Source organism: Saccoglossus kowalevskii, chromosome 16, assembly GCF_978046115.1.
Source record: "Saccoglossus kowalevskii chromosome 16, keSacKowa6.1, whole genome shotgun sequence".
Lineage (NCBI taxonomy): Eukaryota > Metazoa > Hemichordata > Enteropneusta > Harrimaniidae > Saccoglossus > Saccoglossus kowalevskii.
The window spans coordinates 33,956,707-34,086,496 of record NC_140656.1 but is presented as its reverse complement, the minus strand read 5'-3'; the positions used below and the strand labels follow the sequence as shown (position 1 = coordinate 34,086,496).

The window sequence follows — 129,790 nt, the reverse complement described above, 5'->3', positions numbered from 1 at the left end:
GGCATACAAAAAACTGTAATAAATTCTGCACGATATTCTGATGTTAGAATGGTTGCCATCATTTTGTTTTGATTTCATGATTTCAACATGATGCTGTTAGTTCGTTCATTGAGGTTTTTATTCTATTGAAAGTAACATATATGACTGTAATAATGAACTTCACATGTCATACAACATATATAACGTTTTGTTTATTAGGTTAACATTTATATTGGCATGTCGTACCTACTCACTTCATAGAAGGCCATGGCATTGAAACTTTTCAAAAATTGTATATGAATCCAAATTGTTTCTAAAAGAGTCAAGACTGTATAAACACAATATCGAGTTATCGTTCCGTATCTAGGTCTGAATATTTTTCTTTGATTGTAAAGAAAATTGTTGCTACCTGTTATTACGGGATATTTGTTTTTCTCACCTTTCACTAAAATTTATTACATTTAATTTGCTAAACTGAGAAATGTATCAGCATCAAATGAAGTCACAGTTTATTTTGCGTTCGAGGACATACAATGTGTCGTGCACTTTTAAGCTGTGTTCAACTTCACCAAGTTGTATATAAAGTTTAAGAATCAAAGCCACTATGTTGACCCCTTATGTGCTAGTGCCAATGTTTGAGTGAGTAGACGGTAATTTCCATAAGCGGACGAGCGGGGCAAAATCGATCAAAATGTTGTTTTCCGGTTAGAAAATAACGCCGACCGGGAATTGACCATTAAGCGGTCGATAACAAGTAGGACGTTAAGAGGAAAAGTACCATAGAATCAATCGTTCATGGTTTTAACTCGAAGCAAATCTTAATTTTTACTCAGCAGAAAAAAGAAACGATAAATAGCGTTGGAGATTACTAATTGAAAAAACCAACATCTTTTCAGGTCTATAATAAAACATCTCATTTGGCGTGACATGAAAGCTTATGAAAGATTTTGTCACTTATGGTTATATATAATTTTGAACTGGTCACTAAGCGTCGAAGTATTGTGGCGATTGATGTTCACCATTCTTGTTGTTACATTCGTCATTCGCGTTTACATTCCAAACCAATTTACAGTGAAAACGTGAGAATATTTCTGAGACTCCTTATCCACAAACACATGCGGTATACAACCTAAAATTCAAATATTTTTAGACAATACAAAAACGATATAACAACGATACAACAAAACAACAATATAAGAACCTCACGGGTACATCTTCATAAGTATCAAACAGATAAGAAATGCATTTCTCGAAATATCACGATTTGAATTTCCAAATTTTGTCAACTTCATCAATAGATTAAAAAGTACAAACTGAAACACTTTAGCATCGTGTACCTCTGCCCGGCAAGACATTTCATTGTTCCCCCACAAGAACATAGATTTAAATTTTCTGCATATATTTTCAAGTCAAATAGTATTCCAAACTTCATGTATGTGAGAATTAACACTTCGTATTACTATATATCACTACAAAAATATTCGCAAAATGTGGGATTTTTTTTTATTTATAGTCGTAACTACTGTCAAAATAGCAACATGTCATTTGTCCGAGTGCATGCATCAACATAATTCTAAAGACAAAGTGCCAACCACCTTGATGTGCAAATATACGACATATTGAATTTACAAAATTACTTATTAGCTAAAACTATAATGTGCCGCAGGTTTTGTGGATTATTGCGATCACATGATAACAATAACGGAGACAGGGCGTGAAGGGTTCTGAAAGGGATGGACGGTTTTTGACTTATTTCAGCACCGATGGCAATTCTGCATAGGATAACGCCATATTGAAATGGAAAATAAATATACAATACAATACAATCATAAATAATTCTCACTTATAAAAATAACCATTCAGGACTCGACCAGTACTGCAAATAAGCATGTATATAATGGTCGTACAAAATTGTCTCAAAATCATAGTTTGAGAATGCAGAGAATACATTGCAAAGCATTTTAGCTACCTGGAATCAATGAGCCAGCTGATCACTGACAATAATATATGACAGCGACAACAGAACAAGCTTCATGAAAACATCCATTAACAAGTGTGAATAACTGGAAAATATAGCAGACATACGACTCTCAAATTATATATATATAAACTTTAGCAGTAACAAATTGATCAGATACAGCAGTGGATGGCAAAGTTGTAAAGTAAATATATCCAGACTCAATTTGCATATAAAACAACAGTGACCTGTCGAGGATGACGCCACATTGAGATGAAGCCAGCACAAGGTACACTACTAGAGGGCGCATAAAAGATTATTACAAAGAATAAAAAAGAATTATGAAAAGGTGCAAGTGTTTGGTGACACACTTCCTGCTTAAAAAACGATGTCCGCATCGTTTAATAACCTTTGGTGAGACTTCCAAATGTTACAGTAGTTGAGCTCACCAATTAAGTAATTGGAATAGTGAATAGAAGAAGGTACTCTAAATGTAAACGTCAATAACAGGATAAATACAAGTACACTATATCCTACAATTCGAGCAACAAGAGACATAATATATGATCATAAGTTCTTCTGGCATGTACATTACGAAGTTTGATTTTGATTTAGTGGGGGGGGGGGGTATCTTTATATTTGCAGGTCACAATAATACATTTAACCTCAAACAAAGTATATACTACTGTAGCGACAAATGTTAGAAAATTCCAGAAAATAGTTACATATAATGTCGTACTCAATGGTAACAGATGAGGCGCTCGTAGTTACATATAATGTCGTACTCAATGGTAACAGATGAGGCGCTCGTAGTTACATATAATGTCGTACTCAATGGTAACAGATGAGGCGCTCGTTACATATAATGTCGTACTCAATGGTAACAGATGAGGCGCTCGTAGTCACTTTTGTGTAAAGAATTTAGGTTAAAATAAGATTACAAATTTGACAAACGATTGACAGGCATGGGATAAATAATTTGTTCTAAATATATCATAGAATCTAATTTACTTACAAATTAACGTACGATATTTAAATAATCCAAATGTTACTCAAACATAATGAGGTTTGCAATATAGTATATTGCTACATAAAGTGTAGGGAACTTCGCCTCTATAGAAAACCTTTACACCTTAGATATACTAGGTTCAACTAAAAGAATACATTCGTGGAGTAAACACAGATATACCACTTCTTCACTAGTCGGTCCGACACCTAACTCCCCCACTCCATTTGCAATTGCTCACACTTCAGTGAAGGTAGAGATGTAGTTTACCTGACAGGTATTTTAATTAGTTAATTAGGAAACCAAGATGACCTCCCTTGTCCACAAAACTATATATTTTCAGAAAGCTCATTGTATGAATTTTAAAATTTTAGTTTGAAATATGCACAAAAATGTGCTTTTTTGGTCAAAAGTGATTTAAAAAAATAGCTTCTAAACCATGCTTCTGTTTCCTGTCAACATTGGTTTATGGGTACATCTTTTTACTATGAAGAAACTGCCGTCTTGAAAACTGTCTACCAGTTGTCAATTTTGCAGGGCAGCAGCTCAAATTTCAACACTTCAAGTTTATGCATAAATTAACACCCCAAAACAATGCCCGACGGCGTTTTGAAGATAAACACATTGTCAATCATTTGTGAAAATTTCAAAACAAAAGGTCAAATCGTCTTGGAGCTATTTTTATTTAAAGTTCTGGGATGTGCACTGAAAAGAAGCTGAGATAATTGCTAATTTGCAGTATCACGCAGTAAGAATTTGCTAACGCTCATAATTAAAATGGCTATAACAGTTCCAAATTTAAATGTATTACCGTTTTGTTAAAAGTTAAATATAGTGCATAATATGGAGATCCCGTCATTTCTTTTTTCACCATGTTTCTTTTTTATTATTTATGTACAGCCTTGCTAAACCTTTCTACGCATTCATAAGAGAGAATGTTTGCACCTGTTATCTATATTTTAAAATCGTTTTTTGAGTATGTTCCACTATTCACAATCTACAAAATGTTAACAGTCTATAGCCAAGACTGTTTGGATAATGAAAAGCAAAACAAATCACTCCCAAGTGCCCACGAACCTGCATCTCTATGTGTAATATTTACGGGATTGCGTAGTTTTCAGGTCCCGACTCCCATTTGGCAATATCATTGTGTATGCTTACTTCAGCATAGGCGTTTGCAATCTAGTATGATATACGCCCATCGTATGTTTTCTGTTGACGATTCATCGCTTAAATCATTGTGTGAAAGCAGCATGTATGCGACTTTCTATCAATATGAACATATTTTGACAGCAGAATCAATGTTTCATATCCAAGCTGCCGTGGGGGAATTATAAATACATTATCCAATTGCACAAATGTATTAACTCCTTGAATCAGTGTCTGTAGTATGTGCGACTATTGTATTAGTGTTTAACTCGCAACAGGGTCATCAAAAAGGCTAACGTTACACTCTTGAATTTGAAAACATGGAAAATTCTTAAACAATAAATTGTCGATAAGTTTTGTCGCAAACTTAAAATGTGGGGTGTTTATGCTTTCGAATACGATTAATTTCAAAGCACCGTAGCTAGCTGTCAAAAATAGCCATTATACTGAACCAAACGACGATGCTACATGGTATATTGTCACATTTATGGCGTTAAAATAATGATATAAGGCTTCCAAGGATTTATTTTAGTTTGAAACGCGTGATATCGTATTGTGACCATGTGTTTAATAAAACAAATAATTATGATTATTTACTATACTTTATAACTTACAAAATGAACAAACTTTAAATTAACAATTTTAGAATAGTTAATTTCACGAATGTATCTACATGAATTAGCCAATAACAAAGATAAACACAAGTATAAGAGACTATTAGTGAGGGTCTATTTGCAAATCAGATTCAAGCATTTCGCGCCACCGTCAATCAATATCTTTCCAACATTACCTTTCCCATCTGTAGAAGACGTCATATCAGCTTATGTGCTTGAGCAACATTATTATAGATCTCAAACGGCTTTTCTGTTATATTTTTTTTGTTGACGTCTTCTCAATGGATTACCCCTGACTTGTTAAAAGCTCAAATAACATTCTATACAAATGTTGTAACCGGGAGATAATCATCGAACAGCATGGTTATATCGAAAAATATAGTTGTTCATTTTACCAGAAATGTGTTGTATTGCGTTTTATTTAGGTATGAGCATGTGTGTTATGTTTGGATAATTATGTTCTATGTATTGACTATTCATTTTTTATATCTTGATATCTCTTGGATTTCTCGATAATTTATGTGTTATGTATTTATGTAATGTTTTGAACTTTGGACAGACAATTTATTCCTGTAAACGTGTTTATGTACTGTACCCCCCCCCCCAAATACACAAATCGCGCAGGCTATCTGCCCCAATGCAAAAAGAACGCTCAGATAGCCTGTCAATACTATATCAGTACAACTACTGTTATGTATAAACATTTACTTAGACTGTTAGCAGTTCATTAGAAAATACACTCGTTCAATTATACTTCATTGTAAATTAACTTTAACTAAGTAGTATTTCACCAGACTGATTTAATGATTATAATTTATTACGTACAGTGAGTACCCAAACATACGCCATCGTTTCATATCAATACGACGTTGAATTTCGAGTCCAGCTTGTCAAAAAATAGATGACGGTGTGGACGTCGGTAAAATTACTATAAATAATGCATCAACTTAAATGGTTCGATTACAGACATGAATCACATTTCCCAGAAGTAGTACCCGTTATGGCGTCACAATGACGTATATCTGTGAAAGCTATGTACTTCAAAGTTCAACTGTGTTTACATGTATAGTCAATCATTTAGAATGTAGCAATCTTTCGAAATCAAGACAATCATTTACAATGTAGCAATCTCTCGAAATTAAGACAATGACGATATAGAAGAGTTTCGTCACTAAAGGGCAACAATTATAAATGTAATAAACATTTCTATTTTTGGGCGTTACAAGATGTAGCGCAAAACGGTGAAAATTTTAAATTCGCAATTTTAGGAGTTAATTGAACTCTTAAAGAATTTGCCATTTTATTCTATTGAACAGACGTCTGATTAACATGCTCATTTTGGTATTATAGACTTGATTCTCGTAATGCCCTCATTTGCATTGTGTGTTGCATATATGTATACTTGCATACGTCATATGTCAGTAAATGATAGTACGGAGTGATAATATAATTACTTGATATGCTGGAAGTTCATCAAGACAAATCACAATCATTGTGCATGTATTATTTACCCTAAGCGAGTTCAACAAGTAATTCAACAAGTGGTTCTGTTCCTAGAAATGACAGGTTTAAAATATTGTAGATCTGAGATAAGAATACATATTGGAGAACAAATTGGCCTCAGTTGGGAACCACACAGAATGAAAAACATTTCGTTAATTATTTTACTCACCGTTTCACGTCATCAACTCACACTTCGCTGTTGCCATAACAACTGACAATTTGAAACGCATCTTTACGTCAGTATACCGCACGACATCAATTGAAAAAACGTCAATAATTTCTGTCCACGAAATATAAGGTTTCATCCAACTTTTTTTCTATCTTAGTCGTATGTTATACAATATCCGAAATGATATGTAGATATTACAGTCCCGTTTTTGTAATAAGTTAGTACTTAAAAGTAAGAAGCGTGGGAAATAATGACATAAATATATCATCTAGATATAGTCACTAATTCATTATTTATGGATGATTTGTGGTCAAGTTAAATGTTTGTAGTTAAAATTAATTTTGCTCTAGTACTTACCGGTTTTCGACATTGTGAAATTCTTTCGTTTTTTGGGAGGAATAACTTTGAAAAAAAATGATTTTGACAAGAAAATTCAGAACTTTATATTAGGAATTTCTTACGAAATCTATTTCCTATGCACCCATAAATAATTTTCATAATTACTGATAACACAAAAATATTACAGAAAAATAGTATATTTTATTTTATTGCTATATTCTCTATATTTTTGTTTTTTAATTGTCTTGAATTGTGACTGAAAGGAGCTGGATGAAATTACAAACTATGTAGTGTATTCGACAATTCATGTATGAACAATAACTTTAATAAATATGATTTTACTTGGTAAAAATATTGTATGTTTGTGCAAAACGGAAAAGCCGTAATAGTTACCGACAACAATTACTAAATATTATCTACTGTTTATTATATTCTGTAAAGTTGCTAGCTGCGTATTTTTATGGTGAAATGTACGTTACTTTTATCGTGTATGCAGATACAAATACGTAGAAATGTACGTTACTTTTATCGTGTATGCAGATAAAATACGTAGAAATGTACGTTACTTTTATCGTGTATGCAGATAAAAATACGTAGAAATGTACGTTACTTTTATCGTGTATGCAGATAAAAATACGTAGAAATGTACGTTACTTTTATCGTGTATGCAGATAAAAATACGTAGAGATGTACGTTACTTTTATCGTGTATGCAGATAAAAATACGTAGAAATGTACGTTACTTTTATCGTGTATGCAGATAAAAATACGTAGAAATGTACGTTACTTTTATCGTGTATGCAGATAAAAATACGTAGAAATGTACGTTACTTTTATCGTGTATGCAGATAAAAATACGTTGAAATGTACGTTACTTTTATCGTGTATGCAGATAAAATACGTACCGCATGAATTTCGATTTATAAGGCGTGCATACAAACGTAAAATGCAACAATATTGTTAAATGTTAATTATGTGGGTACACAAAATATATGTTATTGAAATGTACATGTACATGTACATGTAAATAGCAAACCAGGGATAAAATGAATACATAATTTCACATCATGCATTAAATTGATTTGGCATTTTCAAATTCGCTATATAAAGTATATTGTATGCAATCTGTACTGCTTTGTTCTGTGTGGTTACATTAGATCATCCGTAAGTTAATTTGTCTTTTGGTATATCACTGAAAGATGAGAAAACGTCAGACGTCAACATTGACAAGAATAAACATAATAGTGCAGAACTGAGAAGAGACACACACTGATATGTATTCGTTTAATAGCAATATTCAGAATCCGATACTAGTTCTGAAACTATTGGAATATATAGTTCACGTAGTTTGTTTGTCATCGTTACATTACATTGCTTTTACGAGGCTAAAGCTTCTGAAGATATTTTGTTACAAACCTTGATGTTAAAATCATTTTTCGCACACGACAAGGAAATACCATCATGATGTTGAGACCATCTACAATTATGTCCTTGGTACGGTATCAGTATGCACTCCTTATTGATTTGTACGGTATCAGTATGCACTCCTTATTGATTTGTACGGTATCAGTATGCACTCCTTATTGATTTGTACGGTATCAGTATGCACTCCTTATTGATTTGTACGGTATCAGTATGCACTCCTTATTGATTTGTACGGTATCAGTATGCACTCCTTATTGATTTGTACGGTATCAGTATGCACTCCTTATTGATTTGTACGATATAAGTATGCACTCCTTATTGATTTGTACGGTATCAGTATGCACTCCTAATTGATTTGTACGGTATCAGTATGCACTCCTAATTGATTTGTACGGTATCAGTATGCACTCCTTATTGATTTGTACGATATCAGTATGCACTCCTTATTGATTTGTACGGTATCAGTATGCACTCCTTATTGATTTGTACGGTATCAGTATGCACTCCTTATTGATTTGTACGGTATCAGTATGCACTCCTAATTGATTTGTACGGTATCAGTATGCACTCCTTATTTATTTGTACGGTATCAGTATGCACTCCTTATTGATTTGTACGGTATCAGTATGCACTCCTTATTGATTTGTACGGTATCAGTATGCACTCCTTATTGATTTGTACGGTATCAGTATGCACTCCTTATTGATTTGTACGGTATCAGTATGCACTCCTTATTGATTTGTACGGTATCAGTATGCACTCCTTATTGATTTGTACGGTATCAGTATGCACTCCTTATTGATTTGTACGGTATCAGTATGCACTCCTTATTGGTTTGTACGGTATCAGTATGCACTCCTAATTGATTTGTACGATGTTTGTATATTGTATTTCAAAATATAGGATTTGTTCAGTGATTACGGAAATTATAAAGGCTTGTATAAAAACGGGTATTCATATTTGAACGAAGAGAACGTGGACAACGGGAAAATGTGTGTAACGTGTTAGGTAAACTACAGCTTCAAGATGGCTCAGTTAAGAATTTAAAAGAACGAATGTTATATTCTGATTGAATGTTGCCTGGAATTGAATTTGAAAGGGAGCGAACATCCAGAATGAATTGATGGGCAAAAAATGCGTCATATGATAAATATAATCTCAATTGTGAATTTGCAAAGTGATTTGAAGACCTATTGCCAGCGAGCTACAACACTTTTATAATTAGTACCACGCAACAAGCAGAAGTTCTATTGACAAGAAATTGACAGAGATACGATTTTGTTATTGTCGTACTCAGAGTGAAGGCAGAGTTACCTGACCACGTATACCAAGTATTCTTTTACTATATTACGAAACAATTACGTTAGTTGTTTTCAGTCGGGCATCATGTGTTTCTACAGTTTTTTTGTTAATGTCAGAAATTGCATGATTACAATCAGATAGGGCTTTAACGATATTTTGTGATGTTGTAAATAAAGAAAGCTTTTAAATATGACGTCAATGCCTTTAAAGCTTGTGAAACTTGGCTGTGGTGGATAGGCGCGTTGTCGATTACTAGAATGTTACCGGGATGCGGAGTCACGCACCATAATCACTGACAATGTCCACACACTGTCTAATAAAATCATCAAATGTGACTGAATTCGATGGCCCTTCAACAAGCTGTACATGTGATACCCCATCAAGATCAATGAGTAAATTCAAAGTCAGGTTAGGATCATGGCGTAGTACATTAACACATCGTAGTTAAATGGCGGTAGTCGTCGCGTCACGCATGCGCGAGATATATAAGTCACATATAAACAAAGATGGAGACTTTGACTGTTGCGCAGGTCATCAAGTACAGACTGAGACGTTTTCAAGCTTAAATTAGGTAATTTTAGGTGATTGAAAGGTATTGAAGAAGTCGCCGGCGGTAATTAGTGCAAGTCGCGCCAATGTCAAACGTCATACTTTTTTCATTTGAAGAGCGCATTGGATTGTGGGAAAATCAATGTATATCAATACAAATGTCGCACATGCGCAGCGCGGCGACCGCCCGCTTTAATCCAATAATTACAATCGTCTTAGTTCTATGGTGTACAATACATCTAAATACGCAGAAGTGTACATTAGGTAACAATGTAAAAGCGTTGACTTGCTGACCGGACAGTATTCTTTAATATATCAGATGAAACTGTTAGACATCTGATTTTCATACATTCTAGGTAAGCTAGGTCTGTGCACGAGGTTATCACTTCTAATCTATATTCATAATTCTCTATTAAAAGAACTTAAAGAATCAATGCAAAGTTTGGTCATGTACTTCACAAAGTAGTGTTTCATTTATGAATTAACCTCTACTATGGAATAAATAACTCTATAATTATAGGATAAAGAATCTTATACCTAACTGTACACATCACCGATTTATAGATTTGATGCAAATTAACTATTCAACACGTGAATAAAATGGTTCATCAAATACATACCACTTTGAAATGGTACGAACAGTAACACAACTTTTTCTCATTTTTGTCCACCACATACTTTTCATCTCAGAGTGAATATTCGAAATATATCTTTTCAAATTTTCATTGATGGGAATTATATATATATACTAAGGTTAATCCAACAAAAACTAAGAAATGCCTGTTCGAGTTTAGTGATGGCGCCATCAGGTGGCATATTTTGTTTAATCAGTTGTTTATATATATACTTGTAAAGTGTGACACATGATAATATTATTATGAGACATAAGAACAGTGCAACTGTGTATGTCTATGGTTATATATGATAGAGAACAGGCGGTGTTGCTATACAAAAACAATAATACACCTTTTATATATTTTCCCCAACAACTTAAAATGTTGAAATGTCAATGTTTAGCATTGCTTGACTGTGTATGTCATGCATGATTATTACTTTTGTGTGACTGTTCTCTGTATTGTAAATTATTTTAATTAAATTCAACATTTGTAACAAAGACCCAATATTATTAGTCCACATTCGAAAGAAATTCGAAAACGGGCACTTATAATTCGGTCTCCGTTCGTCATATTTCAGAACCCCTGGACCGAATCTGCTCACTCTTTGCATGTACTTTATGTAGACAGATGGTTAGGTGATTCGATTCAAGAAGGCCGACCGACTGGCAGCCATTTTGTTTTGTTTTAAATTTGGTATCTCGGACATACTTTGTAATTTTTTTCATGTTTCGAACATTAATTATAAATGTTAAGATACATGTTCATGACGTTTTGTTTTGCGATCAGATCAAAGATGGCCGACCGACAGCCATTTTTTTGAAAATGTATCGTTGACATTTTTTATTCTTCTTCAAATTATGTTAGAACTGGAAGCCATTTTTTGCTATAATAATATATCTGTTCACCTCTACAATTGTCATTGATATATAGCATATAAATATATATATATATATATGTTTGTTTAAAGATCAGATCAAAGATACTCGAAAGATGCTAGAAATCCTACGTTTTCTGCATAATTAATATATATTTCTTGGTTACCCATGTACAGTCTAATATTTTTGTCACATACACCATAATACACGCCATGTTTATTTGTAGAAATATCCTCCAAATGTAGAATTTAAATATTTATAGTAAATATAATATACATAAAATATTCATAGACCATTTAGTATAACGTGAGTGGCAAATGAATTCATGAATGGCAAGACTTTCTCCTGAGATGCATATTAGCTCGTAGAATAGATAACAACTATGAGTGTGAGTAAACGTTAACTGACACTGTATATTGTCAAGCATACAATGAATGTTAGTCACTTGGTACACATTCATGTTTGAATTATGCTTTGTTCTCATTAAATTGTAAAGTGGTTTAATTTCCTGCCATGAGAGTATTATTAGAAAGGTTATCTAACACCTAACAAATAAGCTAACACACACTTACAATGCTGGAGACATGCACTTGAATTTGAATAAAAACATGCATAAATGTGACCATATATTAAACTGCACATGTAGAGGTCATGTAATAATCTGATTTTAGATACTAGATTAGTCTATTATTCACTCTCAGGTACTGACTATACTCTACAAATTCATTCAGAACTCATTTACCTGGTCACATTTGCATATCCAATTTGATTGCATATATTATGCGTGTAGCAATATATGTTCATAACAACTTCATTTGTGATCAGATAAAACAGACAGCCATCTTGATTTTTGGCCATATTACTTTATCTTAGGCATGAATAACATTCCCCCTATTTGCAACGGGTGCTGTGTCATTAACAATGATTGGAGTTGATTTATTTAATCATTTATTTATGTCGTTACACTAAACATAGCGTTATGTCGATTGTGTTGCTCAGGTATAAATATTTGTCGCGAATAGTCGAAGACTAGATAGAGAAGATGGGCTCCACAGCTCTTTATTCCAAAGTCTACATTTGCGGCAATATTTTATTACAAGTATAATTAAATTTCAAGTTATAATATACATAGGCGGATATGTTCGTATAGTATCAGCCCCTTGTACTTGATAGGTACGGCGAGGAGGTTTACGAATATATACAGCACAGAGCCTGGGGGATTTACCAGTTGTCTGTCACTGTTTAATCCGATAAGCGTTCTCATATTCGCCAGTAACTGACGCCGCTTTCCGGATTAAACGGTACAAATCAGAGACCCACTAATGTAATGTGCCACTGAGGCAACCATGTGGGCCTCAACGGTTTACGAAATGTCTGTCAGAGGTTAATCCGGTTAACGTCCGAATAACCTGTAGGTTAACTATGTTATACCTTGAGTTTGGGAGTTTACGTCATTTGACAACAGTGTTTGATGTAGGGAAATAACATGTTTGTTTCATTGACGTGTTCGTGACGTAAACGTCAACGTTCGTAATCTAATTAACAGTAGGAATACTTGCATATACTTCAGAGGGCATACTCCATATGATATGAATAGAAATTTTCAAATCAAATGCAATTAGCAAGTGGTCAGAATGCCACATGTCTCATAAAACAAAATCATTTGGACATTTAACGTTTACGAAACACCTGAGAACCTTTCACCTTTCACCCTTGTAGTATTCGCACACCTTTATTTTTACACAGATCTTGGTGTAAGCTACCAGGCTCATTGGTTGTACGATCAATAGAGTACCAAGTCTTCTAAGACAATGATAAAGATAAATACAGACTCTATGTTCACATAATCTGATTTCTTTGCTGTGCTGGCGTTAAAGTAGCCCCAGTACTAAGTGCTTTGGTAAGGATTAGGATATTCAGCTACATATGTAGTCAGTTCATCCTTAAAGCTTGGAGTAGCTTATTTGAGTTCTGTAGTGAGAAATATAGAATAAAGAATGAATACTTTAAACAACAATAAGCACTGTGAAATATCTTGTGAAATTTTGTCTGAAAGATAAGATTTATAAGAGAAATATCGATATTCCAATTGTTCAATCAGAATGATAACGTTTTAAAAGTGAATGGTGGCAGTTCTTATATCCATTCAACTCAATACACTACCAGAATTACAATACATTTTATTCAAGAACATTATTTGAGAAATTGACTGAATGTTGATAATGCTGCTGATCATATCTCTATTTCATTGTGTATCTGTCTAATAGCATTAGTTTCATCATAATTATAAATATTCTTGTCAATAATTTGTTGTATTTCAGCTTTCTTGCTTTTTTCACGCCTTGCACAACGTATGAGAGAAGTCTTTAGCATGCTTATCCAGTTACGTTTCCAATGCAATTTATTGAGTAAATCCTCAAGAGTTCATTAAAGACTTGTCAATTCGTAATCTAGCTTTGTCATTACCGTTGGCAACATGTTTTGTTGAATCACATAATGTATATAATGTCGTTTCGAAAGAATTTGATGCAAACGACAATGTTGTTTTTTAGGGTCTCGTAATACAGCCACCTTTTTGTAGATTGTTTGAGTGGGCCGTTTTTTTACGTCATCTGACGTAGAGCTGAATTAGGAACAAAGCGATTGGGCTTCGACTTCTTTTCGCTGGTTGCAGAAAATAACCTAATCTCTGACGTTACAGATACACCCATAGGAACAACAGATTTGCCGATTCATGTAATAAAAAGATGCTTTAAATGTTTAAAGAGACATGAACATTTTTACTTTGGAAAAAACAAATTGAAGAACTGATTCAATACACATGCGCCTTCAATTAACAAAGTCAAGTGAACTATAATGATGAGACATTTACGATAGGTTCAACAAAATTAGACGAAATGTATTAACGTCGTTACCAACCTGACTGTAAATTCACATCAGTTACCACTCTTGATCCCACCCTGCCTATATGATAATTTTCCTACATTTGTTAAACTATATGATATGTTATGAATTTTATTCAGTACAATGGCACCAAGATTGTGGTACAGTAAATCAAAAATAGGAAAATACATACCGAAGGATTCCTTTAAATAATTGTTGAATTTACTAGTCACAACTGGTTAAGTAGATGTTCTCTGTGCTTAGAAGCGTAGAATACAAATTTCGCAATTTGAAGTACAGATAAGTTGTCAAACTGCATTAAACGAAGACATTTTTCGTACTATAACGTGGACATACAAGGCAAAAATGGTATTCATCCTTAACCAACCCTAAATTACATGATTTGCAGATTCTCATATTCCTCGGTATGTTTAATTTAGGATCAGATTCAACCCAGAGGTTGTGGGATGATGTTCTAAGCTGTTATCTTTTATTAAATGCAAATATTTTTCACATCTAAAATCGATCTTAAAATCTCTGTATTTGTCGAAGTTTAGGATAGTTGTTGAGATCTGTAAACCAAGTTTGTTTATACATATCATGAACTCTTTGGGTGAATAGAGACAAAAAGGAACAGTTATCTTCCACGCTTTGGTTTAACCAAACGAAACCAAAACCGTGCGAAAATAGTAGTCCTTTGACTTGGAAAGCATACTTGGTAAACATAACGCTGTGTTTGCATTTTTAAAATTTTCAACCAGAATTTAATAATACGTATGTAACGCAAATGGATTAGTGGTAGTCTACCTAGTTCTCCATAAATTACATGATTTGCTGTGGTTGTAAGCAAATTTAGAATAAATTTACAAAACTTGCGATGTGTTTCTTCAATATTTACCCCTTTGTCAAAAATACAATCGTGATTCAAAAACACATATGATAGTACGCGTATTCAAGACAATGGCTTGCCTTGCGAATAGATAACAATCAATTTACTGTCTTAGTGGTATTTGCATGAACATCTTAACATTCACTCTATACGTGTCACCTAAATAATCAGTATTAAATGGGATATAACTCACGCGCAGCATAGACCTCTTTAAAGTCAACGCATTTTAATGTGTGTGGTTTAGAGGGAATAAACAATTACTTTTGTTCATTCACAGTTGCCGTTAAAAGGTTTGTGCGATCACAAACGTAAAGCGACATGCACATATTATTAAATTGTCATTCAGAAGTCTACAAATTGACCCCATCATCAGTTACGCTTTGTACAGGTACTGCAATGCATTAACGATTCACTGCTCATTACACGCTGTCCTTGGTCATTCTTAAAAACGCAAACTATAGAATAAAAACGTTTACTATGTTCCACCAATCCGGGTATTTATAATTATCACACAATTTAAATAGAGTACTAGTGTTTTGTTGTTGATGTTTTGTAGTTTATTGACGAGTGATGTGATATTATAGGGTCTTTACCTGGATACTGTGGAGAGTGAAGAATAAATGAATAATAATGCGTAAATGAGGAGTAGGAGTAGCGTACTGGTTGATTGTTACTTCGAGGTATTATTATATTATATTATTATATATTGTCAATATTCAGTCAATTGGTGTATTCAATTCATACATTGTCGGAAATTCAATAACGATGTAAAGGACGTTTAGTATTTGGAATTTACATCTATATGTCTGTAAACAAAAGGATGCAGAAACTCAATTTGATATCAAAATATGGCACCTCCTGGGAATTAGATTTGGGTAGTCCTATTAAGGTCAAATGACCACAAGATAATGTATATAAACCTCTTTATCTGTGCAGACAATATCCAATAGTCGTAAATCTAATATGATATATTAGATTAGATTAGAACAATAACGAGGTTACATAACCATTTAATATGATATGATACAATAGATTAGATACATAACGAGGTTACATAACCATCTAATATGATATGATACAATAGATTAGATACATAACGAGGTTACATAACCATCTAATATGATATGATACAATAGATTAGATACATAACGAGGTTACATAACCATCTAATATGATATATTAGATTAGAACAATAACGAGGTTACATAACCATCTAATATGATATATTAGATTAGAACAATAACGAGGTTACATAACCATCTAATATGATATGATACAATAGATTAGATACATAACGAGGTTACATAACCATCTAATATGATATGATACAATAGATTAGATACATAACGAGGTTACATAACCATCTAATATGATATGATACAATAGATTAAAAACATAATGAGGTTACATAACCATCTAATATGATACATTATATTAAAACATAACGAGATTACATAACCATGTAATATGATACATTATATTAAAAACATAACGAGGTTACATAACCATCTAATATGATACATTATATTAAAAACATAACGAGGTTACATAACCATCTAATATGATACATTATATTAAAAACATAACGAGGTTACATAACCATGTAATATGATACATTATATTAAAAACATAACGAGGTTACATAACCATCTAATATGATACATTATATTAAAACATAACGAGGTTACATAACCATCTAAGCATTTTTATTCATGACAACAACTTCCATTTACTAGTAAATGAAAATATATTTCTGGTATATGCACCCAGACAGTACGCGATCATATTTTCCGCAGCTGTGCGTCAGTCGATACTCCCACTGTATTGTCTTCGTGTTTATTTTGCGGTATCCTTGTAATAACCTCATATTATAATCTAGTTAGTAATACATGAGTATCTGTAATAGATGACTCCACAGTCAGACAAATAATCTTCTTATAACATATATGGGGATAAAAATACATGCTGGAATTATATCATGGCTTACGTATTTCAATTTGCATATTCCGGGGAAAAACGTCACATACAACAATACCTCACCAGAGTACATCAAATATCAGCCACAGCTGCTACAGAATATACAGATTAAAGCATTTGACATTTCATCTTATTATTCAATGTCGCAATTAAATCAAAATGAGCTAGCGGTTTATGCTAATGTCAATGGTATATAATCTACAGTAACTAAATTACAGCTGAAAGTATGTAATGGATCTGAAGAATGCGGCCATTATAAAAGCCTATTCTTTATATATTTGTCAGAACAAACTGCATTATGAAACAAATTACACAGCTTTATACATCATTACAAAATATTCAAACAGTTTACGTCGCACGATTATATAAGTTACAGGAACTACAACAAACTAGGAGAAGATCAATAGATTAATAGTCAATAGGAAAGCAATAGGCTTGTAGCAATTTACGCCTTCTGAAAGATAAATAATATTCATGTATAATGGAACAGATTTGGGAAATTTCATACAACAACCAGCGCTGTCTTTATGGAATATATTATATAATCTTTAAATAATGAATGAACAGTGTTAGTAAAGTACTACATCCATAGATAGTGAATCCTGATAATTTGAGAGACTATTGGGGAAATAAATTAGTTAGTGATTATTAAATGTCAAAGTAACCTTGGTAATTTTGTAGAACTTCAAGAGGATTCCAACAGAGCAGCAAACCAGTAAACCGCAATTGATCAGTACGTCCGTAGAATATCTTGTGTGTGTATTATTTACAGATCAAATAACAATCTGATGTACTAAGTAAAAAAAAGCTCTAACTGGAATATGGTTTTTGATTACTATCAAAACAATAGTCTTTTAAGATGATATGATAATGTTTTTCGTGTGTGGTATTTTATGTTACGAGGTTGATAGAATTCAATTTGAATACGTTAGCCCATCGTAATATTGGTCAACAATATTGAGTGCGAACACTCGAATGTTTTAGTGCATGTTGTCATTATTCCCATGACCAGAATGTATCTCAATATTTTGCCATTACATTATTAAAAAAGATATATCTCAATATATTAGTTTACTTACAATATCTCTTAATATTATTTCATATGACATGGTTACACGTCAATTTCTCAACATTATCTTTTTGGCAGACTTTGGCAATTTGTTGTCGTCATAAATAAATCGTAATATCGCTGAACACGTCGAAAGACTCTTACTTCGTTGTTCATTCATATTGGAACGTTGTTCCGTGTAATTACCGACAATTTCGGGATATTTTATAACCACCGATAAACAAGTTTGCTGATTTTAGAGAAAACTTTGGTAATCCCATCAGCGGATTTTTACTCATTTTATGACAATTTTGTGACGGGTACATCGGAGAAACTAGTCCCTTGCATTACCAGGAAGGAGAATTAAAAATTGCAAAACCCATATATGCGACTTTAACAACAAAACTCACGTTGCTGAGTGTCTGAAATTACATATATATAACGGAGACATTAATATTGACCATATTCCAAACAGTTATTTAATAGGCCAATCAGATTATCAACAGCTCATTGAATAACAGGAATGAGATATCAAAACTATGCAATTGACTGTATCACATAAGACAGACATGATACATGGGATAAATATCATTACTATACGCCTTGCTCTGCAACCTATGACACTGAGCACTAAAGTGATTTTCGTTATTGTACTAATTGTTTGACCCTTGATGTCTGCACCAATGGCAACATAATCGTAATAATCGCTTATATGCCGACCCAAGTTCAGGTATTTTTTTAATAACCTTAGCTCTAGATAGAAAACGTAACTGCCAAAATTTTCGAGTATATAAATCAGTGATTTTGTTTTCAACAGCACGATTAAGTTCTAGGTTTCGGTAATCTTGACCGCCATGTTCTCGTACAATGCAAATCGGACTAAGATTTATACAGAAGAAACAGTAGCTTCAAATGTCAAAGAATCATAAGTTCTATTTCCAATAACGCTCGAAAAAATAGTTGGAAAGCAAATTACGTGTGTTGAAAAACAATTTCAGTCTTAAAATGATAGATAATTACCATAAATGCTGTTCAAGAACAACAAATTTTTTCAAACAAAAAAACATGAGCCACAATAATGTTGTTTTTTTTACTGAGACATCATTTGCTTTAAGGGTGTATAAACGAATTGTTTTCTTTGTTAGTCACGGTAAAAATTACCCTATGACTTTTTTTACGTTCTACATAATCTACAATCTGTATTATTGCAAATATTTGTCTTCTACAAGTTTCGAACAATTCTGCTGACGTCATTAATGCACATAATTTAAGACTGACAATATTAGCATCCATTATAATTTCAAACGTGGATATTCTCTGAAATAATACTATGATCTCAAGATAAGCATGTATGAATAATTAATGAGTTAGACACACTTAATTATCAGAATGTATACAATGCAGTGTGTTCCATTACGTGTTTTGATAATAATCTGATACAAGAATGTCTACTCTGAAAATAAAATTCATGCAATATTAATATTGCCATTTGATGACTGTTTATATTATAAACATTTATTTCACTTACCTAATCGATATTATTCTTACCACGTCAACTGTGCTTATAATGGGTTCCAAGGGGATTTACATACCATAAACATATCTTCTTATTTAAAATTATAATCAGACAATTAGTCTTAGAAGGCCATTGGTACCCTTTACATACTCTGATTTGGTGATATGCCTATTATATCCATATGATACTGTCTTTGTCAATTGGACCGTATGTTCATCTACCTGTCCCTTTTTCTGCTTTTCTTCGTTTTCCAGTGCAATCAAAAAATGTCCCGTCATTTGCCTTTAAATGGTGGTGCTCCTTTAGACAACCGTCAATTGGGTATTTAAATGTTTAACTGTGCGTTATCACGTTTTATTCACTAGGCATTATTAAAAACGATACAAATTTTAATTACATAATTTGTATCGACTATCCCAGGTATCCCAGGGGCGGATCTAGGATTCTGGAATGGGGGGATAAGTTGGCCTAAGGCCTGTTTCGCGGGCGCCGATGACGCGAAGCCCTTGCGGGGGGTTAAAAATAGGGGCGCGGCCCCCTCTAAATCCGCCCATGTATTCTAAATAGAAAACGCACATTTGCAGCACTACCACACGAGCTAGAAAGTCATAAATGTATAAAATCAAAAGGCCTATATAGTCATACAATAATCATATATGGTTCCCAGTGTATTCAAGAATAAACTGCACCATTAAATATACAAGAAGCATCAAGTCCATCAGCAGAATAGGTTCAGAGATTAATTTGCAGACACGTAAGTAGAGGTTATTTTTCGCTTTGGAGTGCCTTTACAATGTGAGGATTATAAATACGCGTCAACGCGTACTATACTGACTGTTACCACTAGCAACCGGTTTAAACGAGAACTCTAGGTTTGATGCAGGTCTCACTATTAAACTACTGCGCTTTGTCATTTGCTCATGAATAATTCATTGTCACTAAATGAATGATGTCAATTGTCGACAATGGACCAACCGAATTCTCAATAGCTGAGACGTTAGAAATGTTAGTTGCTGTCGTTGACTGTATCTAACCAAACCTTTGTTAATCATTGCAATGATTCCTTTTCTGGGGTAGATGGTATAAACCGAGAATAGTTTGGAAAAATAACGGATTAAATCTGGATATCACTATAATCTGGATATCACTGTACTCTGGATATCACTATAATCTAGATATCGCTATAATCTGGATATCACTATAATCTGGATATCACTGTAATCTGGATATCACTATAATCTAGATATCGCTATAATCTGGATATCACTATAATCTGGATATCACTATAATCTGGATATCACTGTAATCTGGATATCACTATAATCTAGATATCGCTATAATCTGGATATCACTATAATCTGGATATCACTATAATCTGGATATCACTATAATCTGGATGTTACTGTAATATGGATATCACTATAATCTGGATATCACTATAATCTGGATATCACTATAATCTGGATATCACTATAATCTGAATATTACTGTAATATGGATATCACTATAATCTGGATACCACTATAATCTGAATATTACTGTAATATGGATATCACTATAATCTAGATATCGCTATAATCTGGATATCACTATAATCTGAATATCACTATAATCTGGATATCACTGTAATTTGGATATCACTATAATCTGGATATCACTATAATCTGAATATTACTGTAATCTGGATATCACTATAATCTGGATATCACTATAATCTGAATATCACTATAATCTGGATATCACTATAATCTGGATATCACTATAATCTGGATATCACTATAATCTGAATATTACTGTAATATGGATATCACTGTAATCTGGATATCACTATAATCTGGATATCACTATAATCTGGATGTTACTGTAATATGGATATCACTATAATCTGGATATTACTGTAATATGGATATCACTATAATCTGGATATCACTATAATATGGATATCACTATAATCTGAATATTACTGTAATATGGATATCACTATAATCTGAATATTACTGTAATATGGATATCACTATAATCTGAATATTACTGTAATATGGATATCACTATAATCTGAATATTACTGTAATATGGATATCACTATAATCTGAATATTACTGTAATATGGATATCACTATAATCTGAATATTACTGTAATCTGGATATCACTATAATCTGAATATTACTGTAATATGGATATCACTATAATCTGAATATTACTGTAATATGGATATCACTATAATCTGAATATTACTGTAATATGGATATCACTATAATCTGAATATTACTGTAATCTAGATATCGCTATAATCTGGATATCACTATAATCTGGATATCACTATAATCTGGATGTTATATCACTATAATCTGAATATTACTGTAATATGGATATCACTATAATCTGGATATCACTATAATATGGATATCACTATAATCTGAATATTACTGTAATATGGATATCACTATAATCTGAATATTACTGTAATATGGATATCACTATAATCTGAATATTACTGTAATATGGATATCACTATAATCTGAATATTACTGTAATATGGATATCACTATAATCTGAATATTACTGTAATCCGGATATCACTATAATCTGAATATTACTGTAATATGGATATCACTATAATCTGAATATTACTGTAATATGGATATCACTATAATCTGGATATCACTATAATCTGGATATCACTATAATCTGGATATTACTGTAATATGGATATCACTATAATCTGAATATTACTGTAATATGGATATCACTATAATCTGGATATCACTATAATCTGGATATCACTATAATCTGGATATTACTGTAATATGGATATCACTATAATCTGAATATTACTGTAATATGGATATCACTATAATCTGGATATCACTATAATGTGGATATCGCTATAATCTGGATATCACTATAATCTGGATATCACTATAATCTGGATATCACTATAATCTAGATATCACTATAATCATTCACATACTGTATTATGAATACAATCATATCGGTCTAAAACTCTCGTGAGATTTACAGTATCTGACATGGCGTTAAATAACAAACAGTTTCTCAATGGGCCAAATAAAGTAGTATAATAGATCTTGTTACTATATACGTGTATGCAATCAATCGTTTTATTGTGTGAATTAAGATGGGTAATCCAGTTATCTATAGATTATTTTTGACTACCACTAATATATAACCACTGTGAATGTGTAGTGTCAATAGTATGAATTCTGAAATATATGATTTTTCAATTTCCTCCAAATCACTGTTTTTTCATGATATTGTGTTTACATTTCAAAAAATATGGCGACCAAATAGTTGCTTTATTTTTGTGTGACTTATATCGCCCTTTTGTAGTGCCTTCTCTGATTCCCTGTTCTGTTTCATTGTGGTTATTTTCCACTAGTATGAACAATTTAACATGAAACATTACATAATTTTTGATTTCATTCAGTGAGAGTACGATTGATAAAGCTTTGGATGTAAGCCTATGTATTCATTCGGTTTGGTAACATAAACGAGAAGTCCAACCTTGTCGTGAATAAAAGGTTGTTTGCCACAGCATGATCCTTGGTGATATTAGAGTGGGTTGTCGAAGACCAACAGCAAATATCGTTCACTCTTACTCGTGGATCCATAGCTTTTTTTACCTCAAAGTAACACGCATAGAAGTAATATAAATTTATCTCGGAAGTATTGAGTTTGAATAGCCTGTCTCAGTTTCTACTAATATGCAAATAATATGTTCAGAAAATACTAATCAGGACATGATGTGATTTAGTGACAACGAATTTGTAACGATACTTATTCCAAAGGCTTCATTTTTTTTAATTCCACGTCGTACAAGAAGCCCTCAGATAGTCCGTGTGTAATATCACCTTTGTGATGAGATCTATTGCGGAAATGTCTGATGGGATATCATTACGATCCGTAAATGTGCCTATTTGGTGATAAGACTCTGTTTAGGATATATGTCGGGAATGAAGTGTTATATGTCACTGCGTGTATATTTTAGACATAACAATTTTACATCAAATAAAGTCAGTGTTTCACACTGTCTGGCTGTTTATGTATAGCATATCACACTACCTGCTTAATCAGATCAGTCAATTTATAAATTCATTCTTTCAAATACAAGTGGAACATTTTAAATGTAAAAACAAAGGTGTTTATGTTTTGACATAAGAACTACTAGTATTCTCTAGCATTCTGTTTGTTCGCCCGGTTATAAATAGATTCGGTCTGTTCTTAGACAATGATTCCAGAGATGTTAAATTGTAAGTGGCAAACATAATGACATTGTTTACATGTAAATTATAATTATTGCCCACAACTGGGATGGGTATTTCATTATTTCGACTGAAGGTGCAGTCCATTATATGTTTTATTATGTCCGTAAAGGTAAAATGTACGAACACATAATGTTGTCGTCTGCTGATATTCTTGTCTCTAATTATGGCGTCAGAAGGCAACACCAACGCAGTACGGAGTTGTAATAGAGACTATAACTCAATACCACAGATTCCCTGCAGTTGCATGTATATGTACTTGCATTGACTATATGAATGATTCAATTTACATGGGTAATATCTATTGAATTGTATTCCATTTCCTGATCTGCAAAATGAGATTGTATTTTGTTTTATTTTGTTTTTGCACGAAGTGATGATGTCCAACTTAATCACTTAATCAGTGTACGTTTGCCCTCAAAATTGTTAATTTAATTATTATTATTATTTGAAGACTTGTTTGGAATTTCTCAAGAAAGTCAATCTAAATATTTTAGGTATTTTTTTTTTATTTACTTATTCAGACGTTTCTAATTAACGGCTTATTTGATTTATTCGATACGCGTGGAAACTTGGTAAAAAAATGTAATAAGTAATTTAAAATGTTATTAGTTCGCTAAGCAATATCAAAGATTTCTACAAACAAGTCCGAATAAATGATAATTTTAGGCATATAATTTTCCTCCTGTTGATTTAAAAATATGCAACGAACATTGCAGGAAGCCATTATATCATTCGATGACCTTCCTGGCCTTCGCCGCCTCATTCTGGTCTATTTAATTGCAGCACATACAACATAGACCGGTATTATATGCAAATCAATCCACTATACAAAATATAAAAAGACTTGATTGCAGCGTAGGATTTGTGTTCCAGATGAGTATGTCGCTTTCAATGAAAAAGTAGATACCATTAGGTACATTGGTGACAGTGCAGACTAGTGTGAGTTTGGATTATGACGCAGACAATGGGATCACATCAAATGTCAGATATAATATTATCTTAGTGAACTGCTTGATATCGCCATTGCAATAAGTCAGTATTGCCTGAAGCTAAATTACCATAACTGTATTTGCATAGTGTTAAAACATAAAGTGTGGCGCCACACCACGTAGCTATTTTTAAACTTGAAGATACATGTCGTGTTTACCATTAGTAAAAGTGAAGATATTCAAATGGCATGATATGCAAATGACTATCTGATTATATACAAATACGTCACGCCGAGATATTCAAATACGTACCGTAGAGAGGCAGTGTTGGCCTTGTAATATAGACATTCTGTTCACGGTTGTTGTATTGTAGTAACTATCAGAAAATGATGTTATTTGTTATATACACACTATTGCGTACATACAAACCTAGGAAATGAAAACCAATCCAATGTCTTTCATGTATACTGGCAAAAAACCTGCTTGGCTTATATAAATAGCATAATGTTTACATTACAAGCAGGTCTACAAATATGTTTTAAAAAATGTTGAGGTTTATGTTAATGTTAAAATTCCCAACGATTGACCCGCTTTTCTCCAAACCTTGTAACATCGAAATAAAAACTCCGATTTACTCGCTGAATTGATCACACAGTGTTTGCATTTGATTGTGTCAATTCTGCATGAGCCGCTGACTGTTTATTTCAAGATATATTTTAGGTTATTATTTTATTTGTTTTTCGCACACGCATTGTCGATAGTCTAACGTGAATAACTCGTGACCAAATATTTGTTTTAAAAAGCGCAGACATATTCCTTTGCTTGAGCTTCATTTGAACAAGATGTTAAAATTTCGAAATTGACTCAGCCACTCTTTATTTACTTTGGTTCAAAGTTAGTCGAAACGGTTGAAAATGAAATTTGAGAAAACATAAGTTTTGTAACAAATGTGTTTAAATTTTACTGACAATAATGATTTTTGCAAAAGTAATTGATATTATTTTCATATTTTTTTGGTGAGGATATACAGTTTTTAAATGCTCAAATCAAGGAGAATCTGTGTTAAATGTTCTACGGCCATTTTTAATCCTTTATAAACACGCCCATGTTTTTTAGAGGACAATCTACACTTGACTTGTAATGTATCTGCAAACAACGTTGTTGTTGTAGGTTAATTGTAAAACAAGGCAAATCGATGATCTAGGGTGTGTGATTCAAAGCGAAGAAATGCTCGCGCTTGCTTGTTTTGAATTCAAGACGAAGACACCGTAATCGCTTGTTTTAGTAGACTGTGAAACACGATCCGAATAAGCTTCACAGAACACGTCGTTACACATTAAACTGATACTATTGAATACGGTAGTTGTCAAACGCTGTGAAATCTTGTAATCTCAATTGTAGTGGTATATAAACTGCATGAAGTTTTTTACCATCAGCGCAATATTTTCAATTCCCCAATTAGCGGTTTGTGGTAAAATGACTGGTAAGATGACTTATTGTAAATGACTTCTTCATTTTTATATTGACTATGAACATACCTTGTATAAACCTTTATCGTCTTTGTATATTTCATGATGACTTCAAATGTCCAAATGCTATCTTTTACTTAAAAACTATCTGTCTGATTGCATTCAAACTTTATATGATGGTACCCTGTTCTATCATACGTGTTCATTTCCTGAGGACAAACTATTTTCTTTCGTTTGTTAAACAACTTTTGTGTGTCTAGACTACAAAATCCAATATTAAACAATGTCTGAGAGTGCTGGCTATCTCAAAAATTAAATGAATTCGAATTACACGTATATTTAGTAATGTTAGAAACATTGACCTCGCTGACTCACTACTCTAACTAAACGTATTGGCACTTCATAAGAATCTGTTGTTGTTTTTTAAACCTTTAGTGGTTACATTTCAACCGCGCATGACTATAAACACTGTGTAACCAATCACATTTACGGGAGAGGGACAGGGAGTAATTTAACAGTCAACTGTATTTTGATAAAAAATGCAAATATGGCTCAATTACTTTTACTATTTATACGTTATTTCAAAGCATACATTCCAACAATAAGCACCAATACGTTAAACAACAAAGCCACACTCCATTCCTTTGCGAGAAATCTCCTCGTGAGAAACATGAGCGTTCATTGCAGCATAACGTTCGAATCGAATTGTTTTCGCCTTGTTTATGTGCGGAAATGGTGTATAGTCGGTATTACCGCTATAGTTCTTTGAAAGTGCTTTAGTACTATAATTGTCGATTTTGTCATGCGTCTTCTCCGTCTATAGTATGCTCCATGGAGTGCGTTTCAGCCCTGGAATCTGAATACGAAATCTAGAACACTATAACAGTACAACACGGCGGGTAAATTACAACCTCTCAAAATGAATATAAATGCAAGTTTACACAAGGAGACCCAAAACTCAAGTGAACATCATTATATAGAGCACTCTGATATCAAATGCAACCAAATACCCTCGGTTGTCGTTTATAACTTAAATAGGTAATTTCGAGAGAGTCCGAGAAACATTTTACTTGGCAATTATTGGTAGTTTATATATGTTGAAACCGTCGTTCATTGGCCATTGTTAAAACGGGATGATCGATAACGGTCACAATTGTGAAATGACAAGGTTTTTACGTTTTTAATAATATTTTCAAATTCATTCAGGAATATTAAAAAACGAAATTGTATTTTCTATTGAAGCATGCGCAAAGATACGGGAACACCGGTGAAATAATGATGTTTAGCAGTCTCAGTTAGAGACTCAGTTAGATATTCCATTAATGGCCTGACTGTGCTCCCTAGTAAAACCGTCAAAGGCGTGACATCTGCGCATGACTGTCACATTTTGCTCACAGTAATCCCGGTAAAACTGTCAAAAGCGTGACTTCCACATCTTGCTTACGGTGATCTCAGTAAAACCGTCTGCGCATGACTGTCACATTTTGCTAACAGTAATCCCGGTAAATCTGTCAACAGCGTGACTGCCACATTTTGCTTACAGTGATCCCGATAAAACCGTCTGCGAATGACTGTCACTTTTGCTTACAGTAATCCCGGTAAAACTGTCAACAGCGTGACTGCCACATTTAGCTTAAGGTAAACCCGGTAAAACCGTCTGCGCATGACTGTCACATTTTGCTCACCGTAATCCCGGTAAAACTGTCAAAAGCGTGACTGCCACATTTAGCTTACGGTAATCCAGGTTAAACCGTCTGCGCATGACTGTCACATTTTGCTAACAGTAATCCCGGTAAAGCTGTCACATTTTGCTTACAGTGATCCCGATAAAACCGTCTGCGCATGACTGTCACTTTTGCTTACAGTAATCCCGGTAAAACTGTCAACAGCGTGACTGCCACATTTTGCTTACAGTGATCCCGATAAAACCGTCTGCGCATGACTGTCACTTTTGCTTACAGTAATCCCGGTAAAACTGTCAACAGCGTGACTGCCACATTTAGCATACAGTAATTCCAGTAAAACAGTCTGCGCATGATGGTCACATTTTGCTTACGGTAATCCCGGTAAAACAGTCTGCGCATGATGGTCACATTTTGCTTACGGTAATCCCGGTAATAACAAAATAAATGTGATTGATTATAGATATTTAATATGGTGCCGCCATCTTGAATACGACTTGAAACTGAATAAAAAACAAGTTGAGAAACGCGTTTTTCAAAATCCTACAAATCAGGAAAATAAAACCAAACTTTCGCTATCAAAAATCGGCAGTTTTCGTTGTCCTTTCGTTGAAAAATACCTTGCATACAAACACCTAATTACACGAAGACCATGGATAATTTACCCCGGAGTATTTGACACAAAAATCATCAGCGACGGCCTGTTTATGGAGATCCGGTAAAACTGTCTGCGCGTAACTGTTACATTTTGCTCAGGCGATCCCTGTTAAACCGTCTGTGCCAACAGGGCCACAATTTTGAGAGAGAAATTTTAGTAATTTGAAACATTGTCGAAAACACCACCTGCTGCATACTGATATCGTGATTGCTGAGTAAATTGTCGTATACGTGTTGCTATTTACTGGGAGACAGAAAAAGGTATATGTTTCTTGTAAATTGTGTTTATAATGTGTTTGTAATTGGATCTGCATAGCCATTTCTTCTCACAATGTGTATCATGTTGTGCGTGGATAGTGGTTGCCCATGGCTTGTGACTAATACATGAATACGATATTTTATTTTAGGTCATTACAAATATACTCGCAGTATTGCTTCGCTCACAAATACGCATGGATATACTCTTTTGGTAGTTAGCATCTGGCATTACAGGACAGGAAGAGACTGAATAACAATGGCTAACAGTTGAATAATTACTCAGTTTCTTTAACATGAGGTTGATTTAAGACACATAAATTCTGTACTATTTCACTGAACTTGTGCTGACTGGTGTTGTCGAACATTGTTGCACAAAGCTGCACTGTTAGTGATTACCTATTCAAACTGAAAATCCGTTTGTTATTGTTGCATCACTCCTTTCAAGATGACTGACACACCGAAGTCTGATGGCGGGAAATGTTGTTTCTCCTCCATCTACTTTGAAAGGCAAGAAAACTGTTCTAAACGTAACATCAAAGCCCAAGTAATGTTGAAGTGTATATTTGCTCAGTGATGATCTTCACAACAAATGTAATTGTAATCTCACATGCTTATTTCTGTGTGGATTATATATTAAATGGGATAAGTCAAATGAGATCTCAGTAATCAAGGATATTAAGAGGTAGGAACTGCAGCTATTCTCAACTTGGGAGATCCCACTTACATACTTAAAACATATTATATGATCACTACATGCTATATGTACCCTATTATCTGCTTTAGATTTTTGCAAACGGAAGTGAACACAAGACATGTTTGCTTTGAATGAATTACCTTGGTATGTTCACCTACTTGATAATGAGGGATTAGCTTGGTCTCTAAACTGTTACTTAAATTGGTCTGAATTTTGAATCAATAAATCCTAGCATTAGCATTATACTGTGCTAGGTGTCCGCCAAGCAGTCATTATGTTGATAACAAAGGTATGCAATGTACTGCTTTATTGGTATTGGCTGGGGGAACATAATATCCCTCAAAGAGAATCCATCAGTGACTCCAGTTTTGTCAACACCTCAATCCCAGCAACAGCTGTGCATTGGTCAGTGGAGGAGGTAGACTATTAACAAATTCGCCTAATCAGTAGAACTAAGTCATAAGATTATCCTCCTTCCTTGTCAATGAAAATGTAATATATGGGTTTCATGAGACTGGAGTTCGAATGATAAAGCTACTCTCAAAAAAGTATGCACCAGATGTAGGTCAACCATGGAAGTTCTGTCTCCAATGCACATGCTTTGACATTACTGCCAAGGAACGTTCGAGATCAGGTGCGCACAACTACAAATACTCATTTGGTATGCAGATAATAAAGATCTCACTTCATCTAAGCTACGACACACTGTCTAGATATACGCGTACATATATCATGAATACCCACAGATGGTTTGGCTTCTTTTGTTGTATATTTATTTTATTTTATTTTATTTTATTTTGATCTAGTATTAATTTTTCGAAGTTTTGGTAATTGCGAAAGCCAACAAGGATCTGACCCAATGCCTATGTAAATCCTGTTCAAATCTTGCGTAAGTAACAGCCCCCCTTTTATACAGGTTGCTTACTTTTCAGTGTAGCATTACTCTACGGGCAATATTTCTGTACATTATATTTTGACCACTTGAATAAACCATTAATAGAAAATTACAAGTATAGTTTTTATTTACAAAAGAGATTCCACATCGTTTTACATGCATCTTCGCCAGCAAAGGTTAGTTCATTCAGTCATTGCTTCAATCAAACACTGGGCATAATTATCTAGAATGGAAGCAAAAAATAAGTGAATCGTAATGATTAGAACAATGTAAACAGCTATAGTAAACAATGCAAACTGATTTTAAATTGTATAACGATCACCGCCCCACGGCATCGACGCAGAAAATTGGAAGTAAAAATATTTGCTAATCAATTGTATTTCAAATAAAAAATATTTTATTCCAGTTCAAATCAGCTCAATTACTTTAATAAAAAGTTATTGTATAATGTAAAAAATGTTGACACATTTTTATGAATATTTACAGCTATGGCTTCAATACCGTAGACGATGTTGGCCCGATCGTCAACAAAACATCACCCGTCTTCAGGGCAAGCGACTGGAAAAAGATACTGGTGTTCAGTCGAACCGAATAACTCCCGGAATAACAACGCAAAATAACGAGCTAAACTAAAACCATTCAAGCCACAATATAACATAAAAACAAAAGATGACTTTCGTTGCATTTGACAATGATAAACTTACCGAAAAGTCGTGTTTTTCTCGATCGTTTTCGTCGCTATAATCCGCTATTTTATTTGAGTGTGTTTGCGACTGACTCTGTCCGGTGACGTCATCGGGTGCGCTATAGAAGGAGGTCTGTGATTCGTTGACTAAAATCGTCGATAGTGGGTCTCGTTGAAATCTCGTTACATAGGCAGGGGCTCAGATGTATGTAGGGCGGAATTAAAAAAAAATCACAAAATCAAAATCAAAGTAAAATAATAAAATAAAAAGGCATTAATAACAAAAGTAACAAACAATAAAATTAAAATAAATTAATAGCCAAAATAATTAAAACCCGTACACTACATCAGATTTTAATCAGATTGATACTGTGAATATACATGACCCGAATACTCTAAATAACTCATTGTTATTCCGAAATAGAGCCACCATTGAAATGTGCGGGAAGGCTATCATCTATTTCTCAAGGCGATAGTGCTGGTATTCACATTGTGCGTTGTAATTGAAATTGTAATTACTGTAGCTGGGCATTTCTTTAAGCACGGAGAGCAACGTACAACACATTCCTGGAGATGGTTGTTGTCTCGTGGTGGTTGGATTCAGGTGTAACTATAGTTAGCAATAACGCTTCTGCATTTTTATTCTAAACTTATGCAAATGTCTTTATTATTGTCTAGCATGCGTTTCTTTATTGTAAACGTTAGATTCTAAACAATTTGTCCAAGGAAGCAATGAACACTACAAAAATATATAGTAATATTTGGTGAAAGTTAAAAACTATCAAAGTCTTGTCGCCACATATGTCATCGACATATCATCAAGACCGTACTAACAGAATACCACATTCGCGGATTTATATCGGAATTACACGTTCTGAAGCATAGTGCAATTTCTAATATCATCACAAGAGTGTTGCAGGTCTAAAACAATGCCCCAACCCTAGTTATTTAACAACCTCGAAATATATTGTCATTTTGCTTTTGATGCGCGTACATATAACAAGACGAGCTGCGGATCGCAGTCTATAATATTTATAAATAACGGATTGTTTCTGGTAGCATATTATGTGTCGTATATTAAAGTTAAATCTCTGGCATATAAATTTCTATTTTGTGTGTTTGAATGCTTCTAGCTTACTGCCTGTCTATGTGCAGACAACCTTACAAACCCATTTTCCGTTTGGGCCGACAGGATAGTTAGTACATCTAGCGAAGAATTCGAAAAAAAACAAATATTTAGTATATATTGCTTCGCTACGTTGTCTAAAACCACAAGTCGCCTGGCTATAGTATATGCTGTTCATCGTCCGTAAAGTACCCTAAAATCATTAATACAGTTTAGGAATCATTCTGAGTTTTATGGAGTGTAGTTAATAAAGGTATTTATAAAAGCTTTTTTACGTGTAGGGATGACTTGGAAGACATTGCTCATAAATCAGTGTAACAAATTGATTATTATATCAAATCCTTATATATCTAAAAGAAGTATAATTTTATTAACGGTTTATATTGTTTTATGTTACCAAGTTTGATAAGTTAGAGTTCAGATTTCCAGGCTTACTCACTAAATATGACACAATACATACATGTTTTCATTGATATGACACATATACAAGTACAGTATCATTCGCATTTTAGAATAGAATAGAATATGAAACGAAAGAAATTATTTGTTCAAAATATAAAACATTGAATCATAACTAAGAAGCAAATATGTCGAGTATCGAAATTGGAATACAATGCAGTGTGTACTGTTTATTACTTCTGTGTTCGAACAGGCTATAGTTGATTACTAACACATATCACGTACATACACAATACTCAATACATTGTGTGGGACTGTCATAAATCATCTGAGTTCCATCTGTGACGTACTGAGTAATAATAATCAATCGTATAGCATATATATTGCTATATGTTTTCAAGGGCGAATTCACAATTGGAATAATGTAAAATTTGTAATCAAGCATACTGGTGGGACTGAAATTAATACACAAATATGTTTCCAATTACAATATTAATACCATATACCAAAAGACTGATTTTTTATGGAGGTCGTTAATACATCACGTTGAAACACATTCCAATTTCGAAATCACGACAACTATGAATTTGATTTAAAAGATATACAGTATTTCAATATGCTATGACTTGATTAATAAACATAATATATAGTATGATATGACACTAGTACAGACAGATATTTCACTTTGCACAATTATGTGTTGGATTCTTAGATAACGAACCTCACTCTCTACATCTCGTCACGATTCTCATTCAGAAAACATTAACGAAGCTTCCATCAATTCTGAATTACAATCCATTAACACATGCAATGTTTCTTTGATCTTTACGAATACGTAGAGTAAATTATCGTCGGTGTACTTCAGAAAGTATGTGAAAAGTCATAGTTGGACACAACGGCCTCTTTACGACAAGTTTTTACAGCCAGGCGTCGTTTCGCGTAGTCTCAAATCGGCAATAAACTCAGGCGGCGAGAATGTGAAATGTTTTATACGACTTAGTCACGTATATCTCAAGAAATTCATGGAATATGGTGGCCATTAGTTTGTTCCATTGTATAATACATATGTACATATGGGTATGTGCATGTGGGTATGTGCATGTGGGTATGTGCATATGGATATGGGTGTGTACATGTGGGTATGTTTATGTGCATACGGGCATGGGTATGTGTATGTGCATATGGGTATGGGTATGTGCATATGGGTGTGTGTGCATATGGATATTGGTATGTGCATATGGATATTGGTATGTGCATATGGGTACGTGTATGTGCACATGGATATGGGTATGTGCATATGGGTATGTGCATACGGGCATAGGTATGTACATATGGGTATGTGTATGTGCATACGGGCATGGGTATGTGCATATGGGTATGTGTATGTGCAGATGGGTATGGGTATAGGTATGTGCATATGGATATGGGTATGTGCATGTGCATGTGGGTATGGGTATGTACCAATCTGATTAAAATCCGATGTAGTGTACGGGCTTTAATTATTTTGGCTATAAACTTATTTTAATTTTATATTCCTTTTGTTATTAATTCCTTTTTATTTTATTATTATTTTACTTTTATTTTGCCTATGTAAGTCCCGTTCAAATCTCGCGTAAGTAACAGCCAATCACAGCCCCCTTTTATACAGGCTGTCGGTTGCTTACTTTTCAGTGTAGCCAGGGTAGCGATACTCTACGGGCAATCTTTCTGTACATTATATTTTGCCCACTTGAATAAACCATTAATAGAAAATTGCTAGTATATTTTTATTTACAAAAGAAATTCCACAGCATTTTACAGTTTTTGTCATTACATTGAATATTTTTTTCACTTCCAACAAATGTGTACACTTCCAGGTACATCTTTGCCAGCCAAGGTTCGTTCATTCAGTCATCCTTCAATTTTACATCAAACACTGAGCATAATTATCTAGAATGGAAGCAAAAAATAAATAAATCGTAATGATTAGAACATTGTAAACAGCTATAGTAAACAATGCAAACTGATTTTAAATTGTATAACGGTCACCGGCCCACGGCATCAACGCAGAAAATTGGAGCAAAAAAAATATGTGTTCCAAATAAAAAAATATTTTCTTCCAGTCCAAATCAGCTCAATTACTTTAATAAAGAGTTATTGTATAATGTACAAAATGACACATTTCGATGAATATTTACAGCTACGGCTTCAATACCGTAAACGATTTTGGCCCGATCGTCAACAAAACATCACCCGTCTCCAGCCTGAGGGCAAGCGACTGGAAAAAGACACCGGTGTTCGGTCGAACCGGTGGAAACAAAATCGCCACTTCCAGAATAACTACGCAAAATCACGATCTAAACTCGAACCATTCGAGCCACAGTATTGACATAAAAATGACTTTCCTTGCATGTACCATTAATTAACTAAACTTACCGAAAAGCCGTGTTATTCTCGGTCGCTAATGTCGGTATAATCCGCCATTTTATTTGAGTGTGTTTGCCACTCTGCCCGGTGACGTCATTATGTGCGCAAAAGAAGGAGGTCTGTGATTCGTTGACTAAAATCGTCGATAGTGGGTCTCGTTGAAATCTCGTTACATAGGCATCGGGTCAGATGTAGGTAGGGCGGAATTAAAAAAAATCACAAAATCAAAATCAAAGTAAAATAATAAAATAAAAAGGCATTAATAACAAAAGTAATAAAAAATAAAATGAAATAAATTAAAGCCCGTACACTACATCAGATTTTAATCAGATTGGGGTATGTACATGTGGGTATGGGTGTGTGCATATGTGTATGTACATATGGGTATGAATGAGTATGTGCATATGGATATGGGTATGTGCATACGGGTGTGGGTATGTCAATACGGGTATGGGTATGTGCGTATGGGTGTGTGCGTATGGGTATGTGCATATGGGTACGTGCATGTGGGCATGGGTGTGTGCATATGGGTATGTGCATATTGGTATGGGTATGTGGTTATGTGCATATGGGTATTGGTATGTGCATGTGCATATGGGTATGTGCAGATGGTTATGTGTATGTGCATATGCATATGGGTATGTGCATATGAATATGGGCATGTGTATATGGGTATGTACATATGGGTATGTGCATATGGATATGGGTGTCACACGCAACGTAATATTACCGTAATTGGTATAGTACAGGTGTGATGGTTCAAATACCAAAATGGCAACAGTAGCATAAATACTTCCCTGGCGGCGATGATAAAATACGAACACGGAGCCAACAGATGAGGTTTCAACTGGTACTGGTATTATTATACTCTGCAAACATCAAGTACAATAACGCGGTAAAACTCCAAACCTCCAATAACTAGATACTTAAACTCCAATACAATTCAACGAGATCTCCGATATGAACTCAGTGCTGAACAACTCCCCTATATATACCCACACTGTCTATAACTAGACCATTACATCAGCATACATAATGAGTCTGGAATTTACTATAAATTTCTAGAATGTTCCATTACCTTCTATTGCCTCCTACAGTGTTCTATTACCTATTCAACCAGTTTCTAAAAAAATCTAGAATATTCCACCCAGACACAGTACGGTTCTAGAACATTCTCAGTGACACGGAAGTGGTAAATAAGTCGTATGCGACAATGGGTATGTGCATACAGGTATGGGTATGTACATACGGGTATGTGTATGTGCATATGGGTATGTGTATGTGCATATGGGTATGGGTATGTGCATATGGATATGGGTGTATGCATATTGGTATGTGCATATGGGTATTGGTATGTGCATGTGCATATGGGTATGGGTATGTCCATATGGGTATTGGTATGTGCATGCGCATATGGGTATGTGCAGATCGGTATGTGTATGTGCATACGGATATGGGCATGTGCATATGGGTATGGTTATGTGCATATAGGTATGTGCATATAGGTATGTGTATATGCATATGGGTGTGGGTATGTGCATATGGATATGGGTATGTGCATACGGATATGTGTATGGGTATGTGCATATGGGTATTGGTATGTGCATGTGCATATGGATATGTGCATATGAGTATGTGTATGTGCATATGGGTATGGGTATGTGCATATGGGTATGGGAATGTGCATATGGATATGGGTATGTGTATACGGGTATGGGTATGTACATACGGGTATGTGTATGCGCATATGGGTATGGGTGTGTGCATATTGGTATGTGTATATGGGTATTGGTATGTGCATGTGCAGATGGGCATGTGCATACGGGTATGTGTATGTGCATATGGGTATTGGTATGTGCATGTGCATATGGATATGTGCATATGGATATGCGTATGTACATACGGGTATGTGTATGGGTATATGCATATGGGTATTGGTATGTGCATGTGCATGTGCATATGGATATGTGCATATGGGTATGTGTATGTGCATATGGGTATGTACATATGGGTATGGGTATGTGCATACGGGTATGGGTATTTACATACGGGTATGTGTATGTGCATATTGGTATGTGCATATGGATATGGGTGTGTGCATATTGGTATGTGTATATGGGTATGGGTATGTTCATATGTGTATTGGTATGTGCATGTGCATATTGGTATGTGCAGATGGGTATGTGTATGTGCATATGCATATGGTGTGTGCATGTGAATATGGGTATGGTTATGTGTATATGGGTATGTACATACGGGTATGGGTATGTGCATATGGGTATGTGTATGTACATATGGGTATGTGCATATGGTATTGTTGTGTGCGTATTGTATGTGTATGTCCATATGGGTATTGTTATGTGTATATGCATATGGGTATGTGCAGATGGGTATGTGTATGTGCATATGGATATGGGCATGTGCATATGGGTATGGTTATGTACATATGGGTATGTGCATATAGGCATGTGTATGTGCATACGGGTATGTGTATATGGGTATGTGCATATGGGTATTGGTATATGCATGTGCATATGGGTATGTGCATATGGGTATGTACATATGGATATGGGTATGTGGGTATGTGTATATGGGTATGGGTATGTCCATATGGGTGTTGGTATGTGCATGTGCAGATGGGTATGTGTATGTGCATATGGGTATGGGTATGTACATATGGATATGGGCATGTGCATATTGGCATGGTTATGTGCATATGGGTATGTGTATGTGCATATGGGTATGGGTATGTGCATGTGGGTATGGGTATGTGCATATGGGTATGGGTATGTTCATATTTTATTGGTATGTGCATGTGCAGATGGGTATGTGCAGATGGGTATGTGTATGTGTATATGGATATGGGTATGTGCATATGGGTATGGTTATGTGCACACGGGTATGTTTATGGGTATGTGCATATGGGTATTGGTATGTGCATGTGCATATGGATATGTGCATATGGTTATGTGTATATGGGTATGGGTATGGGTATGTGCATATGGGTATGGGTATGTGCATATGGATATGGGTATTTGTATACGGGTATGGGTATGTACATATGGGTATGTGTATGTGCATATGGGAATGTGTATGTGCATATGGGTATGGGTATGTGCATATTGGTATGTGTATGTGCATATGGATATGGGTGTATGTGATAAATTTATCCTTCAAGCTTAAAATGCACCGTTTGAAAGAACTATTACATGGTTACCGTGAGCAAGGATTTTACTTTTTTAGAATAATCAATTCAATGAAACGGAACAGATTGGTGATGATTTATTGGAATTTCTGGCTACGATATACCGCCTAATCATTCAATAATTGGAATTTGCATTACCTAATCTAATCATACAGCCCGTTTATTGAAATTTGAAATAACATACCAACCTAGATCTTTATACAAATGTCGTAAAGGGACATTTACTAGTTCGAGAACACAACATAAAAACAAAATAATCTACAAGAACAAAACTAACAAGTAAACTACACTACATGGACAAACCAGTGAGCGAAAGATGTCTAGACAGCGTGCTATGATTGAAGAGATGTCAGATGTGAGCACATCCTGCTCCACATGTGGCACCCATCATATATCATTCCGAGTCACAATCAAATGGTTTCTGCATGAAACGTGAGGTTTCAGACAAGTGACATTGATGCCATCTGAGGTCGTCTTTGTAACAGTGTTATTGTAATAGACAAGTGACATTGATGCCATCTGAGGTCGTCTTTGTAACAGTGTTATAGTAATGGACAAGTGACATTGATGCCATCTGTGGTCGTCTTTGTAACAGTGTTATTGTAATAGACAAGTGACATTGATGCCATCTAAGGTCGTCTTTGTAACAGTGTTATTGTAATAGACAAGTGACATTGATGCCATCTGAGGTCGTCTTTGTAACAGTGTTATTGTAATAGCGTAAGAAGACAATGTGACTTAATGTGGATAAAATCGGGCTGATGAAACATCTGCTCTGCACAATTATGTTTTTATAGTAAATAGTTCCAGTATGATTAAACTGATATTAAATTAATATTTCCGGTGTTGCGCTAAGAAAAAAAAACTTTCTGCATTACATTCTGCATCTAATTTCAATTTATGTTTCCCACTGTAATGCTATTCTCTGTTCCCCGTTGTAATTTTATTTTATGTTTTCAATTGTGATGTTATTCTGTTTCCCATTGTAATGTTATTCCATGTTTCCAATTGTAATGTTATTCTATGTTTCACATTGTAATGTTATTATGTGTTTCCCGTTGTAATGTTATTCCATGTTTCCAATTGTAATGTTATTCTATGTTTCACATTGTAATGTTATTATGTGTTTCCCGTTGTAATGTTATTCTGAGTTTCCTATTGTAGTGCTATTCTGTGTTTCCCATTGTAACGTTATTAATGTTATGTTATGTTTTAATGTTATTCTATGTTTCCCATTGTAATTTTATTCTTTGTTTCCCAATTTCATGTTATTCTATGTTCCTATTTGTAATGCTATTCTGTGCTTCCCATAGTAATGTTATTTTACGTTTCCCACTGTAATGCTATTATGTGTTTCCCATTGTAATGTTAATATATGTTCCCCATTGTAATGTTATTCTATGTTTTCCATTGTAATGTTATTCTATGTTTTCCATTGTAATGTTATTTTATGTTTCCCATTGTATTGTTATTTTATGTTTTTCATTGTAATTAAACTAATTTACGACGAGACGTGCTTCCCATGACGCTAATATTCCGTAGATACAAAACGATATCAAATATATAGTCGAATCAATGAGAAAAGGTTTGTTCTACTCTAGGTATATTTCAAACATTGGCTCAACACTTATAACTGTTCAAACTTGATAATGACTCCTTTGAGTACACTATGCAACTCAACCAGCAATGGCAGACTTAATGAGATGGTTGTAATCAATATATAAAGTGTTGTCAAACACAGACGTAGTTCACATCAATAACGTTCCAGCCTAATGCCAGGGACAAACCAGCAGATAATTACAAACCCGTATAGCACATATTGGCCCTGAGCACGATAACACTTGTCACTCAATGTTCCAACATCGAAGATCTATTCCAGCACAGCTGATGTCTATAAAAACTAATTACATTCTCTAAATTCACTCGTAACTATGTATACTCGTAATCGGCTAATCTTGTGTGATTGCTTCTGCTTCTCTGGAAAATCAAATAAGTATTTCATATACTTGATAGATTGATTTGGATTGATTGGCGCAATGAAACGGATTGGAGAGCAGTTATACTGTAAAATTATACTTGTAATGTAAAAAAATCACATGTCAGTTTGAGTATCAACATGAAAATAGAGACTGTAATTTCAAATCGACATGAAAGATAACGAAATTCCTATATCCACGACCAATAACAAGGTCAAATACGTCAGAAAATCGGCATGAATGATGACGTCTTATACCACGTGTTAAATATGCCTATGTAATAGACATAGATGTTGACGTCATATGCTGTGTTCGTCATATACTGTGTGGCCACGAAAATAATACGGTTAAATAAAATCATAAAAATAAATATATAGTATGGTCTAGTATAGAATATCTCTAAATTGCATTCCCTTATCACTAATTTCATTACTCTTAAATAAATGTGATTACGCCATTAAAAATACACCCACCAAAAAGCTCTCCTAAAATCACCATATTAGTAATGCGTTGATAGTCACGTCACGTGATACAAAACAATTGATTTACCGTGAACCGCACACTTTGTATTTTGTCCTGCGACAATTCTGACAATATCCACTACGTTACAGGTGCTTTGTCGACATAACCCAAGAAACCCCCACACTAGTCAAGCTATTTCACGCGGTACGAGATTTTGGTACTTCGACTTGTCCTATTATATGTAAAACCTCGTCCCGTAAAATTAATAGCGCCCGTTTCTGTGTGCACTGGGTGTTGAATTTAAATGAGCTGGATGTCACTTCACCAAGTGTAGGTTCAAACAATTCAGTTGTGCTAGAATACATTATATGTCACGTGCTCTGTTGACACGTGAAAGCGCATGCGCCGTAATGCAGGAAAGCGATATAATTATGGTCGTGTACGCCACTTATGTGAGCGTACATGCTGTGTTCTTTTTGTAGCCTTCTTTTAGTGTCGTCATCAACACATCGTGATAATTTTGTAAAAGCACCGTAATCAAATTTGACGAGTGACATTTAGTGGCTGCTATGTAATTATATCACGTCGCAGCAAATAGGGCGATTTGGATGTTTTGATGTGAAAAAACGTTTCCTCAAATAATTTCAAATAAACATCAAAGCCCCATTTTCTCTAATGACGTAAACCAGGCTATTGTGACAATTAAGTGGGTTCGCGACATAAATATATTCGTTAAAATACAGACTGCCGGGTAAGAATATAACAACATAAAATCATTGTAAAAATAGGTTGAGGTTACGTCATACTTGGCAAATGCTGGTGAAATAAAAATCTCTATGGCAATGAATAATCTGACCAGTTCATTCCATTGTTCACGACAGTATAAAATGCAGCCTATACTAATATCAGATTTTAATTACTAGTGCATTGGATTTGACAAAATATTACATCACCACTTACAGATTCGATTGAGAGGGGCATTTTATGTGTACGTATTTAAATCAATATTTATATTAACTTTCACAATAAACGATCATGAGATCAGGTGACATTAACAGCACTAGATTCTATCGGCTAAATGGTATAGTTGACACAGCTACACACACTTTATTTTTTTCGAGTATCTAGTTTTAGTACGTATCATCTGAGCTTAAGGTGTGTATAACCAAACTCTAATTTATCGTCCAATATTCTGGCTTCATCATGGATGCTGACGGCAATTTTCTTACCATTGACCATTTCCGTTTATTATTGTTTTCTTTTGTGTACAAGTTTGTGTTTAGCATTTATTTTTTTCCACAAATGCTTTGTTATTACGTGCAACAGCGCGAAAGCAGCGTGCAGGTAGATCATTCAGTGTGTATATATTTATGTACGTTCGCAATAGAAGCCGGGGGGACTAGCGTCTTTAAACTTGGCACACGTATCACCTACACGTCATAGTTATAAGTAATGCTTACAAGCTGTACATTACCAATTTTGGTTACCTTGGTTGAAATGTTATAAAATGCATTTATGAAACTGCTGTTGGTTGTATTATTTCATTTATTAATATAATATGTATGCATCGTTTTACTGACACTACACGTAACTGCAAATACAAAAAGAAAACAAACCAAAACCTACTCAAGCACGGAAAGCTTTTAGGAAAATACAATTTACGTTAATCTCCGCTTGGCTCAGTACTTCACTTAATCCTGATCGTGTAAGACGTTTTCAGAAAGAACTAAGATTGTAAAATTCAATGTTCTATCGTTATTTTTGCTCACATGAGTTGAAAAAAAAAGAATTTGTGAAAGTAGTACAAAGTAATTCAAGTCACACACTCTGAACGTTACGAAGTGCCGGCATAATTTAATCTACTGACGGTTGTAAAAGGTAAATCACGCTTTCTTTGTTTATCGTATATGACTTCTTTTCAGTGGCATGTCAATGTTCAAAATACAGGTAGTGCATTATTGTGATATTTAGAAAACACGTGAAGTATTGTACAGCCAGTTTATTGCGTCCATTCTGTTACAGAATCTGCCCGTGTGTTTGCACTGTCCAACCGCGTAGTCACCGTCTCACATGCAGATGGTGGCGTTGAAGGAATTCCTGGTGGAAGGGTGTCTTGTTCACACACGAAACCTGCCGCCATAGGCGGTTCTTGAATATGGACCATAACTGCAGTTCTGCTGCTCAGTTGCACCTGTCTCTGCGACTGAAATTGAAATGTTGATTTGATGTCTTGCATTGTAAAGCTGACGCTAAAATCGGTGTCTATAGCGTTAGGGTCTCGTCGCTTGTCATTTCCTGTATCTAGTAGATGGCATTTTATCAAACGCCCAAGAAGCTTACGAAACGTATACCTGAATTCCTTGTTACTAAAGGCATAAAAGACAGGATTCATGGCGGAGTTAGCGTGTGACAACATAATAGTTGATAGTAAAAGTGGGTACGGTACATGACACCCGCCATCACAGAACAAATCTATACAATTCAAAATATGAAGAGGAAGCCATGATATGGCAAAAAGGAGCATAATCACAGCTAAGGACTTAGCAGTTTTTGCTTCCTTCATCGTAAATGTAGCCAAATGTTTTGCAGCAGCGTCAGGCTGATTTGCATATGTTGCGGCCATTTTCTTCAGTTGACTACTAATTTTGCGAAATATACGAATATAAATAATTATCATTAGAATCAGTGGCGTCAATACACATAGAAAAAAGTTGAAGTAAACCATGTACTTCATATCAATAACCTCTGTGAAATAGCATCGGGGTGCTGGAGGGGTTCCAAGATTCCATCCCATTACGGGTACTAACCCAATGAAGAACGCTAAGAACCATGTTATTAGTATAACTACAAGAGCACGTCGTCCGGTCAGCATGCTACGATACTCGAGTGGTGAGATGACAGCGAAATAACGATCAATAGCGATCGCGAGGAGACTGAAAATTGAACTCTGGGTCATGATGATAACAAAACAGTTCATCAATAAACACGAGTAAAAATCCTCTGGCAAGCCAACGCTTGTAACTAAAGCAAATGGAATTGCAAACAACCCGACAGAGAGGTCAGCTACAGCGAGAGATACGATGAAATAATTGGTAACACATCGCAGATGTTTGTTACGATACACAGCCCAACATACGAGAAAGTTTCCGCCGATAGCAATTATGGCGACTGGGATCTCCACCGCTAGGTTGATGTAAAACTCCAATGGAAAGGACGCCATAGTGGGATATTATAGGAATCCGAATACGACAGTATACAATGTCTTTTCTAGTGTAACAGTCTAACGCTCACCAATTGCACATGGGAATAATTTCTCCCTAACGTGACTTCAAACACGCAATTTTATCCATTAACCAATGTTCTAATATTGTTTTGTTTATTGAGATGGCGATGATTGGTGCATCGTATACTGTTAAAATATAATCCACTCCTTAAGACATTTATCCAATATAAACTTTAGTTACACAGTTATATCAACTGACTTAAACGGTTAACGATGTTCCTCTTCTTAATATGTTAATTCAGAACCACACAATAACAGCGACACTAACAAGTCGCGAGTTTTAGCAAGACTAATCTTCGATACAGAGCGCACTTAAGTGCAGCGAGACTTCTTTATCCACCGCCATATGCATCTTCAAGTTACTTAATCCAATTTTTGGAATTATATAACGCTTGCATATATTCTGAAACAAAACATTATAGCGACTTAATTTAAACAAAACAGCAGTGCAGGTATTTATTAATATTTTAGTATATCTATCGGAGAGTTGGCCTGTTAATCGATCAGGTGATCCGACAATTGAATGAACACACCCACACCGCCATATTCATAACATTACAAAATGTATCAGAAGAATCAATAAAGGATGGATTCAGAGAGAAATGTGGGTTGTATACAGACAAAAATATCATTACTATATGGTTATTAATTTCAGAACAGTTAATCAAACGTTTAACAATTTTCTCTCTTCAGTGTTATAAATGTTAAATTATCCCTGATTGAAATGCATGATGGCTGAATAGAGTTATGTGTAGTCGTGTCTGCACGCAACTCACATTAAAACATTCACCCATCAATTCCTTACCTTACTGGTATTCACATCCGTACGTGATTTCCCGTTCGTGCAAACACTGTAAATGGCTATATTCGCTGTACATCTACCTATAAACAGAAAAACAAATGTTCAGAGTGAGGCTGTCCGGTTGCCATGGCAATATTTGTCAAACAGGTGATCAAGCTATGTCATATAAAAGGTCGTTGGTTAAACGTCGAGGTTCATACATTTTCCTCATTTATTTGGCATCACAACAATACTCAAGCGTGACTTAAAGCGCTACAGTCGTCGCGGCGAGTAACGGAACCCATAGCGAGAGATATAGCGTGTAAAATACATTGTCTGTTTACATGAAAACACGCGACGGTTGTAACGCTTTACCAATGTAAAGAAACGTGCATGCAAATACAAAACAGTCAGTAATAATCGTGCGTGTGGATACAAAACAGTCAACATTATTCACGTGGTTTGTCAACCATCTTTACAAATTGTTATTCCGTGAACTTCCTATCGTATTGCAATGGTAGTATGAGATCTTCTCTAACAATAAAAACACACATTTTCTAGGAACTAATCAATCGATCTGCAATTTTAGTGTTATAAATGGTAAATCAAGCGAACTGCAGTATCGTTTTGAACTAACGTTTTTAATTTTGAAAGCCAGTTAGTCACGTGACTTAGCAGCAATATCAGATACAATAAAATAGGTCCAATATTGTTTAACCATCTGAGAGATAGACATCAATCCGTATATGTACTACCAAGTTTACAAATATAAGCTTTATTGTTCACGAGACTTTACAACAAATCTGTTACTGAACCCATTCATCTCATTAATATGCAATTTGATTTGTAGTACTTACATGCGCGTCCAAATGTTGGCATTATGTTTGGTAACAAGGTCACATAGTTTAGTTGCCATGTTGTATTAATAAAGAAAGACTTAACAAATTGTCAAATATCTATTTCATTCATACTGCTCAACCAATTCATCTAAACTTGGTTTGCAGTGTCGTGTTTGTGAATGTTATTGTGATTGATCATTTCGTTAGAAGGTTAACATCACTGTGTTCGCATTCTTATTAAACAAAGGCTTTGCCATATGCTATCGGTTTGGATGATAAAACAAAGGCTTTGCCATATGCTATCGGTTTGGATGATAAAACAAAGGCTTTGCCATATGCTATCGGTTTGGATGATAAAACTACATATTAATGTTTATGTGCTTCTTTTGTTTAGGCTATATCACACCTACACGGTGACTAAAATAATTGTATTAAAAGTTTACGTATTGAACATGCTGTACTCACTGAACCAGAATGATGCACAACGAGTTTTACTACTGTCATTGATGCTGATTTAGCCAATTAATCAAATGGACGTAAGGTCATTGTGTTGTTTCTGTTGGAAATGTACAAAGGTAACTATGATAATGTGATAATGCATTCATTTCTATTCCCAATTGGTTCAGATTTTTGTGGGAGTGACCATATTATCGAGATGTATTTCTTATCATATGAAAAAAAAATATTAAAATTTTCAATTACAGAATCCAGTGTATCAGATTTGCCTTGATATACTTAATTAATGTACATTTACTAATATGCATTCGCGTCAAAAATTAATTAGGGTTAGCTTCCAATAATAACCTACCACGGACATGAATTTGAATGACTGGGAATTATTAATATGAATGGGTATTTGTAAATTAACCATTCTGGGTGATTTATTAGTGGTAATGTAATCACTCTATCAATCACAGCCATGGATCAATATAGTCGAAAAATAAAACTACTTAAACAATGATTTGTGTAATAAAGATGCTTCGTCAAAGGTCTGACAGGTTTGGTCAATTAAATAACCAACTGACAGTTGAGTAAGCATAAAATGCAACGAAGGACAATTTTCAAATTCGCTCACGCTTTGATTTGTCAATATCCCCTAAAAGAAGAGACATATTTTTTTTAATGATAACGGAGGTATTTTTTCTCAATTCATTATAATATATAAGGATTAGTTTATTATCGTGATAACTGCAAACGTACACGGGGTTTCCTATTAACTATTTAGTTTAAGTGCCGACTAAATGCAAATGGAAACATTATCCTACGGCTTTGTCATCACTGATGACTCACTCACCCTAATCTATTATCAAATACATGCTGCACTATACTATTCAATTGATGAGGCCAGTAACAGTAGGATGTATAATGATATCATTAACATTAGTAAGTTAAACCAATTCAACTGAACTGTCATAAAATATTTAAAGTTTTCAATTATTATATATTGTTTAACCGCTATGAAAAATACAATTTAACGACGAGAAGTCACATAGTTCCCCCCAATATTCCAATAGTTAATAGCATGTCATTTTAGTAATACTACAAACAGATGCAAAGATGATTATAACGGTATAACTGCATACCGGTACATATGCCCTAATCTGAAAGTTCATTAATTCATTCACTCATTCTCTAATTCTTTTTATTTTATTTAAAGATAATAACAAATAATCAAGAAATATATTGCTTAGTAATCAAACTTTGATTACCATCATGTAAAGTTGTTCGTCAGTGAATACAATTAGAATTCACAAAAAGTTTGATATGGAGATTTGACATGATGTTAGGATATAAATCATGAGTTAATTTGTATTGCTATTTGTTAAATGACAAAGGCTAAAAACCGACACAAAAAAGCTATGGACTCACAGGTAGCTAGATGTATGTTCGATGTAATAAAATGGATAACACATGGTCATTCAGGCAATATATTGTTGTCTGCCCCCGGGCTTTTGGTCATGACCATTCTAATGATGATTACCTCGTCGAAATCGTAATATTGCTCTCACAAATCGTGATATTGCCCTCACAAATCGTGATATTGCCCTCACAAATCGTGATATCGCCCTCACAAACATGTGTCATTATTTCATTTTTTTAAATACGCATGTATTGTTTCTTTGCATTATTTACTGCCATACAATTATTACTGAATACACCAAATTCATTAACAATGAAAGGAATTGTAAGTCAACAAGCATTTGAGCTTATTTATTTTCAATGTTGTTATGTGACTAAATTGACGTTTGTGTCCAATTACCCCCCCCCCCCACTGTCACAAAATATAACATGCGTATTTGTGTTGTCAGTTCTTCTGCACTGCATCTACAAATGTACATACAATATTGGAAAAGAATTGAAATATCTGCAATAAATTTACACCTTGTAATTAGTCATACTAACACTGGATGTCACGAGTTTGATGGTCGAGCAAAAAACTATGCTACAAACGAGATAGGTCTCTTTTAGTATGTGCACGTCACCACATCAGTCTGTTCTATCTTCCAAGCTGATTCACATTTCAAGAAGTTTAATTTCTTTCTGCCATTTTCCATCATTCTATCAATTTAACAAAAGTTATAGTACAGATTTTATTTTTTTAGTTCTGAATTGTTCGCTCTTTACTTACTTCTATATGTTTAGGGTCGTGATTAATTTGTTTGAACAGAATACAGTACTAAGTGATGTGTGTTTACGTAAAAATGTCACTTCAAGCGTTAAAAATCCTTTTTTATTTCATTGATTATAACATGTTTATATTATTGTTTACTAAAATGAAACAGTCTTCTGAGAATAAATATGTTTTTTAACTCACCACCAGCACTAACACATGGGACGCCTGTCAGCTAATTATGTTTGTAACTCATTAAAATATGTTTGTAAATAGATTGTGTTAGGATCCATAAGTTTTATGTACAATAACGCAATAATTTACATTGGGCTTGCTATTGTCCATTGTGTTAAATTATAATCCATATTGTATTGTGAAGAATCTATAGAATTCGAATAACAACCAATCTAATATTATTTAAAAACGCATAACAACATAAAAATAGCCACTGTTTCAATCTTTTTTCTTGTGATTAAATGTCAACCTAAGTAATCGTTAAGTATACCGTAAATAACAGTAAGTATGCTCAATTGAAGGTGTCACACTTTATTAAATCTGGAATACAAAATTAGGGTTCAGATAATAAAATGAATCTGACATCCATGATCAGAGATGAATATCCGTTCCATATCAATCTTACTGATTTTAACACCATTGTATATAGTAAAACTGACACCAAATATGGCTTCAGATGGGTAGTAACATTTAGGCAGGGTGGTGTTGAGAATGTTCGGTGTGAATGTCGGGATATAGCTATAGGCAGTAGGTTCGGATGATCTGATACTTCGACCTAATTGACATTAGTCACTAACCAGAAAATGATGTAAATTGAGTTAGTTTGATTATATACATAGCCGTATTTGAACCCTGAACCCTGAAGCCACAGAAGCAGGTACGAGTGATCTGTTACTTACACTGAACTGAATTGACATGAATAACAACATTGAAAGAGAGGCAGCGTTTTGTGGGTTGCCAGTACAACTAGTCAAGTTAGTATGGAGGCTGCATTTGCGTCGTTGGTTAGGCTGTGACCAAGAAACTAATTAGGCCGTATTTTAAAGCGGGGGTGTCGTCACCTGCGCACACGCAGGAATTGAGTCCCAATCAGCGTAACAACACACGCTAAAAACGCAAGGGCTCATGGCACAATGACACGCTATTGCCATCTGACGCATGCGCATGTGACGACTCCCCGCTTTAAATTAGACTTCCTTATTTTTTATTAAGCTGCAAGAGTTGTCCCAAAACAACCACTTTTCAGTTCGCGATAGTTGTAAATAGACCGCCCAGATTGCAAATCATAGGCTTTTCATGACAAACAATTGACGCAGGCTGCAACAAGGAGGATTTAAGCATATTAACAAACACCGATCAAGTGTTACATTCAAACTTATTTACTCTGTGTGGTTGTAATATATATAATCTATTGACATTTATTGACAATTAATCCATCTTTATGTTATAATGAGTGGAAATCATCTATCTCAACATTGTTCGCAACTCCAATTTGGCATGCCTATGTTATTTGCGACTGATTCTGTTTTAAATTCATAAATCTCAGGGCAAGAAAAATAAAACACAGTTCACTTCCGGAGTGTGCACGCTGTTACAACATGGATCGAACACCAAGTCAAATAGTTTTAGGTCTACGTATATTCATGGTAACAAATACAACTAGAAGGCACGCCGTGGCCGCCAACCTCACCCACAGATATTGAAAAGAAATATATTTTTTTTTCAGTATTATGCTGTCTCCATAGCAACTGGATCTCTCCTGAAATTTAATCACTATTTTTGTTAAATCGAGTTATTTGGCAATGAATATTTATTGAAAACATCTTGTTTCTATGGCAATGGTATTCAAATTTCATCCAAGCTCTAACTTGTTTCAAGGGCAATCCCTCCTAAAAACGTCACGACAATTCGCTTATTACAATTTCATTACCAAAATTATTGTTTCCATGGCAACCAGATTTTCCCTTCACCGTAAACGAATCGGTCTATGTGTCAAGTGTAACCTTTCCTGAAAAGCTCGTGAGAATTGGTCGATAACTTTTTAGTAACAAATGAATCAAATAAAGAACTCCCGTGTGTTAAGATATTAGAGGTATGAAGCACTAATAGAGTTTATGTGAAACTGATTACAGTTCTATGATTTGCCTCTCAAACAAATGCCAATCGGCTGATATAGCTCTGCTCTTAGAAATGCACTATGTGAAAACGTTCTGACCTCTGACCTACAGTGTTGAAGTTTATAATCCTTCTAGTTTCATGAAAATCTGATTAATAGTAATTGAGATATTGGAAAAGTAAGTAATATGCATAAATTGCAGATATTAAAAAATGCCTATGTACTAAGTTGGTATTTATTATTTATTATTTTATTTGAGAAGAAATACTCGCGGAACACCAATAAAATGGCTGATTTATACAAATGAGAGCATTTTATTGGATTCTGCTGAGTGGTTCTTGAGATATATATGGAAAAGCTGAAAATTGGATATTTGTTATGCAAATTAGGTATTTAACTTGCACGGAAATCCTAAACGTATTTGACTTATAGCATACCATATATCTACCAAGCTGAAATTGAAGTTTGATAAGTGGTGGTAATGCTGGCAGATAATTATGCAAATCAGGTGATCATTATGCACGGAGTTCAACCAATAATTAATCAGGTTTGTACAGTGTCTCCGAAATCCGAAGACAGACAGACAAACATACAAGCCGGTAGGCTGATTCGCAATCCGCTGCGCTCAAAAACAAATAATTTTTCAAAAACTAGGGTACAGGTGTGACCAGCCTATCAAGTTTGAACAGACACGCAGACAAAGACTTCTATATTGGTTTGTTAACACCGCTTTTAACCAATGAATCGAGTGCAGATAACGATTTACGCTAGCACTGAATGCGCGTGTCAATCTAGTAAAAAAAACAGAATAGTAACTTTAGGTACACACTCAAGCAAATTAGACTGAGATTTTGACTCAAAGATGTGTACGAGAATATATTTTTCGCAAAGTTACGACCAAAAACCGCGTTTTCACGGCCATTGGCATAACAACAGTTGGACGGAACTGTTTTCAAATATGTCCACCTGTCAAGAGTTACCTGCCTGTAAAGTTTGACACCCCCCCCAAAAAAAAGTTAGTCCAACTTCGTGGTCAAATTTGTCGACAGAAAAATATTAAAAAAAATTCGGGTAAATTTGGGTCCATACTCAACTTGAGTGAAATAAGGTTTTTATTCCAAGTTTCCAAGACAGGAGGAGACACATTTGCGCGAAAGTATTCAAAAATCAGTTTTACGGCTGTTGCCGTGACAACGGGAACCAGATTTGTTTTTCGATTTTACTACCTAACTGTGACCTGATTGCCAAGTTTTAACGAAATCGGCCAAGCAAAAAAAATCGCAGAAAATTTAACACGTGAAGACGACACACAGACACATACACACAAGTGAATATAAGAGCAAACCTCGCGGAGCGGATCACCATCAGATACTGTAGCTTGGGTTGTCTGTCATAAAGCGTTTATTTGACGGTTTCATCACACTCAATGCGTATGATACATTGAGAACTTACCAATGTCATAATTACAGCCCCTACAGGCTAATCTATACTCGCAGTGTTATCATAGTACTCAATACAAACCTACTACAATACACATGCACTATGCGCTGAGTATCGAATGATAACACATTCAACGACACACAAATCTCATTGGACAGTCCCTGACTGAAGATATCTTTAAATGCAAAAAAAAAAAAAAAAAAAACATATCACAACACGGTATTGTTAATATTTATACTGTCAATATCAATGATTTGACAATCAACAATAATAAATTGGTATACACTATTTGTATTATAATATTATTTCAAGGCAATACGTCACGATTATGGTAGGTCCCCGACAATCAAAACAATCTACATATGAAATATACAGCGCTGTGATGACTATTCGAGTATACAAACCAACAATTTTGTCAATGGCGCTAATACAGTTTATGAATATTAAATGATTTTATCGTCATAGTGACAGATAGCACGGTGATAATAATTAAACATATCAATCATAAGAAAATAATCAATAACAACGATATTACCTGCATATGTGTGTATAAATAAGGATGAATAGTTTAGGTTACTGAGTCGACGCTTTCGTTTGATGATTCCCTGAATTCCTAGTAAACATGACATGGTGTTGGATACAAAGTTCCAATCGAATTTATAAATATTTGTTGTCATCTACTCAAGATGTCTGAGTCGAACAGGTAGTTGAAACTTGTATTAGTCGCATTACGTTAAGATTAAATGTGCTTGGATTGTGCAAATCCAGCGACAATGCAATTCACAGCATTGCTACAAGATTCAAATCTATTCACAACTGTAAAAACAAGAAGTGGAAATGTAAATTTAAATCAATTTTGTACAACCTTGGCATCAATGAAACGTATCGCTCTCGAGCAAGGGCCAACAGAATCTTCCCTTCTTCAAAGTCCGTACCAGCTACAACGCTGCATTAATTAATTTCGTTCAAACTGACAGACTATTAAAACAGTATTCAGACTTACGTGAATACAAAATCCTGAATAAGTCTCTCAATTATTTCCTATAAAAAAGATGATGTGTCTCTAGGCAGCAGCTCAAATACGGTTCATACTTTTAATGAGGTTTTCATGTGCGGACTAAAACCATTTACACATTTCAAGCGAATTTGTCATATATTGTTACAATATCAATGTGTATGTATATACATTGCCATAGGGGGAGATTCGTTCATATTGATAATCCCCAGACCTATGCATTGTTGGGTACATAATTGAGGTAATTTTATGGATCATTTGAAATTACCGTGTGAACGAACTATTGGATGTATCGAATCTCACAGTATTGACATGTAGCTGTAACCATCGATGTAACAAACAGGTTTCTAGGCATAGCTCAATCCATACATTACTAAGCATTATATTACTCTAATAATTGTATTGTGAATTTGGTTTTGAATAACTTGAGGTTATGAACTACCATTCTGAGACATAGTTATTGTTGTCACTCCTTTTGAAACGTCTGATGATATACAAATGCAACCACAGAGGTGTATATTCTGTTTTATCACATCTCACTGATGTTACACATGCTGCGATTGGTTGAAACTCAGTCACATGACATTGAATAATTAAATAATAATACATGTTTGTGAGGTTAACATCGCGATTTGCCCAAGGGATGTTGAACATGATCATAAAATTGATGATGCCGGAGCCGAATATCAGAAATCGTGATATTTTATCACATCGAACAGATATCCACCATGTACAATTACACTACCATATATTTCTCACACCCGCTCTCCTAAAAATAACAACACTTATATTTGAAGTACGTAATATCTTATTTTGTGTTTTATAACAGGTGACACATTACTCAATAGCATATATACATTGTTTGCTGAAAAAAATGCGAAATACACTCAGTAAATGTCACACGTTTTAGTAATCGTTGTGTCACATCCATTCCTGCATTATCATGGTTGTGTCAAACCCATTTATACATTATCATGGTTGTGTCCAACCCATTCGTACATTATCGACGTTGTGTCACACCTATTTGTACACTATCATGGTTGTGTCATATACATTCGTTCATTATCATGGTTGTGTCACACGCATTCGTACATTATCATGGTTGTGTCACATCCATTCGTACATTATCATGGTTGTGTCACATCCATTCGTACATTATCATGGTTGTGTCACATCCATTCATACATTATCATGGTTGTGTCACACCCATTCGTACATTACCATGGTTGTGTTACACCCATTTGTATATTATCATGGCTGTGTCACATCAATTCGTACATTATCATGGTTGTGTCATATCCAATCGTACATTATCATGGTTGTGCCACATCCATTCATACATTACCATGATTGTGCCACATCCATTCGTACATTATCATGGTTGTGTCAAACCCATTCGTACATTATCATTGTTGTGTCACACCCATTCGTACATTATCATGGTTGTGTCAAACCCATTCGTACATTATCATGGTTGTGTCACACCCATTCGTACATTATAATTGTTGTGTCACACTCATTCGTACATTATCATGGTTGTGTCACACCCATTCATACATTATCATGGCTGTGTCACACCCATTCGTACATTATCATGGTTGTGTCACACCCATTTGTACATTATCATGGTTGTGTCAAACCCATTCGTACATTATCATGGTTGTGTCAAACCCATTCGTACATTATCATGGTTGTGTCACATCCATTCGTACATTATCATGGTTGTGTCACATCAATTCGTACATAATGGTTGTGTCAAACCCATTCGTACATTATCATGGTTGTGTCACATCCATTCGTACATTATCATGGTTGTGTCACACCCATTCGTACATTATCATGGTTGTGTCAAACCCATTCGTACATTATCATGGTTGTGTCACTTCCATTCGTACATTATAATGGTTGTGTCACATCAATTCGTACATTATCATGGTTGTGTCAAACCCATTCGTACATTATCATGGTTGTGTCACATCCATTCGTACATTATCATGGTTGTGTCACACCCATTCGTACATTATCATGGTTGTGTCAAACCCATTCGTACATTATCATGGTTGTGTCACATCCATTCGTACATTATCATGGTTGTGTCACATCAATTCGTACATAATGGTTGTGTCAAACCCATTCGTACATTATCATGGTTGTGTCACATCCATTCGTACATTATCATGGTTGTGTCACACCCATTCGTACATTATCATGGTTCTGTCAAACCCATTCGTACATTATCATGGTTGTGTCAAACCCATTCGGACATTATCATGGTTGTGTCAAACCCATTCGTACATTATCATGGTTGCGTCAAACCCATTCGTACATTATCATGGTTGTGTCACACCCATTCGTACATTATCATGGTTGTGTCACACCCATTCGTACATTATCATGGTTGTGTCAAACCCATTCGTACATTATCATGGTTGTGTCACACCCATTCGCACATTATCATGGTTGTGTCAAACCCATTCGTACATTATCATGGTTGTGTCAAACCCATTCGTACATTTACATGGTTGTGTCACACCCATTCGTACATTATCAAGGTTGTGTCAAACCCATTCGTACATTATCAAGGTTGTGTCACATCCATTCGTACATTATCGTGGTTGTGTCACATCCATTCGCACATTATCATGGTTGTGTCACACCCATTCGTACATTATCATGGCTGTGTCAAACCCATTCGTACATTATCAAGGTTGTGTCACATCCATTCGTACATTATCATGGTTGTGTCACATCCATTCGTACATTATCATGGTTGTGTCACACCCATTCGTACATTATCATGGTTGTGTCAAACCCATTCGTACATTATCATGGTTGTGTCACTTCCATTCGTACATTATCATGGTTGTGTCACATCCATTCGCACATTATCATGGCTGTGTCACATCAATTCGTACATTATCATGGTTGTGTCAAACGCATTCGTACATTATCATGGTTGTGTCAAACCCATTCGTACATTTACATGGTTGTGTCACACCCATTCGTACATTATCAAGGTTGTGTCAAAATCAATCGTACATTATCATGGTTGTGTCACACCCATTCGTACATTATCATGGTTGTGTCACATCCATTCGTACATTATTATGGTTGTGTCACATCAATTCGTACATTATCATGGTTGTGTCAAACCCATCCGTACATTATCATGGTTGTGTCACATCCATTCGTACATTATCATGGCTGTGTCACACCCATTCGTACATTATCATGGTTGTGTCAAACCCATTCGTACATTATCATGGTTGTGTCACTTCCATTCGTACATTATCATGGTTGTGTCACATCAATTCGTACATTATCATGGTTGTGTCAAACCCATTCGTACATTATCATGGTTGTGTCACACCCATTCGTACATTATCATGGTTGTGTCACACCCATTCGTACATTATCATGGTTGTGTCAAACCCATCCGTACATTATCATGGTTGTGTCACACCCATTCGCACATTATCATGGTTGTGTCAAACCCATTCGTACATTATCATGGTTGTGTCACACCCATTCGTACATTATCATGGTTGTGTCACTTCCATTCGTACATTATCATGGTTGTGTCACTTCCATTCGTACATTATCATGGTTGTGTCACATCAATTCGTACATTATCATGGTTGTGTCAAACCCATTCGTACATTATCATGGTTGTGTCACACCCATTCGTACATTATCATGGTTGTGTCACACCCATTCGTACATTATCATGGTTGTGTCAAACCCATTCGTACATTATCATGGTTGTGTCACACCCATTCGCACATTATCATGGTTGTGTCAAACCCATTCGTACATTATCATGGTTGTGTCAAACCCATTCGTACATTTACATGGTTGTGTCACACCCATTCGTACATTATCAAGGTTGTGTCAAACCCATTCGTACATTATCAAGGTTGTGTCACATCCATTCGTACATTATTGTGGTTGTGTCACATCCATTCGCACATTATCATGGTTGTGTCACACCCATTCGTACATTATCATGGCTGTGTCAAACCCATTCGTACATTATCAAGGTTGTGTCACATCCATTCGTACATTATCATGGTTGTGTCACATCCATTCGTACATTATCATGGTTGTGTCACACCCATTCGTACATTATCATGGTTGTGTCAAACCCATTCGTACATTATCATGGTTGTGTCACTTCCATTCGTACATTATCATGGTTGTGTCACATCCATTCGCACATTATCATGGCTGTGTCACATCAATTCGTACATTATCATGGTTGTGTCAAACGCATTCGTACATTATCATGGTTGTGTCAAACCCATTCGTACATTTACATGGTTGTGTCACACCCATTCGTACATTATCAAGGTTGTGTCAAACCCAATCGTACATTATCATGGTTGTGTCACACCCATTCGTACATTATCATGGTTGTGTCACATCCATTCGTACATTATCATGGTTGTGTCACATCCATTCGTACATTATCATGGTTGTGTCAAACCCATCCGTACATTATCATGGTTGTGTCACATCCATTCGTACATTATCATGGCTGTGTCACATCAATTCGTACATTATCATGGTTGTGTCAAACGCATTCGTACATTATCATGGTTGTGTCAAACCCATTCGTACATTTACATGGTTGTGTCACACCCATTCGTACATTATCAAGGCTGTGTCAAACCCAATCGTACATTATCATGGTTGTGTCACACCCATTCGTACATTATCATGGTTGTGTCACATCCATTCGTACATTATCATGGTTGTGTCACATCCATTCGTACATTATCATGGCTGTGTCACATCAATTCGTACATTATCATGGTTGTGTCAAACGCATTCGTACATTATCATAGTTGTGTCAAACCCATTCGTACATTTACATGGTTGTGTCACACCCATTCGTACATTATCAAGGTTGTGTCAAACCCAATCGTACATTATCATGGTTGTGTCACACCCATTCGTACATTATCATGGTTGTGTCACATCCATTCGTACATTATCATGGTTGTGTCACATCAATTCGTACATTATCATGGTTGTGTCAAACCCATCCGTACATTATCATGGTTGTGTCACATCCATTCGTACATTATCATGGCTGTGTCACATCAATTCGTACATTATCATGGTTGTGTCAAACGCATTCGTACATTATCATAGTTGTGTCAAACCCATGTGTACATTATCATGGTTGTGTCAAACCCATTTGTACATTACCATGGTTGTATCGCACCCATTTGACGGATAGGGCGGTAATGTTATAATTTATTTATTTAAATGAGTAAAGAATGCCAAGATGTACGTAATACCGACTATTCGCATTTCATATTCAGTGTCATTGCAATAATGTGTTCGTCATATGTCACAATGAAAGCCCAATCATGTTTTTATTGATAAGAACAATGACACTCAATGGAGTGAAGGATATGTCATGCGATATCAGGATCCTCATTTACTGACGCCGATTGGTCACTGATCATTTTTTTCTGCAGTATGCATTACCAGTATGCACACAGTATGTATTACCAGTATGCACACAGTATGCATTACCAGTATGCACACAGTATGTATTACCAGTATGCACACAGTATGCATTACCAGTATGCACACAGTATGCATTACCAGTATGCACACAGTATGTATTACCAGTATGCACACAGTATGTATTACCAGTATGCACACAGTATGTATTACCAGTATGCACACAGTATGCATTACCAGTATGCACACAGTATGCATTACCAGTATGCACACAGTATGTATTACCAGTATGCACACAGTATGTATTACCAGTATGCACACAGTATGCATTACCAGTATGCACACAGTATGCATTACCAGTATGCACACAGTATGCATTACCAGTATGCACACAGTATGCATTACCAGTATGCACACAGTATGCATTACCAGTATGCACACAGTATGCATTACCAGTATGCACACAGTATGTATTACCAGTATGCACACAGTATGTATTACCAGTATGCACACAGTATGCATTACCAGTATGCACACAGTATGCATTACCAGTATGCACACAGTATGTATTACCAGTATGCACACAGTATGTATTACCAGTATGCACACAGTATGTATTACCAGTATGCACACAGTATGTATTACCAGTATGCACACAGTATGCATTACCAGTATGCACACAGTATGTATTACCAGTATGCACACAGTATGCATTACCAGTATGCACACAGTATGTATTACCAGTATGCACACAGTATGCATTACCAGTATGCACACAGTATGTATTACCAGTATGCACACAGTATGCATTACCAGTATGCACACAGTATGCATTACCAGTATGCACACAGTATGCATTACCAGTATGCACACAGTATGTATTACCAGTATGCACACAGTATGCATTACCAGTATGCACACAGTATGCATTACCAGTATGCACACAGTATGCATTACCAGTATGCACACAGTATGCATTACCAGTATGCACACAGTATGCATTACCAGTATGCACACAGTATGCATTACCAGTATGCACACAGTATGTATTACCAGTATGCACACAGTATGTATTACCAGTATGCACACAGTATGCATTACCAGTATGCACACAGTATGCATTACCAGTATGCACACAGTATGTATTACCAGTATGCACACAGTATGTATTACCAGTATGCACACAGTATGTATTACCAGTATGCACACAGTATGTATTACCAGTATGCACACAGTATGTATTACCAGTATGCACACAGTATGTATTACCAGTATGCACACAGTATGTATTACCAGTATGCACACAGTATGTATTACCAGTATGCACACAGTATGTATTACCAGTATGCACACAGTATGTATTACCAGTATGCACACAGTATGTATTACCAGTATGCACACAGTATGTATTACCAGTATGCACACAGTATGCATTACCAGTATGCACACAGTATGTATTACCAGTATGCGCACAGTATGCATTACCAGTATGCACACAGTATGTATTACCAGTATGCACACAGTATGTATTACCAGTATGCACACAGTATGCATTACCAGTATGCACACAGTATGTATTACCAGTATGCACACAGTATGCATTACCAGTATGCACACAGTATGTATTACCAGTATGCACACAGTATGTATTACCAGTATGCACACAGTATGCATTACCAGTATGCACACAGTATGTATTACCAGTATGCACACAGTATGTATTACCAGTATGCACACAGTCTGCATTACCAGTATGCACACAGTATGTATTACCAGTATGCACACAGTATGTATTACCAGTATGCACACAGTATGCATTACCAGTATGCACACAGTATGTATTACCAGTATGCACACAGTATGTATTACCAGTATGCACACAGTATGCATTACCAGTATGCACACAGTATGTATTACCAGTATGCACACAGTATGTATTACCAGTATGCACACAGTATGTATTACCAGTATGCACACAGTATGCATTACCAGTATGCACACAGTATGTATTACCAGTATGCACACAGTATGTATTACCAGTATGCACACAGTATGCATTACCAGTATGCACACAGTATGTATTACCAGTATGCACACAGTATGCATTACCAGTATGCACACAGTATGCATTACCAGTATGCACACAGTATGTATTACCAGTATGCACACAGTATGTATTACCAGTATGCACACAGTATGTATTACCAGTATGCACACAGTATGTATTACCAGTATGCACACAGTATGTATTACCAGTATGCACACAGTATGCATTACCAGTATGCACACAGTATGTATTACCAGTATGCACACAGTATGTATTACCAGTATGCACACAGTATGTATTACCAGTATGCACACAGTATGTATTACCAGTATGCACACAGTATGCATTAGCAGTATGCACACAGTATGCATTACCAGTATGCACACAGTATGTATTACCAGTATGCACACAGTATGTATTACCAGTATGCACACAGTATGCATTACCAGTATGCACACAGTATGCATTACCAGTATGCACACAGTATGTATTACCAGTATGCACACAGTATGTATTACCAGTATGCACACAGTATGTATTACCAGTATGCACACAGTATGCATTACCAGTATGCACACAGTATGCATTACCAGTATGCACACAGTATGTATTACCAGTATGCACACAGTATGTATTACCAGTATGCACACAGTATGCATTACCAGTATGCACACAGTATGCATTACCAGTATGCACACAGTATGTATTACCAGTATGCACACAGTATGTATTACCAGTATGCACACAGTATGCATTACCAGTATGCACACAGTATGTATTACCAGTATGCACACAGTATGCATTACCAGTATGCACACAGTATGTATTACCAGTATGCACACAGTATGCATTACCAGTATGCACACAGTATGTATTACCAGTATGCACACAGTATGTATTACCAGTATGCACACAGTATGTATTACCAGTATGCACACAGTATGTATTACCAGTATGCACACAGTATGTATTACCAGTATGCACACAGTATGCATTACCAGTATGCACACAGTATGTATTACCAGTATGCACACAGTATGCATTACCAGTATGCACACAGTATGTATTACCAGTATGCACACAGTATGTATTACCAGTATGCACACAGTATGCATTACCAGTATGCACACAGTATGTATTACCAGTATGCACACAGTATGTATTACCAGTATGCACACAGTATGCATTACCAGTATGCACACAGTATGCATTACCAGTATGCACACAGTATGCATTACCAGTATGCACACAGTATGCATTACCAGTATGCACACAGTATGTATTACCAGTATGCACACAGTATGTATTACCAGTATGCACACAGTATGTATTACCAGTATGCACACAGTATGTATTACCAGTATGCACACAGTATGTATTACCAGTATGCACACAGTATGTATTACCAGTATGCACACAGTATGTATTACCAGTATGCACACAGTATGTATTACCAGTATGCACACAGTCTGGAAATTATACGTCTACTTGTTGGAAGTAAAGTCGTCACCATGACAACATTTTGTATTGACTATTGTCTATAGCTGTTTATCGTACCATGTGTTGCCAAATGTTATTTAGTGTTTGTTTGTTTGTTAGGAATCCTACCTTATTGATCATCAACAGTCAACACATATTGCAGCAATAATTCAATCTTTATTTGACTAATCCCCTAGGATTCCCCCCGCTGTTAATTTCTATTCAGTCTTCTGATTGCATGTCTGTTCGCCAGCCGTTAACCTTTAACCTTTACATTGTAATACACGAGTTATATTTCCCTGTCACGGTTGTACATGTGATGGCTCTCCTGTTGATAAACTACGTACTCAAATTTAGCATGCGTGAGAATTTTGATATAAAAATGATATTTTCGGCGCCTACATAACTATATTTTAGATTGATTTGATATTTAGTATGCACTCAAGAAAGGTCAAATAAGATTGATTGATTGATTGATTGGTTTTGTAATGAGATCTATATACTTTTATATCTCGTTGTACATTTAGCCTCTTCTAATCTTTTGATCACGATGGTGACATCACACTCGCGTCAGCTGTGTCAGCGTTTGTTTACCATTTATGTTTTGTTCATTCATCACTGAGATAAATTGTGTTATCCGTGCTTATTTTTATTATACACATCAGTTTCAAAGTATTGGTTATTTGGTCTTACGTTTTGAATTCAATTTGTTACAGGAAACTGAAATTTGAATGCGAGTGTCTACAAGGATTACGTCATAATTACTATTCAATAAGAATACTTATACACACGGCAGGCAACTTCGGTGCCCTGCAATGAAATACAGTTTATTTTCTAAGAGATGCGAGGAACATTTCACAATTCCCACAGAGACACGTCTCTAACAATGATAGCTACTACTATTTTATTGAATATATAATCGGTGTTCATGTTCGTTATATCGTATATGAAGGGAAAATAACGTGTCCTTACATTTAGAGAATATTCTGATAACTACATCATTTCCGTGCATCGCTGCAATTCATCAACACCGATTAGCTCACTGGTTAATTACCTCTAGTTTCTGTGACGCTCACAGAACACGCTACGCTAAATTGTAAATTGTTGACATATGGAGTACTGTAAAACCTTTAAATTACTTATAAACACAATTCACTACATTGTCTTCCATCATTACCCATTGAGTATGACTGGAATAAAAATGCGTTCCTTCCTAATTTTAGAAACATTTATTTCTATCTCAGTCTCAAATTTTGATTTATAATAGAGTAATTCCATTTTAGAATTTGTTCCATCGGTTGTAATAATTTGCACCACCTAGCTTTAACATTATTACAAATGGCACATGTTAGAAAGATACGTGTATGCAGCGTTAATCAAATGATATAAATTTATGATTATGATATGATTTATGATTGTGATATGATATATGATTTAAGTGTTTATGTATTTTCACACATTGAATATACTGCACGTAAAGGTTGATAAATTAATATTACTATTACCTGTTTCTAGATACAATCCACTTCCCATCTGATGAAGTCAGGTCGAATGAAAAAATAGGACACTCTGGTAAGATTTTTTTTAAATTTCATCCACACCACCAGTTACAAATAAAGGTCTCCGTAAACAGGCTCTTCTGAAATATCATGTAACTAAATTACAAGATCACACGTTTAGGTCATGCGCTATAGCGCAAACGCAATTAAGCACACATCATCCATTTGTGTGCTTATGTCATTGCTTACTGAATATGACGCCAGCGATTTGGTACAACTTGTAGCAATATATTACCGACGATTTAGTCCAAATTGCAGCAATATCACCAACAATTTTGTTGAAAAGGCAGCAATATCGCAAACGATTTAGTCCAAATCTATACTTTCTTATGTCATGAATAGAGTAATACTACTGTAAATCATAACGCCTAGGTAGCCGATGTCGTTAACATGATACCATGTGTTCCTTTTTGTAAAACACATACAATGGTTACAGCGTTGACGCATGTGTGCAACATCCACATGTACACTATAGACATGGTTGAGCATTTATATATTAGACAATCATGTTCCTGCAGCATAATTCAAATCTAGCATACTGCTTATTTATAACTGAGTGGTTACTGAATGCTGATAGTGTACCATTGTAAATACATAAACAAGGAATATTAATGAGACAAAAATAGAAAATAAAATAAAAATAAACAAATAAATAAATAAATGGATGAAACGACGATTAAAACATACTCTAAGTACATTGCGATTTGCAATCACTTCGACATTCCAATACTTTTTGTATTTTTTAGTTTTTCTTTTAGAGTTTCAGATATTGGTTTAAATATTGACTATTAGTACACACACGCATTCATTTGGTTCTCTTTGTAGGGAAAATATGTGTTTGTGATTATTACTTGTAAAGTAGTTATTTTTATAGCATATATCTAACAATTTAAACACTCCTTGGTTGGCCTCTAAAATTATTTTAGACATCTGTCGAACATGTATAATGAAGCTAAACTCATTAACAACTCAGTAATTGGGATTAAGGAAGCCATATAACCAGGTTATTCAGATGATTAGAGTTGTACGTTGAATTTAATACGTCAACTTTCCAACAAACTGACAAACGAGATGATTTCAATTTCATCATCACCAATTTATTGTCAACAACAATACTACTAGCATTGTGGATTCAAACTACGTGCGGGTACGTGAAACAGTTTTGTAAAACATTCCCTGATTTGATATTAGTAAAATGGAGGTCAAATTCAAAATACTGTCCAATTGCGTAATGCGTACGATATGAACCGGAAGTACAAAGTTTGCTGACGACAATGTGTGGAGTTCATGGTCAGTTTGTGCCAGCACATCGCCACGTACCCGAGTCCCTGCCCTGCACTAGCGTCGATAACTTTGTTTTGTCAGCCGCTCAATTCAATATGTAATTGTTCATACTATTTTGTATGTACAGTGAACAAATCTGAATTCTAGGTATTTGGTACTCGTATAACACAGCCACGTCCTGAGGGACGGTGAATTCTAGGTGTTTGGTACTCGTATAACACAGCCACGTCCTGAGGGACGGTGCATTCTAGGTGTTTTGTACTCGTATAACACAGCCACGTCCTGAGGGACGGTGAATTCTAGGTGTTTGGTACTCGTATAACACAGCCACGTCCTGAGGGACGGTGAATTCTAGGTGTTTGGTACTCGTATAACACAGCCACGTCCTGAGGGACGGTGAATTCTAGGTGTTTGGTACTCGTATAACACAGCCACGTCCTGAGGGACGGTGAATTCTAGGTGTTTGGTACTCGTATAACACAGCCACGTCCTGAGGGACGGTGAATTCTAGGTGTTTGGTACTCGTATAACACAGCCACGTCCTGAGGGACGGTGAATTCTAGGTGTTTGGTACTCGTATAACACAGCCACGTCCTGAGGGACGGTGAATTCTAGGTGTTTGGTACTCGTATAACACAGCCACGTCCTGAGGGACGGTGAATTCTAGGTGTTTGGTACTCGTATAACACAGCCACGTCCTGAGGGACGGTGATTCAGTGGATATGTTTGTGATGAGGAATAGTACATCCGCTAAATTGAGCCTGCCTTTCATCTAACACTCGTACACTAAAAACATGTTTCCTCTGTTTAATGTCCTATGTTGCGGTGATGCAGAAAAACACGAATCCCACACCCTAAGTGTCGAGTGTGAAGCTGTGAGAGTGATGTTGTTTCTAATAAGCTACGTCTGTGTTTTCATCTGTGTTATGTTCAATGTATTGCACAAAAACATACTTCTGAAACTTTAAAAAGTCGATGACATACGCCCTCTTTGACATTGGTTTGTATTATTATATCGACCTGCACAATAATTATACGAATCTTGTTCTAGTACACTAATATTTAACTCGATTTCGTGCCACTTATTATCATGGGCGCAAATAACCACTGGCAGCTGTAGATTCCCAACAATGTCGATAAATTTTAACTACATCCGTACATATACAGAGATACACTACTGCTAGATAAATGCTACATGTAAAAGGTGGGTAGAACTATCCACATAACCCAGCGAACCGATGATGGACATTGTGAGACTTCGAATTCAAACATATATCATTATAGACGAAAAACATCGGTGCGGAGATGATACGGAGTAAATTATTGTCAATGTACAACATTCATTCAGATTGATCAACAGCCGTCTGATTGACCTCTCTATACACACAGCCGTCTGATTGACCTCTCTATACACACAGCCGTCTGATTGATCTCTCTATACACACAGCCGTCTGATTGACCTCTCTATACACACAGCCGTCTGATTGACCTCTCTATACACACAGCCGTCTGATTGACCTCTCTATACACACAGCCGTCTGATTGACCTCTCTATACACACAGCCGTCTGATTGACCTCCTCGTCGATGCGAACATATGCTGTGGCATGCATCTCTGTCAATTAGGCTTTTTTTTATTTTCGATATAAAGAACATGTCTGACATTTTTATAAAAACAAAAGCAAGATTTGTAAATTATAACAATTAGCTTAATAAAAAGCAATCCGTATGGTCGAATAGTTCTCCGAGTATACGTTATATCTGTGTTTTCTTTTGAAAAAAATAACAACAAAAATAATACTTCGCTCTGGTTGGAGGAGAGTGTATGTGGTATCCAACAAACAGCAAATGGGGTTGTAACACGTGATACATTCTGACATTTAATTACCAAGTTATAACTATAGAAATGGTATTTGTCCATTTGAATTATTGAAGTTTGCATCTGAGAAATTAGATACTGTTTAAAATGATATGAGTACAACTGTGAGTGCCGATAAGTGCCATTCTGTTTACAATACCATCGGCTCCCTTTGTAGATGAATAACGGTAAATGTGGAATATCGTTTTGCAAAAAGACAACGAAAAAGCTGTAATTTTAGATCATCAATCTTAATGGTTGTCGTCATCAATGTGACCTTTAATGACTCGGATGTTATTTGATACGTCCGGTGAATTCACAATTCTTTACTCTGCTGAATCTGAATGGATATCGCGTGATAATCGTGTCTGCATTTATAATATGTAGATGACACCTGCAATATCTTTATATCTATATCGAGCGGAAAATATTTTGTATTGATTAGAGGAGCGTGATTTGCCATTATCACTACGTATATTATTTTCGACGAACATATTGTTTGTGATTTTTTTTAAGAAATTTGACGTACATTTGCCGACGTCAGCATCCAACAAAAAGGGCAATAATAACACCAAATTATAATAATAAAAGTAGTGACATGTTTATAATCACGAAATAATTGCCAAAATTCAGTGTATTCATTGGGTATTAGTCAACAATGGACATCCAAAAAAATATCATACAACAAATATTTTATAAAATATTTAAAAAAAATAGTTTCAATGTATAATATTACAAAATTGATTATTTTGGTTAAATTTGTTCACACTTGGAATAAATTTATACAATGACAGTCATATTCGAAATGCATTGATTTGATAAAATGTCCGTGTGACCTCGGAATACGCTATTCATTATTTGTTCAGAGAACAACATGATGCAATTGCAGAGAACCATGTACAATAGACGAGCCTCAAAGCCATATTAAATACGGATACAAAACTACAAAAAGTGATATGTTGTAGTACCCATCACTTTTATCACGGACATCACTAATGTAGTTAATTATATTACTTGTATATATTCGTACAATCTTCTGCTCTGGGTGATTTGGTGGTGCTGTGACGTATTTATCACATTTGTCACGTACTGAACATTCCTGTTATACTCAGTTTATTTACGATAACAAGAAATGCTAGATGTGAAAAAAAAAGCTTGTATTCTGTATCAGAAAACACATACGAAAGTACGTGTAGTAAATATAGTGCATGTGTGTGTGTGGGGGGGTGTTTGTGTGCACGTGTGGATGTGTGTGCACGTGTGTGTGACTGTTCCACTGATAATCTCAACCAATTATTATATTTTAATGAAACTATGTGCATAGATGCTCCAGGGCAACGCTCAGACCAGATTAGTTTTTGATTAAAATCTGTAGATATTAATTTGCATATTAATTAGCTAATTTAAGCATTTTCACTTGTTTCTGTGCCTTTTAACATATTTCAACGAAACTTCGTACATAGATACTCTGGAATATTGCACAGAACTAATTAGTTTTTGACTGGTTGAAATCCATGCATATTAATTGGCTAATATACAAATTAGGTAATTTTATGAATTTTCACTTGTTTCTCATGTACTATTTCAATGCAACTTGACACATGGATGCTCTGGGATAATGTGCAGGCATGATCAGTTTTCGGTCAAAAAACATGCATAATAATTACCTTATTTGCATATTAATTATCCAATATTTATCGTTTCCACCATAGATCAACCACTCATCTGACTCAATGAAACTTGGTACATAGATGCTCTAGGATAAGCCATATACATGCCTAGTTTAGGATTAAATTGTGTGCTTACTAATTACCTAAATTGCATTATGTAACCAATTTATAGGTGCTCCAAAGATAACTTGAGTACCACTCATCAAAGTTTAATGAAACGAGATACATAAATGTTGTTGGATAATTCTCAGAATGGTTACTTCAAGGTTAATTCATGTGTATTAATTACCCACTTCGTGTAAATAGTTTTATTAGTCCTTTTTATTAAGCGTAACTATAATGTACTAAACACTGCTGCAAATAGTGCTACAATGAAGAATGTTATATGACTAATGTATCAGATGACTATATATGGTCATATGATCTCAATAGTATGCATAACTGTAATATGTTAAGTACTGTTGCAGATAGGAACATGCAACTAGTGCTATAATTTGTTGTCTGAAAAGAAAAAATACCAAAATATAAAAAGTCATTAGATATGGTTATTTACTTCATTAAATATAAATGACAAAGGCAAGATTCAATAGTTATGCATCCAATAAAGGAGATCATTATCATTATGTGCCCCCCCCCATCATGTCTAACTATAAATAAGTGAATTAATTTTGCAAAATGTTTTCTAATTACTTGAATTGGTAAAGGGTTTATTATGTTTTGTTCCATTACTTCTGTTTTCTGCTGTTTATTTTAAGGCCAATTTGTTTCACAGAATCACTGAAGTTGGATAGTTTCTCCTGCATCTGTGCGTGAGTGTGGGAAATCAGAGCAAGATCATCAGCAAAGGCAAGATCTTCCAGTGTGAAAAGGACGTTCAGTACATGCCTCTCGTTTGGGCTTCAGCTGTCATACATATCACCCAGTCAATGGCAATATTGAAGAGCAGTGCTTGTCCGACTCCTGTGTCGTCACATTAAAACAAATAATATTTCCATCTCAACAAGTGAATTTGTCACAGGAGGTCTTGATGAGGTTTACCATGTGCTGTGGGATTTAACACTTATTGTTCTACATAACAAACTTCTTGTTCTGCTTCAGTTGTCAGCCCTGTTTGTCAAAAATATTTAATGATGTTTACCACAGACCATTTTAATGATTTTGTAGATCTTCCCTTCTAGCTGTCTCCACTGCTTACTATTTGAACTGTCTTGTTAGTTTCTCGCAACTGTCTTTTGTATTTTACTTTCAGTCGTCCAGTCATTTACTTGCTTTTTTATTGCTCTCCTGCTTTCAATGGTTTGCCATGTATCTTCTGTTATCCATTCTTTCTTTTTCGTTTTATTGTACACAACGCAGTAATTATTGATCTCAGTGTAAGCTGTTTAAGTTTTCTCCCACTGATCATCTATGACACTTGTAATTGGTTCTGTTTAATTTGCCATATATTCTAGGGTTGGGAAACTGTTCTTCAGTTGCATAACAAAGAAGCTTTGGGTCATCTAGTTTCCCAATATGAAAATGCGATCTGTCCGTCTCTGTCTTCTTGTTCCCTTCTTTCCTAAGCCTCAAATTGAGTACAATAACATTCAGGTGTTGATCGTTCCCTACATCAGTTCCTCGCTTAAACTTCAATTAATGATTCTCTAATTATCAGATGATCAGTCTGATTCCTGTCCCTTCCATTTTGAGAATATCAAATCAGTTTGTGAATGTCCCAAAGTTTGAAAAGTGTCTCCCCGATTACAAGGCAATTCAGATTATTTAGTTCTATTAGCGACCCTCTGTTGTTATTCATTATACAAGAGCCATCTTTCCCCATTGCCATGTTAAACATTTCGTTTTCATTTGCAATTTTTGCATTCAAGACTCCCGTCACTACCACGTATTAAGTGGTCATATTTTTCTAGTTGTTCATATACATCATTCTTAACGATGTCATCATAATCATTTGTTGGAACATAACACTGGATAATAGTAGCAATAATTTGCTTTCCCTTTGATATTCTGTTTGGCCTACAATCAAAGGTTGCAACTTAATCAAGCTTTTTCCTACACGTTTCTTCAGAATGATAGTTACGTCGTCTTCTCTGTGATATTCGTCGTCCCTCCCTAAGTACAACAACATCTTAAGATTGTATCGTATTGTGATAGTTTTCCAGTATCACACATTGTTCTCACATTACAAAATCCTATCCTAGATTTTTGTTTGGCATTCAGAACTTCAACCTTTCTGTCAGTGGCACTTTGTTCAACACATTGGTGATCGCTTTGCTCCACATAATGGCTAGGAGTTGTTACAGTGAGTACGAGTCGCATTTAGTCTAGAATTAGTTACAGTGAGCACTAGTCGCATTTAGACTAGAATTAGTCACAGTGTGGACTAGTCAGTAACTAGTACAGTTAGTTGTGGTGGTGGTAATATTTAGTCTATGAATAGTTACAGTGAGTAGCGTTTACATTTGGTGTAGGATTAGTTACAGTGAGCAGAGGTTACATTTAGTCTAGAATTAGTTACAGTGAGCAGTGGTTACATTTAGTCTAGGATTAGTTAGAGGAAGTAGTGTTCAAATTTAGTCTATGATTAGTTACAGTGAATAGTGGTTACATTTAGTCTAGGATTAGTTACAGTGAGTAATTGTTACATTTGGTCTAAGATTAGTTACAGTGACTAGTGGTTACATTCAGTCTAGGATTAGTTACAGTGATTAGTAGTTCCATTTAGTCTAGAATTAGTTACAGTGAGTAGTGGTTACTCTCAGTCTATGATTAGTTACAGTAAGTAGGGGTCACATTTAGTCAAGAATTAGTTACAGTGAGTAATGGTTACATTTAGTCTAGGATTAGTTACAGTGAGTAGTGGTTACATTTAGTCTAGGATTAGTTATAGTGAGAAGTGGTTACATTTAGTCTAGAATTAGTTACAGTGAGTAGTGGTTACATTTAGTCTATGATTAGTTACAGTGAGAAGTGGTTACATTTAGTCAAGAATTAGTTACAGTGAGTAGTGGTTACATTTAGTCTAGGATTAGTTATAGTGAGAAGTGGTTACATTTAGTCTAGAATTAGTTACAGTGAGTAGTGGTTACATTTAGTCTAGGATTAGTTACAGTGAGAAGTGGTTACATTTAGTCTAGAATTAGTTACAGTGAGTAGTGGTTACATTTAGTCTAGGATTAGTTACAGTGAGTAGTTGTTACATTTGGTCTAAGATTAGTTACAGTGACTAGTGGTTACATTTAGTCTAGGGTTAGTTACAGTGAGTAGTGGTTACATTTAGCCTAGGATTAGTTACAGTGAGTAGTGGTTACATTTAGTCTAGGATTAGTTACAGTGAGTAGTTGTTACATTTGGTCTAAGATTAGTTACAGTGACTAGTGGTTACATTTAGTCTAGGGTTAGTTACAGTGAGTAGTGGTTACACTCAGTCTAGGATTAGTTACATTAAGCAGTGTTCACATTTAGTCTATGATTAGTTACAGTGAGTAGTGGTTACATTTAGTCTAGAATTAGTTACAGTGTCGCATACGACTTGTTTACCACTTCCGTGGGACTGAGAATGTTCTAGAACCGTACTGTGTCTGGGTGGAATTTTTAGAAGTTGGTTGAAAAGATAATAGGACACTGTAGAAAGCAATAGAAGGTAATGGAACATTCTAGAAATTTGTAGTAAGTTCTAGACTCATTATGTATGCTGATGTAATGCTCTATTTATAGACAGTGTTGGTATATATAGGGGAGTTGTTCAGCACTGAGATCAGATCGGAGATCTCGTTGAGTTGTACTGGAGTTTAGGTATCTAGTTATTGGAGAAGTGGAGTTTTACCGCGTTATTGTACTTGATGTTTGCAGAGTATAATAATACCAGTACCAGTTGAAACCTCATCTGTTGGCTCCGTGTTCGTATTTTATCATCGCCGCCAGGGAAGTCTTTTTGTTACTGTTGCCATTTTGTTATTTGAACCATCACACCTGTACTATACCAATTACGGTAATATTACGTTGCGTGTGACATACAGTGAGTACTGGCCACATTTAGTCTAGGATTAGTTACAGTGAGTAGTGGTCACATTTAGTCTAGGATTAGTTAAAGTGAGTAATGGTTACATTTAGTCTAGAATTCGTTACAGTGAGCAGTGGTCACATTTGGTGTAGGATTAATTACAGTAAGTAGGGGTCACATTTAGTCAAGAATTAGTTACAGTGAGTACTGGTTACATTTAGTCTAGGATTAGTTACAGTGAGAAGTGGTTACATTTAGTCTAGGATTAGTTACAGTGAGTAGTGGTCACATTCAGTCAAGGATTAGTTACAGTGAGTAGTGGTCACATTTAGTCTATGATTAGTTACAGTGAGTAGTGGTTACATTCAGTCAAGGATTAGTTACAGTGAGTAGTGGTCACATTTAGTCTATGATTAGTTACAGTGAGCAGTGGTTACATTTGGTCTAGGATTAGTTACAATGAGCAGTGGTTACATTTAGTCAAGGATTAGTTACAGTGAGTAGTGGTTACATTTAGTCTAGGATTGGTTACAGTTAGTAGTGGTCACATTTAGTCTATGATTAGTTACAGTGAGCAGTGGTTACATTTGGTCTAGGATTAGTTACAATGAGCAGTGGTTACATTTAGTCAAGGATTAGTTACAGTGAGTAGTGGTTACATTTAGTCTAGGATTGGTTACAGTTAGTAGTGGTCACATTTAGTCTATGATTAGTTACAGGGAGCAGTCGTTACATTTAGTCAAGTATTAATTACAGTAAGTAGTGTTCAAATTTAGTCTATGATTAGTTACAGTGAGTAGTATTTACATTTGGTCTAGGATTAGTTTCAGTGAGTTGTGCTTACATTTAGTCTAGAAGTAGTTACAGTGAGTAGTGGTTACATTTAGTATAGAATTAGTTACAGTGAGTAGTGGTTACATTTGGTGTAGGATTAGTTACAGTGTGAAGTGGTTACATTTAGTCATTATTAGTTACAGTGAGCAGTGGTTACATTTAGTCTATGATTAGTTACAGTGAGTAGTGGTTACATTTAGTCTATGATTACTTACATTAAGTAGTGGTTATATTTAGTCTAGAATTAGTTACAGTGAGTAGTGGTTACATTTAGTCTATGAATAGTTACAGTAAGTAGCGGTTACATTTAGTCTGTGAGTAGTGGTTATATTTGATGTATGATTAGTTACAGTGTGGAGTGGTTACATTTGGTATAGAATTAGTTACAGTGAGTATTGGTTACATTTAGTCTAGAATTAGTTACAGTGAGTACTGGTGGTTACATTTAGTCAAGAATTAGTTACAGTGAGTACTGGTTACATTTAGTCTAGGATTAGTTACAGTGAGAAGTGGTTACATTTAGTCTAGAATTAGTTACAGTGAGTAATGGTTACATTTAGTCTAGAATTAGTTACAGTGAGCAGTGGTTACATTTGGTGTAGGATTAATTACAGTAAGTAGGGGTCACATTTAGTCAAGAATTAGTTACAGTGAGTACTGGTTACATTTAGTCTAGGATTAGTTACAGTGAGAAGTGGTTACATTTAGTCTAGGATTAGTTACAGTGAGTAGTGGTCACATTTAGTCTATGATTAGTTACAGTGAGTAGTGGTTACATTCAGTCAAGGATTAGTCACAGTGAGTAGTGGTTACATTTAATCTATAATTAGTTACAGTTCGTAGTGTTCACATTTGGTCTAGGATTAGTTACAATGAGCAGTGGTTACATTTAGTCAAGGATTAGTTACAGTGAGTAGTGGTTACATTTAGTCTAGGATTGGTTACAGTTAGTAGTGGTCACATTTAGTCTATGATTAGTTACAGTGAGCAGTCGTTACATTTTGTCAAGTATTAGTTACAGTAAGTAGTGTTCAAATTTAGTCTATGATTAGTTACAGTGAGTAGTGTTTACATTTGGTCTAGGATTAGTTTCAGTGAGTTGTGCTTACATTTAGTCTAGAAGTAGTTACAGTGAGTAGTGGTTACATTTAGTATAGAATTAGTTACAGTGAGTAGTGGTTACATTTGGTGTAGGATTAGTTACAGTGTGAAGTGGTTACATTTAGTCATTATTAGTTACAGTGAGCAGTGGTTACATTTAGTCTATGATTAGTTACAGTGAGTAGTGGTTACATTTAGTCTATGATTAGTTACAGTGAATAGTGGTTACATTTAGTCTATGATTAGTTACATTAAGTAGTGGTTACATTTAGTCTAGAATTAGTTACAGTGAATAGTGGTTACATTTAGTCTATGATTAGTTACATTAAGTAGTGGTTACATTTAGTCTAGAATTAGTTACAGTGAGTAGTGGTTACATTTAGTCTATGAATAGTTACAGTAAGTAGCGGTTACATTTAGTCTGTGAGTAGTGGTTATATTTGATGTATGATTAGTTACAGTGTGGAGTGGTTACATTTACTATAGAATTAGTTACAGTGAGTAGTGGTTACATTTAGTCTATGAATAGTTACAGTAAGTAGCGGTTACATTTAGTCTGTGAGTAGTGGTTATATTTGATGTATGATTAGTTACAGTGTGGAGTGGTTACATTTAGTATAGAATTAGTTACAGTGTGAAGTGGTCACATTTAGTCTAGGATTAGTTACAGTGAATAGTGGTTACATTTAGTCTATGATTAGTTACATTAAGTAGTGGTTACATTTAGTCTAGAATTAGTTACAGTGAGTAGTGGTTACATTTAGTCTATGAATAGTTACAGTAAGTAGCGGTTACATTTAGTCTGTGAGTAGTGGTTATATTTGATGTATGATTAGTTTCAGTGTGGAGTGGTTACATTTAGTATAGAATTAGTTACAGTGAGTAGTGGTTACATTTAGTCTAGAATTAGTTACAGTGAGTAGTGGTGGTTACATTCAGTATAGAATTAGTTACAGTGAGCAGTGGTTACATTTAGTCTAGGATTAGTTAGAGGAAGTAGTGTTCAAATTTAGTCTATGATTAGTTACAGTGAATAGTGGTTACATTTGGTATAAGGTAAGTCACAGTGAGTAGTGGTTACATTTAGTCTAGGATTAGTTACAGTGAGTAATTGTTACATTTGGTCTAAGATTAGTTACAGTGACTAGTGGTTACATTCAGTCTAGGATTAGTTACAGTGAGTAGTAGTTCCATTTAGTCTAGAATTAGTTACAGTGAGTAGTGGTTACTCTCAGTCTATGATTAGTTACAGTAAGTAGGGGTCACATTTAGTCAAGAATTAGTTACAGTGAGTAGTGGTTACATTTAGTCTAGGATTAGTTATAGTGAGAAGTGGTTACATTTAGTCTAGAATTAGTTACAGTGAGTAGTGGTTACATTTAGTCTATGATTAGTTACAGTGAGAAGTGGTTACATTTAGTCTAGAATTAGTTACAATGAGTAGTGGTTACATTTAGTCTAGGATTAGTTATAGTGAGAAGTGGTTACATTTAGTCTGGAATTAGTTACAGTGAGTAGTGGTTACATTTAGTCTAGGATTAGTTACAGTGAGTAGTGGTTACATTTAGTCTAGGATTAGTTACAGTGAGTAGTTGTTACATTTGGTCTAAGATTAGTTACAGTGACTAGTGGTTACATTTAGTCTAGGGTTAGTTACAGTGAGTAGTGGTTACATTTAGCCTAGGATTAGTTACAGTGAGTAGTGGTTACATTTAGTCTAGGATTAGTTACAGTGAGTAGTTGTTACATTTGGTCTAAGATTAGTTACAGTGACTAGTGGTTACATTTAGTCTAGGATTAGTTATAGTGAGAAGTGGTTACATTTAGTCTAGGATTAGTTACAGTGAGTAGTGGTTACATTTAGTCTAGGATTAGTTACAGTGAGTAGTGGTTACATTTAGTCTAGGATTAGTTACAGTGAGTAGTTGTTACATTTGGTCTAAGATTAGTTACAGTGACTAGTGGTTACATTTAGTCTAGGGTTAGTTACAGTGAGTAGTGGTTACATTTAGCCTAGGATTAGTTACAGTGAGTAGTGGTTACATTTAGTCTAGGATTAGTTACAGTGTGTAGTTGTTACATTTGGTCTAAGATTAGTTACAGTGACTAGTGGTTACATTTAGTCTAGGGTTAGTTACAGTGAGTAGTGGTTACATTTAGCCTAGGATTAGTTACAGTGAGTAGTGGTTACATTTAGTCTAGGATTAGTTACAGTGAGTAGTTGTTACATTTGGTCTAAGATTAGTTACAGTGACTAGTGGTTACATTTAGTCTAGGGTTAGTTACAGTGAGTAGTGGTTACACTCAGTCTAGGATTAGTTACATTAAGCAGTGTTCACATTTAGTCTATGATTAGTTACAGTGAGTAGTGGTTACATTTAGTCTAGAATTAGTTACAGTGTCGCATACGACTTGTTTACCACTTCCGTGGGACTGAGAATGTTCTAGAACCGTACTGTGTCTGGGTGGAATTTTTAGAAGTTGGTTGAAAAGGTAATAGGACACTGTAGAAAGCAATAGAAGGTAATGGAACATTCTAGAAATTTGTAGTAAGTTCTAGACTCATTATGTATGCTGATGTAATGGTCTATTTATAGACATTGTTGGTATATATAGGGGAGTTGTTCAGCACTGAGATCAGATCGGAGATCTCGTTGAGTTGTACTGGAGTTTAGGTATCTAGTTATTGGAGAAGTGGAGTTTTACCGCGTTATTGTACTTGATGTTTGCAGAGTATAATAATACCAGTACCAGTTGAAACCTCATCTGTTGGCTCCGTGTTCGTATTTTATCATCGCCGCCAGGGAAGTCTTTTTGTTACTGTTGCCATTTTGTTATTTGAACCATCACACCTGTACTATACCAATTACGGTAATATTACGTTGCGTGTGACATACAGTGAGTACTGGCCACATTTAGTCTAGGATTAGTTACAGTGAGTAGTGGTCACATTTAGTCTAGGATTAGTTAAAGTGAGTAATGGTTACATTTAGTCTAGAATTCGTTACAGTGAGCAGTGGTCACATTTGGTGTAGGATTAATTACAGTAAGTAGGGGTCACATTTAGTCAAGAATTAGTTACAGTGAGTACTGGTTACATTTAGTCTAGGATTAGTTACAGTGAGAAGTGGTTACATTTAGTCTAGGATTAGTTACAGTGAGTAGTGGTCACATTCAGTCAAGGATTAGTTACAGTGAGTAGTGGTCACATTTAGTCTATGATTAGTTACAGTGAGTAGTGGTTACATTCAGTCAAGGATTAGTTACAGTGAGTAGTGGTCACATTTAGTCTATGATTAGTTACAGTGAGCAGTGGTTACATTTGGTCTAGGATTAGTTACAATGAGCAGTGGTTACATTTAGTCAAGGATTAGTTACAGTGAGTAGTGGTTACATTTAGTCTAGGATTGGTTACAGTTAGTAGTGGTCACATTTAGTCTATGATTAGTTACAGTGAGCAGTGGTTACATTTGGTCTAGGATTAGTTACAATGAGCAGTGGTTACATTTAGTCAAGGATTAGTTACAGTGAGTAGTGGTTACATTTAGTCTAGGATTGGTTACAGTTAGTAGTGGTCACATTTAGTCTATGATTAGTTACAGTGAGCAGTCGTTACATTTAGTCAAGTATTAATTACAGTAAGTAGTGTTCAAATTTAGTCTATGATTAGTTACAGTGAGTAGTGTTTACATTTGGTCTAGGATTAGTTTCAGTGAGTTGTGCTTACATTTTGTCTAGAAGTAGTTACAGTGAGTAGTGGTTACATTTAGTATAGAATTAGTTACAGTGAGTAGTGGTTACATTTGGTGTAGGATTAGTTACAGTGTGAAGTGGTTACATTTAGTCATTATTAGTTACAGTGAGCAGTGGTTACATTTAGTCTATGATTAGTTACAGTGAGTAGTGGTTACATTTAGTCTATGATTAGTTACATTAAGTAGTGGTTATATTTAGTCTAGAATTAGTTACAGTGAGTAGTGGTTACATTTAGTCTATGAATAGTTACAGTAAGTAGCGGTTACATTTAGTCTGTGAGTAGTGGTTATATTTGATGTATGATTAGTTACAGTGTGGAGTGGTTACATTTGGTATAGAATTAGTTACAGTGAGTAGTGGTTACATTTAGTCTAGAATTAGTTACAGTGAGTAGTGGTGCTTACATTTAGTCAAGAATTAGTTACAGTGAATACTGGTTACATTTAGTCTAGGATTAGTTACAGTGAGAAGTGGTTACATTTAGTCTAGAATTAGTTACAGTGAGTAATGGTTACATTTAGTCTAGAATTAGTTACAGTGAGCAGTGGTTACATTTGGTGTAGGATTAATTACAGTAAGTAGAGGTCACATTTAGTCAAGAATTAGTTACAGTGAGTACTGGTTACATTTAGTCTAGGATTAGTTACAGTGAGAAGTGGTTACATTTAGTCTAGGATTAGTTACAGTGAGTAGTGGTCACATTTAGTCTATGATTAGTTACAGTGAGTAGTGGTTACATTCAGTCAAGGATTAGTCACAGTGAGTAGTGGTTACATTTAATCTATAATTAGTTACAGTTCGTAGTGTTCACATTTGGTCTAGGATTAGTTACAATGAGCAGTGGTTACATTTAGTCAAGGATTAGTTACAGTGAGTAGTGGTTACATTTAGTCTAGGATTGGTTACAGTTAGTAGTGGTCACATTTAGTCTATGATTAGTTACAGTGAGCAGTCGTTACATTTAGTCAAGTATTAGTTACAGTAAGTAGTGTTCAAATTTAGTCTATGATTAGTTACAGTGAGTAGTGTTTACATTTGGTCTAGGATTAGTTTCAGTGAGTTGTGCTTACATTTAGTCTAGAAGTAGTTACAGTGAGTAGTGGTTACATTTAGTATAGAATTAGTTACAGTGAGTAGTGGTTACATTTGGTGTAGGATTAGTTACAGTGTGAAGTGGTTACATTTAGTCATTATTAGTTACAGTGAGCAGTGGTTACATTTAGTCTATGATTAGTTACAGTGAGTAGTGGTTACATTTAGTCTATGATTAGTTACAGTGAATAGTGGTTACATTTAGTCTATGATTAGTTACATTAAGTAGTGGTTACATTTAGTCTAGAATTAGTTACAGTGAATAGTGGTTACATTTAGTCTATGATTAGTTACATTAAGTAGTGGTTACATTTAGTCTAGAATTAGTTACAGTGAGTAGTGGTTACATTTAGTCTATGAATAGTTACAGTAAGTAGCGGTTACATTTAGTCTGTGAGTAGTGGTTATATTTGATGTATGATTAGTTACAGTGTGGAGTGGTTACATTTACTATAGAATTAGTTACAGTGAGTAGTGGTTACATTTAGTCTATGAATAGTTACAGTAAGTAGCGGTTACATTTAGTCTGTGAGTAGTGGTTATATTTGATGTATGATTAGTTACAGTGTGGAGTGGTTACATTTAGTATAGAATTAGTTACAGTGTGAAGTGGTCACATTTAGTCTAGGATTAGTTACAGTGAATAGTGGTTACATTTAGTCTATGATTAGTTACATTAAGTAGTGGTTACATTTAGTCTAGAATTAGTTACAGTGAGTAGTGGTTACATTTAGTCTATGAATAGTTACAGTAAGTAGCGGTTACATTTAGTCTGTGAGTAGTGGTTATATTTGATGTATGATTAGTTTCAGTGTGGAGTGGTTACATTTAGTATAGAATTAGTTACAGTGAGTAGTGGTTACATTTAGTCTAGAATTAGTTACAGTGAGTAGTGGTGGTTACATTCAGTATAGAATTAGTTACAGTGAGCAGTGGTTACATTTAGTCTAGGATTAGTTAGAGGAAGTAGTGTTCAAATTTAGTCTATGATTAGTTACAGTGAATAGTGGTTACATTTGGTATAAGGTAAGTCACAGTGAGTAGTGGTTACATTTAGTCTAGGATTAGTTACAGTGAGTAATTGTTACATTTGGTCTAAGATTAGTTACAGTGACTAGTGGTTACATTCAGTCTAGGATTAGTTACAGTGAGTAGTAGTTCCATTTAGTCTAGAATTAGTTACAGTGAGTAGTGGTTACTCTCAGTCTATGATTAGTTACAGTAAGTAGGGGTCACATTTAGTCAAGAATTAGTTACAGTGAGTAGTGGTTACATTTAGTCTAGGATTAGTTATAGTGAGAAGTGGTTACATTTAGTCTAGAATTAGTTACAGTGAGTAGTGGTTACATTTAGTCTATGATTAGTTACAGTGAGAAGTGGTTACATTTAGTCTAGAATTAGTTACAATGAGTAGTGGTTACATTTAGTCTAGGATTAGTTATAGTGAGAAGTGGTTACATTTAGTCTGGAATTAGTTACAGTGAGTAGTGGTTACATTTAGTCTAGGATTAGTTACAGTGAGTAGTGGTTACATTTAGTCTAGGATTAGTTACAGTGAGTAGTTGTTACATTTGGTCTAAGATTAGTTACAGTGACTAGTGGTTACATTTAGTCTAGGGTTAGTTACAGTGAGTAGTGGTTACATTTAGCCTAGGATTAGTTACAGTGAGTAGTGGTTACATTTAGTCTAGGATTAGTTACAGTGAGTAGTTGTTACATTTGGTCTAAGATTAGTTACAGTGACTAGTGGTTACATTTAGTCTAGGATTAGTTATAGTGAGAAGTGGTTACATTTAGTCTAGGATTAGTTACAGTGAGTAGTGGTTACATTTAGTCTAGGATTAGTTACAGTGAGTAGTGGTTACATTTAGTCTAGGATTAGTTACAGTGAGTAGTTGTTACATTTGGTCTAAGATTAGTTACAGTGACTAGTGGTTACATTTAGTCTAGGGTTAGTTACAGTGAGTAGTGTTTACATTTAGCCTAGGATTAGTTACAGTGAGTAGTGGTTACATTTAGTCTAGGATTAGTTACAGTGAGTAGTTGTTACATTTGGTCTAAGATTAGTTACAGTGACTAGTGGTTACATTTAGTCTAGGGTTAGTTACAGTGAGTAGTGGTTACATTTAGCCTAGGATTAGTTACAGTGAGTAGTGGTTACATTTAGTCTAGGATTAGTTACAGTGAGTAGTTGTTACATTTGGTCTAAGATTAGTTACAGTGACTAGTGGTTACATTTAGTCTAGGGTTAGTTACAGTGAGTAGTGGTTACACTCAGTCTAGGATTAGTTACATTAAGCAGTGTTCACATTTAGTCTATGATTAGTTACAGTGAGTAGTGGTTACATTTAGTCTAGAATTAGTTACAGTGTCGCATACGACTTGTTTACCACTTCCGTGGGACTGAGAATGTTCTAGAACCGTACTGTGTCTGGGTGGAATTTTTAGAAGTTGGTTGAAAAGGTAATAGGACACTGTAGAAAGCAATAGAAGGTAATGGAACATTCTAGAAATTTGTAGTAAGTTCTAGACTCATTATGTATGCTGATGTAATGGTCTATTTATAGACATTGTTGGTATATATAGGGGAGTTGTTCAGCACTGAGATCAGATCGGAGATCTCGTTGAGTTGTACTGGAGTTTAGGTATCTAGTTATTGGAGAAGTGGAGTTTTACCGCGTTATTGTACTTGATGTTTGCAGAGTATAATAATACCAGTACCAGTTGAAACCTCATCTGTTGGCTCCGTGTTCGTATTTTATCATCGCCGCCAGGGAAGTCTTTTTGTTACTGTTGCCATTTTGTTATTTGAACCATCACACCTGTACTATACCAATTACGGTAATATTACGTTGCGTGTGACATACAGTGAGTACTGGCCACATTTAGTCTAGGATTAGTTACAGTGAGTAGTGATCACATTTAGTCTAGGATTAGTTAAAGTGAGTAATGGTTACATTTAGTCTAGAATTAGTTACAGTGAGCAGTGGTTACATTTGGTGTAGGATTAATTACAGTAAGTAGGGGTCACATTTAGTCAAGAATTAGTTACAGTGAGTACTGGTTACATTTAGTCTAGGTTTAGTTACAGTGAGAAGTGGTTACATTTAGTCTAGGATTAGTTACAGTGAGTAGTGGTCACATTCAGTCAAGGATTAGTTACAGTGAGTAGTGGTCACATTTAGTCTATGATTAGTTACAGTGAGTAGTGGTTACATTCAGTCAAGGATTAGTTACAGTGAGCAGTGGTTACATTTGGTCTAGGATTAGTTACAATGAGCAGTGGTTACATTTAGTCAAGGATTAGTTACAGTGAGTAGTGGTTACATTTAGTCTAGGATTGGTTACAGTTAGTAGTGGTCACATTTAGTCTATGATTAGTTACAGTGAGCAGTCGTTACATTTAGTCAAGTATTAATTACAGTAAGTAGTGTTCAAATTAAGTCTATGATTAGTTACAGTGAGTAGTGTTTACATTTGGTCTAGGATTAGTTTCAGTGAGTTATGCTTACATTTAGTCTAGAAGTAGTTACAGTGAGTAGTGGTTACATTTAGTATAGAATTAGTTACAGTGAGTAGTGGTTACATTTGGTGTAGGATTAGTTACAGTGTGAAGTGGTTACATTTAGTCATTATTAGTTACAGTGAGCAGTGGTTACATTTAGTCTATGATTAGTTACAGTGAGTAGTGGTTACATTTAGTCTATGATTAGTTACATTAAGTAGTGGTTATATTTAGTCTAGATTTAGTTACAGTGAGTAGTGGTTACATTTAGTCTATGAATAGTTACAGTAAGTAGCGGTTACATTTAGTCTGTGAGTAGTGGTTATATTTGATGTATGATTAGTTACAGTGTGGAGTGGTTACATTTAGTATAGAATTAGTTACAGTGAGTAGTGGTTACATTTAGTCTAGAATTAGTTACAGTGAGTAGTGGTGGATACATTTAGTCAAGAATTAGTTACAGTGACTACTGGTTACATTTAGTCTAGGATTAGTTACAGTGAGAAGTGGTTACATTTAGTCTAGAATTAGTTACAGTGAGTAATGGTTACATTTAGTCTAGAATTAGTTACAGTGAGCAGTGGTTACATTTGGTGTAGGATTAATTACAGTAAGTAGGGGTCACATTTAGTCAAGAATTAGTTACAGTGAGTACTGGTTACATTTAGTCTAGGATTAGTTACAGTGAGAAGTGGTTACATTTAGTCTAGGATTAGTTACAGTGAGTAGTGGTCACATTTAGTCTATGATTAGTTACAGTGAGTAGTGGTTACATTCAGTCAAGGATTAGTCACAGTGAGTAGTGGTTACATTTAATCTATGATTAGTTACAGTTCGTAGTGTTCACATTTGGTCTAGGATTAGTTACCATGAGCAGTGGTTACATTTCGTCAAGGATTAGTTTCAGTGAGTAGTGGTTACATTTAGTCTAGGATTGGTTACAGTTAGTAGTGGTCACATTTAGTCTATGATTAGTTACAGTGAGCAGTCGTTACATTTAGTCAAGTATTAGTTACAGTAAGTAGTGTTCAAATTTAGTCTATGATTAGTTACAGTGAGTAGTGTTTACATTTGGTCTAGGATTAGTTTCAGTGAGTTGTGCTTACATTTAGTCTAGAAGTAGTTACAGTGAGTAGTGGTTACATTTAGTATAGAATTAGTTACAGTGAGTAGTGGTTACATTTGGTGTAGGATTAGTTACAGTGTGAAGTGGTTACATTTAGTCATTATTAGTTACAGTGAGCAGTGGTTACATTTAGTCTATGATTAGTTACAGTGAGAAGTGGTTACATTTAGTCTAGAATTAGTTACAGTGAGTAGTGGTTACATTTAGTCTATGAATAGTTACAGTAAGTAGCGGTTACATTTAGTCTGTGAGTAGTGGTTATATTTGATGTATGATTAGTTACAGTGTGGAGTGGTTACATTTAGTATAGAATTAGTTACAGTGAGTAGTGGTTACATTTAGTCTAGAATTAGTTACAGTGAGTAGTGGTGGTTACATTTAGTATAGAATTAGTTACAGTGAGTAGTGGTTACATTTGATGTATGATTAGTTACAGTGTGGAGTGGTTACATTTAGTATAGAATTAGTTACAGTGAGTAGTGGTTACATTTGATGTATGATTAGTTACAGTGTGGAGTGGTTACATTTGGTCTAGGATTAGTTACAGTGAGTAGTGGTTACATTTAGTATAGAATTAGTTACAGTGAGTAGTGGTGGTGGTTACATTTAGTATAGAATTAGTTACAGTGAGTAGTGGTTACATTTGATGTATGATTAGTTACAGTGTGGAGTGGTTACATTTAGTATAGAATTAGTTACAGTGAGTAGTGGTTACATTTAGTCTAGAATTAGTTACAGTGAGTAGTGGTGGTTACATTTAGTATAGAATTAGTTACAGTGAGTAGTGGTTACATTTGATGTATGATTAGTTACAGTGTGGAGTGGTTACATTTAGTATAGAATTAGTTACAGTGAGTAGTGGTTACATTTGATGTATGATTAGTTACAGTGTGGAGTGGTTACATTTGGTCTAGGATTAGTTACAGTGAGTAGTGGTCACATTTAGTCTAGGATTAGTTACAGTGAGAAGTGGTTACATTTAGTCTAGAATTAGTTATAATGAGTAGTGGTTACATTTACTATTGGGTTGAGTTCGTGGGTGATAATGTATAGTATGGGGAGTCCATGGATAATATCCAGTATGTGGTTGAATAGTAAGAATAAATGACATCAATTTCCTTTTTTATAATTCGCAAAAATATTGCATTTGAAATAACTTTTATTTATATATCATTTTAAATTTTTAAAATGTATACGTGAATATCAAACGTCGAGTAGAAAATAACCTCATGTGTTAATGTATGCAATTTAGCACGGAATATTCCAACGTTTTCAATGTTGAAATAGTTTTTCTGATTGTTTTTAAGATTTGCGTACGTAACGAGAACGTAGCGTGATGTTTTAAGTTCGTTTACGTTACGTTCTCGGGTGTCAGAAAACGATTAAGTACAAGCGCCCACAACGGGAACGTAACTGAAACCAGAACCATGTCAATCCGTCTCTCATTGTGGGCAACAATAACTACCTAATAAAATTTGTTATGTCATTTCACGTCCGGAATCAGAATTAGTAGTTAGTTCACAGACATTTGACAAGCTCTCACTATTTCCATCCACTCTGCTGAGATCCTAGGCCTGTTTGCCGAATCCTCTTTCAGCAGATCAATATCATGCGTTTTCAGTGGGTATAAATGTCAGCTAAAATGCATCTAATATTTCTTATTTCATCATAAATATTCAAAAACACTCTGATATAAAACGTTTTATCAATGTCAATGAAAAATATTCAAAATTGACAGCGAGAAAAGCTCTCGGAAATCAACTACGAGTCAGTCATCTTGATCACGTTCAAAACGACTGCCGAACGACCAGGCAACCGATGACGTCATTGGTTCGCGCGGAGGTCAAACACAAAGCAGTGACGTATCCGTTCTCGTTCCGTTCTCGTATGCGCATCTTAATGTCTCTATATGAGTATTATTATGACCTTGATAAACGTATAGGTCATTTACCTTAGGTTGATGTGACGTATGGTGACATTTCACTTATGGCTGTTAAATGATTTATCATCTGTAGATAATCCATGAAAACGTTATCTTGGAAGATAACCAGTAATAAATCACGTGTTTTCCCGCGAGATTACGGTTCAGTGGTTACTAACATTGTGCGAGATTACGGTTCAGTAGTTACTAACGTTGTGCATGTAGTTTATGCCAAGGCCTTTACATCTTTGAATGGAGTCTTGGGAATGCGTCGAGTCAGTAACGAGCATGATGCGAGGCAACATATTCCACATGACAGCGTAGTATTAATGAATCACGATCGTTACAAGGATTACGGTTTGTTTATGGTTGATTATACAAAATATAATAATATTTTAGTCAGACTTTCAACCCAGCAGGAGAACAATGTACAACTCTTTCTTTATGATAAACATCCACAGCTTGGGGAAAAATGTTACAGACTCACTTACAATAAATATCATATAGTCAATATACTTGCCTGTTTATAATAAATTTGAACAAAATTATCCGCCAGGCTACGTTATAATTATTGTCTATATAAGCGGGGTTCCTTCATTCATTGGCCGTGTTAACGTCATGTACGCGATATATGTTCTTTACGGGCGGTATGCATCTACTAATGTGTTCTAATTGGTCATCTTGCCTTCAATCGTCTTCTGTGATTTATGAAATAGGTATGACAATTTTATATAAAAAAAATCATGATAATATGAAGCGAATTGTAGGGGTTTAGGAAAATAATTATCATAAAGCACAGTCCACAATGTGACAAACAATATTTCTAGATTTAAAATTTTATTGCGTGTTGAAAAATTATGGGAAAAGTCAACCATGTAATTGAAGTCTGATTGTAGACTGTGACGGCTGATATAAACACGCGATACGCGATAACTTGCCACATCTCATTAACGTCAAATCATTAAGCCTATTAATCAATTTAGTGTATGAATAATTAATTAACATTTATTTATTTATTTATCCGGTTTCATTAGGCCGGTCCCACGACTCAAACTATTCAACATTTATGCAAATATATTTTTACAAATGAATGCGATTACCAAATGATGCCTCCCTGTGTCATAATAACTGCAAAAACGAGCCAAGGTCAGTTTCTATTAAATATTAAAGTAGATAATGGAAGATTATTACATTTTTAAAACGTTGTCTTGACATTGAAATGATAAATGTTGTGTCACATTGATAGCAAATTTTGGAAAGCATCTTTAATTTTTTCCAAAATGTTTGTCATATTTAAATAGAATATTCATTCATTATTGTAATTACTGTGTGTCGTCTTCGTCGTGAGAGTGCTTTGACATATCAAAGTCCAAAATGCTGTATTTATTTTGTTAGTAGATAACTAATAATGCTGAATTCCACGTAATTTCTCTCAAATATTCATAATATTGCGTTTTTTCTATTTACATTTGTAATTACATTAGTCGTGGTTTCGTTAATTACTTTAAAACATGTTTAAGGTAGAGATGCAGTTTACCTGACAGGTATTTTAATTAGTTAATTAGGCAACCAAGATGACCTCCCTTGTCCACAAAACTATATATTTTCGGAAAGCTTATTGTATGAATTTTCAAAATTTTGTTAGTATTTTTTTTATGAACACTGTAGTTTGAAATATGTACAAAAATATGCTTTTTTGGTCAAAAGTGATTTAAAAAAAATAGCTTCTAAACCATGCTTCTGTTTCCTGTGAAAATTGGTATATGGGTACATCTGTTTACTATGAAGAAAGTGCCGTCTTCAAAACTGTCTACCAGTTGTCAATTTTGCAGGGCAGCAGCTCAAATATCACTACTTCAAGTTTATGCATAAATTAACACCCTGGCTAGTTGTCTGTACGATTGTTGTAACACTGTTCAACCAAAAACAATGCCCCGACGGCGTTTTGAAGATAAACACATTGTCAATCATTTGTGAAAATTTCAAAACAAAAGGTAAAAGCGTCTAGGAGCTATTTTTCTTTAAAGTTCTGGGATGTGCACTAAAAAGAAGCTGAGATAATTGCTAATTTGCATAACAATTCACTCAGTAAGAAGTTTGCTAATGCTCATAATTAAAATGGCTGTAACAGTCCCAAATTTAAATGTATTATCGTTTTGTAAAAAGTAAAATATAGTGCAAAATATGGAGATGCCGTCATTACTTTTTTTCACCATGTTTCTTTTTTATTATTTATGTACAGCCTTGCTAAATCTTGCTAAGCATTCAAAAGAGAGAATGTTTGCACCTGTTATCTATATTTTCAAATCGTTTTTTGAGTATCTTCCACTATTCATAATTCTACAACATTTTAACAGTCTATAGCCAAGAATCTTTGGATAATAAAAAGCAAAAAAAAAAAATCACTCCCAAGTGCCCACAAACCTGCATCTCTACCTTAAATAGCTACATGTCATTTTCGCGAATTTGACTCCATGCATGAATTAACTGAATCTTAATTTAGCTAAAGCGCCAAAAATCCAATTGCGAGAATATACTTTATTTTAAATTAGTGACATCTTGGATTAGCGAAATTACAGAGTAGCTAAATTAGCTAAAATAACATGCTAGCTACAAAGACATGTTTTACAGTTTGTGTTTTTTGTTTGTTTTATTCCTCGACACTAAATCCGAAATGTAAAGACATGATTAGACACTTTGATTAATTATCATCACCATGCTATGTTTAAAATAAAATACTAACAATATTTCGATGTTATGTTGATGTAACACAACGCAGTATGGTCTCAACCAAATACGCGCGTCTTGTCACGTTGTTAGCCCGTGCCACATAAGAGATAATGTGCGAATGGGGGCGCGCTATGGGTTTCTGGTTTCTAACAATACATTTTTGTATCAACAATTTTGCAATTATTTCTTTTGTATGATGCCACACACCACAGAAATATTTTCAAAAATTAGTCCAAAATAAATAATGACGGCGAATCAATTTCATCATCATCCAACTTGCCAACTCGCATTGTTTCTCGAAGTCGATATAAACTTCAGACAACTAATAACTAGTTATCTGAGTGTAAACGTACTCCCCAGTAGTAATGAGGCACCCTCTAGCGATGAGTTGCTTTCGTGACGTAAAAGGTGACAAGAAAGTTGTTCACATTTTTGGTATATCATCTCTCCATACAATCTTCGAAATGACGAACGACAACAGAAGCGACTGGTCGATAGATGGCGCTGTGTCACTCCATTCTGCATTTTCAGACATGAGCAATTTATATAAAAGCAAATATCCAGGGAACGAATATTTGACGAGTATCTGCCTAAATGTTCATCCAACTGCTCATACGGATTATAATAATGGACTCAAACAAAGTTGTCGATTAGTAAAGCTTCGTAGTCAGTCGAAAGCTGGCTTTTTCGCCAAAAAATTACACTGACACAAAGGGTTTTCGAGTGGGCGACACGCCTCTCACATTTTTTTCGAGGGGCACCCTGATTTAGACTAGTCATCATTAATCGTTAAAGAATAGATATAATCCAATACAGTTGTAGAGGGTAGTGGATTAGGGGTATGTCAACATTTTTGAGTCTGGGAGGGGATAGCTGAAAATTATTGAGAGTTACATAGAAGCATTTGCATTTTCTGTTTTCATATCAATTGTGAAAACCTGTGTACAGAAGCTAATAAATATGAACAAAAAACTATTATGGTTAAAATGATTTTTTGCTATCTAGTTCTAAAATAGAAAATCGTTAAAAAAATGAAAAATCATGTTGTAAGAATAATATCTTACACCGTAATGAATAATGATAGTTCATCTTAAAGTGATAAGGTATATAAAAGTAGAAAAGGAACAATAAAGACAGCAAATACACTTCTGTTTTACCTAATTGAAGTTTCTAAACATATGAATATGCAGATGGTAGATCTTGACCTATACTACTTCCACTATGTGGGAAACGATACCTAATTCATTGTAAACATATGACAGTGTACTATACTTGGTTAAAACCATTTCAAGACAAATATATGTGGGACTCATCCTCAACTGAAAAATATAAAACAGCTCTACAAAATCCATCTATCAGCTCAAAAATAACCCAATACTTGCACATGAATTACATGACGGGTGATATTGATGATGCTGTCTTGGGGTTGAATGAGATTATTTACAGTGCAGCTGACCTATCATTAAAAACGGGTCCCAATAATAAGAAAAATATGAAAAAGAATTTAAAAAAGGTCAGAAAATAAAAAGTGGTATGATAAGTCATGTTATATTTTAAGACGTGAGGTTATTGGTATGGGTAAGCTTCTAACTAAGTACCCCAGGGAACCCTATGTTAGAAATAGATATTTCCAGTTGAAGAAAGATTATAAAAAATTAGTTAAACGCAAAAATGGGATTATAAAGAGGAACTTCTAAAAAAAAATTATAGAAGTTGAGAAAAATGATCTTGAGGAATAGTTAAAAACTAATAGTGCATTACACTCCAATAGTGATATCAGTAATAGTATTTGTGTAGAAGAATGGGTGAAACATTTCTCAAATCAAAATGTTAAGTACTGCAATGACAGCTCATTAGATACAGAAATAAATGAGTTGGAAAATAATGCAACTAACAATGAATTAAATAATAATATTAGTACAGATGAAATTATTAAGGCTATTAAACAGCTTAAAAAGAAAAAAAATCCGCTGGAAAAGATAGAATCATAAATGAAATGATTATTTATGGACAACCAGTTCTGTTAGAGCCAATTAAAAAATTGTTCAATGATATTTTTAATGCAAACAAGTTTCTGGATAGTTGGCGTACTAGTACCATTAAACCTATTATTAAATCGGGTGATAGAAATAACCCAAATAATTATAGAGGGATAGCTCTTTCAAGCTGTTTAGCCAAATTATTTACATCTGTACTAAACAAACGTTTGCATAAATATGTGGAGGCAAACAATATTCTGAGTCCTTCTCAAACTGGATTTAGGCCTGGGTACAGAAAAACTGATAACATGTTTATTCTTGAAACTGCCATTGACAAATATTTCAATACTGAGAATAAAAAAAGGGTGGTAAACTATTGGTTGGTTTTGTAAATCTTAAAAAAGCCTTTGATAGTGTATGGCGTAAAGGGCTTTATTATAAAATGCTGAAAAACAATATCAATGGTAAATTATATAATGTAATTAAAAATATGTATGAAGATGTCAACTATGACATAAAACTAAATAATGGTATTACCAAACAGTTTAAATCACTCAGAGGTGTCAGACAAGGTTGTAACATTAGCCCCATCTTGTTCAATCTTTTCTTAAATGATTTCCCAGATAAATTGGATGAGACATGTCAGCCTGTTAAAATTGGAAAGTCATCAATAAGTAGCCTACTTTATGCAGATGACTTAGTATTACTCTCTGAAACAGAGGAAGGGTTACAAAATTGTTTTACTAAGCTACATTCCTATTGCACTGATTGGAATTTGGAAGTAAACATTTTCAAAACCAAAGTAATCGTCTTTAACAAAAATGGCAGGTTGCTCAATCATAAATACAATTTGTATTATAATAATATAGAAATTGATATTGTCAGTAGTTATAAATATTTAGGTTAAGCCAAATGGAAAGTTTGATTTGGCAAAAGAAAATTTATATAAAAAGGCAGTCAAAGCATTTTTCTTTATTAAAAAATCTCTTAGTGGGTCTACCAAAATTAATATAAAAACTTGGCTGAATGTCTTTGATCATGTTATATTAACATATATTGATATATATTATCATGTATTAGTTTTCTTGTCTTGGATTGTATTATCCTATGTATATTCCGGAGAATTTTATGTGTTTCAATAAATTTCTGACAAGACACAATAATTTGAATAAACAACTTCAGTTGACTGGCGGTGATTCATCTATAGTTTAAGAAACGTTTTCAATATCTCGAGTTCAAAGATTTTTTTATTTGAACGGATCGTGTTTTACTGTTTTTCCCGTACAATAACTCCGCATTCCGCGAACAGTCTCGTTTATCTAAAACAAATTGGTTCCAAATTTGCATATGACCTTGCATAGAAATCGTCGTCACATAAGTAGGCTAGAAAAAAATCCGTGTTTTACTTTCATAAACTTAGAGGGTCATAAACATGTGGATCAAAATGGCGGTTCGAAAGTTACGTTCACACGACTGGAGGGGAATTCCATGAATTTACTAACTTGTGTCAAATTTTGGCAATAGTTTCAGTTTCATATGTGCTAAAAAGTACAACTGTATACCATCTAAGCAATAGAGGACGTTGAACAGTCAATGCAGTTCGTTATTTTTTTTTTTTTTTTTTCACGTTGGTCGCTTTATACCGTCACCACCGTTGGCCACGTACAGTTACCGGTATGTATGTTTTTCAATCACTGATATTTTAATTGTCGTGTCGTCGTCTAGATTTCATTTTGTACAGGGTATTGTGACATACCGTTCACTTGCCAGTTCCATGCCTGGGCGAGAAAATTACACTTCCTGCAGTTGACAATTTATTTCACTCTGAGAATGCAAATTTTCACTAATTAATTGGCGACATTTTTAATTTAAAAAAAATAGAGCAACTGATTAAAATAAAATCGTAAAAATGCTAAAACCCAATAATAATCGAATAAAAATCAAACCCAAATGTCTCAGCAGACTTCTAGCCATTCACTGCTGCATAGATGTTTGTATCTTGCTATTTGTAAAAGTAACTTTCTCTATTTTAAACTGTATGACTTCTGATTTATGGTATCAACAAAAAATGCCATCAATCATTAAGTGCATTCTACATTTTCTTTAAATTTACCCTCACTATCTGAGAGCAAAATGCTGTCATCAGTATGCCGCAAACATTTGCTTCGATAATTAAGTTTAATACTAACATTCCTGTGAACCTACCACGAATAGGGTTTTTGTGTGGGATTGGTCATTTCTAGCTGTTTGTTTCTATGTTTTTGTTTTTTTACTGTTACTTTCAAAATGGTTGACTAGCGGGAAATACTTACTCTCTTACTTCCTTACTCCCATGTACATGTAATTTATTTCATGTTCAGATCAAAAATAGTTGAATCCATTTCAGTTTTGTTAAATATATAACTAACAGGGAATCTGTCATGTCATGACATGACTTGTTTTCATGTTGCAGACACAAAATGAAGATAGTCCATTTTTGATAAAGACACACAGTGGAACCATTCCCTATGTTCAGACTGCCATCTCAGTTTATTTTGGGAGAAAACTGACCATAAAAGTACAATATAATGGAGGCTTCAGTACTCAATAATAATTCATGTTCTGAAAGTGACCCGCAAACCATCCTGGATGTGAGTATACTGTGTTTACTTTCAGCTTTTATGGTATCTATCATGTGTAACACCACAGTCACTCTACCTAGTAGACTCTACCTAGTAGACTCTGCCTAGTAGACTCTGCCTAGTAGACTCTGCCTAGTAGACTCTGCCTAGTAGACTCTGCCTAGTAGACTCTACCTAGTAGACTCTACCTAGTAGACTCTGCCTTGTAGACTCTGCCTAGTAGACTCTACCTAGTAGACTCTACCTAGTAGACTCTACCTAGTAGACTCTACCTAGTAGACTCTGCCTAGTAGACTCTACCTAGTAGAGTGAATGTGGTGACACATTGCTTACCTATTTTACTAGAGTTATTTATGTATTTCCATATTTATGTTTTCATCATGGAGAAAAACACATTCTAGACTAAAAACAAAAGATGGTGAAAAATTCTGAGAAATGTCTGAATATATTATAATAAAATGGAGGATGAATTTCACTTCCTGCTGATTGCCCACAATATAAGGAAGTGAGAATCAGGTTATAATTAAGTAATAACCCCTGCCGAAGGCAGGTATACCACGAGATATTGCACAATTCACGACATGCCGCGAGTGCATATATGGAGTGAATTGTGCAATATCAATATACCCAACTTCGGCGGGGGGTTATTGCTATTATATTATACCAGTATATTGACAATTCGATAAAACTAGCAAAAAAAAGTTCATGATTATGGCCCTTGAATATGAATATTTATAAGAATAGTACACAGTTGTATGCAGAATGCATACAAAAATTACATGCGCAACACAGTTCAAATTGAATACAAACTAATTTTTATTCCGCATGAAAAAGAAACGTATCCACAGTGAATAGAGCAGCGTAAACACACAAATTAGCATAACAAAAGATGACCTTTCTTACCTTTTACTGACTGCGTCAACACGATTTGAAATACAGGGTCGTGTACAGTTTGGATCATTAAAACAACGGATTTTTCACGTTTTCATTCCGGTTTTTGTACAATTTCGATTGTAATTTGCCCATTGAAAGTACAGTTGTGAAATAAACCGATTTTGTGACTCATCATACTACTTGTAACTGTGGATATTTGACGTTCAGCAGTACGCGGTGTATCATGTACGGCGATCGGCACGGCGACCTCAGTTCCAACATCCAGTTTGCAATCCATCTCAAAGTCACAACATGGAGAACACAGCGTTCTGGCGTTCGTTTAGGCACCTCACGGTGTTGAAGGACGATGGTTTAGATTTGTGTGACCACAGTCCCTCAACGAAGGACTGTGGTGTGACGATCGACAATCACCCACCCAATGACCAACGCTCACTACTTGGATCCCACCATTAACAAAAAGCAATATTATGGTTGTATAACTTTTCAGATGTTTTTAATTCAGTATTTTTTTCAATTTTCTTCCAAAATTCAACCACTATATTTTCCTAAAAATCAAATAATACTGGTTTTATGTATTTCCTTATTAAACCCGTAGTCAATTCATGTTCCAGGGCCACTTGGTTTAGCCGTGCATTATCAGCCAATATACCATGGATTGCATATGCAAATTTTGTGTTTGCACCAATCAAATCAATGGATTAACACCATCAATATACTGGTATAATATAATAAGTCAATACAAACCTAGGTTCAATTTGTTACGGACAACATCAAAAGTTCAGTGTAGGATAAAAAACTTAATTCCTTTAGTTTCCATACCCGCCACCCCCACTGAAACTTAATTGATAAATATTGATCATGGCGTCTTACCAACTCGCACCCAAAAAACTCAGCCACCAAACCCTCAGTCGTTCAATAGGAAATAATGAAGGGGAATATACGTATGCGCAAACTACTTTTCTGGGTTCTGCGCATGCTCTAGGTCCATGCCCTGAAATTGACCTGATTTGACGCACATATTTACACTCGAACCAAACCATTTTCTCGTCTTGGATGTTTTGTTTTTCTTCATTTTCTGTTATCTTTGTCCATGATTGGATAGCAAAAAAACGAACTACAAATACTCCAAGATTTTTTTGACTTCATTAAAAAATAAAAGCGTTTTTGTAGGATGGAAACTTTTTGAGGGCAACCACCCCCACCCCACCCCCAAACTAAAGCAAATAATTTTTTTATCCGACATCGATTTTTTAACGTCACATAAAGAAAAATAACAAAAGTGCTGTTTTACATATATCATATTTTTTTAACCTTGTATGTAAACATTTTTTTGGTAATCAATATTGTTTTTGTGTTTTTCTTTACATTTTTTTAGAATAGTTATAATCTGTGTGCATGTTGTATAAATATGGCTATGCTTATAATAATAATCATGCAGGATTGTGTAAGGGAGACTGTACTATATATTAGATTTTTGTTGTGAAAATTATTGTCAACAAATAATTGAAATCAAAGCGAAAATTCTGTTCATAAACATAGACTTTCAAAAAGCATTTGATAAAATCTAGAGAGAATGACTTTTCTATAAATTACTTAATAATGCTATAAACAACGATAGAGTTAGACAGGGTTGTCATTGTGTCAATAGCTCAATGTCCAAAATAGGGACTTATAGTCTCTGTGCATGCATACGTCCAAAGCTTTCTCTTTGGACACCCCTGGGCCAATTCTCTTCTAACCCCGTACATACTTAATACCTTACCTGATTTATATATATATATACATAGGAAATTTTGTGATTCAGTCAAAGAGGCCGACTGGCGGCCATTTTTGTTGTGATATACACTAAAGTCAGGTATTTTGTCTTATTCAGTTCTTGGGCATGTGCTATTTTTGATTTTCTCCAAACTTGGTAGAAGGAGTAACCATTACTGATTAATGTATGTACGTAAAGCCCTACATAATGGTGAGAGCTTCATTGGTTCTATAACGATTTAGCGTCCAAATTGCAATTGGGTGCATTGTATGCAGAAAGCCTGGCTGCCAGATTAGTTGACTGTAAATGTTTGCAATTGAATACATATTTTTGTTTTCCCTTTTACTCACTTTTTCATTTATTTATGGTGAATCATCTGAGAACATAGCATATTCTTCTATTTTTTCTAAAATTGCACAACAAATCCATACAACATGCAATGTATTGTACATTGTCACAAGTGAGTACTGATCTCAAGAAATTGTTATGGTTCAGTTTATTTTGACAAATCATCTTTTTACATGTGAACATGCATTTGTTCCAATTCAAGATGACCGAATGATGGCCTTTTTAGTGTTTTTTTCAAACATAGACATCACACATTGTATTATACATGTGAACATGCATTTGTTCCAATTCAAGATGACCGATTGATGGCCTTTTTAGTGCTAAAAATTCATTCAAATTAAGCATTTCTGCCATTCCGGAACTAGATCTCACTCATGCATGGACACATTTCATTCAAACTATAATATTATTTATATGCTAGGAGCACTCTGATTGGCTAAACATTTCTGTATTTCAACTGTGGTTGACCACCACATATTAAAGTAGGCATTTTTATGATTCTATGTTTATGAAGTTAGTTAAAATAATCTATATTCATATCTTTAATCATCAATAAATGGAAAAATATTTCCAGCAGTTCACTGCCCTCACCACCCTGTCATAATAGACAATAGAGGGCGCTGTCTCACCTGAAGTAAAAATGATGACATGTTAAAATCCTGATTGTCAAGCTCTTTTTACCATTCTTAAAAGGAAAGTCAAGGCAAAAAGCTCCTGGATGAAAAAACAAATGCAATTTACAGTTTTCATATCACATTAATCAGCATAGAATAGTTAACTATCTTGATGCTCCAGCAAAGGATTGTGGGTAAATTGTGATATCATAGGCTTTTGTGAAAATTAAGAACATGATTTCATCTATAACTTGAAAAGTCAGACTTCAAATTGGTTGAAAGTTGACATGCCTTATATGGTCAGATCATTATTTGTTTATGGTTGCTGCATTAGACACTTCAAGGCTGATTGATTCCTTGTTAACTGCTAATTTGTTTTTTCACCCAAAAAAAGTAATTCTCTTCCTTGCCTCTATTTACAAATGTACTTTTTTTTCTCTTTATATCTGTTGTCTTGATGCATGCCCCTTAGCTATTCAGACTGTTAATTTTCTCGCAATGTATTCTCTCTCCACTGAGGTCAATAACATGAATCTGATAAATCATTGGTACATGAATTTTGTACCATCTTTCAAATTCATGTTCATTCTTTCTCAGTCATTAGTAAATTGAGATTTTTTTCCCATATTTATCAAAAAAGATGAATTAGTAAAATTTACAAATTAATATTTATATTGAAAAAGTTTTATCTTTCCTTTCTCAATTATGAATTTTACAAATATTTAAACAATCCAGTGAGAGATCTGATGTCTCATATAATGAGGTTATTACGAGGATTCCTCAAAGTATGCACGAAGACAGTACAGCTGGAGTATCGACTGACTCGCAGTGTGGAGTCCGGTCAAACTCTGGTCGCAGCCATGCTTGTTTTTATTATTAGAGGACGCTTATGCTCATAATCATTCCATATTTTGAATTCACATTTTCGAATATGGTAGGATGAAAATACCCTGTAAAATACCGCAAAGTTATGCCATGCTGTAACCTATGGCGTTACGGTGTCAGATGTATAATAATCCCATATATCATGTCTATTCGGTGTAATAAAGCATACTATGTAATAAAACTTATTAGGGCAATGAAGCATATTGAACTTTTGACATCATGGCTAAGTAGCAAAACCTACATAATATTTACACAATATTTCTTGAATTATTAAGAATTATATAAATTGAATATTTCTGGTAGTTTTAGTTGGCAGCTAAATCACACAAGTGATAAAAAGCCACATATATTTAAGACATCTTTTCAAATTCATCAACTTCTCCATGCACAGAAATTTGTTTTAACCATGTAAATTTTTTGAAATGACCCGTAATTAGTAATTATGTTACTAATTCATTGCAGAAAATCTTAATATAGGGATAACTTCAACAATAAAAAAAATGTCTTAATTGTAATAGATTAAGATGCCTTCTAAGTGCTCATTCATCGCGTGGTTAGATGTCACAAAATAAGATCACTATAGATAGTTATAGTTGGTTAGTTTTTATCCTTGCTCTGAATAATTGGATATTATAATAGAATATAAACAGAATACATGTATCAAAACCTTTCCATAGTCAATGTTCTTCCATAGCACTTTGTAGTCATAGTAACTTCTAATAGCATCCCAAATTACACTGAAGAGAAATGCTTATTGTTAAAGTTAGGTAATTATTCTCAGATAATCCCTCCCCCTCCAGAAGACCCTTCCTTCCTGTATCTGTATATGGTTTGCACCCTGAGGACTGTCCTCAATGCAATGTTGTTACCATAATCTGATAAGACGTATGGTTTCAAAGGTCATAAGCATCAAGCAGCGTAGCATCACATGAAAACTAATAGTGCAGTGCTCATGTCTTTACTAACATGCCGTAAAATGCCATGATCAAAGTTTGCAGAGTGAAAGAAATGTTCTTTAAATGGATTATTTTACTGATATATGTGGATCAGAATGTCTTACCACTTATCATGGTTAACGCTGATCCATATCTCAACTTGTGGAATAATTCATCTGAAAAAGATACATGTACATGGCGAACCCCCAAAGAGGAGGATTTAGTAAGATCAAATAACTGTTTTTGTGCTGTCTATATTTGTTTGTGATCTATTCTCAATTCCATTTATGGCTGTGAAGGATTGTTGTGTTTTTGTGTTCAGATTCACAGATATGATTAATGACGCTTATGATGTTGTATTTATGACATTGAATTGCTCTATGACCTTCTGTACTTCTTTACTGTAATAGTGACTTGTGAAATTTTTTACTTAATGGTATAGCAATTAATGATCATCTATGAAATTAATTAATATGAACATCATGAATTTTACCCCTGTACGTTAGTATCTTTGACATGGCTATCCTGTTCACATTCCAGCTTCACACATACATCATACAACTTAAGATATATTCATTTCACATTCCAATTTGTGATAGTGGAATGGTAGCCACTATAGTGTTAAAAACTCATCAATACCAAGCATTTCTGCAATCTTGGTCTTGTACTGATAAATTTTGTAAAAATATAATATGTATTTTTTTTTTAATTTGATTTAAAATGACTGACTGTTGGTTATTATGTTTTAATGAATGCTGTTCTTGTCATTTGGTATTTATAGTATGTGTACAATGTTTTTGTAGTGGACTCACACAGACTGCTATTGTCATGTTTGTTCATATTATTTTTATGGTACTTAGACGTGTTTAAAGGTTATGTGGTGTACACACATTGATAGACAACAGGTTGTTGCTTGTCAGCTTCATAATATATTCAACTAACCTCCCGAAGTAATTTATTCTGCTGAAAATTGTTCTCTATTTTATCGTATCAACATTTTGTGTGAGATCATTTTTCTAACATGCTTAACATTTTCTGCAGTAGCATTGGTCAATGATTGGCATACTTAGTTGTAATGACAAATCTGTCAGGAACATAGAAGCTGTTAAAATTTTGTTGATGTTTTCTCAACTTTGAATAATGAATGTAATATCTCACTTGACCCCATATTAAATCTGCCATGTTAGTGACACTTTTATAAAATTTACACAGGCATCTTGCAAGACTTTAGCAGAGATAAATTATTATGCCATCAAATGTTTAAATAAATAGTGAATTACAAGGTAGAAAAACATTTCTCTGTAAACTTCAATATAAAAGACTCTTAAAATAGTTGGTCCTACATTGCAGTGTTTTTCTGACAATTAGTCTGTCAAATTATGTTTACATTAACAAATGACTACTTAGTATGTTTGTGTTGCTCTATATTGGGCTTTCAAAACATAAGATAAATGGAGGTAGTGAATTATAAGGACGAAAATTATTTCTCTGTAAACTTCAATATATTATATTCTTAATGCAGTGTTTTCTAATAATTGCTGTTTCGGCATTTTGAAATGATGTACATATTTGCTTCATATAAAGAATACCCTTAACATCAAAAGTATATCTATATCAGTGACGTCATTCATTTGATATACCATGTAATCCCCATTTGGCAGGCAATATACCATGCAATCCATTTTTATTCAATGTCATGTGACATAGTCTCAGCCAATCACAGCACAGGTAACAACAGTGAGATGTAATAATTGTTTGTAGTAAATTCAAACATGCATTGTAAAATAAACACTAGCCTTGTGAGGTTTTTTTTCTAATTCCAATGTTTCTTCTTTTACAGATGAAAATACTTAGTTATGTACACATTATTGTAGCATCTTTAAGTATCATCGGTGCCAGTTCTATTATTGTATATTCTATATATAGAAATTCATGCACAACCCTTGATGTAAGTATTCAACTTCATCTGGGCTTTTCTCTGTGTTTCTAGTTCCTGAATAAATAAATATTAAAAAATAAATATTGTTTGTTAAACGTTAACAGATGTTGTGGTTGATAATCTTAATACAAAAAAAATTAAATCTGGCCAATGGAGATAACCCAAAGTCTGTTTCCATAAATCTGAATGGGTAAATGAGATATTACTAGCATTGTAGCTACGCATCACTTGTGGTGCTGTATATAGTGAGTGCATCTCTGCATACGGTATGTGTAGGTGTTTTTTTGTCTTAACTTTGCATACTGGTATATATCCTGTTTGCATAGTGGTGTGCTACTAATGGAGACTATATAGTCCTAATATCTTGGAATTCTTTTGCAGGTTAGACCATTGTTTCATTTATCAATAGCCGATTTGTGTTTGTCAATTTGCTGGGTTCTTGGTGCCACATTTTGGATTGTCTCATTCCAAAATGGACGAGTGAACTTTGATATTATGGAAGAATGTCCATACTTGCAAGCCGTCACACAGGTACAGTTCAATATGATAAAATAGATTCATTCTCTCGTCAAATACTGTAAAACATGTCTTTTACGTGAGCATGTCTTTTTAGCGAATTTAGCGAGAGAATTGGTTTGCTAATTCAAGATGTTGCTAATGACTTTATTATAAATTCAAAACGTCTTTTTTCTCCACACACACTTTGTAAACAACACAAAAAAAAACATACTGACATGATAGATACTATTTATTAAAAAGTTAATTAACACAAAAAAAAATAAACGTATCCTTTGTGGTAAATAAATGAAGTGATACGGATATATTATTGCGGAAATTAGGAGGTAAGTATGGGGGTCTAAAAACTAACTGCGACGCAATTGTGCGACTTGCTGAGTGTCGATTATTGCACTCTGCGACAGGATCGCAGTGTCACTCTGCGAAGATCACGATTCCTATTGGTTGGTGAGTCGAACAGCGTGAATCCCAATGATCGATCGATGTAAGGGTACACAGCATGCCTTATAGAAATGTTCAGTTTTAAATGGTTATTTCGCCGACTGCTCATGAACTACGGTAAACTAGTATTTACCGACGACATGCCGCACGGTTCGGTAATCAGCAAGTATTTAACATTGATTTATTAACATATATAACATCCGTCAGAACACATGCACGTTGGTGTTGGCTGCCTTATTACGGTGTAACATCAGGGAGCTGGTAACATTAACGCCATCTTGAAGTTGTAAGGCTTCGTCCGCAACTATGCTCATTAGCATAGGCGACAGCTTTAAAGCGAGTAGAGCGCGAAGTACGTTTCACACGATGTTACCTTCTTTTTTTGTCATTAGCAAGTAAAATTTATTATGACTATATTCATCACTTTGAATTCCCAAATAAAGCGTGTAGCGGGTCAAACTGTTTCTAGGCAATCAATATCATTTTATTAAGAATATTAAGAGAGAAAAAACGTAACGTAAAGCTGTGTGAATGGTTTGAAACAACTGCTGAAGATAGAAAACTAAAACGGCAGTGTCAACGGAAAATTAGATGGGTGCCCGCTCTCTGCATAAACGGAAACGATGGCTTTGTTTATTTGGCTGATGTCGACGAGCAACAGATTTCCTGTACTCACTTCCTCGTCTGATCACCGGCCCTCAACGGTCTCATGTATCGGTGTCGTCATCGGTTAAGTAGTTGAAACTCTTTCGCGTTGATGCGAATATTTCAGCCTAATCGTCCCCTTCGAACCACTCGCGAGGTTGGTCATAATATGACTTAGACATGCTTGCAATCTGTTGCGATTCCAATGAAAAATTCTTGAAAAATAAATATAAATTGCGTAAACGAGGGGTGAATGCGAAAAGTCCTGTAATTTTTCATCGGAATCACAACAGGCTGCAGGCAAGTCTAAATTGGTAAATATGACCCTGAGTTGCGGATTTTTCTTTGCCTCGTCTGTCATTGGCGTCTTTGCTTTCTTGCTTTTCATCGTCATTGCATTAGTAAGATGGTGTTATTAAAATAGAATATAGACTTAGAAAATAAAACGATTTCTCAGACGAATAATAATAATGCTGACAATGGACGTTAGATTAATATGCATTGTTTGCGACAGGAAGCTTGTCACCCATTCTATCAGAATCGTCAACAACAGAGTATTACCGGTAGTTAATGCTAAGAAACGACACTAGAGACCAAGTCTTGCCTGAGAGCAGAAGGGGTATGAGCCAAGGCCAAGCGTCGTCGCCGAAACCTGTTCCGTGATGTGAGTCGCAGATTTGATTCACATCACGGAGAGATTAGCATGGTACGTGATCGAGGCCAGTCAACGCAGGGGTCACCACCCGACCGTCGTTGCGGATACCATTTCCGTGCACAGAGTTGCATGTTTGACTCTATTCACGAAGAATGGCAGCGTGTTAATCGAGTGGTGCCCGCATGCACTGCGATGACAACCCCCCCTTAACTTTATTGAAACAATGTAGAAATGTAATACAGAATGATGCAGGATTGGAATGCTTAAATTATGAGGGTGGGTGGGATAGCTTGGAGACGGGTTCAGGTCGCTTGCTGAACGTAGAATGACTATGCTAAGGCAAAGCGGGATACAGGAAAGCTTGACGATTGCATGGCAAGTAGGATTAGGAAAATGATTGTCACGAGAGTATGAGCTTACAATATGCGTGTGAATGGAAATAGCACGGGCGAGGCGTGCACGGGATGGAAGGTCGCGTGCCTATGAATAGGGGCACACATTGATGTCATGTGCTCGGAGATTACGACTGGCGTGTGTTGCGCAAGTCCATGTGTTTGGGATTAAAACTGAGGTGTCGTTGCTGAGCATTAACACAGATTATGCTGACGCATAATCATACTATATACAATACATGTTATAAACATTATGCAAATATTAACGAAACGGTAGTAGTGTTAGCGTTTGAGCACTGATCTTTCCGAAATTTCAAAAAGCTGGGATGATGAATCAAGGTACAAAGTAACCGTTTTATCAATTATTGAAAAATCAAGAAAAAAAAAAATTCCCTTCCCGCTACATTAAGATCAATATGGACCACAAAAATTTGGCGTTCATTTAAAAAAATAAACCATAATTTTCAGTAATACTGACTTCGAAAATTATGATACAAAAATAATTACATTCATACCACAAAGCAACGCCGTTTTTGTTTACTTTTCACAACTGTTACAAAGAATTTCATTTCTGGTTAAAATACCAGCTAATAGTTTGAAGTCCGTTTATGATCTAAACGAAGGCAGACGATTGCAAACAACTGCTGTCATGGCAAAACGTTGCACATTGTGAATGATTTTTTTTTCACTGCATGCAAATTATTTTCCTTGATGCACTCGACAAAGTTAAAGCAGACGTACAACATTCGTTGCAGAACGCGTGAAAAGTACTTCACGTTCTACTCGCTTTGAAGCTGCCGCCTATGCTAATGAGCATAGTCGTCGGGACGAAGCCTTATACAACTCCAAGATGGCGATAACGTTACACCGTAAATAGGCAGTCAACACCAACGCACACGTTACACTATTTAACTTTTCTAGCCAGCGGTGTGATGTGTCTAATCACCGTAAACCATGTGTCATTTGTTTGGTCCCACAATTTGCCTTCCATGTGCTTGCCGATCACCGAACAGTGCGGCATGTCGCCGGTACATAGTGTTTACACACTTTTTTTTTTACCGTACCATTTTTACCATTTAAAACTTAATTTTTTATAAGGCATGCGGTGAAGATCGACCATTGGGATTCGCGCTGTTCGACCCACCAACCAATAGGAATCGTGCTCTTCGCAGAGTGACACTGCGATCCTGTCGCAGAGTGCAATAATCGACTTTTGGCGAGTCGCACAATCGTGTCACAGAGTTAGTTTTTAGACCCCCATACATACATGAAATTAGTAAGTATTTTTTGAGTCCCAATATAAAAAGTCAATGTTCTGCATGTAACCCAGCAACGATACCCGCTATTTCAGATCCTTGTTGAATCAGTTTTTTATCATTGCAAACAGAATCAAATTACACTTGACAGTTTTTCTTTGTTTTTATGCAGATGATGAACAGGAAATCAACAATTACAAGAGCGATTTGCTAAATCAACATTTCACTGTTACATAATTAGAATAGTTAGAATATCTGCAAAAATGTAATTTTGTTTTTGTAACAAATTGATATTTGTAATATTAATTTTAAGATTGTGTCAATTTGCTCAAATATTAACAACGAAATCATGAACAAATACAATAAAAACTTTGAACCAAATTTATGGCAGAAATTATGGTGCTCATAAATGATTAATGTATGTTATAGATAACTATGTCAATAAACAATATGGCAGATATGTCTATGATTGATGACAAACTCAGACTAAAATATCATTTATACAAACTGCAAACACCATTTTATGTTATGAGATACAAACATGATGCATCAAACAACATTTTGACCTGCAAAACAAATGATGTCACTAAGAATTATGGAAAATCTTGTTCTTGCACTGTATCGCGTTCTGTAAATGCGCTTATTTTTAAGGTTTAGTAGTCAGGATAGACAAAATAAAATAAAAGAAGTGTTATCTGTTTGCTGTTTTAATGATGAAATCTCCACTCCATCCATATTAATCCAGTAGTTTACCCTCATCATATAAATACTTGTCGACTTTACATGTATATTTGATGAAATCTCCACTCCATCCATATTAATCCAGTAGTTTACCCTCATCATATAAATACTTGTCGACTTTACATGTATATTTCTTCTCTTTTTCTCTCAGGCTTTTCACATTGCAACATTTTTTCTGACAGTAAATTATGCTTTAAATGTGTATATAAGAATAAAAGATAAACAGAACAGAGCCAATGATCTGAGGCCACTCATGGTGAGTTTGAATATATGATACTTCTACTGACTAGGATACATATTTATGGTTGATAAACTATATATTAAATGCTTCCATATTTAGTCTAGTCTAGTGTACTTTACTGATTCAAAATATGAATATTCATAAACAGCAAGTGACTAATTACATGGGTCAGTGAAAATCATGAGATTTTGTATTTATGATAATTTCACTTATTATGAAGACGTGACAAGTTTTACAAAACTCTGACCACATGAACATTATATAAACTATCCAATTCCTAGCAAACAACTGTTTGCAGGTATGTATCATTTATTGCTACAAAATACCACACATGATGAAAATAGTACATAGTTTAGATAGATTTGCTTCAGATTTGATCTTTTATTTACTTATTTTTTTTTAGGAATCATGGAAAATGGTTTGGGTGTTACGTAGTGTGTATATATTCGCTTGGTGAGTAGACATTATGGAAAATGTTTTGGGTGTTATGTAGTATGTATGTATTTGCATGGTGGGTAGAAATTATGGAAAATAGTTTAGGTGTTACATAGTATGTATGTATTCGCTTGGTGAGTAGAAATTATGGAAAATAGTTTGGGTGTTATGTAGTGTTTATGTATTCGCTTGGTGAGTAGAAATTATGGAAAATGGTTTGGATGTTACGTACTGTGTATGTATTCACATGGTGAGTAGAAATTATGGAAAATAGTTTGGGTGTTACGTAGTATGTATGTATTCGCTTGGTGAGTAGAAATTATGAAAAATAGTTTGGGTGTTACGTAGTATGTATGTATTTGCTTGGTGAGTAGAAATTATGGAAAATGGTTTGGGTGTTATGTAGTGTGTATGTATTTGCTTGGTGAGTAGAAATTATGGAAAATAGTTTGGGTGTTACGTAGTATTATGTATTCGCTTGGTGAGTAGAAATTATGGAAAATAGTTTGGGTGTTACGTAGTATGTATGTATTCGCTTGGTGAGTAGAAATTATGGAAAATGGTTTGGGTGTTACGTAGTATGTATGTATTCGCATGGTGGGTAGAAATTATGGAAAATAGTATGGGTGTTACGTAGTATGTATGTATTCGCATGGTGAGTAGAAATTATGGAAAATAGTTTGGGTGTTACGTAGTGTGTATGTATTCGCATGGTGAGTAGAAATTATGGAAAATAGTTTGGGTGTTACGTAGTGTGTATGTATTCGCATGGTGAGTAGAAATTATGGAAAATGGTTTGGGTGTTACGTAGTATGTATGTATTCGCATGGTGAGTAGAAATTATGGAAAATAGTTTGGGTGTTACGTAGTGTGTATGTATTTGCATGGTGAGTAGAAATTATGGAAAATAGTTTGGGTGTTACGTAGTATGTATGTATTCGCATGGTGAGTAGAAATTATGGAAAATGGTTTGGGTGTTACGTAGTATGTATGTATTCGCATGGTGAGTAGAAATTATGGAAAATAGTTTGGGTGTTATGTAGTATGTATGTATTTGCATGGTGGGTAGAAATTATGGAAAATGGTTTGCGTGTTATGTAGTATGTATGTATTTGCATGGTAAGTAGAAATTATGGAAAATAGTTTGGGTGTTATGTAGTATGTATGTATTTGCATGGTGGGTAGAAATTATGGAAAATAGTTTGGGTGTTATGTAGTGTGTATGTATTTGCATGGTGGGTAGAAATTATGGAAAATAGTTTGGGTGTTATGTAGTGTGTATGTATTTGCATGGTGGGTAGAAATTATGGAAAATGGTTTGCGTGTTATGTAGTGTGTATGTATTTGCATGGTGGGTAGAAATTATGGAAAATGGTTTGCGTGTTATGTAGTATGTATGTATTTGCATGGTAAGTAGAAATTATGGAAAATGGTTTGCGTGTTATGTAGTATGTATGTATTTGCTTGGTGAGTAGAAATTATGGAAAATAGTTTGGGTGTTACGTAGTGTGTATGTATTTGCATGGTGAGTAGAAATTATGGAAAATAGTTTGGGTGTTATGTAGTATGTATGTATTTGCTTGGTGAGTAGAAATTATGGAAAATAGTTTGGGTGTTACGTAGTGTGTATGTATTTGCATGGTGAGTAGAAATTATGGAAAATAGTTTGGGTGTTACGTAGTATGTGTGTATTTGCATGGTGAGTAGAAATTATGGAAAATAGTTTGGGTGTTACGTAGTGTGTATGTATTTGCATGGTGAGTAGAAATTATGGAAAATAGTTTGGTTGTTACGTAGTGTGTATGTATTTGCATGGTGAGTAGAAATTATGGAAAATAGTTTGGGTGTTACGTAGTATGTGTGTATTTGCATGGTGAGTAGAAATTATGGAAAATAGTTTGGGTGTTACGTAGTGTGTATGTATTTGCATGGTGAGTAGAAATTATGGAAAATAGTTTGGTTGTTACGTAGTATGTGTGTATTTGCATGGTGAGTAGAAATCATGGAAAATAGTTTGGGTGTTATGTAGTATGTATGTATTTGCATGGTGAGTAGAAATCATGGAAAATAGTTTGGGCGTTACGCAGTATGTGTGTATTTGCATGGTGGGTAGAAATTATGGAAAATAGTTTGGGTGTTATGGATGTATGGTATTCATGTTCATTTGTTTCTATTTTATACAGGTTAGCACCAATTGCATTAATGGTACCTGTCGTTTATTTGAATATAAAAAGTGATGAACCAGATGATAATGATTGTGGAAAGAGGTATTTAAAACTTTAGTATTGTAACACCTCATTCAGTATTTTGACACTTGATTTCACTAAATATCAAATATCCTGTAAAGATCATCTTCCGAATTGCACGGTCCCATGTCATCGACCTATAGGCCTCTACACGATACCGTGCGGGATCGCATAGGCTAAATGCGTATCTTTAAGCAGCGAAATCTGATTAGGCGCACCTTGAAACAAGGCGCCCAATCAGCTTGGATGTACCAAATTATAACATAAAATTCCACGTCCTGTTTTTGTCGCTATGAAGACATCCTTCCCACACAAAACTGCGTCGATTGCCTGTACCTGATGAGGCTTGAGGGCACCAACACCGAAAACTTTCGCAATTTTATCATCACAAATATCACGATTCATGGGTGCCACCATTTTGTTTAAAATGAAATGCCAAAGAGGGATTTGTAACATGCAAACTGATTGGACAATGATTAGCAACAACTGACTACTGGGGTGCTGTTAGAATATGCATATTTGATGGTAGTTCTGCCAAGGTCTGTTTAGAGGCTTGGCTGAATAAACTTAGACCTTGGCTAGCGAAGATGTGTAAAGACTAGCTGCTGCATTTTCTTGTGAGACATAAAACAATTTTTATTTCTTTGCAGGTGTTTGTTATTTATATCTAAACCTAGCTGTAATGTGGTAAGTGTTCTGTATAACGACCATACTCCATGGTTGTTACTTATGAGTTACTCCAACATTTTCATCTATGAGTATTTTTGGTACCAGAACCATCTAGATCACCCCCAATGTTCTGTACTCTGTACTCCTGCATTAGTGAAAAAGAAATGCTTGTATTGATTTGCATACCGTATTACCCCGGGCAAGCGCCCCTCCCTGGGCAAGCGCCCACCCCCCTGTTTTCACAAAAGTTACATGTTGGGGACATCCTCGGTTAAATGCCCAGGGTGATTTTTAGCCAAGAACGGGGTCAACAATAAAGTTGTATTTGTCAAAAATGAACGAATTTGATTTATTTAAATAGTGTGTTTGTTACGGTAGTTCTCTTTTTGGAGTGTGTGGTGGCCCAGAAAAGGGCCGTTTTGTTTGTGTTTTTACGTAAAAACTCGTTGGAACTTAACGATGTAAGATGAACCACGCAGCATGTGGCGCACACGTTCTGCTTTCTCTTCATTCACGATGAATCCAATATTGCGATAATCCATACCTTGGTAAGTGGTTTAAAGCACTTAGCTTTGGTTTCAAAACGTAGCACTTCGCTGACTGTGAATCCATAACGGAAGCACAGTCAGCTGGCATTGGTGTCGCTGGGTGTATTTGATAAAGGGATGTTGTTCAACCAAATTTGCCGAGTTCGCAGTTTTTCGCCAATAAAAAAATAACTAAGGCAAAAACTCACGGTTTTTCAGCATTTTTGTAATAAAGAAATTATTCTCTATCAATAATCCGCCCAAAACAGGAACATTTCTACTAATTCTTGTGTTTTTTCGACGTTTTTGGAAAAACCTGCGATTAGGCTGCGAAAGTAGAACATTCTGGAGGGGATGAAACGGAAGAACCAAACTTAACGCCTAAAAATAGAACGCGTATTTTGACCTCTACGTGGCCAACCAATGGCTGGACACGGATACGTTTGTGGTCGCTGCCAAAAAGCCCCGCGTCCATCGCCTGGCGATGCTCTTCCGTTTCACCCCCTCCGGAATGTTCTACTGACTGTGAACGGGAGCTAGCACTTTTGAGACATCACGTCGTAAACTTGCTACTTTTTTTCCATCCTTCATCACAGCTATGGCGTTACGGTCATGTGGATTATTTTTCTGTCGTTGAAGAAAAAACCTCAAGTCCATTACGATAACCATAATGAGGCATGCCGACGATGGGAACTTGTTGCATCATAATTTTTTTTGTCATGTGTGTGGGTGCGTGAATAAATCATGAATAATGAGGTCGACCAGAGTTTATTTTCAGTCTGTTTTTTATGTATCGCCATTTGGATATGTTTATGTATTCACAATAGTTTGTAAACATTTCACATCAGTAATAAAAGGTTTATTTGTTTCATAACTCTGTCTGCTATTCTTCAGTAATTACGATGCGATGTATCAATATGTGCGTGATCATAATTATGCTAATGAGGTCATCGCCTTCTTGGATTACAAGCGATAGTTTTTCCCGGCCATTTCGACTTGCACTGATCACAGTTACTAAAAAAGTAACCGTGCATTGATTACAATACTTACCATACTTTGTAGCCAATTTCAGTGAGTAATACAACTTCATTCACTGACATAAAACAAGTTTTATTCTTGAAATTTGACCCTGTGTCTTAGTGTTCCAACAGTTCTTGACCCAGTGCTCACGTTTATTGAAACCTCGCTTAAATCAAGAAATAAGTACGTGTACAAAATATACGAAAGCATTCCTTTATTTGACCTTATCATACAATCACAAAAACAATTTTTTAAATCTTTTTTGGGGTGGTCCTCGGGTAAGTGCCCACCCCCAATTTTTCCGATTTTGTATGTTTAGGCCCCTGGGCGCGTGCCCGGGGTAATACGGTACTAACTTTGTACATGCGTTATACATCATGTCATGCATTTGGACATGCATTTTTTAGAACTGGAATTTGGTTCAAATTTGGTTCATAATTCTAGAAGGCTATGCCAGAGCATAAACATGTAAACTACTACTTATCATGAAGAATTTGTTTTTAAATTACTTCTTGCATGGACCTACCAACACAGGATGAACATCAACCCACTGTCTTTTGATCTGTGTGCATTGCCGCTATTTACTCTCTACTTGAGATTAATTAATATTTATTAGCTTTTGAATCCAGGCACTCAAATTATCAGACTAATACTGCGCAAATCACACCTTCTGAACATGTTCAAATGACATCGTGTAACTTCGAACCGTCAAATGACCAGTTATAACTACTTTAAAAATGGCAGTCGTAGACACGAGTGAGGCTTCGCTTACAGGAAAAGATTTTGATTTACAAGAAATAGAAGCATTGGAAATATGTATCCTGTGTTGATAGGTCCATGCTTCTTGTAAATATGTATCCTGTGTTGGTAGGTCCATGCTTCTTGTAAATATGTATCCTGTGTTGGTAGGTCCATGCTTCTTGTAAATATGTATCCTGTGTTGGTAGGTCCATGCTTCTTGTAAATATGTATCCTGTGTTGGTAGGTCCATGCTTCTTGTAAATATGTATCCTGTGTTGGTAGGTCCATGCTTCTTGTAAATATGTATCCTGTGTTGGTAGGTCCATGCTTCATGTAAATATGTATCCTGTGTTGGTAGGTCCATGCTTCTTGTAAATACTGTATGTATCCTGTGTTGGTAGGTCCATGCTTCTTGTAAATATGTATCCTGTGTTGGTAGGTCCATGCTTCTTGTAAATATGTATCCTGTGTTGGTAGGTCCATGCTTCTTGTAAATATGTATCCTGTGTTGGTAGGTCCATGCTTCTTGTAAATATGTATCCTGTGTTGGTAGGTCCATGCTTCTTGTAAATATGTATCCTGTGTTGGTAGGTCCATGCTTCTTGTAAATATGTATCCTGTGTTGGTAGGTCCATGCTTCTTGTAAATATGTATCCTGTGTTGGTAGGTCCATGCTTCTTGTAAATATGTATCCTGTGTTGGTAGGTCCATGCTTCTTGTAAATATGTATCCTGTGTTGGTAGGTCCATGCTTCTTGTAAATATGTATCCTGTGTTGGTAGGTCCATGCTTCTTGTAAATATGTATCCTGTGTTGGTAGGTCCATGCTTCTTGTAAATATGTATCCTGTGTTGGTAGGTCCATGCTTCTTGTAAATATGTATCCTGTGTTGGTAGGTCTATGCTTCTTGTAAGTATGTATCCTGTGTTGGTAGGTCCATGCTTCTTGTAAATATGTATCCTGTGTTGGTAGGTCCATGCTTCTTGTAAATATGTATCCTGTGTTGGTAGGTCCATGCTTCTTGTAAATATGTATCCTGAGTTGGTAGGTCCATGCTTCTTGTAAATATGTATCCTGTGTTGGTAGGTCCATGCTTCTTGGAAATATGTATCCTGTGTTGGTAGGTCCATGCTTCTTGTAAATATGTATCCTGTGTTGGTAGGTCCATGCTTCTTGTAAATATGTATCCTGTGTTGGTAGGTCCATGCTTCTTGTAAATATGTATCCTGTGTTGGTAGGTCCATGCTTCTTGTAAATATGTATCCTGTGTTGGTAGGTCCATGCTTCTTGTAAATATGTATCCTGTGTTGGTAGGTCCATGCTTCTTGTAAATATGTATCCTGTGTTGGTAGGTCCATGCTTCTTGTAAATATGTATCCTGTGTTGGTAGGTCCATGCTTCTTGTAAATATGTATCCTGTGTTGGTAGGTCCATGCTTCTTGTAAATATGTATCCTGTGTTGGTAGGTCCATGCTTCTTGTAAATATGTATCCTGTGTTGGTAGGTCCATGCTTCTTGTAAATATGTATCCTGTGTTGGTAGGTCCATGCTTCTTGTAAATATGTATCCTGTGTTGGTAGGTCCATGCTTCTTGGAAATATGTATCCTGTGTTGGTAGGTCCATGCTTCTTGTAAATATGTATCCTGTGTTGGTAGGTCCATGCTTCTTGTAAATATGTATCCTGTGTTGGTAGGTCCATGCTTCTTGTAAATATGTATCCTGTGTTGGTAGGTCCATGCTTCTTGTAAATATGTATCCTGTGTTGGTAGGTCCATGCTTCTTGTAAATATGTATCCTGTGTTGGTAGGTCCATGCTTCTTGTAAATATGTATCCTGAGTATGGTGAAATTATATCTCTCAAGTCGTATGACACACAGTGTCTTGAAAATATCTCTTAGGTTGTATGACACAGAGTGTCTTGAAAATATCTCTCAGGTTGTATGACACAGAGTGTCTTGAAAATATTTCTCAGGTTTTATGACACAGAGTGTCTTGAAAATATCTCTCAGGTTTTATGACACAGAGTGTCTTGAAAATATTTCTCAGGTCATATGACACAGAGTGTCTTGAAAATATCTCTTAGGTTGTATGACAGATCGTCTTGTTTACAGTACATTTACACATGTGTGCACTAAATTTATATTTTACAACAAAATAATTAATTTATTTCTCCATACAGGAAGCAAAGAACCACTGGCTTTGTGCGAACTATGCCACTCTTGTGTTTGTACTTGCATTAGGATTGTCAATTATTGCTTTGTTGGTAAGTCATATGTGTGTGTCCTGCTCATAAAATGTGTGCTCTACAGACTATGCATTCAGTCCAATTAATTATAATATGATCAGATTATTAATTTTTCTAATTATTAAACTTTTGAACCTCTAACATTTTATAAAGATTATTTATTTATTTCATATTGCATTGTTTTTGTTAACATTGTATTTTTTGGAAGCGTTGTAATTTGGGAAACCTGTATGCATCTTTTAAATAAAAAAAAAAAAAAATAAGTTTTCCTGTTTTGTGTATTTGTCTATAATTTATCATCATTTTTGTTCAGATGGACATTTTATTATTGGTTTTATTCAAAATACGAAAAAAAAAATAAATGATGTGAGTTTTATTTTATATACTAATACGTAACCTTGGTTTCACATAATAAGTACTGAGGCAGGTATACTGTATTTAACACATTGCTTTTTGAAAGCCTACATGGATTGGGAAAATGAAAAAACGATATACAGTAATTGTCAGTGTCAACAATATTTATTCATTTGTATCTACAGAGTGTGTTGAAATGATTGTCTTTTGTTTTGTTTTAAATTTCTAGATTATATATGGACTTTCTTTCAGAGTTTATCGACAACTTGTTTTTCAAAATGGTGAGATTTTGTCAAATTTTATTGCACCTTCTTTGTGTAAACTAAATCACAACATATTGCTGTAAACTAAATCACAACATATTGCTGTGTTCAATCAAAAAAAACGAATAAAACCAAAACCCAACTTAGCATTCATATATTGGACCCAATAATCTCCTCTTAGTGGCAATTAATAAGTCTATAACTACCTGTCATTCTAACTTATTGTTTTTACAGTATGGACTGATCGTCAACGAGCTGCAGTGTCAAGTATGCGATACAGAATAACACTTTATATTCTAGTTTTCCTATTTTGTTGGCTGCCAGGTAAGATTCAATATTCAGAAATACACAGATTTCACTGTAGCACTCTCCTTTGTGTGTTCATATTAGACAGGTTTCTCTGTAACACAGACCCTTTGATGTTCAGAATACACAGATTTCACTGTAGCACTCTCCTTTGTGTTCATATTAGACAGGTTTCTCTGTAACACAGACCTTTTGATGTTCAGAGTACACAGATTTCACTGTAGCATTTCCTTTGTGTTCATGTTAGACAGGTTTCTCTGTAACACAGACCCTTTGATGTTCAGAATACACAGATTTCACTGTAGCATTTCCTTTGTGGTCATATTAGACAGGTTTCTCTGTAACACAGACCTTTTGATGTTCAGAATACACAGATTTCACTGTAGCATTTCCTTTGTGTTCATATTAGACAGGTTTCTCTGTAACACAGACCCTTTGATGTTCAGAATACACATATTTCACTGTAGCATTTCCTTTGTGTTCATATTAGACAGGTTTCTCTGTAACACAGACCTTTTGATGTTCAAAATACACAGATTTCACTGTAGCATTTCCTTTGTGTTCATATTAGGTTTCTCTGTAACACAGACCCTTTGATGTTCAGAATACACATATTTCACTGTAGCATTTCCTTTGTGTTCATATTAGACAGGTTTCTCTGTAACACAGACCCTTTGATGTTCAGAATACACAGATTTCACTGTAGCATTTCCTTTGTGTTCATATTAGACAGGTTTCTCTGTAACACAGACCCTTTGATGTTCAGAATACACATATTTCACTGTAGCATTTCCTTTGTGTTCATATTAGACAGGTTTCTCTGTAACACAGACCCTTTGATGTTCAGAATACACAGATTTCACTGTAGCATTCCCATTGGTGTGAATATTAGACAGGCTTCTCTGTAACACAGACCCTTTGATGTTCAGAATACACAGATTTCACTGCGGCATTCCCATTGGTGTGGATACTAACTAGCATTAGACAGGTTTCTCTGTAACACAGACCCTTTGATGTTCAGAATACACAGATTTCACTGTAGCATTCCCATTGGTGTGCATACTAGTATTAGACAGGCTTCTCCGTAACACAGACCCTTTGATTTTCAGTGTAGCATACTCATTGGTGTGCATACTAGTATTAGACAGGTTTCTCTGTAACAGACCCTTTGATGTTCAGCTAGAATACACAGATTTCACTGTAGCATTCACATTGGTGTGCATACTAGTATTAGACAGTGACTGAGACGCCTGTCTAATAATAGTGTGTATGTGGTATTTCATTACAGCATTTACAGTCACTATAATAATAGTGTGTATGTGGTATTTCATTGCATCATTTACAGTCACTATAATAATAGTGTGTATGTGGTGTTTCATTGCATCATTTACAGTCACTATAATAATAGTGTGTATGTGGTATTTCATTGCATCATTTACAGTTACTATAATAATAGTGTGTATGTGGTATTTCATTGCATCATTTACAGTCACTATAATAATAGTGTGTATGTGGTATTTCATTGCATCATTTACAGTCACTATAAGAATAGTGTGTATGTGGTATTTCATTACAGCATTTACAGTCACTATAATAATAGTGTGTATGTGGTGTTTCATTGCATCATTTACAGTCACTATAATAATAGTGTGTATGTGGTGTTTCATTGCAGCATTTACAGTCACTATAATAATAGTGTGTATGTGGTATTTCATTGCATCATTTACAGTCACTATAATAATAGTGTGTATGTGGTGTTTCATTGCATCATTTACAGTCACTATAATAATAGTGTGTATGTGGTATTTCATTGCATCATTTACAGTCACTATAATAATAGTGTGTATGTGGTATTTCATTACAGCATTTACAGTCACTATAATAATAGTGTGTATGTGGTGTTTCATTGCATCATTTACAGTCACTATAATAATAGTGTGTATGTGGTATTTCATTGCATCATTTACAGTCACTATAATAATAGTGTGTATGTGGTGTTTCATTGCATCATTTACAGTCACTATAATAATAGTGTGTATGTGGTGTTTCATTGCATCATTTACAGTCACTATAATAATAGTGTGTATGTGGTGTTTCATTGCATCATTTACAGTCACTATAATAATAGTGTGTATGTGGTATTTCATTGCATCATTTACAGTCACTATAATAATAGTGTGTATGTGGTATTTCATTACAGCATTTACAGTCACTATAATAATAGTGTGTATGTGGTGTTTCATTGCATCATTTACAGTCACTATAATAATAGTGTGTATGTGGTATTTCATTGCATCATTTACAGTCACTATAATAATAGTGTGTATGTGGTATTTCATTGCATCATTTACAGTCACTATAATAATAGTGTGTATGTGGTATTTCATTGCATCATTTACAGTCACTATAATAATATTGTGTATGTGGTATTTCATTACAGCATTTACAGTCACTATAATAGTGTGTATGTGGTATTTCATTACAGCATTTACAGTCACTATAATAATAGTGTGTATGTGGTGTTTCATTGCATCATTTACAGTCACTGTAATAATAGTGTGTATGTGGTATTTCATTGCATCATTTACAGTCACTATAATAATAGTGTGTATGTGGTGTTTCATTGCAGCATTTACAGTCACTATAATAATAGTGTGTATGTGGTATTTCATTGCATCATTTACAGTCACTATAATAATAGTGTGTATGTGGTGTTTCATTGCATCATTTACAGTCACTATAATAATAGTGTGTATGTGGTATTTCATTGCATCATTTACAGTCACTATAATAATAGTGTGTATGTGGTATTTCATTGCATCATTTACAGTCACTATAATAATAGTGTGTATGTGGTGTTTCATTGCATCATTTACAGTCACTATAATAATAGTGTGTATGTGGTGTTTCATTGCATCATTTACAGTCACTATAATAATAGTGTGTATGTGGTATTTCATTGCATCATTTACAGTCACTATAATAATAGTGTGTATGTGGTATTTCATTGCATCATTTACAGTCACTATAATAGTGTGGATGTGGTATTTCATTGCATCATTTACAGTCAATATAATAATAGTGTGTATGTGGTATTTCATTACAGCATTTACAGTCACTATAATAATAGTGTGTATGTGGTATTTCATTGCATCATTTACAGTCACTATAATAGTGTGTATGTGGTATTTCATTGCATCATTTACAGTCACTATAATAATAGTGTGTATGTGGTATTTCATTGCATCATTTACAGTCACTATAATAATAGTGTGTATGTGGTATTTCATTGCATCATTTACAGTCACTATAATAGTGTGTATGTGTATTTCATTGCATCATTTACAGTCACTATAATAATAGTGTGTATGTGGTGTTTCATTGCAGCATTTACAGTCACTATAATAATAATAGTGTGTATGTGGTGTTTCATTGCAGCATTTACAGTCACTATAATAATAGTGTGTATGTGGTGTTTCATTGCAGCATTTACAGTCACTATAATAATAGTGTGTATGTGGTATTTCATTGCATCATTTACAGTCACTATAATAGTGTGTATGTGGTGTTTCATTGCATCATTTACACTCACTATAATAATAGTGTGTATGTGGTATTTCATTGCATCATTTACACTCACTATAATAATAGTGTGTATGTGGTATTTCATTGCATCATTTACAGTCACTATAATAATAGTGTGTATGTGGTATTTCATTGCATCATTTACAGTCACTATAATAATAGTGTGTATGTGGTGTTTCATTGCATCATTTACAGTCACTATAATAATAGTGTGTATGTGGTATTTCATTGCATCATTTACAGTCACTATAATAATAGTGTGTATGTGGTATTTCATTGCATCATTTACAGTCACTATAATAGTGTGTATGTGGTATTTCATTGCATCATTTACAGTCACTATAATAATAGTGTGTATGTGGTATTTCATTGCATCATTTACAGTCACTATAATAGTGTGTATGTGGTATTTCATTGCATCATTTACAGTCACTATAATAATAGTGTGTATGTGGTATTTCATTGCAGCATTTACAGTCACTATAATAATAGTGTGTATGTGGTGTTTCATTGCATCATTTACAGTCACTATAATAATAGTGTGTATGTGGTATTTCATTGCATCATTTACAGTCACTATAATAATAGTGTGTATGTGGTATTTCATTGCATCATTTACAGTCACTATAATAATAGTGTGTATGTGGTATTTCATTGCATCATTTACACTCACTATAATAATAGTGTGTATGTGGTATTTCATTGCATCATTTACACTCACTATAATAATAGTGTGTATGTGGTATTTCATTGCATCATTTACAGTCACTATAATAATAGTGTGTATGTGGTATTTCATTGCATCATTTACAGTCACTATAATAATAGTGTGTATGTGGTATTTCATTGCATCATTTACAGTCACTATAATAATAGTGTGTATGTGGCGTTTCATTGCAGCATTTACAGTCACTATAATAATAATAGTGTGTATGTGGTGTTTCATTGCAGCATTTACAGTCACTATAATAATAGTGTGTATGTGGTGTTTCATTGCAGCATTTACAGTCACTATAATAATAGTGTGTATGTGGTATTTCATTGCATCATTTACAGTCACTATAATAATAGTGTGTATGTGGTGTTTCATTGCATCATTTACAGTCACTATAATAATAGTGTGTATGTGGTATTTCATTGCATCATTTACAGTCACTATAATAATAGTGTGTATGTGGTATTTCATTACATCATTTACAGTCACTATAATAATAGTGTGTATGTGGTATTTCATTGCATCATTTACAGTCACTATAATAATAGTGTGTATGTGGTATTTCATTACAGCATTTACAGTCACTATAATAATAGTGTGTATGTGGTGTTTCATTGCATCATTTACAGTCACTATAATAATAGTGTGTATGTGGTATTTCATTGCATCATTTACAGTCACTATAATAATAGTGTGTATGTGGTATTTCATTGCATCATTTACAGTCACTATAATAATAGTGTGTATGTGGTATTTCATTGCATCATTTACAGTCACTATAATAGTGTATATGTGGTATTTCATTGCATCATTTACAGTCACTATAATAATAGTGTGTATGTGGTATTTCATTACAGCATTTACAGTCACTGTAATAATAGTGTGTATGTGGTGTTTCTTTGCAGCATTTACAGTCGCTATAATAATAGTGTGTATGTGGTGTTTCATTGCATCATTTACAGTCACTATAATAATAGTGTGTATGTGGTGTTTCATTGCATCATTTACAGTCACTATAATAATAGTGTGTATGTGGTGTTTCATTGCAGCATTTACTGTCACTATAATAATAGTGTGTATGTGGTGTTTCATTGCAGCATTTACAGTCACTATAATAATAGTGTGTATGTGGTGTTTTCATTGCATCATTTACAGTCACTATAATAATAGTGTGTATGTGGTATTTCATTGCATCATTTAAAGTCACTATAATAAGTGTGTATGTGGTATTTCATTGCATCATTTACAGTCACTATAATAATAATAGTGTGTATGTGGTGTTTCATTGCAGCATTTACAGTCACTATAATAATAGTGTGTATGTGGTATTTCATTGCATCATTTAAAGTCACTATAATAAGTGTGTATGTGGTATTTCATTGCATCATTTACAGTCACTATAATAATAATAGTGTGTATGTGGTATTTCATTACAGCATTTACAGTCACTATAATAATAGTGTGTATGTGGTATTTCATTGCAGCATTTACAGTCACTATAATAATAGTGTGTATGTGGTGTTTCATTGCAGCATTTACTGTCACTATAATAATAGTGTGTATGTGGTGTTTCATTGCAGCATTTACAGTCACTATAATAATAGTGTGTATGTGGTGTTTTCAATGCATCATTTACAGTCACTATAATAATAGTGTGTATGTGGTATTTCATTGCATCATTTAAAGTCACTATAATAAGTGTGTATGTGGTATTTCATTGCATCATTTACAGTCACTATAATAATAATAGTGTGTATGTGGTGTTTCATTGCAGCATTTACAGTCGCTATAACTCAGCTTGTGATGGAAGAAATTATGTGGCTCCATACGTACTTTACTTTATATTTGGTGCAGGTCAGTCTCTGTCTTTTTTTTAAAAACGAAGTGACATTCCTAACTGGTTCAAAAAATTAAGGTTACATTGTTCCTTAGAGGTACATATTGGCTCATTCAGAATCAATAAGTGTGTTAAGGGTGCCGTTTGCTAACATGTAAATTTAAAACTGAAAAAAATGAAAACCTGAAAATCTATATGTTTTGTTTACATCCATTCTGTTGAAGTAAACATATATCATTAAGTGGTTAACAAACCCTATGTGTTTGATGGTTTGTGCCCTCTAGTGTTGATATTTACGTTTTTGTTTACATCCATTCTGTTGAAGTAAACATATATCATTAAGTGGTTAACAAACCCTATGTGTTTGATGGTTTGTGCCCTCTAGTGTTGATATTTACGTTTTTGTTTACATCCATTCTGTTGAAGTAAACATATATCATTAAGTGGTTAACAAACCCTATGTGTTTGATGGTTTGTGCCCTCTAGTGTTGATATTTACGTTTTTGTTTACATCCATTCTGTTGAAGTAAACATATATCATTAAGTGGTTAACAAACCCTATGTGTTTGATGGTTTGTGCCCTCTAGTGTTGATATTTACGTTTTTGTTTACATCCATTCTGTTGAAGTAAACATATATCATTAAGGTAGCGAGAAGGGAAATTTTTACTTTTTTCTTGATTTTTCAAAAATTGATAAAACGTTCACTTTAGACCTCGATACATCATCCCAGGTTTACAAAAGATCGAAATTGCGAAATAACGTCGCTCAAATCAGTGTTTTAAAACGCTAGCAGAAAAGACTACAACTGCCGTTTGCATATTGTTTATCTTTGAAAGGGTTTAAATGATAACATCTTATCTGTATACTCTGTTGTTGACGATTCTGATATAACGGGTGATAAGCTTCCAGTTGCAAACAATGCGTGTTTATCTAACGTCCATTGTCAGCATTATTGTTAGTCAAGACTTCGTCGGAGAAACATGGCCATACAGTACTCATTTCGCCCAACCTTCCGCTTTTACATCGACCGCTTATCGCTTAATTTCCGACCATGCGGTCTTGTCCGACCGGAAACCGACCGCATTTTAATCGCGTTTTTTTTTTTTTTTTTTTTTTTTTTTTTTTTTTTTTTTTTTGGCTCGCTCGCTCATTGAAAACACCGACCGCTCGTCCAAACACTGATCACTGGCGCAGCAGGAGTGGTCGAAATGGTGGTTTTGATAGTAAAGTGTGAACGTACAACTAACTAGTATTAACTATTATTAAATTCTGAACGGCACTTCAAATCTAATAGTTGTATGACACTTGTATCGTGAAAGCAACTGAACTGGGACCTCTTGTTACGTGTTTTGGGTGCTTGTTCTAAATGTAATATGTTATTTTATTTTAATGAGACAATCGAGTGAAAAAAAACATAGGTAACTCATTTTGACAGAGCAGAGAAACGAGGAAATGTTAATGATTAATTCCAAAAATAACGATACCGAATCCATGTCGGTCCATGTCTGGTAAAATTTGACATTCAATTTTTAAAATTAGGTCACGATCATTGAATGACTTCGGTCTAAACCGTATACGTATACGTAAAATTGTTCCCACAAAAAATATTTTCGACTAAAAACGGCCACAGGCCCTGAAAAAATCGAACAGAGCTTGACATGTATGAATAATTTATTGGGCTTAAAAATTTAGTTATAGCCATAGATATTTGGTGGCCAGTCGATGAACAATTTCGAAACTCAAGATTCACACGGCTGCGAAAGTAGAACATTCCGGAGGCGGTGAAACGGAAGAGCCAAACTTAACGCATAAAAATAGAATGCGTATTTTGACCTCTGTGGCCAACCAATGGCTGATCACAATTACGTTTGCGGTCGTTGCCAAAGAACTCCGCGTCCATCGCCTGGCGATGCTCTTCACACCCCCCGGAATGTTCTACTTTCGCACCCTAATCGCAGATTTTTCGAAAAACGTCGAAAAAACACAAGAATTAGTAGAAATGTTCCTATTTTGACCGGATTATTGATAGAGAATAATGTCTTTATTACACGGTCGACAGACATTCCAAACAATCAAAATTATCAACAAAAGACTAGGTTTATTTTAGGCTTAGAAATATATTCTTTCAGTCAGCCCATGCATGGAACTGCCATTTAGCTTCATGGTCCTTCAGCTTGTCTTCGCCTCGGAGGAAAACAACAATAATTATACAAAACACATTGCGAAGACTCAATAATCAGGATAGAAAACCCAGACAACCATGTCGTACTTGTGTTGAAATACATTTTGTATTTCACGTCAGAATATTGTTTAAAATAAAATATTCAGTCCAAGCCAAATCGAGGCCAAAGGATCAGGTTGCGTGCTTATAACTTTTGTCAGCTGTTCAACATCTATAAAAACCATAAAGACAATTATAAGACAATGTGAACCTCGGAAATTTTTCTGTTAGTCCGAATTTTAAATGCGTGCGAGCGAGCGGTGATATTTCGGGGTTTGCGCGGTCGAAAACAAAACTAAATAATTGTCCAATTCAACAAGCGGTCAAAAAAGCGAGAAAAAAGGTGTTTGGAAAGCGGGAGCGGGCGGGAGGTAGTGCAAAATGAGTACTGTAAATTTGCGCAACTTTCCTTTAAATCGTTTTATTTTCCAAGTCAATATTCTATTTTACTAATACCATGTTTTCTAACGCAGTGGCGAAAAAAAAGCGTTGACAGACGAGGCAAAGAAAAATCTGCCACTCAGTGTCACACTCTGACACAGCAATTTTGTTTTCAAACATCGGCCATTTTGTTTCACCATGAAAACCGTTTTATTAGATCACTTATCAGAGACACTTGAAGGATTAGCTTGTTTGTAAACTGTCAGCGTGTACAGTGGGACAGTAATGTTTGTCAGAGGATTATCCCTCGTTATTCGTTTGCATAACAATGGAAACCCGAACGTTCCTGGAGTGGGGACTCAAATGCCAGCAGTTTTCTTCATTTTTCACGCTCGAGCATGAAATTATTCATTATCAGACACTCTTTATGAGCTCTATGATATCAGTGGTTAATATGTTTGGCCATTTTTAGTGAATATTTATAATAATGCTGCAAATCTACAGTGTTTTATTAACCAAAACTGTTTTTCGCGTTTTTCTCGAATTGAAGTTTCGATTGAGTACGACTCATTGGGACCGCCACCAAATCAAGTGCGTTCGGACTAGGACATTCAAACTCGCAGTTATCGTTCAATAGATAATGATGGTGCAAAATATGTCTGGGTTTTTAAAGAAAATGCTTTGTCACAGAATAATAGTCTGTTAAAGGTGTCAAGTATGAAATAAGTTGAGGACAAAAAAACAAACCTGCATAGAAATCGGAATAATAGGTCTTTTGATTATCCGAGACGCATTTCAATGGACTTGATTACGGACAATGCATGACGTAAATTTCACCAGGAAATTCCGCAGTGTGCTCTCGCAATCGAGGACTTAGTCATTTTTGCAAGATTCGCCATTTTTGATGTCACGTGATAATTATGTAAACAATGACTGTCCAGTTTGTGCGAACTTGTACCTCTATACTTAGTCTTTTGAAATATATAAGCTAAATTACTCTTCTGAACAACACAACAGACAGAGAATGTTTTATTCGAAAATGTCACAAAACCCTTCTCGCTACCTTAAGTGGTTAACAAACCCTATGTGTTTGATGGTTTGTGCCCTCTAGTGTTGATATTAATTATTATTTTAGTCTCCTGGCAACTTAGTTGAGCAGAGCTCATCATACAAGTGAATGTTCGTCATTGTTTTTTTACTTTTTCGACTTCTTTGTAAAAACTATAAGCCTACTTGGGTAGAACTCACTTAGATTTGTTCATTTCATGATGATTTTTCTAATTTTATATAGGTAACTCAGGTGGACCTTTCTCAGATTTGTTCATTTTTTGATGATATCTTCAATTCTCTAATTGAAATGTGCATCACTAAAAGTGGAGCTATCTTAGCCGAGAAGCTGCTTGTGTTTTATACTATCCTATTCTGATTCTTGTTTCAGGGCATTACTGCTCCAAGTCAGGGATTCCTCAATTGCCTGGTGTATGGATGGACCAGACCTGCTTTTATTCGGGCTAACCCACAATCTCGCTACTCTACCCCCGGCAGTGCAACCACTACACCACTCACCAGAACCACGTACAGATCATATGGAGTGGGGGAAAGTAGGAAAACCTGGAAGCGATCAACGCTAGATGGATCAGGATCTTTAAGTTACAGTACAAGTTCCACACAAAGTCAATTGGGACTAACATAGCATTTAGGTGACTGTGGTAGGTTGTGATTGAAAATGACTGCTTGAAACCATTTGAACAGCAGAGTGAAGAACTAGTACTGGTGAAAAATGTCATACATTGCAGTGTCTATGGGTGGTATTGTTTGTACACTAACCACACGGTTTATGACATTCAGTTGTATATAGCCGAGTTCACATTTACTATACAATAGTATTAACATTCAGAGCAGTGTGAGAATGGAAAACAAGACATCAAGATGTTTCGAGAATCATTTCAACATACTAGTATATGTAATAATATATTTGCTGTATTAGAAGAGCACATAAAACAAAAACTGTGTTTGGGTCATGAATAAGCTGCTAATATGTTATATTTGGAGCATTGACCAACATTTTTTTTTTTTAAGAGCAGTCCAAATACATGGGTCTGTTTCAGTTCTTAATTATTATGCTAATTTCCAGTTTTGTTATTTTTAAAATTAACTTTTCTAGCTATTTATTTTCAAGCATGTTATTTTAAACAAAGATTATGTGTCATGGAACTTACAGCAGAATTAGAGGAACGATGAACATAGCATGTTGGGATCTGTGTCATCAGTACTTGTTCAAATTCCAAAAATGGGGTTTTTAATTGTTAAGCATGCATTGACAGATTTCTAGCAAAGACAGTACTTGACGTTGTGCATATTAATTATGTCCAAATCAGCACTTGACCACCTTATCATGGCATGCATTTTGCCAACTGATGACTATTTTTATCATAATTATTGAAACTTGTGTCAGATTTTTTAATGATTTTAGTGCACTATTTTTTTTTAAATTTCATTGTAAATTTAGGGGGAAAAAAAGATTGTAACATTGTGCTGATGGCAGAGTTTGTGAATAAAGAATTCATTCTACTAAATTATGACCATATCTCTTCGGAGTCCAACAGCAACAGAGAGGAAAGCTTATGAGTGACTCAACATATTTTATTTTTGTGCATTTAGTTTTTGGGATACATTGGTCAATTCAATCTTTGAGCTTTTTGACTCTCGTGTGCGAAGCACAAAAGGGAGTCTTTGCAGTTACCCTGTCTGTATGTATGTCACTTTTTTTGTTCCACCGTTATCTCAAGAACCGCTAATCAAATTTTGGTGAAACTTGGTACATAGATGCTCTTGGATTTTGCGCAGAGTTGATTAGGTTTTGGTAAAAATATATGAATATTAATTATCTAATTTGCATGATAATTAGCTGATTTTTAGCTGTTCCACTGATATATGAAGAACCACTCATTGGATTTTGATGAAACTTGGCACATGGATGCTCTGAACTAATGCGCAGTTTTGGGTAAAAATCTGTTTATATTAATTACCTAATTTGCATAATGATTAATCAATTTTCGGCTTTTCCACTGATATCTCAAGTACTAATAACATTTCAATAAAACTTGATACAGATGTTATGACACTGCACAGACCTGGTAGTGTTTAGGGTAATATCAGTGCATAATTAATTAATTTTCAGCTTTTGATATTTCAAGTAGTAATGATCACATTTCAATGAAACATGGTACATAGTTACTTGAGGACTGCAGAGACCTAATTAGTTTTTGGATAAATATTTGTGCATATTAATCACCTTATTAGCATAATTAGTTGATTTTCAGCCCTTCACCTGATATCTCAAGTACTAATCAACACATTTCAATGAGATCTTCTAGAACTATGCAGAGACCTGATTAATTTTGGGATAAATAATTGTGCATATTAACTACCTAATTTGCATAATTAGTTAATTTGTTGTTGTTGCACTGATGTCTGAAGAACCACTCATTGGATTTTAATGAAACTTTTAAAGAGTACTCATCAAATTTCAATGAACTTAGGACTATACACCATGATATTAGTTTGGTAAATATTTATGCTTCTTACTCAACTAATTAACAATTAATACTGATTGATCATCACATTTGAATAAAACTTGGTACATAAATGCTCTAGGACAATAGACAGCCTGATTAATTTTGGGTTAAAATCTGTTCATATTAATTCTCTAATTAGCATAATAATTAATAATGTTTTGGTTCTATTCACATTTCAATTTAGAATATAGATATTACATTACGCAGACCTTATTAGTTTTACACTTAAATCTGTTCATATTAGTTACCTTATTTGCATAATTAGTTCTGCATTTCCATCAATATCTCAAGTTCAAGTAATTTTTAATGAGTCTCCAATACTCGGCACACGAGTTCTTTCTAAGCTTTCTTTGATTAAATTTTATTCTGAAGGCTATAGAACAGGGTCAAGGCCAAAGGAGTCGTAGATCATGTCAACTTGTGCAGAAGAAATATCCATAGGAAATTGTATTGACAGTATACACAACAGTGAACACATATTCAGTAACAATTCAATGTTTTCATTTCTATTTATGGAAGTTTTCAGCAGGTGATGTTAGTAACAATACTTAATTCAACATTTATAGTGCTATTCATTTGGTAATAGCAATAGTGTACAATGAGGGCACTTAAACATACAATCATTAAGTACATTAAGTTTGAATTTTGTTGAAGGCACAGTCTTTATGTAATGGATGTCAAAGGTCATAACGAATCAACTCATTGAATAACAAACCATTTGGGTGTAAGAATTAGATGATCACACAGAAAGTCAGTTCCTTTACGCTGGAGAGAACACCAAATTAGTCTCTTTTTGCTTCTTCCTCGCATTATACAAAGACTTGGTAGTGCAAGTCTCAAGCAGTGATGGGTGGCATTGAGTTGTTTTCATAAGTCCAATGTATGAATACAACCCTAGACAGTGGGTAAAATGAACAATATAAAATGCAATGCACATTTCAATTAAAGAACTGAAGATATCATTAGAAAATGAACAATATGCATAGTATCAAAGCAATGGGACTTGCTGTTTTCAACAAGAAGTCGAAAATATCACTTTTTACCGAAAAAGACAAAAATATTCACCAAAATTAAAGAATAGAAGATATCACGAAATGAACAAATCTGAGAAAAGTCTACATGTAGTATCTATATACGTAATATCAAAGCAATTGAACTATTGGTTTTTAACAAGAAGTCGAAAATATTCACCAAAATTAGAGAATTGAAGACATCACAAAATGAACAAATCTGAGAGAGGTACACATGTAGTACCTATATATGTAATATCAAAGCAATTGGACTTGCGGTTTTTAAAAAGAAGTCAAAAATATCATTTTTTACCAAAAATGACAAAAATATTCACCAAAATTAGAGAATTGAAGATATTATCATGAAATGAACAAATCTGAGAGAGGTCTACCCAAGGTACATATACACGAAGTATCAAAGCATTCAGGCTTGTAGTTTTCAAGAAGTCGAAAAAGTAAAACATTGACACGGACGACGACGGACAATCACTCGTATGATAAGCTCCACTCGACAAAGTCGACAGCGGAGCTAAAAATTCACTATCGTTGGCATAAACAGATTGAACTTTGACAAAGTGACTTTAGCAACATCTTCACTGCTCCATTCTAAGCCTGTAGATGTGAGGTTGATCTTATACCCCCCCCCCTCCCCTACGTGGGACTATTTTGGTCTTCGGGCAGTAGCTACCAGTTGTGTTCACATCTAACACTGCCAGATACCATTGAGTGTTGTTACTATCAGTATAGCAGAAACTATTGTTACACAAGTACCTTCATTAATGTTCAATCCTGTGCTGCAAACACCAGGTTATAGTGCCAAGTTGAGAATATCCGTCTCTGCAGTTACCCATCTGTACGTGTTCATGTAGATTCATCTCAAACCACAATATATAGCTTAGTTTTTGGTTGAAACCTTGCATATTAATTTACCTAATTTGCATACATACAAATTCTCGCTAAAATAAAATATTTTACAAACCACATGTGCTTATATGTTGAAAGTGTCATCTAATCTGAAAATTTAACTACATTATTCTGAACTGTTTTTGTCAATATATTAACAGGTCTTGTGAATGCACACGACAAACTCATTTAATTGATGTACAGTGGCTATGGGAGCCTGCTTGTCAAAGTTTGTTGCAAGTTGAATATACATGTTGCCCCACAGATGTCTTATAATGTATGCAAGGATAGCCAAAATGTATTTTGTCCAACTTTGTTGCACGAGTGCGCGTGCATGCTAAACACGTTTTCGTTGTAAACTTTCAATGTGGTTATCAACATGCTTGGTGCAAAAGTGAAGTTGGTAAAACACAATGTTTACCTAATGCTGCAGATCAACACCTTACCTCTGCTTGTGTATTTGATTAAATTCAAAACAATACTACATGCATGTCAGGTTATTCATTAAAGTTTCTTACATTGCAAGTACTTAGTTTGATCATGGACCTTAAAAGACAGGGACAGGCAACTGCGGTATTCATCAAAGACAAATGCTACTTCCTGCATGCTATAATCACAAGTCTTCAAAACAAACTATCAATCACATGATAGTACAGTGACATCACACACTAGCAGATGCCACCGCAATTTTTAAAAGTGTCTATGTTCATTGCTGAGTTTCTCGTTCTACATTATCATTTTTTGCAATTCACCACTGGTATGCATTTTTATTACTCCCGTTCGAACGCAGTTTGAAAACGGGTACTTCTGTTTTGACCTTGTGCATCCGTGCGTGGGTGCGTGCGTCTGGACCTGTATCTTAGACATGCCTGAACCAATTAGACTTCACACATACATGGTGGCCATTTTTGTGCTAAAAAATTATCAAATATCAAGCATTTATGGATGGATTTTGTTCAAACTTGGTACATTAGACAATATGGGTCCTGATGCACGTCATTTTATTTTTCAGATCGGATTCAAAATGGCTGACTGGTGGCCTTTTTGTTTTAATAATTGGGCTCCTAGAGCCGTATCTCCGACATGCTTTGTCTGATTATGTTCAAATTTTAAATATTCATGATTTATACATGTATTCAAAATATCACTTTTTGGCAAAATTATTCATCAAAATAAGAGAATTGTAGATATCATCCCCAAATGAACAAAGCAGAGAGGTCAATGTTTGGTACACTATTAAATATCAAAGCAATCAGGCTTACATTTTTCTAAAGTTGTTGAATATTTGATAATCAATACAACTAATTTGTCCGGCAGAGCTATGTCGCTGACATCGTCCTAATCGCACGGTTTGTTGCTGACTCCACCAGCCTGGGTAAACATGTATTTTATGTTAAATGACCAAGTTAGATTGGATACCTTTCCAACAGGC

The 129,790-nt window shown here is 34.8% G+C and overlaps 2 protein-coding genes across 3 annotated transcripts; one reads left to right on the top strand and one right to left on the bottom strand.

Annotated features, from left to right (window-relative positions):
- Window positions 1-42,450: 42,450 nt before the first annotated feature.
- LOC100377825 (adenosine receptor A1-like) lies at window positions 42,451-63,593 on the bottom strand. The gene is made up of 3 exons (XM_002734537.2): window positions 63,533-63,593; window positions 45,012-45,088; window positions 42,451-44,609 (listed from the first exon to the last, which is right to left on the bottom strand). Exon 3 carries the CDS (start codon window positions 44,141-44,143, stop codon window positions 42,923-42,925), a length of 1,221 nt encoding a protein of 406 aa, XP_002734583.1. The 5' UTR covers window positions 44,144-44,609; window positions 45,012-45,088; window positions 63,533-63,593; the 3' UTR covers window positions 42,451-42,922.
- An 18,207-nt stretch (window positions 63,594-81,800) lies between these two features.
- Window positions 81,801-125,443, top strand: LOC100375228 (transmembrane protein 116-like). 2 transcript variants are annotated; one of them, XM_085491404.1, is made up of 13 exons: window positions 81,801-82,021; window positions 92,894-93,071; window positions 100,335-100,442; window positions 100,815-100,964; window positions 105,231-105,335; window positions 105,724-105,773; window positions 107,939-108,022; window positions 108,652-108,688; window positions 113,138-113,221; window positions 113,787-113,838; window positions 114,055-114,144; window positions 120,201-120,280; window positions 124,306-125,443. In XM_085491404.1, the coding sequence occupies exons 2-13, from the start codon at window positions 93,009-93,011 to the stop codon at window positions 124,558-124,560; spliced, it is 1,158 nt and encodes a 385-aa protein (XP_085347530.1). In that variant the 5' UTR covers window positions 81,801-82,021; window positions 92,894-93,008; the 3' UTR covers window positions 124,561-125,443. The 2 variants fall into 2 exon arrangements, with proteins under 2 accessions (XP_085347530.1, XP_002737077.1); XM_002737031.3 differs by lacking the exon at window positions 81,801-82,021 and adding an exon at window positions 91,866-92,115.
- The last annotated feature ends 4,347 nt before the right edge of the window (window positions 125,444-129,790 follow it).

Bases quoted from the DNA above. Each gene is read 5' to 3' on its own strand.
- LOC100377825 (XM_002734537.2), bottom strand. From the start codon at position 44,143: ATGGCGTCCTTTCCATTGGAGTTTTACATCAACCTAGCGGTGGAGATC.
- LOC100375228 (XM_085491404.1), top strand. From the start codon at position 93,009: ATGGAGGCTTCAGTACTCAATAATAATTCATGTTCTGAAAGTGACCCG. The intron at 108,689-113,137 runs GTAAGTGTTCTG...TTCTCCATACAG, and splicing joins CTAAACCTAGCTGTAATGTG to GAAGCAAAGAACCACTGGCT. The intron at 120,281-124,305 runs GTCAGTCTCTGT...TTCTTGTTTCAG, and splicing joins TTACTTTATATTTGGTGCAG to GGCATTACTGCTCCAAGTCA.